At 42.1% G+C, this 144179-nt stretch overlaps 1 protein-coding gene across 4 annotated transcripts; it reads left to right on the forward strand.

The window, feature by feature from the left end:
• Positions 1-20824: 20824 nt before the first annotated feature.
• Positions 20825-120842, forward strand: pls3 (plastin 3 (T isoform)). 4 transcript variants are annotated; one of them, XM_060927500.1, is made up of 16 exons: positions 20825-20925; positions 93864-93976; positions 99761-99924; positions 101424-101553; positions 101827-101959; positions 103203-103284; positions 103475-103640; positions 104276-104418; positions 108317-108412; positions 111031-111226; positions 111900-111978; positions 112117-112234; positions 116158-116291; positions 116579-116702; positions 116807-116931; positions 119637-120842. In XM_060927500.1, exons 2-16 carry the CDS (start codon positions 93916-93918, stop codon positions 119767-119769), a joined length of 1884 nt encoding a protein of 627 aa, XP_060783483.1. In that variant the 5' UTR covers positions 20825-20925; positions 93864-93915; the 3' UTR covers positions 119770-120842. The 4 variants fall into 4 exon arrangements, with proteins under 4 accessions (XP_060783483.1, XP_060783481.1, XP_060783479.1 ...); XM_060927498.1 differs by lacking the exon at positions 20825-20925 and adding an exon at positions 40433-40529; XM_060927496.1 differs by lacking the exon at positions 20825-20925 and adding an exon at positions 90604-90761.
• Positions 120843-144179: the final 23337 nt, after the last annotated feature.

Below are 144179 nucleotides of genomic sequence, written 5' to 3' on the forward strand. Positions count from 1 at the left end.
GCATGAGAGGAAGTGACTTCACCAAAAGGTGGATTTTTTCTAACGCTTTTTACTAATCTTTACAAGGGGTGTCAATAATTGTGGAGGACATGTGTGTGTGTGTGTGTGTGTGTGTGTGTGTGTGTGTGTGTGTGTGTGGTGACTTTCTCTTTTAGTTGTGAGATAAAAACACAACTGCAAGTGCAACAGAAAGTATGTGTTGGTTAATTTATTGGCTTATTTATTTATTATTCTCTTGAGATCTCCACTTTCGATCATATAAAATATGTTCCAGAGTCTGGGATTATGCAAGCAGTGGTTCAGCTCTGCCTACATCCCGACTTCATTTACATGCCGTAACAGGTGAGGTTATTTGCCACTGCAAATCCGAATATCCCGTACTGGGACGTCAGTGAGCCAATCACACCAGAAGCTGCCTTTGCTACCATATAAGGCAACAGGCTGAGCGCTCACAGTAGCACGCTCTGTGTGTGTGTGTGTGTGTGTGTGTGTGTGTTTCCCTCCAGAAGGCCTGCATTGTTCCTCACTCAGCCAAAGGGGATACAGATGCCAACCACATGTCTAAATATAGAAGCCAATTCAATTTCACAATGAAATATGGTGGCCTCATCAAAAATGGAGCAACTCCATACTAATGTAAAATCATAGCATGGACCAGTGATGGCTATGGTTGCATTCTTTTTCTTTTTTCTTTTTAATTGTGAGCTAAAGTCAATATATTTTAATTTAGCAGAACCGTGATGGACAGGGAATGAAAAAAATATTTTCTCAGAATCAGTGTTGATGAAAAGGTATATTGTAAATCAGCCAAACCCTGGAACCATTTATCTGAGCTGATACCTGTGAAGATGTTTGGTTTTAAATACCTCTCCCAGGCTAGTAGGGGATTTTCAAACCCTTCTGTGGAGATTTATAGCTCTTTTTATGGTAGTGTTCTCAGCCAGCTAGTTTCCTGCATGACATAATTTCTCTCTCACTTTACTTTACTTTACTTTACTTTACTTTACTTTTGGTATCTGCTGATTAGAGCTTATTTTTATGCATGCTAGTCATTTGAACTGGAAACACAATAGAACACAAGGGGCCTTGCTGGTAAGGGGCAAACCTGTGGCTAGTGTGTGGAGCGCTCCTGAGAATTACCAATCGCTTAAACTTTTAGGTTTGGTCATGGTTCTTTCTGTTCTTCCAACAACTATTTCTCATTTGTTTTTGTCAATTACTATAAAACGTGTTTGCATTGTCTTCTACCTTATTCGGATGTTGCTTTAAATAAAAGTGACTGCAAAAGGAATAGATGGGTACGTAATTTCCTTACTATACTTAAGTGTTATTTTGGGCCATTTATACTTTACTTCAGTGTAATTTTAAAAATCTGATGACTTATATACTTACATAATTACATTTCAGAAAAACAACACACTTTATCCTTCTTACATTTTTATTTCGACTTTCAAAGTGCTCTTTAGGACTCTTGAAGATCTCTTCTTCTTCCATCCAGCCAATGAATATATGCTATCAAATGTCAATACATCAATCAAATGGGATCAGTTGAGCATCCAGACAAGTTCTATCAAGAATCACGATTCATCAGACCTGGCGACTGCCACATGATTGACTGATTATTTAATTGCATGAATGAGTCATCGTTTGTAGTAACCTTCTCATGCTACACAATACACTTACTGAGCACTTTATTCACCAAGCACTTTATCCACTGCACACCGGTGGCACAGTGGTGTAGTGGTTAGCACTGTCACCTCAGAGCAAAAAGGTTCTAGGTTCAAGCCCAGCAGCTGATGGGGCCTTTCTGTTTGGAGTTTGTTTGTAGTCCATGTGGGTTTTCTCCAGGTGCTCTGGTTTCCCCCACAGTCCAAAGACATGTGTTTAGGTTAGTGTGTGTATGACTGTATGAGGACCCCACTGAAAAGATGTTCATGGTGGCAATTTATGAGATTGTGATCTGCCCACATAATTGGGCTATCCTAAATAAATATACTCCATTGTTATTTATTATGAACACTGTACTAATACTGGGTAGGGCCTCACTCTGTTCTCAAAAACAACTTCAATTCTTTGTGGCATGGTATCCACAAGATGTTGGAAACATTCCTTTGAGATTCTGGTCCATGTTGATATGATTGCATCATCCAATTCCTGCAGATTTTTCAGATCCGATGACTAGAAAGACCACTGAAGAACACTGAACTCATTGTCACGTTCATAAAACCAGTCTCAAATCACTTTTCCTTTGTGATATGGTGTATTGTCATGCTGGAAGGAACCATTAGAAGATGTGTAAATTGTTGCCATGAAGGACTGCACATGGTCAGTAACATTACTCAAATAGTCTGTGCCATTTCTTGGCACAAAGTGTGCCAAGAAAACATTCCCCACACCATTACACTACCTCCACCAGACTGTACTGCTGACACAAGGCAGGTTGGATTCATGGCGCCAAATTTTGACCCTACCATCTGTTTGCCTCAGCAGAAATCAAGATTCATCAGACCAGGCTCCTGCCACATGATTGACTGATTATATAATTGCATGAATGAGTAGGTGTACAGGTTTTCATAATAAAGTGTTTTTTGAGTGTATACTGTATTTTGTTCCATATCCCTCCATGTGCATCATAATATGGATAAGCCATGGAACTTGAACTTGAGGATGAGCATTTCTGACCCTGCCTCAGTAAAGAATTTCAAAGACTGATAAACAAATATTGAAATAAAATGAGGTGTCTCATTTGCCTTCAGAGAAGTCATGAGCTCTATCGAATTTGAAAAAAGCATGTAAGTTTCATTCATGACCTAATGTTAACTGACTATATTTCATGACGCGAACAAAATTAAGTCAGATTCTAGCTAATGGTAAATCTCATCTCATCTCATTATCTCTAGCCACTTTATCCTGTTCTACAGGGTCGCAGGCAAGCTGGAGCCTATCCCAGCTGACTACGGGCGAAAGGCAGGGTACACCCTGGACAAGTTGCCAGGTCATCACAGGGCTGACACATAGACACAGACAACCATTCACACTCACATTCACACCTACGGTCAATTTAGAGTCACCAGTTAACCTAACCTGCATGTCTTTGGACTGTGGGGGAAACTGGAGCACCCAGAGGAAACCCACGCGGACACAGGGAGAACATGCAAACTCCGCACAGAAAGTCCCTCACTGGCCACGGGGCTCAAACCCGGACCTTCTTGCTGTGAGGCAACAGTGCTAACCACTACACCATCGTGCCGCCCCCTAATGGTAAATATTGTTGATTATTAGCATGAGTTTACTTCTGACAAATTCTAGCAAACTAATTATTCATTCATGTGAGCAGCAAACTAACTGAGATTGAATGATGTATTTTTTTAGGCAAAACACTGGAGTTGCATGTAATCGACTAGTATTTTTGCCTTAGTCGTAAAAGTAAGTTTGCATGTGAAAATGTGACATTTAATTTCATTAATTAAAGCATTTGCTTTTTACTTTTACATCAATCACTTCCACTTTTAACTGAAATAAGACTGATGAGTAACTTCTCAGTGCTTTTTCCACACCTTGAAATAGATGTAAAGATACACACCATGACTGAAGTACTGTACCTTAACATGGTTCTACATGGTAACTACTCTGTACATTTTGGAAATCTGTATTTAAATTTGTTCCTAAGATGTTTGACAATTAACAGCTATAGTAGAATGAGAATACCTCAATAACAAAATGAGTGAGAAGGGCACATGGTAGATCGCATACCTCCGCCACATATTAGAATATCCAGATGTTTACTATGTTTACATACACTCACTGGCCAATTTAATAGGAACTTGTTCTTGATTCTAAGATTCCTGTTCTTGGCTGGCAGGAGTGGAATCCAGTGTAGCCTTCTGCTGTTACATGCTGAGATGCTTTTCTGCTCACCACCATTATAAAATTGATTATATGAGTTACTATATCCTTCCTGGCAGCTCGAACCAGTCTGGCTGTTTTCCTCTGACTTCTCTTACTCTCTTATTAACAAGGCGTTTCCACCCACAGAACTTTTGCTCACTCAGTGTTTTTGTTTTTCACACCATTCTGTATAAACTCCAGAGACTGTTGTGTGTGAAAACCCCAGGAGATCAGCAGTTTCTGAAATACTCAAACCAGTCCATCTGGCACCAACACCCATGCCACAGTGAAAGTCACAGAGATCACAATTTTTCCCATTCTGATGTTTGAATTGAGCATTAACTGAAGCTCTTGATGTGTATCTGCATGATTTTATGCATTGTGCTGCTGTCAAGGGATTGGCTGATTAGATAACTGCATAAAAGAGCAGGTGTGTGGATGCTCCTAATAAAGTGGCTAGTGAGTGTACATACCTGGATTTGCATCAAAATCTAATCAATTGTTCCTTGGCCCATGGCCCACCTTTCTATAAAATCTCATCAAAATCACACACACACATCACATTATCTCTAGCCGCTTTATCCTTCTACAGGGTCGCAGGCAAGCTGGAGCCTATCCCAGCTGACTACAGGCGAAAGGCAGGGTACACCCTGGACAAGTCGCCAGGTCATCACAGGGCTTCATCAAAATCAGTTCACTGCTTTTTGAGTTACATTGGGAAAAGGCAAACAAATGGAGGTGAAAACATAACCTCATCAAACAAAGTTGGTGGAGGTAATAAACATCAGAAACGAGCCATCACTTGACTAAAAGCTCTGAAGCTTTATCATATTTAAATTGTAGTTCAGATATCGAGGTAGTTGGTGTGCTGCAACTTGAAGCAATTACGATATCGGAAGTTTTCACACTTTCAGCATTCCAAGTGCTCTCAGAAATGATGACTCAGCACTTTTATGCATATGTGAACACAATAAATGAACTTCTACCTTTGAAGCCTCTAAAATTAGAAACAGTTACAGTACAGTTCATTTATGGTCCATTTTGTTGTCCACTGGGCGGCATGGTGGTGTAGTGGTTAGCACTGTAGCCTCATAGCAAGAAAGTCCTGGGTTTGAGGCCAGTGGCCAATGAGGGCCTTTCTGTGTGGAGTTTGCATATTCTCCCTGTGTCTGCATGGGTTTCCTCCGGGTGCTCCGGTTTCCCCCACAGTCCAAAGACATGCAGGTTAGGCAAATTGGTGGCTCTAAATTGACCCTAGGTGTGAATGTGAGTGTGAATGGTTGTTTATCTCTATGTGTTAGCCCTGAGATGACCTGGTGACTTGTCCAGGGTGTACCCCACCTCTCGCCCATAGTCAGCTGGGATAGGCTCCAGCTTGCCTGCGACCCTGTACATAGGGTGACCACCGACATGAGTCTGTAACTTAGGACACTTGTGTCCAAAAGTGAGGACAAAGGCCCTAAAGTTAGGACACCATCGCATTCCGGGGGGGGGGGGGGGGGGGGGGGGTAAGAAAAACTTATAAAAAAATGTATGAAGTCAATATATATTTATTAACTTGGAACACCTATCAAAAAGAGAAATGTGGAAAATGATGGTCAAGACCATGTCAACAAGAAACAAAACATCAGTGTAAAGTCACTGTAAAGAGTTGCGTCCGTCTATAGACACTGAAAAAACAGTCTTTGCCATGCCATAGGCCAACATATTTATTCACTTGAAAATGACCATCAAAAAGAAAAAAAAAAAATCGAAAAATGAGTCAAGAAACATGTAGGCCTACTGTCATTTAGCCTACTATACTGACCTTGGCTTATCCACAGGAACTAAACTAAAAACAAAACATTGTTGTGTTCATTTATGCTCATCCAAAAAAATATCAAAAAGAAAAACATGAAAAATGACAGTCAACCATGTCATTTACATTTGGCCTATAACCTTATCCACAGGAATTTGGATAAAACATCATTAAACATTACTGAACAACAAAAACATTAGTCTAGAATGTTCATTTGCTCATCCAGGCATCATTTAGGCTCTTCCTCCATTCTGGTCTTTTTGCTCTGCTCTGCTCTGCTCTGCTCTGACTGCTCTGCCAATTCACCTAGGAGAAAGCCCACAGTATTAATTTATTTGAAATACTGAATCACATTTTAATTTAAATTAAATGATTTTGTTGTAATAAGCCTATAACTTTTTATATAAAGGCTAATGCCATGGGTAACCACTCACCAGAGATGTTTTAGGCTAGGCCTACTTCTTGTATTTCAGCCCTTTCCTGGCTGCCTCCAAAAGTGCCTTATTGGCCAGGAACTTCTTGTACATCTCTGTGCAATCCTCTGTAAGGTTGATGCAGACCTGGAGCTCTGCCTTCACTCAGTACGTTTACATGCACATCCAAATCGAGCTGCTGTCGGTAATCGAGCAAAGGGTCCCAGCAGAGGTGCCAGAGAAATCCAATCCTACATGCACACAAGGAAATCGAGCTATCGTGTGAGGTACATTGTGCACCCGAGCCACAGGTGGCGCTACACGCCCCATTGTGTTGGTACACTTCCGGTTGTTGTCATGAAGAAGAGCTATTCAAGAGTGTAAACAAAGTTATCAGTTCCGTGTTCTCCACTGCGCGTTTTTCTCCCGTCCATGAATTTTAATATATTCAACTCCTTAAGCTGAATGAGCATGAACTCTGTCTCCTCATTGCTCCAGAAGTGCACGTTTCTGCTCGCCATTTTCTTTTCTTCGTTTGTTCCTCCTGACCTCTTCTGCTGCTCGCTACTACTGTTGTCATGCCGACCGAGGCTGTCGTGTTTCCCGCTTGTGGTCTCGTCACTCGTCACTTCCGGAAGGGGCAATGCTGAAGTAAGTAGCTCGACTACGTAACTCGATAGGGTATACATGCACTAAGTAGCTCGGCAAAAATCGCATAATCTAGGTCGTGTAGCTCGATTACGAGAAATCAAGTTCGGTTCAATTTCAGCCTAGCTAAGGTGTATCCATGGCATTTAGAACTTCGATTTCAGTCGAGCAACAGCAGAAATTCGATTTTCTCTATGTGCATGTAAACGCACTCACTGAGTCTACCTCGAGACGATTCCTTTCATTACGCCATGCAGTGGTCATTATGGAAAACACTCTTTCAGTAGAGCTTGCAGAAGGCGAAGTTTTCTCCTTTTTGGCTTTTGCCGACAAAACGATGCTCTAAGCACCAAGCATTTTTAAAGGATGTCTTTCATTTCGGCATGAGTATTGTTCAACAGCATGCGTGCCAACATTCATAGGTTTTTCCGTACAAACATTTGCACTGCACGCGCAGCTCAGAGGAGCAAAAATCAGTCAATTGCGTGAGCGCAGCTTTTGAGTGACAGCAGCTTCAGAGGCTGCAGAGGCTCCATCAGCTGCGTGCGCAGCGCGAATGTTTGTATACGAGAAATCCCTGTAGGCTATCTTTGCCTGTATGTCATTGCAGAATAGCAAGTGTAAATAATGGGCGGGGATTTGTGACGATTGATGCAACGGTGGCGGCTGAGGGTCCGAAATGAGGACAAAATGTAAAAAGTGAGGACGCGTGACAGACGTCCGGACAGACGGCTCTAAAACCGGACTGTCCGGACGAAATCTGGACGAATGGTCACCCTACCTGTACAGGATAAGCAGCTACAGATAATGGATGGATTTGTTGTCCACTTGAATCATATCTTGTAAAAAGAAAATGTCCCCAGTTCACTTCAGGTTTGCTTTATGGTTCAGGTTGAGGCTTGCTGTCTGTACTTAGCTTAAGTTTTCTGTAACCTTGTAGGTAAAAGACAAGAGTACAATAGTCTAATGGCTTCCCGTGGAGTCATCTGGTTTGGTAGGACAGAATAATACAGGCTAATAGTGCAATTGTGGTATGAGCAACTAGTTAGGCAGCAGTACTACTACTACTACTACTACTACTACTAATAATAATAATAATAATAATAGCTCCTGTACATTAGCCTACTATTGCAATATACACTTGCTGACCTTAGGATGGGCCAGAACAACAGAAGACTACACTAACTTCCACTCCTATCAGCTAAGAACAGTAATGTGAAGCTGCAGTGTGCACAGGCTCACAGAAACTGGACAGTTGAAGATAGCACGAATGTTGCTTGGTCTTTTTCCAATCTTCAGCTGGCATCAGTAACCAAGCCAGAGTCAAATTCAATGAGATCACATTTCCTCCCGTTCTGACATTTAATGTGAACATTCACTAATGTTCTTGACCTGCATCTGCATGACTTCATGACTTGTGCTGCTGGTACATGACTGGCTGATTGGATAATTGTATGAATGCATGGGCGTACAGGTGTTTCTAATAAAGGACTGTATGTCGTTGCATGTATTTTGTCTTGCCAGCTATTTTGATCAGGGTCACAGGTTGGTCTATGGACATGCAGTCCAAAGACATACAGTTAGGTTAATATGGGGTGGCCTTGGGCTGAAGTGCCCTTGAGCAAGGTACCTAACCCCTAACTGCTCCCCGGGTGCTGTAGCATGACTGCCCACTGCTCTGGGTGTGTGTGCGCGTGTGTTCACTGCTTCAGATGGGTTAAATGCAGAGGATGAATTTCACTGTGTGCTTGAGTGTGCATGTGACAAATAAAGGCTTCTTCTTCTTCTAAAATGTAAATTGATTTGAATGATTCTGAAACAAAAGTCCCTTCTCATTCCTTTTTTCCAGATGCATCTGTTATTTCACTTCAGTTCTGCTTTTGCACTCTCCAGAGTATTTTTTCATCCACTGCCAGAAAGGAGCATCAAGTAAAATCAAACCATTTTGAATGATATTATCTGTACATGTATTATTGGCATGGTAGTATAATGGTTAGCACTGTCATCTCACAGCAAGAAGGTTCTGGGTTCAAGCCCAGCGGCCAATGGGGGCCTTTCTGTGTGGAATTTGCATGTTCTCCCCGTGTCTGTGTGGGTTTCCTCCGGTTTCCCCCATAGTTCAAAGATATGTGGTTAGGTTAACATGGGGCAGCCATGGCCTGATGTTGGGCTGAAGTGCCCTTGATCAAGGCATCTAACCCACAACTGCTCCCCGGGCACTGTAGCATAGCTGCCCACTGCTCTAGGTATGTGTGTGTGCTCATTGCTCACATGTGTGTTCACTGCTTCAGATGGGTTAAATGCAGAGGTTAAATTTCACTGTGTGCTTTAGTCTGTGCTTGAGTGTATGTGTGACAAATAAAGGCTTCTTGGGTTGGCTTCTTCTTCTTCTGTAATCTAATCGATGTATAAGTTTTAGAGAGATCATCAATTGTAAAATGTCAGAGAACCGAGTCCCTTTTTGAGTCCACTTCTGAACACCAAAAGCACGAAAAGAGGTTATTTGCATCAAGTTCCCTTTTCGTTCCACTCTAGCAGGACTCTGAGTATGGTTCATTTAAAAAGAATTGTCTCTGAAAACAGGAAGAACAGAATGTGGCAGCTGATATTGTCATATGGAAGAAAAAAGACATTGCTTACCAGCTCACTATGCTGCTCAAGCTGAATATTTTCACAATGTTGTAATTGTAAGTTCTGTATTTAACTTCTAAATGTTAACTTTCAGTTACAGATGACTGTAAGTTTGTTTTGGCTTTTTCAAATTTGTTAACCTGTGTGTATACTTTTTTCTTTTTCTCTTTTTTGTTGATACATGATTTCAGCTTTATTAAAGTAATTCTGTAATCATATTTCACAAATGATACAAGATTAATTTTTGAAACATCTGCTTATTTTCATTTGGGGCAGTATATTTTATGCTCGTGCTCTGCTAGTGCCTGGAAGGAATTCATATACAAAGATCCACTGCGGGCAGCACGGTGGTGTAGTGGGTAGCGCTGTCACCTCACAGCAAGAAGATCCTGGGTTCGAGCCCCGTGGCCGGCGAGGGCCTTTCTGTGCGGAGTTTGCATGTTCTCCCCGTGTCCGCGTGGGTTTCCTCCGGGTGCTCCGGTTTCCCCCACAGTCCAAAGACATGCAGGTTAGGTTAACTGGTGACTTCAAATTGACCGTAGGTGTGAATGTGAGTGTGAATGGTTGTCTGTGTCTATGTGTCAGCCCTGTGATGAGCTGGCGACTTGTCCAGGGTGTACCCTGCCTTTCGCCCGTAGTCAGCTGGGATAGGCTCCAGCTTAGTAGAACAGGATAAAGCTTAGTAGGTTTGTAGAACAGGATAAAGCAGCTAGAGATAATGAGATGAGATGAGATCCACTGCTGGACCCTTGGGCAAGACCCGTAATTGTGTTTATCCCCTTCGGACACAAGGGAAAATGCTATGGAACTTCATGTGTACACTTGTACACATTATGTCCGAAGGGGTTAAATACAATATGCCTGCTTGTATATAAAGCACATATACAATATGTTTGTATTGTATGGAATAGCTTATTTATGACCTGCCACCCTATCCACACCCTGCCCCTGCCAGCACCTTCATGGTCCAGTAGTGTGTGCTCTGACAATACACAACACAAGTGTCTAAATTATTATCAAGTTTCTCAAAAACACAACACTGGCTACCCCAATCATAGGGCACCCCATGTGTCTTTCCTGCCTTTTAACCTAATGGAAAGGTAGGCATGAATTAAATTAGAGCCATGGTCTGGAAATAACGTGTTGTCAATGTGTTATATTGAGAGTGTTCAGGATTGTCAAGGAATAATAATAATAAGCGAACTGTTACTGTTAGAGCGGGGACTTTAGCTCAGCCAAAACTTAGCCAGACACACCAAAAAAGTAACAGGGCAAAGGATTTTGCAAGGGATTAGCAGCAGGGTGCCAGGTCACTACGTTGTATGTAGTTGTCGATGTTGATTTTAAAAGTAACTAAGTAAATTACATCAGGAAATGAATATTTAAGTATGAGTGAAAAATACTGTGGCGAACGTGCATGGAAGAAGAGTCTGGAGACAGAAATCTTAGTTTCTTGGCTGTTAACCTGTACTTGTTCTCGATAGCACTTGCTTGACTGCTTTATATGCATTCGCTAACACTACTGATGAACGCTACACTGGCTGGAAGGTTACTTTACTGCTGCGCTGATGGCACTGACTTGCAATTAAGCTTGCGTTGGCTTTCGAGAAGGCCGAGGGTGATACATTTTTGGCCCCTCCCACTATAAATCAAAATTTGATTGGTTAATTCATTTGTCACTTCCTACATAAACATACACTGCCATGGCCTTCTGTCCCGGCAATGAAGTCCTAACCAATGAGTGAGCCAGCTCTAAACCCTTCTCAGCCTAGAGACAACAAGCAAAAAATCTCATTGGATACCTATTTTTTAATGTCTTCAGGACAGTAACCCTTTCATTTCTGAAGCAAATTTGATGGAAAATGGGGCCAAATTAGAAGAGAATAATTATAATGAAATTATGAAAGAATGAAAGCAATTAAAGAATGAAAGAAATTAAATATAACATTTGAAATGCTTATATGTTTGGGCCTTCTCTGAAGGCCTAGAAGGCCCTGATGGTTCTGATAATACTAAAGACAATTTGGTTTGGTATTGTAATATTGGTGGTGGTATTAGATCCTGAGGGGTTGGCCAAAAGGGTTGAGGTAATATTTGTTCTCAGAAAAAAAAAGGTTTTAAGGTTCTTACTGTGGATGTTCCATGAAGGATATGTCAGAGGAACATCATTAAGGTCAGAGTTGGAATTTATGGACCACTACTCTACCATTCATTTAAATTTACATTAGTTGTACCTGGATGGCACTGGGTAACTTTGCCACTTCACAGCTCCAGGGTCTCTGGTTTTAATCCTGTTTGACATGTTAATATTATAGTCAGGCTGTCTGTTGTTGCCCAAATGAGGATGGGTTCCCTTTTGAGTCTGGTTCCTCTCGAGGTTTCTTCGTCATGTCGTCTGAGGGAGTTTTTCCTTGCCACCGTTGCCACAGGCTTGCTCATTGGGGATAGATTAGGGATAAAATTAGCTCATGTTTTAAGTCGTTCAAATTCTGTAAAGCTGCTTTGTGACAATGTTTATTGTTAAAAGCGCTATACAAATAAACTTGACTTGACTTGACATGTTCTTCCTGTGTTCATGTGGGTTTCTTCCAAGTTCCTAAGTTTCCTCCCACCTCCCAAATACATGCAGGTAGACCAGTTGGCTACTCTAAATTGCTCTAGGTGTGAATGAGGGCATGAATGTGTTCATGTGTCACAGTAGATCCAGGGGAAATTTATCTGAGACAATTCACTGACTGGCTTGTCTTTGGGAGTTGGGACAACTCCAAAAACCAGACAGTAACTTCAGCTCAGGATTGAATCATGGACCCTGGAGCTGTGAGGCAGCAACTAGTTGTACCTTGAGAAACAAAAATATACATATGTCATACAATACTTGTTTGCAATCTTAAGGTGCAAATATGGATATCAATGCCCTTCATGCTCAACTACTCACCTATATGGCTGACCTGGATTGTACATGCTTGTCATTTTGAATAAAAGTGAATAAGTAATCCAATATTTCAGCAACATCCCTCTAGAATGTACACATTCAATTCAGACATGTGCTGTATTTTGCAAGCTCTATGACTGAGCTGTCTGTGACTTTTTTTTACAGTGAAAGCTTTGTGGATAGCACCTGTTATTGCAATTAGGAATGTGTGTGATGTGCGCATTTCAGGTCAGTGAGGTGAAGTCACTCCTTGAGGGTTGACACGCACCCAAATATGCCTCTTGAGCCTCCTCCCAAGCACACGCCTCATCTCAAGTCATCCATAATAAGAGGGTGGAGACAAGCGAGGCCCTGCATATAAGATTGGGAGGATAAAAATAAAACTAGGTCCACCTACTTTGGATTACACTCAGCCTCACACTCACTCTTCAACTTGATTTGATGTTTTTCAAACCTGATTCAAGATCATTCCCACTGTCAGGCAGAACAGAACGATACAAATGCATACACACCTCATGTGGCTTAACCCAAACTAAAAAAACAGACAGACTGCCTGATGACACAGAGATAATTATATTCTCAAATCTACATTTCTTTCCTCTCTAAATAGACTCAGAGTCTTTTGACAACTGGTTAAAAGAGCACCACCCCAACTAAAAATGTTAGTGCAGTTGTCCCTCAAGTTAGCTTTTTCTGTGTGGAAGGATAACATTTCACCCTTGCAAACCTATACAGAAAATCACTTGCTGAGAAAACCACTTTGTCATGTATGCCTGGGAGCTTTGACGAGACTATTTGAAAGACATTAAGAATACAAAGTGTTGTTTTATGCTGTATCTATACATTTGTTATTTTTAGTGCATAATGGGTGTCATATACAGCTGATATAGAATTAGGATTACCAAGAGTTGCATGCTGTTTCAGTGACACAATAGATCAATATTATTTTTTAAAATTCTTATGTAATAGACTTAAATGCTTAAATTGTTGTCTGTAGTACTACTTGAGTAATAGTTCTTCAAAGTATACATTGTGGAAAAAAACTTTGCATAGTTATTATTATTAGTAGTAGTAATAGGAGGAGGAGGAGGAGGAGGAGGAGGAGGAGAAGTCTTAGTTGTAGTAACAGTAGGAGAAATAATAGTAGTATGCACAAAAATAGCCATCAGAGGAGCAGCAGTAGGAATTGAGGTATTTCACCTGACGTCACAGGGTCACGTGACCCCCCGGTGTCCGCCATTTTGAACGTCAAGCTACGCTGCAGACAGAGAGGGAGAACCAGCTTGAAAAAAAACGTGTTACAGACACCTAGAATAGATTAATTTGTCAGTAAGCACTCTATAAATAACCATGGTGTTTGCTTGTTGTGCTGTGGGCTGCCACAACAGACAGGGACAGCGTGCAGGATACTCCTTTTACCGGTTTCTAGTGATGGGAATTTCGGCTCTTTTTCGGGAGCCGGCTCTTTTGGCTCTTCTTACTATAAGGAGCCGGCTCTTTCGACTCCCAAACGGCTCCTGAGATTTTATTTTTGATTTAATTGCTGCAATTAACTAGTTAATTAATTACATTATTATTTATATTTTATCAATAGGATGTTTTCCATTTTATTTTTTAGTTTTTGTAGCCATTGTAAAGCTTTGTAAAGTATAGCAGTGTAACAATGTTCTAGCTATAGAAATAAAACTTACTTACCAATTAATAAATTATTTTCTCACAAAGATAATGCAAAACTGTGTTATATTACCAATATAAAATACACAGCTGATTTTCCCCTCCTCAGGTGCCTCACAGACTCCTCTCCCCTGCGCTCCACAGCTTTAAGCATTACACCAATTTTCGTATTTTCGCAGCTGTGAATGACATCAACCCCCCCCCCAACCAAAAAAAGTAGGCGTACACCATGCTACTTTGTTCCTTTGAATGGTAATAGACAACACAAAGACGCAATCGGACAGCAACTTTTTTTGTGAAAGTCTCTCTCTCTGAGGCACCTAAGGACAAAAAACTAAGCCCATGTTTACATTAGACCGTATCAGCGGATCATCAGATTAACGTTTTTAAAATGATTAGTGTGCACACAGCAACACCAATACACGATTTGCGTGCACACAGCAACACCAATACACGGATACGCTCGGCTCCGCAGGCATCCTGCGCGCCAAATCACTCCGCCCTGAACAGCGAGTGCCCTCTGGAGGGTGCGCACTCCGGCCTTGCGCAGCTCACAGAGCATGCGAGTGAAGTGCACAAGCTGTGATTCGGGACTAAGCCGCTGTGTGTGTGATCCCAGCGCATATCACTTACCACTTGCAAGTGGAAGGATGGCAAGCCTAAAGACAATCATAACTACACAATGGGCAGTATTTGCATCAGTATTTGCAGTATTTTCATACTTTTATACTCTTTAATGAAAGGTGATACAAGGCGGAAGTCCACACCGTTTTTCAGCAGTCGCGTCACATGACCAACGCCAGCGAATCAGGAAGGTGGATGTCACAGTGATGTTGTCCAATGACGACGCCAGCTAGAGCTCAGCACAGCGTATCCGTGTATCCGCAATGTTTACACAGCACCGGAGCTGACACGATCTGGATTGAATACGTGGACCCTGGCGGATTCCCGTTTCCCGGCGTTTCCAGGCGGTTTAATGTAAACGGACAGTGCATCCCCGAAGAAAACGAGACAGATACGGTCTAATGTAAACTTGGCCTAATTCGGCTCCCACCGAAGAGCCGGCTCCCGTCGTTCACTTCAAAGAGCCGGCTCTTTGAACCGGATCGTTCGCGACCGACACATCACTACCGGTTTCCTACTGACCCAGACAAGAGGGCCAAATGGATTGCAGCTGTGAAAAGACAGGATTGGGAGCCAACAGAGTACTCCAGACTTTGCAGTGATCATTTCATTTCAGGTTATTTTATCAGTTAACGCAATTTTGATAAAATATATAGCAAAAAGTAAATGGGTCAGTGTTTGTTAACCCATCTGAGCAGTGAAACAAGGCAGTGTTAATTTGTCTAGGGTTGCACGTAGCAGACATCAGACATAAAATGCAATAACAGAGGCTAGAAAGAAATGGGACACAGAAATAAATAAACAGGGCTCCATACCAAGGCTGGGTACAGTGTTTGTGATAAAAGACAGATCCAATTTAACACGAATCACAGCTTACTTTATGTTAAAATGTGCAAAGGTCTCCACCATCTCATACCGCCTTGCACTGAAGGACTTAGGCGTGCAGTCCAAAATGGCTGCGTCACGTGACTTGGTCACGTGGGTGAAATACCTCAATAGTAGAAGTACAAATTTTAGTAGTAGTAGTAGTTGTTGTAGTAGAAGTTGGAGGAGGAGGAGGACTAGTAGGAGTTGTGAATGCAAGGCATGAAGGAATTCCCGTTCCGGATTCGGATTGGCGCTGGCGTGAGAGATTCGTAATCTCTGGAGTGGATGTCCGGAGTGGAGCATGACACTATTACTACTATCACTACTCCTACTAGTCCTCCTCCTAGTAGTAATAGTGTCATGCTCCGCTCCAGACACCCACTCCAGAGATTACGAATCTCTCACGCCAGCGCCAATCCGAATCCGGAACGGGAATTCCTTCATGCCTTGCATTCACTCCCTGGTTTTCTCTGCTGTTATCAAAACTCCATTCTCAGACAGGAACTTTACCAGAATGTCTTGCTTTGCTTCTAGCTGTTTCTGTGTCTCTGTTATGTTTCATGGTTGTTTGCTCACGCTCATTTTTCTATTTCATGGTTTTTGCACTAAGGGTTTATTTCTAGTTCATGGTTTTGCACTAAGGGTTTATTCTAGTTCATGGTTTTTTGCACGAGGTTTTTTTCTTGTTTTTGGTTTCTTGTCCAAGCATTTTTTGTCTTTGCCTGTTTCGTGTTTTTGTCTAGTTTTCTGTCTCTTGTTATCTGGATTATTTTTGCCATTTGTTTTTGTCCCATTTGTTTACCCTTGTGCCACGCCCTTTTCCCTGGATTAAAACTCTCTATTTATTTGATTACTGTCTGTGTTCTGCTCTTGGATCCTACTCACCACATCTCACCTCCCATAACAGTACGTTCTGGTCAACATGGATCCAGTGGAACTCACCCATCTGAGAACGGACATCCAGCAACAAGGGACTCTCCTCGGGACCCATCAGCAAGACCTCCAACAGATTACACAGAACCTTGCCACCCTGTCCAACTCACTCAACCTCCTCACCACACAAATGCAGCACTATCAAGCCATGCCTACCTCTGTCCAGCAGTCTCCAACTTCAGCTCCTGCCACTGCCTTTTCCCATGAGCCAAGACTCCCAGCGCCTCAGCCCTACGATGGAAAGCCAGGTACTTGTAGATCATTCTTGTGTCAATGCTCATTGATCATGGAGCTGCAACCTCTGACCTTCCCCACAGAACACTCCCGGGTGGCATATATCATCACTCACTGGCAAGGCCAGGGAGTGGGGAACAGTGGTCTGGGACACCGACACTCCCTTCTGCTCCTGTTTCAAAGATTTCTCTGAAGAGTGAAGAGATGAGGCAAACTTTTGATCGCTCTCTGTCTGGCCAGGAGGCCGCTAGGGAACTTATGGAGCTGCGGCAGGGGTCCCGGTCTGCCTTGGACTATGCCATCGAGTTCCGGACATTGGCAGCATCGTGCAGTTGGAACGAGAATGCCCAGGTCGACGCGTTCCTGCATGGCTTGTCTGACGTCATTAAGTATGAGCTGGTATCATAGGAACTGCCGTCGGACCTCTCCAGTCTCATGGACCTCACCAACCGCATCGATGCCCGGATCCAGCAATGGGGGAGAGAGAAGACCTGCCCCAGCTTCACCTCCTCTCCACCTCCCGCCTTGTCCGTCTAACCTATGCAGGCAGCCCGGGTACAGGTGTCAGTGGAGGAACGATAACGCCGGCGGAGCACAGGGTCCTGTTTCTACTGCGGTCAGTGAGGACACACCTGCCGAGCCTGCCCGCTAAAAGGACGAGCCCCACCAGTGAATCAAGGGGCCCTGGTGGGCAACACTTGGAACCAGCCCCCCGCTGACTGACTGTTACTCCCTGTCATCATTATCCATGACAACCAGCATCACCATCTCCAGGCCCTCGTCGACTCAGGGTCAGACAGGAACCTAATCCGCTCCACCACTGCCAAGCATCTGGGAATCCCGCTACTCACCCTCGACGTCCCTCTCACTGTCCTGACACTCAATGGCACTGGCTTGACCACCATCACCCACCTTACCACCCTGCTCACCCTGAGGATTTCTGGTAACCACTCAGAAACCATCCAGCTCCATGTCATGAATAACCCCCATGTACCCATCATCCTAGGATTACCCTGGTTAACGCTGCACAACCCTCACCTAAACTGGGCCAACAACACCATCCAAGGCTGGAGCCATTCCTGCCTAGCTTCCTGCCTGAACTCCGCTCTGCCTCCCACCAGACCACCGCAGCCTCCAGCCAGCGAGTTTCCCGACCTCTCTCATGTGCCTCCGGAATACCTGGACTTAAGACTTATTTTCAGCAAGACCCAAGCAGTGTCCCTCCCTCCTCACAGACCCTATGACTGTGGAATCGACCTCCTGCCTGGGACAGAGCCACCCAAAGGGCGACTCTACTCTCTGTCTCCCATCGAAAGGCAAGCTATGGAGAAGTACATCTCCGAGTCTCCAGCAGCTAGGATCATCCACCCTTCTTCCTCCCAAGCAGGGGCGGGATTCTTCTTTGTGGATAAGAAGGACAAGTCACTCCGCCCATGCATTGATTATCGAGGTCTCAACACCATCACAGTCAAAAACCGCTACCCACTACTGCTCATGACTACGGCCTTTGAACTACTCCAGGGAGCCAAGATATTCACCAAGTTGGACCTACGCAATGCCTACCATCTCATCAGGATCAGGGAGGGGGATGAGTGGAAGACGGCCTTCAACACCACCATTGGCCAGTACACTCGTGGTCCCTTTCGGCCTGACCAACGTGCCCGCAGTCTTCCAGGCACTCGTCAACGATGTCCTGAGGGACTTTCTCAACATCTTTGTTTTCGTGTACCTGGATGACATCCTGATCTTCTCTCGCTCCCTGGAGGAACATCAGGGCCACGTCTGGCAGGTCCTCCAGCGCCTGCTAGAAAATAAGCTATATGTCAAGAGAAAAGCGAATTTCACCAAAGCTTTGTCTTGTTTCTGGGGTTCATCATCTCCCAGGCTAGGATCCAGATGGACCCCCTCAAGCTTGAGGCAGTCACTGACTGGCCCACCCCATCCTCGCGACGAGAGCACCAGCGTTTCTTGGGATTCGCCAATTTCTACAGGCGCTTTATCCGCAACTTCAGCACAGTGGCCGGACCTCTCACAGCTTTAACCTCGATTAAGACCTCATTCAAGTGGGGGAGGAAGCGGAGAGAGCCTTCTCCATGCTCAAGCACAAGTTCACCACAGGACCCATTCTCACCATACCCGATCCCACAAAACAGTTTATCGTGGAGGTCGATGCCTCCGAGTCTGGGGTCGGAGCCATCCTATCCCAGAGGGCCAACGATAACAAGGTCCACCCCTGTTCCTTCTTTTCTCACTGGCTGTCCCCTGCTGAATGAAATTACGACATCGGTGACAGAGAGTTGTTAGCCTTCAAGCTAGCCTTAGAGGAGTGGAGGCACTGGCTCGAGGGGTTGGATCTCCTCTTCCTTGTCTGGACCAACCACAAGAATCTGGAATACCTCAAATCCGCCAAACATCTTAACTCACAGCAAGCCTCTCTCTTCTTCTCCCGTTTCCAATTCACGCTCTCCTACCACCCAGGATCCAAGAACGGCAAACCCAATGCCCTGTCCAGGATATTCTCTGCCTGCCAGGAGGAGTCTAATATGCCTGAAACAATCCTCCCTCCACACTGTCTGGTGGGGGCGTTCAGGTAGAGACGTTGGTGCAGAAGGCCCTGGAGCAGGACCCGGAGAAGGTAACTCAAGCAACATACCACCTAACCATCTTTCCCTGTTCTGTGTGAACCCAGGTGCTGCAGTGGGGTCATGGCTCCAAGTTGGCTTGTCATCCGGGAGCTGCTCGAACCCTGGCACTCATCCAACAACACTTCTGGTGGCCATCCATCAAGGAAGACGTCCAGGAGTTTGTGGCAGCCTGCGACACATGTGCCCAGAACAAGACAGCCAATTGACCCCCTGCCGGCCTGCTAAGACCCCTCCCGATTCCTCATTGACCCTGGTCTCACATCGCCCTAGACTTCATTACAGGACTCCCCAACTCAGGTGGCAACACATGCATCCTCACAGTTATTGACCGGTTCTCCAAGACAGTCCATTTCTTCCCTCTGCCCAAGCTTCCCACAGCTAAAGAAACTGCAGAATTACTCATCCTTCACGTTTTCCGCCTACACAGACTCCCCACTGACATCGTTTCCGACCAGGGTCCTCAGTTCACTGCGCAATTCTAGAGGGCCTTCTGCAAACTCATCGGGGCCTCCTGTAGCCTCTCCTCAGGGTTCCATCCTCAAACCAATGGCCAGGCAGAATGGGCGAATCAAGCTTTGGAGGTGGCACTCAAGTGCATGACGTCCAGGGATGCCGCTTCTTGGAGTAAGTACTTACCTTGGGTCGAGTATGCTCACAACACTCTCCCTTCATCTGCCACAGGCCTCTCGCCCTTCCAGTGCTCCCTAGATTACCAACCACCACTCTTCCCCAACCAAGAGGAGGAGGTCGCCATACCCTCAGCGCAGACCTTCATATGCCACTGCAGGAGGATGTGGGTATCGGCTCAGAGAAGACTCATTCGCTCCACCCTAGCATCCAAGAGGCAAGGCGACAAACACCGCTCTAAGGCACCCACTTACCGGATGGGGCAACGAGTCATGCTCTCCACGCGCCATCTGCCACTCAGAACTGTCTCCTGCAGGCTGGCGCCCAGATACCTAGGACCCTTCCTCATCAGCAAGGTAATCAATCCATGTTCCGTCAGACTGGCATTACCACTCACCATACGACGTATTCACCCCACTTTCCATGTGTCACAGCTTAAACCTCTGGTCTCTAGTTCCTACTCACCACATCTCACCTCCCAGAACAAATAGTAGTATGGACAACAGTAGTAGTCAGAGAAGCAGCAGTAAGAAGAGTAAGAGAAATATGAATAGTAGGAGGAGGAGGAGGAGAAATTCAAGTAATAATAGTAGTAGTAGTAGTAGTAGTAGTAGGAAGAGGAGGAGGAGGAGGAGGAGGAGGAGGTGTAACTGCTGTGGATATTATTTGCAATAATTAATAATAATTTGTTTACATATATTATTTATGTGGTTTATTTCTTGTGAAGATTTATTTTTATTGTGCAACTCAAGCCCAAGCCTTCTCAGTCCTTCTTTCTACATGTCTGAACATGTCAGAACATGTCTCAGGGTTTACGTGAATAATGTGAGACTATTTAAGACACTTCTGGCAGTGTAGTGAGTAACAGGTGCTGAGGGAGAACCATGTGAGGACAAACAGTGCTAATTTCTGCTGGAAAGCACCACATCTGGTGGGATCACAGGACGCAATTAATTGCGGGAATCCACCAAGAAAGTTTCAAGAAGAAGTTGTTTATCCTCTGTTTTCAAGGTGATCCTAGTATTTCCTATTTTGATTTTGAGTTTTTTTTTGTTCAAGACTCATTCCCCCTCTGTTGTATGCAGCCAGCGAGGTATGTTTATTTACGTTGCTTGTCGCGTTAATTAGTCTTTAGCATGTCAATTTTATGTTAAGTGAATGCATATTTTTTTTTATATTGTCTTATACTGTAACAGTTCGATTGTGATGAACGGTGGATTGTTGACGGTGAATTGGAATGAAGAGAAAAATAAATCCATCTGTATAAAGAACCAGCGTGGCTTATTTCATGGAGGGAGTGATAGGAGGAGAAATCTTAGTTGTAGTAATAGTAGGAGTAATAATAGTAGGAGTTGTGATAGAAGTAATAGTCATATGGACAAAAGTCATCAGAGGAGCAGCAGTAGGAATAGTAGGAGACATACGAATAGGAATAGTAGGAGAAGTAGTAGGAGGAGGAGGAAGAAGAAAATGATGTCTGAATATTACATTACATGGTATTTAGCAGATGCTTTTATCCATAGCAATGTACAACAATTGCAAAAGTCAGGTACATGAAGTGCTGAACTTCTAGACAAGAAATTTCTAGTGCCAAATGAACAAGTAACAGAATAACACTTAGTGTAATATTCTGTTGAAGTACCAATACTCAGCAAACAGCCAAGGAAACAAACCAACCATAGAAAGTACAACTAAATAGAGAAAAATAAAACTCCAATGGCTAACCCCAGGCTAGACAGTACACAGCCTGGGTTGGTCTTGACCGATACGCAGTTACACAGTGGGCAGGGAAACAGGGGAGAGATGCAGCCTGAAGAGGCGAGTCTTCAGTCTGCGTTTGAAGGTGGTCTTGGACTCGGTAATTCTGACCCCAATGGGAAGATCATTCCACCAATGGGGAACAAGGACAGACATCAGTCTTGAGCAGGCTGGGGAGGAGCGGAGAGGAGGAGGGGCCAGGCGACCAGTAGTAGCAGAATAGTAGTATTAGTAGTTGGAGGAAGAGGAGGACTAGTTGGAGTCGTAAAAGTAGGACTAATGATAGTAGTAATAGTCATATGGAAAATGGGAGTAATCAGAGAAGCAGTAGTCGGAATAGTAGGAAAAATACTAATAGGAGGAGGAGGAAAATTATAAGTTTGAGTAGTAGTAGTAGTAGTAGTAGTAGGACTAGGAGAAACATTAATGAGAGTTCAGTTAATGTTTTGTGAAAAAACAGTTCTGATGTCAAATCCCTATAATGATAAACCTACAGTTTTAACTATTCACTTTATGCTTAGGTTTTATTTCTGCCAACACACTGACAAGAATAAAGTCTTGCAGTCCTGAATAACATTTCCCAGTCTGAACACTGGGAAGACCCCCTCTTAGTGGCACATCTTGGAGATGTATTTTTTTTTTTAAGTTTGGGTGTGAATATTTGTGGGCATGCTGTCTTGCTATCAGCATCATCAGTGACCAGGAGCTTAATAGCACAGAAACCTACTTCAGGGGCAGATCCAGGAAAATGGGAAGGGGGGCATCAACCCAGTAAAGCCAGGGGTCCAGGGGCTGCTAGAGGCCCCCGGAAACTGCAGTTCTTAAATGCCCTGAGATGCATTTTGAGCTTTCAGAGATATGTTGGAAATGGAATCTCTGAAAGAAAATTACCATATCAAAACTATGTTTTAAAAGTAGGAACTTTCAAAACCTTTTTATTAGTTACTGAAAATTATATTGTCAGAGTTGCAGGTATATGTGGAGAACATAATTACAACTGATATATGGTAATATTTATAAAAATTGCATTGTTGTATAATGCATTACCACATGACACACTACAGTGTAGTACACTGACCACAAAACACCTTAAATCAATAAATTATTACTATTTTAGCAATTACAAACATAAACAGATGGTGCACACCCTTTACATGTAGTCTACAGTGCCGTCTGGGAATACAGTATGTTATTACAATGTGGGAAGTAAGGAATTTTAAGCATACTGTCACCACACAGACAAGTCTGAAATGTTGTCTGTCCATCCAAATTTCAGCCTGTCCGAATGATGGGTCAAAAGCCCGGCTGGGGGTCCAGAGTCCACCTTAGGGCCCCGGAAGCTGAAGGGCTTTAGATGCCTGGAGATGGCTTCTCAGCTATTTCCAGGCACATTTTTGTAATCTTCAAAAGCCAGATTACACTAGACATTAGTTGCTAATTACACTACAAATTGAATATAATTTACAAGAAAATGTCAGAAGAATCAAGAAAGACATACTTAAAGTTATACCAAAGAAAACAGTAACACACACAGGTCAGTTCCATGTCTAGAAAAAAGTACGAGGGGGCAAGGATGTTCCAGTTGGTTATAGTTTACTGGTACTCATTTATAGGTACTATAATTACACTCATGAAATATTATGTCAACATTGACTATTTTTATACTATGTTTATAATAAGTCTATGATAAATTTAGTAATTAACAACACAACTATTGTTACATAATAGAGTTAAAATTTTGAGTCCAAGATTCCAAGTAACTTTGTAACAAAATGCCTTTTAAAATTACTCAAAACTAGACATGGTAACATCATTTGGCATTGAGACTAAAATCTGCTGGACAGGAACTTAGAAAATAGAAGAAAACACAGCGAAAGAAAAACCAATCAAAACCGAAAGAGTGAAAATGATTATCATGTCGTTACCATGCGAATAGTCTTTTATGAATGTATAAGTGGGCGCTCAGCGCTCCAACTCAGGTGTGACTGAGTAAGGTGACAAGTTTTATGTTTCATCTAATTTAGGTCATTTAAAAACTATAATATTATTTTGTAGTGGGCACATAGAAAAGTGTAACGTATAAAGTATCTGTCAATATGTTTATTATGCTTGTATGATAAAAACTCAAAAAGATATTTATCTAAATACATGACTGACTCATTCTAAACATGCAGAGCTTCACTGGAGAAGCTCTCGACCCCAGAGGGTTAAAATACGATGTAAAAAACATGTTGTCAGGGTCCAAAACCTGTAGTAGTCTATTTTCTTTTAACATTAGTGGTTGGTGGATATACAAATGCGGGGTCAAGTGACATTCCATACAAAACATAGTAACGTGTGTGCAACTCTCTTTGTTTTTCCACTGCTTTAAGCGTTCTTTTAGCTATGCCATATCTTTGTGCTGTATATGGTTGAGGTCACAACAGTACTCGTGACCATGGCACGTTCTGATTTTTTAGATTTCCATCCATGATTCGGAAAGAAGTCAAAGAAACTCTAAGGTTTAGTCTGGAGAGGAGATGAGGGGATCAGGATACTTTGTCCAATGACCATTTCGTTCAATGCCATTTCATCCAAAGCCTTTTTCATACACATTATCAAGTCAAGTTTCAAGTTTGTTTGTATAGCGCTTTTAACAATAGACATTGTCCCAAAGCAGCTTTACAGAATCTGAATGACCCAAGACATGAGACAATTTTATCCCTAATCTATCCCCAGTGAGCAAGCCTGTGGCGACGGTGGCAAGGAAAAACTCCCCCAGACGACACGAGGAAGAAACCTCGAGAGGAACCAGACCCAAAAGGGAACCAATCCTCACCTAGACAACAACAGACAACATGACTATAACATTAACAGTTTTCACATGAAGTCAGTTTCGTTGATGTTATAACTCTTCATTAATGGAAACTTGAGTGCAAAACTGTTCATGACAACTGCAGTCCCAAAGTTAGCAAGCCAACTGTAGTCCTCAGCCACAAAAGCATTACTATAAGTGTCCAGAGCAGCTGAATGACAGCAAGACCGAGGTGGTCATCTTTGGCCCCTCCAATTCAGCCGCCAGTATCACCCCCACCCTTGGTCCCTTGTCTGCATATTTGCACAGTGAGGTTAAAACCTTGGTGTTTTTATGGACAATACTTTGAGTTTTAATAAGCAGGTGACAAGTGTGGTGAGAGGTAATTTTTATCATTTGAGAAATATTGGAAATATTATTATCAATATTATCTCCAAAAGACCTAGAAACAGTTATTCATGCTTTTATTACGTCTAGGTTAGACTACTGCAATGCACTTTATCTGGGCTTGCCTCATTCCACCCTCACATGCTTACAGATGGTCCAAAACGCTGCAGCTAGGCTTCTTACTGGTACAAAGAAAAGGCAACACATCACTCCCATCCTAGCACAGCTACACTGGTTACCTGTGAGGTACAGAATTGATTTTAAAGTATTGTTGTTTGTTTTTAAAGCCCGAAATGGTTTGGCCCCTCAGTACATTTCTGATTTCTTCACACCTTGTTCTGCTCCCATATCCCTCAGGTCTTCATCACAACTTCTTTTTTCAGTGCCCCACACACGCCTAAAAACCAAAGGTGACAGAGCCTTCTCTGTTGCTGCCCCTAAGCTCTGGAACAGTCTTCCTATATATGTCAGATCCTCTCCCACCATTGATTGTTTTAAATCCAATTTAAAGACGCATTTTTTTCTCTCTTGCTTTTGGCACAACCTAAGGTAGTAATTTCTATTTTCATTTTTTAATTTTGATTTTATTTTCAATTTTAATTAGTGATGTCAAGTCTACCCCTTTTAATTATTTTAATTATTTTTATAAATTGTTTTGTTTATTTATTCTTATATTTTACATATTTATACTATTTTTTACACTTTTTTTTTGCTAGCTTGGGTTTTAATCTAGTCCAATTTCTTTATTTATTCTGTTTCCTTGTAAATGTTGTTCCAAATCTTGTGTTATGTTGTGAAGCACTTTGGGGCCAACTTTGTTGTATTTAAATGTGCTATATAAATAAAATGACTTGACTTGACTTTCCAAGTGTGACTTTCAACTGTCCATATGGGGCCGTCCTCCACAGGAGCGATGTGATGAGACTCCAACCAGACATAGGGCATCAGGATGGATCAGGCAGCTCCGAGGAGCAGAAGAGGTCAGCACCTCAATCCCAGGATTGACATGTAACTCAGAGGGACAAATTGGGGGAGGGGGGGAAGAGAAGAGAGAGAAAACACAGGTTGTTAGGTATGCCCAATGTCACCTGAATAAGTAGGTACAGTATACATTTTGCGCTGAGTACAAGCAGGGACTCCGGCAAAACTAATGATGACAGCATAACTAAAAGGAGAGAGCCAGAAGATAACACAGGCATAAGGGAGCCCCAGGACATAAAGCAGCCAGCCACTACACTGTCAACAAACTTGAGTGAGCAAGCAAGTGGGGGACTAACAGCATCCATACATCCCAGTTTACCAAAACACTCAATGTCTGAGGACCCTCCAGATCTACACCTTTACCTTTATGAAAACACCATTAACAAAAGGCTTGACTAAACAGATATGTTTTCAGCCTAGACTTAAATGCTGATACAGTGTCTGATTCCCGAACACTACTTGGAAGGCTGTTCCATAACTGTGGGGCTTTGTAAGAAAAGGTTCTGCCCCCTGATGTAGCCTTCACTATACGAGGTACCAGCAGATAGCCTGCACCTTTTGATCTAAGTAGGCGTGGCGGGTCATAAAGGACCAAAAGTTCACTCAGGTACTGTGGCGCGAGACCATTCAGTGCTTTGAAGGTCAATAGTAGCATTTTATAATCAATATGAAATTTGATTGGGAGCCAATGCAATGTGGATAAGACAGGGGTGATGTGGTCATCTTTTCTAGTTCTAGTAAGGACTCTTGCTGCTGCATTTTGAACTAACTGGAGCTTGTTTATGCACTTATTGGAACATTCAGACAGTAAGGCATTACAATAATCCAACCTGGAGGTAACGAAAGCATGAACTAGTTTTTCTGCATCATGTAGTGACATTAAATTTATTATCTTAGCAATATTTCTGAGATGAAAGAAAGCTATCCAAGTAATGTTATTGTAGGACTTTGAGTGGGTGGGTGGAGCACAGAAGTACGGCAGGCCAGAACTGAGTTTCAAAAAGCTCTTTATTTTCAGCTTTTCAGCTTTTTCAATCTCCCAGACACACACACACACACACACACACATCACTCATCTGGTTGGGGAGAGAGCTCCCTTCCTCTGCTCTCTCTCTCGTTATATAGGGCGCGGTCACTGGGGAAGACACACAAACACAGGTTAACTGACATCAGGTGCAGTGATTCTGCCACTTACCTTCCCTGACTCCGCCCTCCAGTCACAGACCGACGCTTGACCATGCCCCTGCTGCCACATACCCCCACCGCCCAACTCAGGCTGGGCAGCCATCTGGCCTGCAGCTGACTCCCCCCCCCCCCCCCCCCCCCCCCGGATGGGAGAGGAAGTCCGCCACGACCGTCTGCACCCCCAGCCTGTGGATCACCTTGAAGTTAAAGGGCTGGAGTGCCATATACCAACGGGTGATCCATGCATTGGCATCCTTCATGCGGTGGAGCCACTGGAGGGGCACGTGGTCCGAACAGAGGGTGAAAGGGCGTCCCAGCAGGTAGTAGTGGAGGGCGAGGACCGCCCACTTGATGACTAGGCACTCTTTCTCTATCGTGCTGTAGTGCCCCTCACGCACCGACAGCTTTCTGCTGATGTACAGCATGGGGTGATCCTCCCCCTCCACCTCCTGGGACAGAACAGCCCCCAGCCCTCTGTCCAACGTGTCCATCTGGAACATGAAGGGGAGAAAAAAGTCAGGGGAGTGTAACAGTGGTCCCCCACACTGTGCAGCCTTCACCTCAGAGAAAGTCCACTGGCATTGCTCCGTCCACTGGACTGGATCTGGTGCCCCCTTTTTAGTCAGATCAGTCAGCGGGCTGGTGATGTCCGAATAATTAGGTATAAACCTACGATAGTAGCCAGCCAGCCCCAGGAACTGTCTCATCCCCTTTTTGGTCTTGGGCCTCAGGCAGGCTGCAATCGCTGCTGTCTTATTAATTTGGGGATGCACCTGCCCATTGCCCAAATGGAAGCCCAGATATCGTACTTCCACCCGCCCAATCGCACACTTCTTTGGATTGGCTGTGAGACCCGCTCGCCTCAGTGACCCAAGGACAGCTTTCAGGTGTTGCAGATGCCATGGCCAGTCATTACTATAGATTATAATGTCGTCTAAGTATGCTGCCGCATAGGTGGCGTGGGGGTGGAGGACCCTGTCCATAAGCTGCTGGAATGTAGCAGGCGCCCCAAACAGCCCAAAAGGAAGTGTGACAAATTGGTGTAAGTCAAACAGTGTGGAAAAGGCCATTTTTTCTCAGGATAGTGGAGTCAAGGGGATCTGCCAATAACCCTTTGTCAAATCCAGTGTCGAATAAAAGCGAGCTGTGCCTCATCGATCCAGCAACTCATCAATACGAGGCATTGGGTACGCATCGAATTTAGACACCGTGTTGACTTTTCTATAGTCCACACAGAACCGGACCGACCCATCGGCCTTGGGAACCAAGACCACCGGGCTGCTCCAGTCACTGTGGGACTCCTCAACAATACCCATGTCGAGCATGGGCTCGAGTTCTTCCCGAACCACCTTTTTCTTGTGTTCGGGTAGCCTGTAAGGGCGGCTGCGCACTACCACCCCCAGGGGCGTCTCAATGTGGTGTTCTATGAGGTGGGTGCGGCAGGGCAGGGGCGAGAACACGTCTGAAAATTTGGTCTGCAACTGGGCAACCTCTGTGAGTTGGGTTGGGGAGAGGAGGTCTCCACAGGGGACCGGAGAGGTAAGCAATGTCAATGTTCCCTTTTGAACCTCCAGCCCCAGCTCCGCCTTCTCCAGAACCAACGACACCAATGCCACGGGGACCTCCTCGTTCCAGAGTTTGAGCAGATTGAGGTGGTAAATCTGTAGCGCCCCACCCCTGTCTGTTCGCCTCACCTCATAGTCAACGTCCCCGACTCGCCATGTGACCTCAAAGGGTCCTTGCCACTTGGCGATCAATTTGGAGGTCGCCGTGGGCAACAGCATGAGTACTTTATCTCCTGGTGCGAACTCCCTAAGGCGCATACCCCTGTCGTACAGGCGGATTTGCCGTTCTTGGGCCTGCTGCAAATTCTCCTGGGTTAGGTGTGTGAGTGTGTGGAGTTTTGCGCGCAGGTCGATAAAGTATTGCATTTCATTTTTGCTCGGTGAAGGTCCCTCCTCCCAATTTTCCCGCAGTACATCTAGGATGCCGCGTGGCTTACGCCCATATAATAATTCGAATGGGGAGAACCCCGTGAAGGCTTGTGGGACCTCTCACACTGCGAATAACAGGGGTTCGAGCCATAGGTGAAGGACAGGGTGGCGTTTGGCTGGAGTGTTTGACCATCGATTACTCTCACTTGGTCAAACACATGCCGCAGAGTCTCGTCTCGTGACTGATCTAATGGGAAATCCATGAGGGATTCCCCAAGAGAGGGAGGAGGAGCCTGCTGCTCCTCACTCTGACGCAGAGATGACGTAGATGGCTCTGTGACAGCTGCTTCCGCCAATGCCACACCAGGACCTCCCCCTGCTGAACTACGGCAGGACCCACTCTTCACTAAATGAGTCATTAACTCCCGAAATCCCGGCCAATCAGTCCCCAAAATTATCGAGTGGGTAGCTGCGTTTAAACTAAATTTTTCCCCTCGAAATAGAATGTGGACCGACACTAAAGGGTAGTTGTGAACATCCCCATGCACACACAACACCTTCACCAATTGTACTCCCCCCAATGCCTTGCCTTGCACCAGGCTTTGGTGGATTGAGGTCTGATTCCAGCCAGAGTCCACCAAAGCCTGATACGTATCCCCTTGGACACTCACCGGTATGCGATATGCTCCGACCCGATCGAGGGCGGTTCCTGGCACGTCGGGGATCCGGACCACCGCGCCCACCTCCATTGCCAAGCAGTGATGCTGGAGGTGCCCCGGCTCCCCACAGCGCCAGCAAACCAGCCCGGGCTCTCTCTCTGCACCGGCGCTCTGGTGCTCACTCACCTGAGGGGGGGAGAGACAGACACGGAAGCGGGAAATGGGAGGGCACCACGGGTGCGGCGGGCCGGCTGGAGTGGAGCCGGCCCCCGCAGTGGGGGAACGGGGCGAGGATGAGACACAGAAGGAGAGAGAGAGAGGAGAAGAGGAGATCTGCGATCCTGCCGTTGGAACAGCTGCTAAATGATCCTCTGCCAACTGGATGGCCTGATCCAGCGACGCCGGGCAATGGCACTGGACCCACTCCACGGTCCCTTCGGGAAGTCGGGCGACGAACTGCTCCATTACCACCAGATTGACGATTCCCTCGGTGTCGCGGTTGTCAGTGCTCAGCCACCGCCGGCAGGCATCCCGGAGTTGCTGGCCAAACGCGAATGGCCGGCCGACCTCCTCTAGGCGTAGAGCTCAGAAGCGCTGGCATTGTTGTTCAGGGGTGCGCCCCACACGCTGGAGGACAGCCCGGCGCAGGTCTGCGTAGACCAGCCGGCTGTTGGCGGGGAGCTGTAGTGCGGCCAGCTGCGCCTCACCCGTTAGCAGGGGGAGGAGGCGCGCCGCACGCTGTTCCACCGGCCAGCCCCAGGCCTCTGCTGCTTGCTCGAAGAGCGCTAGGAAGGCCTCGGGGTCGTTGTGCAGGCCCATCTTCGTTAGGGTGAGGTGGGGAGGGCCCGCGGCGGTGGAGGTGGTGGACCCCACCAACACGAGGAGGTGCCGGAATGCCTGACGATTTTCCTGTTGCGCCAGCACCAGGGCCTCGAACCTTTGCGCTTGCTCCTTTCAGAGGGCGACCAGCACCTGGTGCTGGCTCTGTTGGGCCGTGGCGAGGGCGTGGATCAGGTCCCAGAAGGAGGAGGACTCCATGGAGCTGTTCTCCTCTGTGCTCCTTCCCGGGTTTCGGCACCACTGTAGGACTTTGAGCGGGTGGGTGGAGCACAGAAGTACGGCAGGCCAGAACTGAGTTTCAAAAAGCTCTTTATTTTCAGTCATCTGGTTGGGGAGAGAGCTCCCTTCCTCTGCTCTCTCTCTCTCTCTCTTGTTATATAGGGTGCGGTCACTGGGGAAGACACACAAACACAGGTTAACTGACATCAGGTGCAGTGATTCTGCCACTTACCTTCCCTGACTCCACCCTCCAGTCACAGACCGATGCTTGACCACACCCCCGCTGCCACAGTTATCAATGTGAGTTTCGAATGAAAGACTGGGGTCAATAATCACCCCAAGGTCTTTTACTGCTGCACGTGAAGAAGGCCATCCAGAGTTACTATATAATCAGAAAACTTACTTCTAGCTGCATGTGGTCCTAGTACAAGTACTTCAGTCTTGTCAGAGTTAAGCAGAAGGAAGTTAATAAGCATCCAGTGTCTAATGTCCTTTACACATTCCTCAATTCTATTAAGCTGGTGTCTCTCATCTGGTTTTGCAGAAGCATACAACTGTGTGTCATCAGCATAACAGTGGAAACTAATACAATGTCTACGAATAATATCACCCAGAGGTAACATATATAAAGAAAAAAGCAGTGGACCCAAGACAGAACCTTGTGGAACATCAAACTTTATCTCAGTCTGTCTAGAAAAATCACCATTTACATCAACATACTGATAGCGATCAGTTAAATAAGACCTGAGCCAGGAGAGGGCCGCTCCCTTAACTCCCACAACATTTTCTAGTCCTTGGGTGGCCAACCCGCGGCTCGCGAGCCGCATGCGGCTCTTTGCCCGGTGTCATGCGGCTCTTACGTTCATATCGAAGTTTGTGTTTGTGGGTTTTTTTTTATGTGCGTGTGCGCTTTGCTTGAGTTCAGTATGGTATTTTCGTCAAATACATCTTCTCTTTGCTTGGGTACATTACGGTATTTTCAGGTCATGTCAAATGCGCATGTGTGTGAGATAATCGCTAAGTTTTTGGGCAAGGTGTATCTTGTGTCAAGTAGCCTCTCAAAATGGCAATGAAAAAATGCACAGCAAAACGAAAATATGAAGACGAGCATAGGACATTTTTAACAGAGTGGGAGAGTTTATACTTTTTTGTTGAACGTAATGGCAAGCCATTCTGCCTTATATGTCAGTCGTTATTAGCTCATTTCAAAGCTTCCCGCCTCCTGAATAAGCAAGGAGCCAGATACTGTATGCAACACTAATTGAAAACCTGCACGAAAGCTTTGTAACCCGGTTCCGTGATATACAACTGAAAAGGCCACAGATTACGTTCCTTGTCGACCCATTCAATGCGGAGATGGACTGTTTGAAAGCCCCGCTTGTCACAGATGAGGCTGCGGCTGAGTTGGAGATGATCGATCTTCGTGAGGAAGACCAACTGAAACCTGTTTTGAGGGAAGGAACCATTGAGTTTTGGAAAAGTGTGCCATTGGAAAAATACCCGAATGTGAAACAGGCTGCGCTTAAGATACTGTCAATGTTTGGGTCAACATACGTCTGCGAGTCTGTGTTCTCTACCATGAAACACGTGAAGTCAAAGCATCGTTCTGTTCTGACTGACACCCATGTGAAAGAACTGCTTCGAGTGGCAACGACAGAATACAAGCCAGATTTGAAGAGGATTGTTCAAGGCAAGGAATGTCAGAAGTCCCACTAAGCAACATGCATAGTAAGTGCACACAATATTGATTGCTGTAAATGACTGGCCTGTGGTATTAGTACTGACTGAAGGAGTAAATTTCTCTCATGTTGGCATGTGACATTTACTATTAATCTGGCTGAGCAGAGGTGCGTGTTTGAGCGTGTGTGTCTGTGAGGGAGAGAGAGAGCGAGGGGGGGTCACATGTATGGTACACATGTGTGGTCATGTGTATGGTGTGGCTTTTTTTTGGTAATGCCATGAGTCCCACTAAGCAGCATGCATAGTAAGTGCACACAATGTTCATTGTTAAAAATGACTGGCCTCAGCCTGTGGTCTTAGTACTGTAGGAGTAAATATGTTGGTGTGTGACATTTACTATTAATCTGGCTGAGCAGAGGTGTGTGTGTGTGTGAGAGAGAGAGGAAGGGATGGGTGATGTTCGTGTGCCCATGTGTATGATGTGGCTCTTTGCGGTAATACAGTAAAAAATGTGGCTCTTGGTCTCCAACTGGTTGGCCACCCCTGTTCTAGTCTATCCAGAAGAATGGAATGATCAATGGTATCAAATGCTGCACTAAGGTCAAGCAACACAAGCAGAGTCTCATGAAAGACTCTTGGGTAAGTGTTGCTGAATAGTAGGGAGGAGATGGTCTCCAGTCACGACTGTACAAAAAGAAAGTTAACTAGGAAGAAGGTTGAGCTTCAGGCATGGTCTTTCTCCCAAATTGCAATTATATAATAACTTCATTTAAATCCACGAATAAATGTAAATGGCATCCTCACCAATCTTTATTTAATTAGCAACTAGCAGTTATAAAATTATACTGGGATGTTCTTTATAAATTTCATTATATGGCCAAATGTTTGTGGACCGGCACGGTGGTGTAGTGGTTAGCGCTGTCGCCTCACAGCAAGAAGGTCCGGGTTCGAGCCCCGTGGCCGGCGAGGGCCTTTCTGTGTGGAGTTTGCATGTTCTCCCCGTGTCCGCGTGGGTTTCCTCCGGGTGCTCCGGTTTCCCCCACAGTCCAAAGACATGCAGGTTAGGTTAACTGGTGACTCTAAATTGACCGTAGGTGTCTATGTGTCAGCCCTGCGATGACCTGGCGACTTGTCCAGGGTGTACCCCGCCTTTCGCCCGTAGTCAGCTGGGATAGGCTCCAGCTTGCCTGCGACCCTGTAGAAGGATAAAGCGGCTAGAGATAATGAGATGAGATGTTTGTGGACACCTAACCTTCACATCCATGTGTTTTTTTCCCCATGTCACAATCCAGATTTATAATCTTTACTGTTACAATAACCTCCACTCTTCTGGGAAGGCTTTCCATTAGATTCAGGAGCAAGGCTTTAGGGATTTATTCATTCATGTCCATTCATTCATGTTGGGTGAGGAGGCTTGGGGGGTTCCCATTCATCCCAAATGTGTTCAGTAGGGTTGAGGTCAGGGCTCTGTGCAGGCCACTCAAGTTTTTCCACTCCAACCTTGGCAAGCCATGTCTTCATGGACCTCGTAAAGTGCACAGGGACATTGTCATGCTGGAACTTGTCTGGGCTGGAACTTCCAGTGAAATAAATGTGGAACTAGGGCAACAGTTTTGGAAAGGACCACATACATACATACGTACGTACGTACGTACGTACATACATACATACATCCAGTACTGTGCAAAAGTCTTAAGCACATGTAGAGCAATGCTTTCAACTAAAAATGGCTTAAAAATAACGAAATGAAAAGTTTCACCACGAAAAAAACTATAAACAGCAGTAAGCCATAATGAAGGAAACAAAGTCAATATTTGCTGTGAGATGACCCTTTACTTTTAAAAAAAATAGTCGTCTCAGGTACAATTAGTGCAGTTTTATAAAGAAATGACCTGTAGGTTTCACTGAGCATCTTGCAGAACCAGCCACAATTCTTCTGGACACTTTGACTGTCACACTTGCTTCTTAATTTTGCAGCAAAACCCAGTAGCCTTCATTATGATTTCTTTTTTAATCTGAAAAGTGGTCTCTTATGTAATATGCTGCTCAGATACAACCTTTTTTCTGTAACATTTAATTTTCTGCTGGAAAACAAACATTTGAAACTCTAAAATATTTTTGTACTGACTTGATAATGTAGAAGTCAAAAAATACAAATCTATAACAAAGTTTGTATAAAAAAATAGGGTGTCTAAGATTTTTGTGCAGTACTGTACATACATACATTGTTCTATCCCAAAGCAATAATACTAGTAAAGCATTAACTGAATGTAATTAGTTATATGGTGTAATACCATAGCACTGTGAAATGCTTCATTCTGATTGGTCTTTTGTGAAGTGCTGCTGACAGTATTTCAGCGGCAAGGTCTAGTATCTAGTATATTGAATATGTTATCATTTCTATATGGCAAAGTTTTCTGTGATGAGACATTTATTGCAATTTGTGGAAGGTGACAGCACTTTGTAACAATTAGGGGGAAAGTCGTTCTTTTCCCTTTTCAGACATGGAAGGGAGACTTTGTGGTTACATGTTCAGGTACTATTTTTGTTATACTAACTTCAAAAGAGAGAGAGAAGAAAAAGATTCTGCTGATGACAAAGACTGTTTATTGCTGCTATAACCTAAATGATAACATGAACTAACTTGTTTTGCAGACGTTCCACAACATTAATCTACAAACTGATAAAAGTCTGACGTGTCTTTCTTTGATTAATAAAAATGATCATTGCTGGCAGGCTGCTGTGGTATAAGAGGAATAAACACTTTTGGATGTGCTGTCGCATGGCTGCCCACTGCTCTGAGTATGTGTGTGTGCTCATTGCTTGCTTGTGTGTGTGCATGCGTGTGTTCACTGCTTCAGATGGGTGAAATGCAGAGGATGAATTTCACTGTGCTTGAGTGAGCGTGTGACAAATAAAAGCTTCTTCTTCTTAACTTGTGTCATGCTGCAATCATTTTTTTCTTCATATAACAGCACACATTGTTGTTTTAGTTCTTACATATTAGACTTGTTACTCTACAGTACTACATTTATTGGCTTTCCAAATGTTAAGAGCGAAGTATTGCTCCACGTTCAGTGCGCATTACTGAGTCTTGTTTCCCGTGTTTGTGGGTTTCCTGGTTTCTCGATTCCTGGTTCTTGTTCTGCCTCCGACATCCTGTTTGCGCTTCGACCGACCCATTGCCTGTTTTCTTGTTTACGACCTTGCCTGCCGATTTGGACTGTTTACTTGTGTGTGTTTCATGCACTGTATATATAGATTGCACTGTATTATAATAACCATTTCTGCACATACAGTTAGGTCCATAAATATTTGGACAGAGGCAACATTTTTCTAATTTTGGTTCTGTACATTACCATAATGAATTGTGAACAAAACAATTCAGATGCAGTTGAAGTTCAGACTTTCAGCTTTAATTCAGTGGGTTGAACAAAATGATTGCATAAAAATGTGAGGAACTAAAGCATTTTTTTAAACACAATCCCTTCATTTCAGGGGCTCAAAAGTAATTGGACAAATTAAATAATTGTAAATAAAATGTTCATTTCTAATATTTGGTTGAACACCCTTTGTTGGCAATGACTGCCTGAAGTCTTGAACTCATGGACATCACCAGATGCTGTGTTTCCTCCTTTTTAATGCTATGCCAGGCCTTTACTGCAGCGGTTTTCAGTTGCTGTTTGTTTGTGGGCCTTTCTGTCTGAAGTTTAGTCTTTAACAAGTGAAATGCATGCTCAATTGGGTTGAGATCAGGTGACTGACTTGGCCATTCAAGAATATTCCACTTCTTTGCTTTAATAAACTCCTGGGTTGCTTTGGCTTTATGTTTTGGGTCACTGTCCAAATGAAACGCCGACCAATCAGTTTGGCTGGATTTGAGCACACAGTATGTCTCTGAATACCTCAGAATTCATCTGGCTGCTTCTGTCCTGTGTCACATCACCAATAAACACCAGTGACCCAGTGCCACTGGCAGCCATGCATGCCCAAGCCATCACACTGCCTCCACTGTGTTTTACAGATGATGTGGTATGCTTTGGATCATGAGCTGTTCCACGCCTTCGCCATACTTTTTTCTTTCCATCATTCTGGTAGAGGTTGATCTTGGTTTCATCTGTCCAAAGAATGTTCTTCCAGAACTGTGCTGGCTTTTTTAGATGTTTTTTAGCAAAGTCCAATCTAGCCTTTTTATTCTTGAGGCTTATGAGTGGCTTGCACCGTGCAGTGAACCCTCTGTATTTACTTTCATGCAGTCTTCTCTTTATGGTAGATTTAGATATTGATACGCCTACCTCCTGGAGAGTGTTGTTCACTTGGTTGGATGTTGTGAAGGGGTTTCTCTTCACCATGGAAATTATTCTGCGATCATCCACCACTGTTGTCTTCTGTGAGTGTCCAGGTCTTTTTGCATTGATGAGTTCACCAGTGCTTTCTTTCTTTCTCAGGATGTACCAAACTGTAGATTTTGCCACTCCTAATATTGTAGCAATTTCTCGGATGGGTTTTTTCTGTTTTCGCAGCTTAAGGATGGCTTGTTTCACCTGCATGGAGAGCTCCTTTGACCGCATGTTTTCTTCACAGCAAAATCTTCCAAATGCAAGCACCACACCTCAAATCAACTCCAGGCCTTTTATCTGCTTAACTGAGAATGACATAATGAAGGAATTTCCCACACCTGCCCATGAAATAGCCTTTGAGTCAATTGTCCAATTACTTTTGGTCCCTTTAAAAACAGGGTGGCACATGTTAAGGAGCTGAAACTCCTAAACCCTTCATCCAATTTTAATGTGGATACCCTCAAATGAAAGCTGAAAGTCTGGACTTTATGTCCATGTCCATTATATAACTATAACTTGAATATGTTTCAGTAAACAGGTAAAAAAACAAAATTTGTCAGTGTCCAAATATATATGGACCTAACTGTACATCTGCCTCCCTCGTGCATCTTGACAGTATACATATCTGGGTTTGCATCAAAATCTACTCAATTAGCCCATGGCCCACCTTTCCTCCAAATTTCATCAAAATCCATTGACTACTTTTTGAGTTACATAGGAACAGGCACACAAACAGAGGCAAAAACAATAAAGTTGGCAGAGGTAATAATTGGAATGCTAGAGCCAGTCAAACTGGACCATGAAGTGTGATATGTTTATTGTAAAAGCTTTCAAAATCTGAGAGTTGCCATTTTATTGATTCATTGACATATAATGATGGCTACAATACATCTGAACACTCTCATGCATGTCATAACTTTTACAGCACCATTTTAAAATCATCTATGTGTGTTTTAAGTGTTTGGAATCAGCTAGAAATTGTGGTCTATAGAAATCAAGAATCCTGCACGTGATAAGCAAAATGGTATTCCAGGGCAAGGAGCAAAGTGATTAGTGAATGATTAGCTGCAGTAAAATCTTCTGTGTGCAGTGTGGAAAATGATGTAGGATTCATGGAATTTTCTTATTTCTAACCAAACCAAGCAGGTGTAATATTAAACAAAGGTTTGAAAGTAGTGTCATTGGTACACATATTTAAAAAAAATTCCATGACTATTCTAAATAAACCCACTGAACTCGACAAATTATACAAGATTTGAAACAATAACAACTGCTAGGTCAGTATTAGGCAACTAACTGTATAAAACAGCTCAAATCCCACATGATACTGACAGATATAATTACAGTCGATCTGATCTCGAACTTGTATCTCCCCATACAAAACTAACACACCTAACAGATTCAACAGGTGTCTTAGGGGAGAGAGGTCCTTTGGTTGTCTCGCTTAGCGTCTGTCGCTTTTCATCACCCATCCAGTAGGAAGTGCCTGCAGCTGAGAAAACACAATTCCAGGAAGCACAAATAGGGAGGAACCAAATACACTGAACAATATGAGCACTACAGTGCGCTCCTGTTAATGCAACCATTCAAATATTACTGATCAATATACTGTCGAAGGAAGTGCTGGAGAGATTGAACACCATTCTTCCTTGATCTACATTTTGGTGATGGAGAGCACTGTCTAAGATATCAGTCTCAAATCTCCCATAAGTGTTTGACTGGGTTGAGATCTGTGAAGGCCACAGCTTACAATTTACATCATTTTCATCCTGATCAAACCTTTCAGTGAAGCCTTGTGGATGGAGGCATGGTCATCCGAGGAAAGACAATTCTCATTCGGAGATGAGATGCCATCCCATACATTCATTAAACATTTTACATTTCAAATGTTTGGTTTATAAGATAGTGGATGTTGGAAGAGTAGGAAGAGTGCTTGATGATGTCTCATTTAGTTTGAGACAAAATACTATTTTTAGTATAGAGTTACTTTTATATGAGTGATTTTACGATAAGCACCAGATTTAGCACTAAGGTCAATTGTAAGAATAATAGTGTGGCAGATTGAGGTTTAAGGTTCTCACAGCTCCGAGGTCCCGAGTTCAAGCCTGAGTTCAAGTTACTGTCTATGTCTACTTTTGCAGCCTTTCCCTGTGTCTGCATGGGTTTTCACTGGGTTCTCCGGTTACCTCCCATTGGCGACATTGCTGCTTGTGAATTTGTGCTCTGCCTAGTGTTCCTCAGATATGCCCTAGATCCACTGCTACCCTGACCAGTACAATGATGAACAAATAATAAATTAATGTTATAATGCTTATTTTCATATAATCAACTTTACTCAAGGGGCAGCACAGTGGTGCAGCAGGTCGCGTTGATGTCTCACTGCTCCAGGAATCAATCTAGTGCTCAGGTTACTGTCTGTGTGGAGTTTTGCATGTTCTTCCCATATCCATATGAGTTTCTTGCAGATTCTCTGGTTTCTGCCCACCTCCCAAAACAGTAATAGTTGGATTAAAAACTATTAAGTCCCTGCCACGCCAGGATCTGGTCTTCCCAGGCAGTCTCCTGTCCCAGAGCTCTTTGAGGTGCATTGGTGTGGCAGCGATGTCCATTTCCATAGCCCTCGGCCTCTCACCTATACAGCTAGGATTAGGGTGGGGGGGCTAGTCTTCTGGTAACCGAGAGAGTTTGACTTCCCTACTCACATCTGTATTACAGTGTGCCTTGCCAGATGGCAATAGGCAACATTTTTATGATGGTCTTTGGTATGACCCGACCGCGAGTAGAACTTACGATCTCCCGGTCAAGACCCGGACACGCTAACCACTAGGCCAGCTCATGGTAATAGTTGGATTAGTGTCTCTGAATTGCTCCTAGGTGTGCATGAGTGAGAGAATGTATATACCCCATGTCCTGCTATGGACTGCCATCCCATCCAGGATGTATTCTTCACACCCTCATGCTGTCTTCCCAGGATAGGCTCTGGATACACAGCAACCCTGATTAGGAAGAATTTGGTTTTATGAAAGCTGCCAATCCTTCAAAGCTGATGTCTTGTCTTCTATGTTTTCTTGAAGGAAAGATATTCAGTTCCCACTGTCTGGACCAGACCTGGTTTTGCATATAAATGATGCATGTGCCATTCAGAAGGAACATCTATGAAAAGACTGTTGTACTGATCAGGCTGCTATTATGTAATTTAATAATTTTTTTTGTCTTTTTTTTTTGATAGTGCAGTCACTATGAGGGTTTTAGACAACAGTTCAAGCAAGACTATAACTGCTGAAACAGTCTGAGACAGTGCAGGGGAGGATATGTTTTGACAAACCCTGATTAGAGCTTTAAGAACAGCCTTCATCCTACACCTTGATGGATATTTCTTGAAGAAAGAACCCTCTATTACAATCTAGCAGAGCATTATATAGTCAGAAAAGGGCGTTTGGTGCATATTAGTGGAACGACTAGGAATAGTCAGGAACCTATATTTAGATAAACACTATGTTTCAAGTAGCTTCAAATCAGCCACTAGGAGAAGGGCAGTGAATTGCTCAAAACAAAGTTTCAATTGTACACTACAATCAACAGGTAACTTTTAAACTTTTCTAATTCGAGAGTGAGCTGTGAGGTTACATAAAAAGGGCGTGGTTGTAGAGGCGGATTATCTGGCACGTTTCCAGGAATCTGTCCGATCATGTTAAAGACACCTTTTGAGTGTTGTGACGGTTTGGACCAATGAGAGTAGAGTGGGTGGGACTTTGGCTGTCCAGTGTAGAGGAGAGATTTGAGGAGCTGAGGTCGGGAGTCAGACACCAGCTGGAGAGTCAGCAGTGTGGGAGCAGCGGTAAGTTGGTAGTCTGCTTTTATGATTGTAGATACGTTTGTTTTGCTAATTTTCGCCTCCCCCCGTGGATATGTTGAAATGTGTGTGCTGAGCCGTAGTTTCTCACTCGCGTCTCTTTATTTAGCCGGCTTGCTAACGACCATTAACTTTTTCTCACATACTCAGAACTTAAGTTTTTTTTTGTTTCAGATAAAACTCGACGCTTAATTAATATTTCGGGTTTTTTTGTCGACTTCTTCACGCTGTTATGATCCTGTCAGACCTGTGGCAACAGTAAACCTTTGTTTAAAGAAAAGGGCAAAAACCCCTCAAATTTGTGTAAGGGGGTAAAAGTGTTGTAGTAGTTCGCGCGCAGTAAATAACTGAGCTCGAGCTAGCTCCGTTTATTATACAGCGCGAGACGCAAACGTTTAATAGAATTCTTTATTTATTCATTAATTCTTACTGTTTATCACCTAAAACCGAAATCTTTCACTCCTCAACGTGTCCGATGTGGTAACGGTGACGTTGTGTGATCGGCACGTGCGCTTCTGAGCTTGATTATGACCGTCGCCGGGACTGAGGTCCGCAGTTCCGCCTGTGCGCGTCCACCAGTTTCATCCCACCGCCCAAGTCAACAGAACGCAGCAGTCTACTGACCTGACAAATGGTCGTAGGGTACTTGCACATGCGCACGTCTGTTTCGCGCACCCAGAAGTTCATATATTTTAATACTGGAAGCATTTTTCTGATGTGCTTTATAACGGTAAAATAACACGAAATACTTTCATTATTGTTGTACAAAGACGTCACAAATGCGCTCAAGATGGTAGGGCAAATTGCTGACTTGCATGTTTTTGTACAGGAACTCTGCATTTTAACTTTACAGTCGGCATACTCACAAAGAATGTAAATCTTTCTTCATTTTTCTGCGTGAAACTTTTTAAGTGTCTACAGCTTGACTAAAACAGATGAGCTTGTATTTATTGTATAAACAAATACAAACCTGTTTCTTGTTTCTAGATAACCGATTTGTGAAAGGACTATATTGCATATCAAAAATGTTCTGCATCCCTAGGACTAGGCATTTTTCCTGATTTGGACTGGCAGGTCTAATCTTGGTCAGTAGGTGTGTGTGTGAGAATGCACATGGTGCGCATTGGATTTGTGCTGCCTTTTCCATACAGGGTGTGGTTTTTGTGATTCCAGGACAGGTTAACATAGACAGTATGGAAAGTGATCAGAGAAAAAATATACCCACACTTTTGGTTGTGCCAGAATTAAGCAAATGGTTAGCCTAAGCTCTGTCTGTTAACATTTACCAGTTATGTAAATGTTGTTTGCAACGTTATTTCTTCCACTTTCCTTTTTTGCGTCTGGTTTGGGATGCAAAGTGTCTAGCTTTTCTTCTGCTTGGAGGTGCACATTGCTGAGATGTCTTGGTGTGTCTCTTTATGATTAGTGGTATGTGGATTGCTCAGATAAGAAAGCACTGGAGTGAAATTTTCATCATTTTACATACCCATGCATCTGATGGTGCATTCAGACCAAAAGTGGCAAGAGCTTCAAAGCAACCGGAAATCTTTCATTTTCTGTGAGCCAGTGACGTGACTGTTAGGGACATCCCAGCTACACAATAATGTGATGTGGCAACAAACAATCTGAATCTAGAAGTGCTCCGCTCAAGAGAATATTATCGAGCACTACTGTGGACATTTTGATTCTATTCTGTTCCCAAGTGCAACGGAGGACAAATTAATAATTGCAGTGGCAGATTTCAAACCACACGCATGGATTTTAATTAGGTTGCCATTAGTTTTTCTTACCAAATATGTCCTTGTAATTGTTAATTATTTTCCTTCATCGATTGATTTCTTACCTTTACATTAAAAGGCTATCATGGGATTAACTTGTACCAACCATATTTGGGGGTTAGTCAGCACAATATAACGGTTGAGATGCCTGTTTGCTTTAAGGCCCCTTTAAATAAAGTTTGCAGGACCGGGCAATATGAAAAAGAACATCCATGAACTTTGAAAGCGGCATTGGCAGAGCAGCCAGGGTGAGTTTTGATGCATCAAGCTTTAGTTAACATCTTGACAGAACATGTGCATTGTCTGTGTTGCATTATGTTGTATGTTATATTACTTACGTGTGGGATAAGATTTATCTGATTTTGCTTCTAAAATCCTTTGCGTTCAATCATTTCCTTCATGGATGTGGTGGAATTGGGTGATGCAATGCAATCTCATCTCATCATCTCTAGCCACTCTATCCTTCTACAGGGTCGCAGGCAAGCTGGAGCCTATCCCAGCTGACTACGGGCGAAAGGCGGGGTACACCCTGGACAAGTCGCCAGGTCATCACAGGGCTGACACAGACACAGACAACCATTCACACTCACATTCACACCTACGGTCAATTTAGAGTCACCAGTTAACCTAACCTGCATGTCTTTGGACTGTGGGGGAAACCGGAGCACCCGGAGGAAACCCACGCGGACACGGGGAGAACATGCAAACTCCACACAGAAAGGCCCTTGCCGGCCCCGGGGCTCGAACCCAGGACCTTCTTGCTGTGAGGCGACAGCGCTAACCACTACACCACCGTGCCGCCCTGCAATGCAATGTCTAATTGAATTTGTGAAAGGGGGTTACATGCATGTTTCTATCAGTCAGACTGCTCGGCAATAAGAGGAATAAAATGTTTCATTAATGAGGCTGTACCAAACTGGCTATCAGGGATGAGAATTTTCCGCGGATCTGCGGAATTCCGAGTTTTTCCCTCTGAAAATGTCATTTTTGTGAAACGTGTAAATCCATTGAGAATTTCAGGGGGGGTAGGGGTCGAGGCGAGGCTTGTGGTGGCACAAGCAGGCAGGACCGACCGCCCGCCCGCAGCATCTTTCAGCAATGCTCATCGCAAAATTAGTTGCAGCTGTGATAACAGAAATCGTCATTGCTTTCTTCTATGTTTATGCTAACGACAACTCGCGATGATTTCCAGCAACGTTTTGGCGCTAGTTTCATCTCCAGGATTTTTCTAGAAAAATTTAGTATGAGGGCGCTCACCATGGCAAGGGAGCGAAGTGGGGGGGGATGGTGCCGGTTGTTTGCCCCCCCCCCCCCCTTTCCGCCGTGCGAAGCCTTTGAAAAATTGAGGCTACAATGGGACATTCTGAGGCTATCTGAGAGGGAAATTGTAACTAATTTTGTCAACATTGAAAAAGAAAGAAGTAATCTTCTTCTGCCCCGATCAGTCTTTGGCTTTCTTCCGTTTCGTGCCGCGGGATGACATCATTAAATGCCCAAGTGTCAACAAAAACAACTCACGAACTACTTCGGTCAAACTCCCGCGCTGGTGGGTGAAAGGTCATTCAGTCTCGAGAAATCTCGCTCTACAAGTCAGCTGACCTTGTATGTAACCCATGTCAAATCTCGCGAGAGCAGCCGCGACAACTAAACAGCATGGCGCCTCAGTCTGGAAAACGCCAGTTCGGATTGTTTTTGCACCGTCTGGCGGTGTATTTACTATGATTGGAATATTTTTGGAGTAATTATAATGTATTTGATGATCAGACACATTGTAACGTGGTGTTGCTGGGATGTTTTTATGGAGAAAAGATCATTTTGAGAAAGATTGCATGTTGTGCAGTAGCATATAAGTGCATGGCCTAAGTGTGACTTGGGGTTCAATCGGCATTTCGGTAAGAGGGCGCATGCCGAGAGTAAGAGGGCACAGTGCCCCTGTTCCCCGGTTTAGACGAAAGCCTGATCTACAATTCACAGAGAAACAAGCTATACGTACACGGTTTTGATCACTTCTTAAGTTCTAGTTATTTTGGTTAGTTTTCAAAGTTACTTCGCCAATATGGCAAAAGTTTTGGACCGCAAAAATGAGGATCGTGCCAGGGAAATCGATAAATCGAATGGGATAAAGAACTGTTTCCGATGGGCATGGCTCGATGATAGTGTTACCGTGCAGATAGGGACACAAACTGTGACGACGTGCCTGACGGAACATATCCGAAAAGTGGACGTGTCAGGAAAGGTTCTGTGTATTCTGTGCTCAGATATGATCAATTATGGAAACAGAGGAGCTAGAAACATCCAGGAGCACATCAAAACAAAAAAGCACAAAGGTACGTTTTACTTAAATTGTCAAAGATAGTCAGGAGTAGGGCTGTGCGATATATCGAATATACTCGATATATCTCCGAAAATTCTGTGTGTGATACATAAAATTATTATATCGTAACTATCGAGTATTTTATGGTCATCTTCCGACTTGCGTTTGTTTCGTGTTTGTTGTGTTTGTTTAAAACATTTTCCTGTGGCTTTCTCCCTGTCCCTCAGGCAGTAACGTGAGAGGCTGCCTAAGGGTAAAAAAAAAACCAATAACGTCACACACTCGCCAACCAATCTCGGTGCTGAAAGGAACTTCCGGGAAGATTTTCTAGTTTCGGTTGTGTTGCCAGATTGGGCGGTTTTAAGTGCATTTTGGCGGGTTTTGAACATATTTTGGGCTGGAAAACGTAAGCAGTATCTGGCAACACTGCTTGCGGGAAGATTTCCTAGTTTCGGTTTACAGTGCTGACTCAGTTCGTTCAATCGCTGGTGTTGCATAGGCTACCATTGCCGCTTTTCCACTACCAACGCGGCTGAGCCGTGCTGTGCTGAGTTGGGCTGAGTCGAGCTGAGCGGGGCTGTTGGAGTTGCATTTCGACTACAACCGCGCTGAACCGTGCTGGCTGGAAGTGGGTGGACACATTGGGTGGAGTTAGCGAAAGTGGGTGAACGTCACGTGATGTCGTTAGGCGGCGCAAACAGTGACATCAGTGATCTTTTAAGCGGTAGTCTCACGACCCGGATAGTAAACAATAAACATGGAGTCGTTAGTGTTGCTGGTCTTGGTGCTGTGGCTTGTCACCGACAATGCCAACAGATACTGGCAAGAGCGTATAGATGAGGCGAGGTGCATAAGGCTTCAGAAATTCTCGTAATTCTTCTTCCGGGTTTACGGTGTTTACAGATCCCAGCGTGCTCGCGGGGCGTGTGTGGACATGTGAGGACACTCCTCCTCACCAATCAGTGCACAGGGGAGTGTCTGCTCACGCCCCTAGCCCCACTCGGCTCGGTTTGGCTCGCTTCAGCCCCACTCCAAAACCGTGTGAGTTTTGGGTGCTAAGCAGGACTGAAGCGAGCTGAGTCGTGCTGCTCTAAGGTAATTGAAACGCGAGCCGTGTCGGGCTGAAGTGAGCTGAAAAGGGTAGTGGAAAAGGGCCATAAGTAAGCTCTGTCAATTTCAGTGACAAATTAAAAATGGAAGCGGACGAATTGGTTCCTAAATGAACTAGTAAGGGGTCAGTCATCTGGCAGTTTTTTGGATATCGCGAGGAGGATGTGGAACAGCAAATGCCAGTTTGTAAAGTGTGCAAAAAAAAAACTGTCATCACGAAAGGCAGCAGCACTACAAATGTGTTCCATCACCTGAAAACTCACCCAGTACAGTATGAAGAGTCTCTTAAACTCCGAACTACTTGCCCACGAGCTAAACCCCCCCCCCCCCCCCCACACACACACACACACAAGCTAAACAAATGACCATAGCGGCCTCGTTCTCCAAAGCCACCCCATATGAGAAAACGAGTCAGAGATGGAGAGCTATAACGGATGCAATCACTAACATCATTGCCGAAGACATGATCCCAATTAGTATAGTGGAAAAACCAGGCTTCCAAAAATTACTAAACACACTTGATCCCAAATATGAGTTGCCTGGTCGCAGACATTTTACAGAGAAGGCAATACCGGAATTATACACATGAGAGGCAGAGCCAGAAAACATTCAGTTCAAAAGTGTGTAAAGAGAAATTATGTTTTGCAGATCTCTCTCTTCTCTCCCTCAATCTCTCTCTCTATTGTGAATGTTCCAGTGGTTCTCAGTAGTCAGGTTAATAGCTTGGAGATCTTTTTTTTTTTTTTTTTTAAATTTAATGAATGAGCACTTTTCTTATTTAGGCTAAATGCCTTTCTCAGTGTTGAGCTTGCACTAATTTGATTTGATATTGATTTGAGCTCTGAGCAGCTCTGTATTGTATTGCCCCTTTGTTGCAATTTTCAAGATTGTTTTTGCAGTTTGTGCCACATCTTTGTTGAATAAAAATAGTCTTATTTCAGTTCAATTGTGATTAATCACTAACATGAAAATTTAAAATGTGTTGTTGAAAACCACCTGTAAAGTTAACCAAGAATGTTATTTAATCTGCAGGGATTGTAGTGAAAACAGGAAAGAGTAAAAGTTAGATTTCATGGGGTCCTTTAGAGGAGATTTAAATATATCGAGATGTATATCGTGAAATGGAGAAAATGTATCGGGATATTCATTTTTTCCCATATCGCACAGCCCTAGTCAGGAGGAATGTAATATATTGTTACGGTTACTTCATATATAATTATATCTGTAGGGATTTGTTATCTTAAAGTTTATAAACATTTTAAAGCATCATTGAATTTGAACATTTATTCATATATATGAATAAATGTGTACGTACGTACGTACGTACGTACGTACGTACGTGTGTACGTATGTATGTATGTGTGGGAAAGGGGGATTGTGAATTGGGCAAATGCCCCCTAGGCCGGCGTAAGGGGACATTATGCTCAATTTTTTGCCCTTGGCAGACATTTCAGAGGGTTTTTTTTTTTTTTTTAAATGTCCCATTCTCATCCCTGTGGCTATGCTTCTCAGATTAGAGGATGGGGAAAAAAATAAATACCAGTTTTGTGCCTAGCCTCGCATCTTCCTGAATGGTTAGAATGCTGTTAAATAAAATATGTAACAGTTTTAAGTGGAAAAGGCACTGTATGAATTCCTGTATGCTAGAAGAAAAATGATTCAGTCTGATTTGCATAAAGGGTGCTTTTGACATGTTAATCACCCCCACCCCTCCAGTATTGAGGTATTTCACCTGACGTCACAGGGTCACGTGACGCCCCGGTGTCCGCCATTTTGAACGTCAAGCTACATACTAACGCTGCAGACAGAGGGAGAACCGGCTTGAAAAATTGTTACAGACACCTAGGATAGATTAATTTGTCAGAAAGCACTCTATATAAATAACCATGGTGTTTGCTTGTTGTACTGTGGGCTGCCACAACAGACAGGGACAGTGTGCAGGACGCTCCTTTTACCGGTTTCTAGTGATGGGAATTTCGGCTCTTTTTCGGGAGCCAGGTCTTTTGGCTCTTCTTACTATAAGGAGCCGGCTCTTTCGGCTCCCAAACGGCTCCTGAGATTTTATTTTTGATTTAATTGCTGCAATTAACTAGTTAATTAATTACATTATTATTTATATTTTATCAATAGGATGTTTTCCATTTTATTTTTTAGTTTTTGTAGCCATTGTAAAGCTTTGTAAAGTATAGCAGTGTAACTGTGTTATATTACCAATATAAAATACACAGCTGATTTTCCCCTCCTCAGGTGCCTCACGGACTCCTCTCCCCTGCGCTCCACAGCTTTAAGCATTACACCAATTTTCGTATTTTCGCAGCTGTGAATGACATCAACCAAAAAAAGTAGGCGTACACCATGCTACTTTTTTTCCTTTGAATGGTAATAGACAACACCGACACAATCAGACAGCAACTTTTTTTGTGAAAGTCTCTCTGAGGCACCTAAGGACAAAAAAATAATTCGGCTCCCACCGAAGAGCCGGCTCCCGTCGTTCACTTCAAAGAGCCGGCTCTTTGAACCGGATCGTTCGCGACCGACACATCACTACCGGTTTACTATTGACCCAGACAAGAGGGATTACAGCTGTGAAAAGACAGGATTGGGAGCCAACAGAGTACTCCAGACTTTGCAGTGATCATTTCCTTTCAGGTTAGTTTATCAGTTAACGCAATTTTGATAAAATATATAGCAAAAAGTAAATGGGTCAGTGTTTGTTAACCCATCTGAGCAGTGAAACAAGGCAGTGTTAATTTGTCTAGGGTTGCATGTAGCAGACATCAGACATAAAACGCAATAACAGAGGCGAGAAAGAAACGGGACACAGAAATAAACAGGGAAATTAAGTAAAAAGAGAGAGAGGAAAAAAAAGAAAAAAGAGCGCGGGTCTCCAAACACATGAGAAGCCTATCTTACGCACATATCATGCGGACTCCACACACGCATCGCGTCTGAAGTCGTAACTCATCAGGGGAAATCGTGTCCGCATTGGCATGTTCAAAAAACAACCTCGCGTCAACAATGATACCACACGCAAGGAAAAAAAAAGTCAGGCTACTCAACAACCAACCTGGCAGCAGCAGTCGTTGTCGTGTAAACACAACACTTCGGATATGCAAATGTTTCCCGTTTACACACGGTTGCTATGTCAATAAACATCATTTTGCCAATATTTTAGAGACACCCCCCCCCCCCCCCCCCCAACATTTCCCAAATCATGTTTTCAAAGGATCTCATGTCTGTTTCAGGGGATCTCGGATCCCCTGAGTAACAAGACAGTGTTGTGAACATAGCCGACCTTGTACCGTTTTAAACTGCTGGGGTCATTCTTCATCAAACTGTTGACTTCTGTCGACAACCTTGGCTCCATACCAAGGCTGGGTACAGTGTTTTGTGATAAAAGACAGATCCAATTTAACACGAATCACCGCTTACTTTCTTGTTAAAATGTGCAAAGGTCTCCACCGTCTCATACTGCCTTGCACTGAAGGACTTAGGCTACGTTTACATTACGTCGAATCAGCGGATCATCAGATTAATGTTCTTAAAACGATTCGTGTTTACACTAAAACCGTTAGCCGTGCACACAGCAACACCAATACGCGGATACGCTCGGCTCCGCAGGCATCCTGCGCTCCAAATCACTCCGCCCTGAACAGTGAGTGCCCTCTGGAGGGTGCGCACTCCGGCCCTGCGCAGCTCACACAGCGCGCGAGTGAAGTGCACAAGCCACGATTCGGGACTGAGCCGCTGTGTGTGTGATCCCAGCGCACATCACTTACCACTTGCAAGTGGAAGGATGGCAAGCCTAAAGACAATCATAACTACACAATGGGCAGTATTTGCATCAGTATTTGCAGTATTTTCATACTTTTATACTCTTTAATGAAAGGTGATACAAGGCGGAAGTCCGCGCCGTTTTTCAGCAGTCGCGTCACATGACCAACGCCAGCGAATCAGGAAGGTGGATGTCACAGTGACGTTGTCCAATGAGATGCCAGCTAGAGCTCAGCACAGCGTATTCGCGTATTCTGAATGTTTACACAGCACCGGAGCTGACACGATCTGGATTGAATACGTGGACGCTGGCGGATTCCCGTTTCCTGGCTTTTCCAGGGGGTTTAATGTAAACGGACAGTGCGTCCGCGAAGAAAACGAGACAGATACGGTCTAATGTAAACGTAGCCTTAAGCGTGCTGTCCAAAATGGCTGCATCATGTGACTTGGTCACGTGGGTGAAATACCTCAATATTGTTGGACAAACACACCAGAATGAGAATGTTTAGTGGCATGCAAAAGTTTGGGCACCCTGACTGAAAATGTGTTACTGTGAATAGTTAAGTGAGAAGATGAACTGATCACCAAAAGGCATAAAGACACTTGTTTTTTTTTTTCCCCTCAGCGTTTTCTGCAAGATTTGTGTATTTTTCTTTTGTACAATTGGAGAGTGAAAAAAGAAAAGGAACACCATGTGAAAGTTTGGGCACCCCAATACATTTGAGTTCTCAGGTAACTTTTTTACCAAGGTTCCAGACCTTAATTAGCTTATTGAGCTGTGGCTTGTTCAAATTCTTCATTAGGAAAGGTCAGATGATGCAGATTTGAAAGCTGTATAAATTCTCTGACTCCTCAAACTTGTCCCTAAAATCAACAGCCATGGGCTCCTCTAAGCAACTCCCTCGCGTTCTGAACAATAAAATAATTGATGCTCACAGAGCAGGAGAAGGCTACAAGAACGTAGCCAAGTGTTTTCAGGTAGCTGTTTCCTCAGATTGTAATGTTATAGAAATGGCAGTTAACAGAAACAGTGATCAAGGTGAGGTCTGGAAGGCGAAAACTTTCTGAAAGAACTGCTCATTGGATTGCTAGAAAGGCAAATAAAAAAAAAAACCTGTTTGACTGCAAAAGACCTTCAGAAAGCTTTAGCAGACCCTGGAGTGGTGGTGCACTGTTCTACTGTGCAGCGACACCTGAACAAATATGGCCTTCATGGAAGAGTCCTCAGAAGAAAACCATTCCTGCGTCCTAGCCACAAAATTCATCGTCTGAAATTTGCAAATGAACATCTAAATAAGCCTGATGCATTTTGGAAACAAGTCCTGTGGACTGATGAAATCAAAATAGAACTTTTTGGCCACAATGTGCAAAGGTATGTTTGGAGAAAAAAAGGGTGCCAAATTCCGGGAAAAGAACACCTCTCCAACTCTGAAGCATGGGTGTGGATCGATCCTGCTTTGGGGTTGTGTTGCAGCCAGTGGCACAGGGCATGTTTCATTGGTCGAGGGAAGCATGGATTCGAATAAATACCAGCAAATTCTGGAAGCAAACATCACACCATTTGTAAAAAAGTTGAAGTTAAAAAGAGGATGGGTCCTACAATAAGATGATGATCCAAAACACACCTCAAAATCTACAATGGAATACCTCAAGAGGCACTAGCTGAAGGTTTTGCCCTGGCCCTCACAGTCCCCTGACCTAAACATCATGGAAAATCTGTGGATAGATCTCAAAAGAGCTGTGCATGCTAGACAGCCCAAGAAACTTGTAGAACTGGAAGCCTTTTGCAAGGACGAATGTGTGAAAATCCCCCAGGTAAGAACTGAAAGATTATTAGCTGGCTACACAGTATTGACAAGCTGTGATACTTGTCAAAGGGGTTGTTACTAGGTACTAACCATGCAGGGTGCCCAAACTTTTGCTTTGGACCCTTTTCCTTTTGTCATTTTGAAAATGTAAAAGATAAATTGTTTTTGCTTAAAATATAAAGGGAATGAGTCATCTTTAACTTTATGCCTTTTGGAGATCATTTCATCTTCAACTTGCTTAACTGTTCACAGTAACAGCAATTTTGACTAGGTGTGCCCAAACTTCTGCATACCACTGTACATTAATAGATAAAAATGTAGGTATAAGATACCATGTGTATGGAGTGGAAGATAGTGTGTGTTCCATGCTCAGTAACTTACTGATAATTTGTCACACAATGAAAATGAACTTTCATTCCTCCCGAACAGAACGTCAAACTCATTTTCCAGCCCTATCATTTCCATTGCTGATTGGTAAGTCCAGTATTATGGTCAGTAGGTGTTCAAAAACACGATATTAGGAAGAGTTCAGATAAAAAGGAGTGTGCTGATCTGCCTTGGCTTGTGTTGCTGACTGAGAAATTAAGTTTTTGAAATATGCCTGGACCTGAGTTTTCCTATTGGCTAGTGGATGAAGCCAAGGCCTAAACAGGGCTCTACATTAACTTTTGAAACCACTTGTCCTGTCGGGCAAGTTGAAAGGAAATTTACTTGTCCGAATATGAAGTTGACTTGTCCGAAAAATATTTGAGAAAAAAAAAACTATTTGTAACCCAACAATCTTTATGGCATTTGTTTCCGAATTCACAACATATGCATAATATCTATGAATCAAAAGTAATCAATACTTGATATACTGAGGCAAAAGTTGAAAAATATAGTAAAACAGACTGATACCATCTCATTATCTCTAGCCGCTTTATCCTTCTACAGGGTCGCAGGCAAGCTGGAGCCTATCCCAGCTGACTACGGGCGAAAGGCGGGGTACACCCTGGACAAGTCGCCAGGTCATCACAGGGCTGACACATCAGTGGTTGCGTTAGACTTTTTCATTGTCCGTCATTTTGACAGACAGGGTCGTAAAAATTCCGTCATTGTCCATTATTATCTGTCATTTTATTTTAACTTTTAAATGACAATGTATATAGGCTATAAATGCTATATATTTAATAACTTGTGTTTTCATGGACTCATTTTCATTTAAAAATTAATTCACAGAACAAGCTTGTATTATTTAATCATTTATTTATGATGCAAAAAGATGAACAGAGATTCTGATGTTCGGTCACTTGTGAACCCACTTTCCCTCCGCTAAAAACATTGCGGCTGTTGTGCCTTAACGGGCATATGAACAATGTTATTTTACAACGTAGCAAGACAATTGCAGTTAAAATATGAACAGTCCACTACAACGATTTAAGTGACAATTTGACCTGTTTGCGTGAGCTCAAACCTTCCTTCTGGCCCGCATGGATTTAAATTGGGAGCTCGCTTGTGCATAATCAAAGTCGTCAATGGAGACTGCTGCCGAGGCATTTGTCATTAAATTTTGTGTCTTTGCCTCGGACAGACGACTTCTCATTGACGGTTTAATTTTATTCTGAAGGCTGAACCCGCGCTCTGCTGCGACACTGGAGACTGGAATAACCAGCACCACTTCAGCCAAAGTTCTGAAGTCGGGAAACCTTTTTCCCAGGGAAGTGATCAGAAGCCGGCAAGAGCCTCTGAAAGTTGGATTTCCCGACCCTGCTAGTACTCTCCATAGGGAGGAAATCCTGCAGCATGCGGTCTTTCTGCACCAGTGGTGCAGCTGCACCCCGCAGTGACCCGTAGTGGGCTGACACGGAAGGTCTTAAATAAAACGAAGTTATGTTTAAATGTTAGTTTGTCTACCCGTGCTCTCATTAAAATGATAGTTTAGCAGATATTCGAGCAGTGATGTTCCTAAGCTTGCTGGGGAAGAATACAATAAATCGGCATTTTTCATTTTAAAAACAAGAAAACAACTAGCCTAAATGAGCGCTATTGCATTAAGACGTACAGGCAGGGAAACGATACAAACAACCCAATGCATCTCTTTTTTTTTTTAAATAGCAAAAATGACGTCTTCTGCAGAGAAGGGAAACATTAATACATCTCACTGTGCTAGTGGTTAGAAAAGTCAGAGCGCGGTCAGGAGCGCGATGGGGGGGAACAGCCTTGCGCAGTGGCTACAAAGTATACATGAGTAGCCTATGCACTGAACATCAAGACTGCTGCAACGTCGGCTCAGATTGAAAGTGACGGCAGTGAAGACTATGTATACTGTATGTAAGAAAACTCTGCCACAACTTGCCAATCATTTCAATTGTGTGTTTCATTGTTTTGTTATTGTTATTAGGCTATTATTGGTAATGGTAACGGTAAACATCCGTCAAAATGACCGACGGCCTTCAGATTTTTCCGTCATAGCTAAAAAAATCCGTCAATGACTGACAATTGTCGGTTAACGCGACCTACGTGACAGACACAGACAACCATTCACATTCACACCTACGGTCAATTTAGTCACCAGTTAACCTAACCTGCATGTCTTTGGACTGTGGGGGAAACCGGAGCACTCGGAGGAAACCCACAAGGACACGGGGAGAACATGCAAACTCCGCACAGAAAGGCCCTCGCCGGCCATGGGGCTCGAACCCGGACCTTCTTGCTGTGAGGCGACAGCGCTAACCACTACACCACCGTGCCGCCCCGACTGATACCATAATTCACCAATTATTATGCTGAAGTTCAGAAGCAATATATTCCAATAGAGTAGAAATTAGGAACATAAAGTTTTAAGAACAAAATAACTATACTATGAGATCCAGAAACTCTAACCATTATGTATACACAGATCAGTACTCTGCAGTTCAGTAACAATATCACAAAAAGTAACATTATCATAAAATTTATGACTTGAGATCACAAATAACAATGCTACAAATAAAAACTGATAACAAAATTGACTTAATACTGTAAATCACTTATTATACACTGAAATCTAGTTATCAAATGACGAGAATATATCTTATGAAAACCTCCACACCTCTACTGACTCACAGATGAATGGATACAAATAGTTTCTATTCATCTTCATCCATCAACCCTTGAGTTCTGCTCCATCAATTGGACTCCATCAATTGTTAATTTATTTATGAGAAATTGAAAACCAGAAAATTAAAATTATATATATTTTCACTTTTAAATTATTAATTTTGAATATATATCCTCCGCTGATTAATTGTTGTCTAATTATTCAGTGTGGCTCCTGTATGGTATTTAATGGTCAAAAAAAGATAATTTCAAATAATCCATAATTATATCTAAATTATAGAGTCCTATGTTTCAAATCCCTAAACTCCCATTACTAATTAGTTAATACAGCCGGTAACCTAATTAGCAGCTATTTGACAGCTTGGTATTTCATAGATAACTTTCCCCACTTCTACCTCACTCCCTGTCAATCCACACGCATGCAGGCGCACGTTCCCTGCCAGCACATGCTCGGCTATATAATGAACACCATCAACAATTATTCAAAGATTTGGAAATTACCACATACTCAACGTAAATATACAGTTGAATAATGATCCCGCCAACAGAAATGTCAACAAATCCATGTGTATGACACGATTAAAACAAATTATAAACGACCGTTTACACAAAGCGGTATTGGCCGGTTTCGCAAGTGGAATATTACACATGCGCACATCGCTCTTTCCGAATAGAAACATCCGGCGATTCATCAAAACAATATGGCGAGTGAGATGCTTCGGAAATCATGTGAATAAACTGATAAATTTGATATGTAACCCAAATATCGGCGTATTTTTGGCACTTGTCCGATCGGACAAGTAACTGAGACGATGAGCTTGTCCGACATTAAGTATCACTTGTCCCGGACAAGCGGACAACCGTTAATGTCGAGCCCTGCTAAAATGTTTCAGAATAAAATTCTAAATAATAGGGTGGGAATAGCTTTTGTAGTTTGAACTGTAGTGTTTTTTCCTTTTCACACCACACTTAAAATGTAATTTGAGTCTGGTTAATGTCTTTTCCTCCTGTCAACTGTTTATGTTGTGGTGATTGTGCAGTAAGTGGGAGATTTTTATTATAGATTTCATGAGTATTTTCATACTAGTGTGAGCCCGATTTTCAGAAAAGATCGTGTATTGTTGACATCTGTACATAATGCTGTTTTACTGACAGCAGCGTTGCTCCTCAGCTGATGTGCGTAGTGCAGCTGGTGGTGGGTTTTGAGAGCATGCATTATAGTTACAACATGAAAGTCAAAAAGGAGGAGGAGGTTTTATTTCTCTCTCCTGAAAATCTGTAGCGTGATGAAAACAAGCCTAGAGCCTGGCTAACAGGAATCTCCTGAACCCAGGTTACTGATCTGCTGCACCCTGTGCTCTGTGTTCAGCTTTGTGGGTTTTTTCAAATGGTAGAACATATTAGTAGTGTTTCCAGTTTTCATTGTCGGCAAACAGCAAAATACTTCACACTTGGTCCGAAGATCCGAAGCACCTTTATGGAATATGGTAGACTTGCTTTTAGAACAGTCAGTGCGTTTACATGCACATAGAGAAAATCGAATTTCTGCCGTTGCTCGACTGAAATCGAAGTTCTAAATGGTATGGAAACACCTTACTGAAATTGAACTGAACTTGATTTCTTGTAATCGAGCTACACGACCTAGATTATGCGATTTTTGCCGAGCTACTTAGTGCATGTATACCCTATCGAGCTACGTAGTCGAGCTACTTACTTCAGTACTGCCCCTTCCGGGAGTGACGAGACCACAAGCGGGAAACACAACAGCCTCGGTCGAAACAAAAAAAAAAAACAGCCTCAGTCGGCATGACACTTCACCTTAGCTGCCACTTTATTAGGAACACTTGTGTCTGGGCATGTACGCACCCATTTCCAATTAGTTGGTAAGTTATTAGCATGTTAGCAGGCTAACAGTTGATATGTTCACCATTACAGATCAACGTCAACTTAGTGGCCATTTTATTAGGAACACTTCTGTTCGTACAAACACACTTCTTGTGAACACGGAACTGATAACTTTGTTTATACTCTTGAATAGCTCTTCATGACGACAACCAGAAGTGTACCAACACGATGGGGCGTGTAGCGCCACCTGTGGCTCGGGTGCACAATGTACCTCACACAATAGCTCGATTTCCTTGTGTGCATGTAGGATTGGATTTCTCTGGCACCCCTGCTGGGACCCTTTGCTCGATTATCGACAGCAGCTTGATTTGGATGTGCATGTAAACGTACTGAGTGTTGTCATGAATAGATGGTCACTCACTCTCAGGCCTGTGTTCACTTGCCATCATGTATCCTACCACTGTATTTGTTTAAACTTGATTCGTGCATGTGGGCGTGAGGTTCAGCAGCATGCAGTCTGAGTGGCTGCAAGTCACTGTAAGAGCTACAGTCCAATTCTTCTTCGCATAAAGACAGAATATAAATGCCACTCAGACTGAGGTTTTTTTTTTTTTTTTTTAAACTGGTATGCCCACTGTCTGAAGTGGAGACCTCAGAGGCAGAGCATGTGCAGTGTCCACCTCTCACCCGCCCATGTTAGTATACGTTCACGTCCATAGAGACATAATCCGTCATCTTAATCAAAGTAATTTAAGTTTTAGTAGCTAATTTAAGGTAGCAACTGAAAATATAATGGTAAACAGCAGACATTTATTCAACACCACCTATGTTTTCAGGAAAAAATCACCGCTCTCCATGATGTTCATCTACCTCTGATCAATGCCCTCACCATGTTATCCGTCTGAAAAATGTAAACTGCTCATATCCTCCGCTTGTTTAGTTGGTTAGTTCATTTAAAAAGGAGTAACTGGTTATGAAATTTGGCTCGTGTTAGCTGCTTTGGTTTATGCAATCACTTTCACTCCTGGTGGCTTGCTAGTTATAATATCACCTAAAAGAGCTAGCTCTGAGAGTCTGTTGGAGCACTTTACTGCACAAGCAGACATTGTTCTGCATCTTTGCTACAGAGTTGCCCAGAGTTCCAGGTCTGTCTTGGAGTGTGTGCGTTCATGAGGCATGGTAAGGCTATCAGTCACTTCATCGATCACGCCCTTTTTATTTATCACTAAATATCCCCTATAAATGCGTAAAATGCAAAAGGAAAATACTGGTGGTGATCTAAAGGTCCTCTGAACTTGTGCAAGTGGCAAAACACTAATGCTGGAATAAGTTGTGATATCACTTGGAATAAAAATCCCGAACATGGGAATGGGCGGGGTTAAAAATTGTACTGCAGCCAACCACTAGAGAGCATTGGAGATATTTTCGCTTCACTTTTGAGTCTGTGTTAGGACATCCACCCTTATACAGAGTTGCTGAGAAACCTTTATTGTTGCCCCTTTTCCACCAAAGCAGTTACAGGGCTGGTTCGGGGCCAGTGCTTAGTTTGGAACCGGGTTTTCTGTTTCCACTGACAAAGAACTGGCTCTAGAGCCAGAAAAAAACGCTTCCAGGCTAGCACCAATTCTTTGCTGGGCCAGAGGAAAGAACCGCTTACGTCAGCGGGGACGGAGTTGTTAAAGGAATACGCCACCCCCAAGTGAAATTGAGTCAGTCCCTGCAGTCCCTAGAGTTGATGAGTGAGCCAAAGCGTTTTGTAGCCGACCCAGCCATTGTCCTGATCTGGAAACGTCCCGGTTAGCTTAGCTTAGCGTAGTCACTGTAATCCGGCGTGTCCAGATAGCATTGTCGTGCAAAAGTGAATCAAATAACTCAATATTTTTTTATAATTACTTCTCATGACCTGTACATTCACATCGAGTACACATATCAATGCAAATTAACACGAAGGGATTTACTAGACCAATTTATATCTGGAATTATTTTCGGCCACAGCACAGGCAAAGCACCGCTGCAGGCGCAAAGACACCACGCAGCACCACAACTTCCGTCAATACACCAGGGAAACCAGGGTTTTCAGGTGCTGCGTGGTGTCTTTGCGCCTGCAGCGGTGCTTTGCCTGTGCTGTGGCCGAAAATAGTTCCAGATATAAATTGGTCTAGTAAATCCCTTCGTGTTAATTTGCATTGATGTGTACTCGATGTGAATGTACAGGTCATGAGAAATAATTAAAAAAAAATAGAGTTATTTGATTCACTTTTGCACGACAATGCTATCTGGACACGCCGGATTACAGCGACTACGCTAAGCTAAGCTAACCGGGACGTTTCCAGATCAGGACAATGGCTGGGTCGGCTACAAAACGCTTTGGCTCACTCATCCAACTCTAGGGACTGACTCAATTTCACTTGGGGGTGGCGTATTCCTTTAAGATCGACAACGATAGCAAGACTGCGAAAGGTCGCCATTTTTAAGTGACGAGAAGCAGCAGCTGTACAAATGTGAAGTCATTTATTCTTGTTGCTGCTGCTTCTCTTCTCCGTGTTGTTGCTTCGATGTTCGCGCCAAGGTTTATGCAAACGCAGCGACGTAACTGACGTATACAGCGATGTAATGACATGGCTCCCCTTAGCACCCCGAGCTGTGGAAAAGCAAACTGGTTCTCAGCTGGCTTGCAAGTTGAACGAGTTGTGAACCAGCACTGGCCCCGAACCAGCCCTGGAACTGATTTGGTGGAAAAGGGGTATGTGACAGTTTATTGCTCAGCACTGCGCTACTAATTTTTATTGCATTACTATCAACAAATGTTACGTGTTGTCCAAATGTCAATGCTTTCTGCCATGTTGAGCTGCACCATGGCATTCTGTCTTTGCAGGTGATGTCAGAGGGAAATAACATTAGCGTCAGTTTTGTGTGAAATGACATGGAGCTAAAAGTGGTTGCAGACATCTGAAATAATGTGATTGCCAGATGTTTGGCTGAAGTAAAGCAATGATTTATTACAAAGCAGATGAGTTACGTTACTGCAGATTTACTAGTCTTAGTTTAATTTACGGCATCAAATGTGTTGGACTGTTTGTGTTTATTGTAGATATAAGCAGTAAGCCTTGTTTTGCAGTGTTATTTCACAGGGAGTTGTAGAAGAACTTGTGGAATTCTTTGCCTGCCCTTTTTAAAGACCTTCCCTTCTGCTGAATTATGAATGTACTCCCACTGGGGGAAACCGGCCCTGTGCAGAAACAGAAACAGGCCTGTGTCCTACCTCGTGGTTGCTCAACGTTTTAGACACTGTCCTGGAAATTCAGATTCTTTGGCTTGTTAGGAATGTCTGGTTCTGCTTTTTTGGAAACCAGTGCAGGGTGATGAAAAGCCTTTTTTATAGGTGAATGAGACAAAAAAATGTATGTGCAAGGAGCATGGCTTGAGTAACTGTTCAGTTAAATTGTAGTTACAGGAAAAACAGGATAACAGCTTTCCATCTAAAGGAGTTCAACAGCTGACTCAAAACCACCATGTTGGTTCAGCAGTTATTTTTGCACATTTGTCAGTGCAGAGGTTTTGTAGCTGTATTTTCACTCTCTGATGGCCCATTTTGGAGAATGTCCTTGAAAGGTAGCTGAACTGTGACGGTACTCCTTGATAAAATGGTTCTTAAGCAAAAGCATTGGAGCCATTACTCTTGTCCCAGGCGGTCAGGATGCTGTTTGACCAAACTTGCTTTGCAAATAGCATCAGAAGCAAAATAAAAGTTAGTGGTTCTGCTTATGTATTAACATGTGCTGTACAGTGATGAATTTTATGCTAAATTTAGCTTGAGGGAGTTTGCTGCTTGGATGAATGCAGTAATGCCGATGTAGAATTGTGGTAACAAAATTGACCCAAAATGCAGACGCAATGCAGGGCTCGCAATTCATAATATTTTTATATAAAAATATTTTTATATAAAAATATTTTTACCACCAGCCAGCCGGACTAGTTACCTTCCAAAGTAACTAGCCAAACAGAAAATCAACTAGCCAAAATTTGTTCATGTATGAATTTTACTTCTGTCAAAAATAACACGAGAGTTACCATTGTTCATGACTAATGTGCATTTATTTCAAGACCTGAGTATTTTGATACTGTTGTTAAATACATAAATGAGAACAACACAGAGCACCATAATATAATATCAACAAATAATATATTGGACTTTTTTCCCCATCAGCGGGGGGGGATGCAGGTTGGGATGTCTGTAAAACAATCAGGATGCTCTTTAGCATTTCTCTCGCGCTCCCTTGTGCACTCCGTCATATGTGCAATGCAGACATTAATGTTGCGCGTGCACGCTCTTGCTCGCTTGCTGTAGATTCCGGGAGATATTATCCAATTTGCAGGCATCAGGGAGCCACTATCAATATGCGGGAGACTCCTGGAACTTGCGGGAGACTCCCGGAACTTGCATGGATTAAAGTTTTCCATCGCTACGACGGATTTCCGTCAACTGGGAGCACTAAAGGTCAATGAGAGTGATGCAGATCCGAGGAAAAAAAAAGGGGGGGGTAGGCCCATAGGTCTGACACCGATGTGATTTAGAACTTCACCAAGCTGCTGTGATTGCTTGTTGTTGAACCCTTTCTTGTGCTATGTTTGAGTATATGTAAAGGAATAAGTTGTTGCGCTAGATAGGCCTAAGTAAATAAATACAGCCTACGCTACTGTCTAGTCCTGAGGAGGCTGGGCGTAGGCAGCGAGCCGCGGTGCTCTGCTTGAGTTACGTTTCTATCGGCGGCTCCAGCCCGACTTTGCACGCTCGTAACTCGGCCAGGGGAGGTCCCAGCCTCTCCAAACTTGGCAGCCAGCGACCTCTGCCCTCTCCCCAACGAACCAAAGCTGATGAAACGATCTGGCTGTTCTACTACTAGGCAACTACTTGCCTCCTACTAATACTAGGCCTATTGTAGTAGTAGTAATAATATTTGCCTATTGAAAGGCGATCAGGTGAAAAATCTAAACAGCCCTGTTGAAGCCGCAGCAAGATCTATGCTATTAAGCCTTTTGTAGGTTAAACAGGCTTCGGCAGACAATGTTCTGGAAAGGCTGTGTTTTTCTTTGGTTTGATTAGCCTACGATTTAATCTTTAAACATTATGGTTTCAGCAGTTCGCTTAAACATTGGAGGCTGCAGAGTCGGGCTGCAAGATTTCCCGACACTTGTTTAAGATGCCAAACTTCATAGTAAGGAGAAAATAATTCCACAGTATTTCGTGCCTCGTCAGTCTCAAAAATTAATAGTGAAGGACCAACGCAAATTAAGTGCCAAAAAAACATCTCGTAGGCCTATATTTTACATTTTCAAAAAAGTCCGGAATTGGAAGTCGGTCAGTGGAGTGTAATGAAGTGTCTCATTCACTAAGCACAAAAGGTCGGAAAACAGTGGAGAAAACAGCGATTGCTTAAATAGGCTACTAATGCTTTACATTAGTAATTTAATGTATGTGACAAATTCATTGATTAAATAGATGAAGAAGCGAATAGTCCAAAGCTCAAAATTCAGGAAAGTGGCTCCGGTGTCGCAAGTGCACGAACAGTTATTTGAAAGTTAACCTAATGAATTTGCGCGTACGATTTCATGAAGAACCGGGACAATTGGCATTCGGTGAAAGATTCACACCTCTGACTCATTATATTCACGCGCGCCCCCTCGCCCACTGTTGCTTCGTTTTCCCGATTTACATGAGTGTCTGAAGATGGAGTTTTCAGAAATCTCCACTCTGCCCAGAGTTTGCAAAAGTAGCTGTTTTCAGTGACTGAAACCTCCGTATAGGTGTCAGGGTTCTCGCCAGCGCTTTATATGGTTGCGGCCCGCTACGCTAAAATTTCAGACCGCAACGGTAATTTCCCCCCGCTACGCTAAATTTTTAATATAGCGTAACGGTTGTTTTCAGTTGTTCATCACCATCGCCAAAAGTTTTTTTTTTTCCTGCGCACTTGAGCAGTTTTCAAGGTGTCAAAATCAGCCTACGTTTGTTAGGAAACCCATGCCTGGAAATCAGTTCCGAGAGAGAGAGAGAGAGAGAGAGAGATCCTGGCGATAACTTTCTCTTGAGCTGGACTTCGGTGAATGACAATGGATGACGGACCCCCTCGCAAAAAAAGAGACATTCGCTCTTTCTTCACAGTTAGAAATGTAAGTGCACCACTTCTACAGGTTTTCCATCACGCTTGAAAACTTAACCCAAAGCCCTTTGATGAATGAAAACGTCTACTTTGTAAGCAGGTTTAGCAATATGACAGGGCGCACGTATCGGATGATTAGCGCTAATTTACTGGATCCCACTGTGGCTAACATTAACACACTGGTAATCTGCCTGCATGCCATCCATCGTTATATTTCTATAAGGAGACAGGCACAAGAGAGGTTGGAGGAGATGAAGGAAAGGACATAGGAGGCAGAGGAAAGGAGGTAGCAGATAAATGTCATTTAATAGTTTTAGATTATATATTAATTATTTATTAAGGGGGCTGGGTGTATGTTATGCCTGAATGAAAATGCAATTTGTTTTTTTTTTATTTTTATGTGCTCAGGCATTTCTTAATTTCTTAATACAATAAAACATTCATTATCTCTTTGGTTGTGTCTGAGTTTACATATCTTTTGACAACACCCTTTGTAGTTCAGTGAAATACAACAGTAGGTAACACATTGCCAAGATCCAAAGATGTAACAATTTTCCATCAAGGATATACAACATAAAAAATGCAATTTATCCCCTCCAGGAACGTCAAATATGGCCAATTTTGGGCATGATTTTTCAAAATCTCCGCACCATCCCCCCGCTCGGTCGCTACGCTCCCTCGCCATAACCCATTACGCTAAAAAAAAATCCTGGTGAGAACCCTGGGTGTGAATGAGAGGTGCAACCGAATAAATAAATATGCTTCTTTTTTATCTGGCTACATGTAGGCTATCACTGCGCAAAGCCTCTAATGTTGAAATGGTAGTAATATTTGTTAAAATAATAGTAGGCTAATTTCCACATTAATTGGTAAAATGGCCCAAGGGATGTGATTGGGGGGGGGGATTTGAGATTTTTATTTCAGAAGGGGGATGCCTCCCCCCACATCCCCCCTCAACTAGAGTACTGCGTATAAGGCCATATTTCACTGGACATAGGCCCTTCGATTTCCATCACTAGAGCGCGTCAAATTACTTTCGGTTTTGCCAGCATGGACACACTACTTTTAAATGAAGGCACAGATGTGTCAGACATCGACAAAACGGTAAAGAATAAGTGGAGATGGGCTTGGCTAAATGAAATGGGCAATAATGGCAAGCTCCTGATGCTGTGCCAAGGAAAAAGAAACAAAAACAGGCATCAGGTGTTGCCAAACTAGATGCCTTTGGCTTCACTGCGAAGAAGCAGAAAAAGTGAACTTTCACTTTTCTTGTTTCCTGGCTTTATTTCAACAGATTTTCTTATTTTTCTTTCTGTTCCACCCTTTTGAAAGCATGGTTCAAGTTCAACTGCACTTGCACTTTTCTCTTAACCACTGCTGTGCATTACTAAAGTATTGTTGAAATGAATTTGCACTTTGTGCTGAAAACTTAACGTTTCATCATGAATGGCCAGTAATGACAATGGTAAAGTCTTGCCTTAGTTTTAGTCATTATTAAAATTATGTAAATGTACTATAAGTAGGGGCCTAGGGGATAATGGACAACACGGCGTTTAAAATTTGATGCATCGCTGACATGGTAGGGGCCAACGACATGGAGCTTTTTTTTTTCAGTCAGATGATTTTTTTTTTTTTTTTTTTTGCTTGCTTTAATCCATGAACTTGCGGGAGACTCCCGGGACTTGCGGGAGACTCCCGGGACTTGCGGGAGACTCCCGGGACTTGCGGGAGACTCCCGGGACTTGCGGGAGACTCCCGGGACTTGCGGGAGACTCCCGGGACTTGCGGGAGACTCCCGGGACTTGCGGGAGACTCCCGGGATGTCTGTTATATGCATGCGCAGTAGTGAAAAAACTGGCAGCCTGACCGCCCTGCCGATGAACACACAGATCAACACAGACACTGCACACGCTTAATATGTGGCCATGTCTTAATATGTAGCGTGTTAGTTGACGGTGTGTCTGAATCTTCGCTTCATATATTTTATTTATTTTTTTTTTTTATACCAACTAGCCAGCTGAGCTGGCTAGTGACAGGAATTACTCACCAAATGACAAATTAAGTCGCCTCGGGCGACCGGACCACCACAAATTTCGAGCCCTGCAATGTGATGAGTAGGATGACTTTTTTTTTTTTTTTTTTCAGATTTAAAGGGAAGGTCCCACCCTTAAACACGTCTTCAAACATGTTTCTATTGAAATATTTATGATTTGATTAGCAGTTATGGTGCTGTTTTGTTAGTTGTGGCTGTATCTCTGTGAGAAGATAGCAGTTGTGTGCCACGCTGAGATCAAAGGACAATGTTACCACAGTTCCAGTGTTTTAAGAGGAGAAAACACTGGAACTGATGCATAAGGGATGATAAGCAGCAAACGCTTGACTCTGATGGTCCAGCAGCTACAGGACACAGTTGTGCTGAGGTACATCAGAAGCTTAGGCTACATCCACACAGCAATGAGATTTTTTTTTTTTTTTTTATTTATAAATATCGCGTCCACATGGGCAACGGATCAGTAAAATATCAGGTTCATATGGCAACGCAACGCTTGCTGAAAATGATGCAATACACATGCCACACCACTACGTGCGCTGTAAGACGGTCCCATCGGAGATACCACAACAATAGAAGTAGACACATGCGCATAACTGCGCATGTGCACAGTGACTGTCACTGTCACACGCACACACTTTCTCACTCGCTATCCTATGGATATTGTCCCTTTAAATCACGTGCTCGTTTTTTGAATGGAGACGCGGAAAGAGGAATGAACGGGGGTAGATGGAAGCCGGTACGCCAACATTCTGATATCCTTCAGAATTCTTTAATGGTCCGGAATAAACATCTGAAGAGGTGAGATCGCTCTCCTCCCCCCCCATTTTTGCTGGCGGTATTGACTCTGCCCTAAGGGCTATTTTCCTTCTCTCTCTCTCTCTCTCACTTTGCACCATTACACAATATATATTCACAGTGAAAATATTTTGTTAGCGTGTTTCATGAACCAAGTTATAGGATTTGTTGACCACTCGCATCGAGTTCGTTCCACTTCTACCCGGCGTGAAGCACATGTGGTTGTGACGTCATTGTAAACAAATCCGTTCTACTCATCCAGACGACTTCGCAACGGCTCCGTTGCCAAATTTTTTCCACTCTGGAACCCGTTCTCAAAAGATTTCGTTTTGGGGCACCCAAAACGCCGGTGCCGTGTGGACGCCAGGCCGAAACGATAAACAATTTTATCAGATTCACCTGAATCCGTTGCCGTGTGGACAGGGCCTTAGTCCGGCTGGTTAACGACCCACAGGATAACTGTCGAGATGGTGGTATTAGCATGAAAGTTGAAGCTGATTTATTCGAATGTATAAATGAGAAGGCAAGAAAGCTGGAAGGCTAAAGTGCTGCCATAGGACTGTCTTTAGGTAGAGATGACGTGAGGGCGATTCCATGACAAAAGCTCACACCCTTATTGAAAGATAAAAGCTCGCAACTAAGTCATTTTTATTTATTGGAAAAGGAGACATTTATTGTATAAATACTAAGGAGAACAAACATTACTGACAATTTCAAAGCTTTTATGTCCAAGTCAAGTTTTCACACATCGCATCTTTAGAATCAGACTTAAAGCAGATACGCAGAGCCATGGCCTCACTTTTTTGTTTATAAATGTCTTGAGACCTCAAGAATGGCACAGGAATAGTTTTAAGCATTAACAATAAATCTAATAGTAATTTTTACAATTAAAGTGATTCATATAGGTAGCGGTCTAAGTGAATGACCTTGACGTCTGCAACGTCACAGCAGGAAGTCTATCGGTCTCATCGTTAATTCCGCTATACTAAAACACCGAGCTAACTGCAAGTCCGATCCTCCATTTTGAGCTAATATATCGCCATGCCATGTAGATGTCAGCCAGCAACACGACAGAAGGTGGATTTATGTTGCATTCGTGGCCCAAGAATGTTCAAACTGCAAAGATTTGGATACATTTTGTGAGAAGTTCATGGACGCATTGGATGCCTACGAAGTGGTCTCTCCTCTGCACATTTTACTGAGGACTCGTATGAGACCTCTGATCTGTTGAGGAGCGTTGGCTATAAGCTATAACCTCCCTGCGGTTGTTGCTAAAACCGGTGACGCTCCGTCCTGGATTTTAGTAATTGCCTAAGCCGAGCAGTAATGACTGAGCACTCCGTATGGAGAAACGGAGTGGAGCAGCCGTCTGATTTCTCCACTGGATATGCTTGCCTCAGCAGCAATATCTCGCCCTTGCGTGGAAGAAGCGAATGAACGGAGAATTGAATGACCTGAAAGATTGTTTCAAAAGAATCGACCACAAGATCGGCCTTCAAGAAGCGAGAACACAGACGGGCAAGCTCCGACACACTCATTTGGCTATAAAACAACAAAAATAAAATGTTTACTTGCATTTAGATTAATACATGTAACTTTGTATTATGTGCGTTTAAGTTAGGGGTCATCCATAATTTATCATTATCACGAGCGTGCAAACCGTACGTGGGGGGGAGGGGGTTAATGACCAGGCGTACACTTTTTAAAAATGAAAAAATGATCCGTCAATGTGCGAATCGGCGGCCGCCATGTTAAAAATTTCGCGCAACATCGGTGTTGCCAGCTAGCTCTACACGCTTTCTTTCTTCAATACAACAGCAATGGCTGACCCAGATTTTCACCGCGTTTATAAATTTGTGAAGAGCAGAAATGCCGCTATTCACAAGACTCCTTCAAGCGAGTACGAGCAGTTTTTAAACATTTATTGTTTCCTGCATACATCTGAGAAGCGGCAGGAGGCAGTTAGGGCAGGACAGGCTGCTTGGAAAGAATAAAAAAACGAACGTTTCAAAGCCAAAAGGCAACAGCTCCCCTTAAAAAGACAGTTCCTAATTTTCATAAACAGACCCTCCAGGATGTTGTGATTTGCAAATTCAACCAATCCCCACGAACTCAGGGCGGTGTTGCAATTGTATCCAATCACCGCAACTTTCCCGCAAATTTGACCAATCATTGGCGTCGTCTTGAGGTAACGTTGATAAACTACCTTCCGAGCAATTCCAGCGTTATGGACGTGACACTTGAACTCAAAATGACAACAAATGACCCAGTGCATGTTTTATTGTCTCCCAGTATTTAAATAGGTGTTGCATATTTTAAAGCTGTACCATACTGGAGAAGTGATAGAACAAGAACAATTCCCATAGTACATCTAGGGCATGCCAGAAAATGCCAATAAAAGATGCGTTATGGATGTGACCAGAAAAAGTATCACTTTTCTTGGGTGACTGTACATTTTTATCAAACTCTATGAAATTGTAAACCTAATGTCGAAATGGAGATATCCATTTGATAGAGGGGTCCAAGGTGAATATTAAAAAATCTTTGTTTAAAATATTTTGTATTTCATGCAGAGTTTCGGAAGGAAAAGTCAGCGTTATGGATGTGACAATTCCGTTATGGATGTGACGCGTCTGAAATAGACATGGCACATGTTTAGAAAATCAGCAATTTAACCACCATAACCCTTTGAAAAACTCTCTAAATATCAGCTAAAACTATCAAAGTTCTTAAATAATATTTAGGATGGCTATTTTGCTGTTTTGTGGATTTTAGCGTACATTTCTGTGGCTTGTGGCAATAATATAGAATTGTACATGATCAAAGCTGATTTTAGCTTGGGTTTTACATTATAAGAAAGAAAGACTGAAATATTAAGGCGAAGGGAACAAATTGGTTCTTGTGACAAATTGGTTCAACTTATTCACATCTGTAAAATACAGGCCTAGGTGATATCTCCCGGAGTGGTTTTGATGTATTACATGTTGCTTTATTTTTGCATGGTGAAGTTGACATTTACATGGAATTGCCCTTCCGCCTTACTTCCAGTGTTGCCAGATTGGGCGGTTTCAAGTGCATTTTGGCGGGTTTTGAACATATTTTGGGCTGGAAAACGTCAGCAGTATCTGGCAACGCTGCTTACTTGTGTATACGTTCAAGAGAAGCAGCATGTGCAAGTCAGTGTTTATGTAGGCTTAAATTCTGTTACTGGAAGTGTTATGTTTACAGTGAAGGACTGTGTGCACTTTATTTTTTTTACTTAATACAAGAAATTAATGGATGCCAACATTTATACCAAAATGGTATTTTATTTTCCATTGTTTAGGTGGCTTCAGCATCATACTGTGAGATTCTGTTCAAATTTTTTTTTTTCTTCTATGAAACCTGAGCCATTTATTTTATTAGTTTATAATTACTGTTTAATTTAGTCTTCAGGAGAGACTGCCTGCACACAGTACTAGTACTAATAGTTTTTTTTTTCTTACATGAAAGCTGAGGCATTTATATTATATTTTAAGGTAACTTCATGTTGTGTTGTGAGGTTCTATGCACTTTAACTTTTGAACCAACAGGTGCATTTGGATAAGTAAAGCCTATTTTTCTGCATGCTTGTAGTCCTGGTAATCTTTTATATTGGTAAAGTTGTTTATAGGACCATTTCTCAGTGTCTCTTTTTTGTTTTTTTTAATCAATAGTTTTTCAGTAACTTAATATTTAACATATCACTCAATTTTAATCACAAAAAGAGAAAATCGTAACAATTCCTCGCACCTTTCACTTCCTCCCGCAATGTAATTGCAACAGAAACCTAAATACCGCAACTTTCATTGCAATTTTTTGGAAAACCCCCTGCAACATCAGACATTGTAGCCCGCAACAATCACAAAAAAGGCCCGCGGAATCCTGGGGGGGACTGTAAAATGAATCGCCTGCTTTCTATGAAAACTTCTGGACCCATCTTGTCTTTTTTTTTTTTTTTTTTTTTTTTTTTTTTTCTTCTCTTGTGAATCTTTGTATTATCCTGTCATCCAATTTTAATAAAACGTAATACAAGACATGGTTTTATTTTGAATTCCTATTCCACGTAGATCCTTTTTTTTTTTTTTTTTTGGTCTGCTAATGTACACTTTTGGGGGGAGGGAGGGGGGTTGCTCAAAAGTTTACTCTTTGTAGACTCATGATAATGATAAATTATGGATGACCCCTTACCAGTATAATATTTAATTTGCTTCAGAATGTGATTGTCTCAGTTCATCTGATTATTTAATTAGCCTTTTACGTTTTATCAGTAAAAATGCATGCATGTACATGTATGCTGCATAAGTTAACACCTATCCTGTTTTAATGAGAGTCAACCCACAATCAATGAAGTCAAATCAGTCTTAGTTGAGCAAGTCGGTAACGGTATTTCTTACCTTCATCATAAATTTTTATTTATGACTTTGGTCTATAGCTGTCAATGGCTTCAGCCTTAAAACTGGTTACCGCTGTGACGTCACACTCGGGGCTGGCTGGGGCAGCTCGAATTCCAACTTTGCGGTCAATTTTAACACACACATATAAAATCACTTTTTTTTTTATTTTTTTTTTATTCCCATTTATGCAGCATACAAGAGTCAAGGATGGAGATGCTATCCACTCAGAAATGTATTTAAAAAAATAAAGGTTCTGCGTATCTGCTTTAAGTACAAAGCTTTAGTCAGGTAATCTAGGTGTTACTGGTGTTCATTTGTCCTCACCAATCACACCTTATTTCACACTTCTTGAATCACACACGTACAGGAGGCTGCTAAAGTAGGTATACAGTAATGAAGAAAAAATGTTCGCAGAAAATGAAATTTGATGGTGAAAAATGAAACCTTGCACCACTATTATACTGGAATAATCCTTACTGTATACCTACTTTTGCAGCCCCTGTATGCAAAGCTTTGGTATCACATGTGTTCTCAGTCATTTGAACAGTTCCTAATTTACTAGGTGAAGAGTACTTTGAGCAGCTCTTGCAAGTGATGAGCTACAATTCTGTCAGTATATAAGGATGTCAAGCTGAGAATCACTCAAACTCAATCAGCATGGAGATCATCAAAACCAACAAGGGATGGCGACATGTACCTGAAGAAGAGGAGCTACAAGAACTGGATCCGGTGGCAGTGTAATCAGCAGAGAACAACTGGATGCAAGGGAGCATTTGCAACCAGTGACCCATATGAGAACCTTCTGTCATGTGAACCACAACTATCCAGCAGAAAGAACAGTAGTTGAGGTCACAAAGTTGTGCACAACCATGAAAGCAGTGGCCAAGAAGTCGGCCTAACCAGATCCCCACACAGGCTCTCCTTGAAGTGAGTGATGAAGTCTGTGCCAACACTGGGAAGATCCAGACATGTAAGCGGGATCTTCAGCATCAGCGCTGTGGATGTCTACCCAAGGACCCAGCAACTCTTCAAGAGCTGGTCATCACTGGTGAATGGACTGCCACTGGTGGAGCAGACTCATAACCATTCCTTATCTACAACTCTGGCCCTGGGCAGCATCAACGTGTTGTGGTTTATGCTGCAGAGGAGCAACTGTCACTTAGGCCAGGCTGACACTTGGTTCATGAACAGGAACTATGCTATGTGTCTTTGAACAACTCTCCAGTGGTGCTTGAAAGTTTGTGAACCCTTTAGAATTTTCTATATTTCTGCATAAATATGACCTAAAACATCAGATTTTCACACAAGTCCTAAAAGTAGATAGAGAACCCAGTTAAACAAATGAGACAAAAAAATTATACTTGGTCATTTATGTATTGAGGAAAATGATCCAATATTACATATCTGTGAGTGGCAAAAGTATGTGAACCTCTAGGATTAGCAGTTAATTTGAAGGTGAAATTAGAGTCAGGTGTTTGTCATCCCACTGATTGAAATCAGGTGTGAGTGGGCATCCTATTTATTTAAAGAACAGGGGTCTATCAAAGTCTGATCTTCACAACACATGTTTGTTGAAGTGTATCATGGCATGAACAAAGGAGATTTCTGAGGACCTCAGAAAAAGCGTTGTTGATGCTCATTAGGCTGGAAAAGGTTACAAAACCATCTCCAAAGAGTTTGGACTCCACCAATCCACAGTCAGACAGATTGTGTATAAATGGAGGAAATTCAAGACCATTGTTACCCTCCCTAGGAGTGGTTGACCGACAAAGATCACTCCAAGAGCAAGGCGTGTAATAGTCGGCGAGGTCACAAAGGACCCCAGGGTAACTTCTAAGCAACTGAAGGCCTCTCTCACATTGGCTAATGTTCATGAGTCCACCATCAAGAGAACACTAAACAACAATGGTGTGCATGGCAAGGTTGCAAGGAGAAAGACACTGCTCTCCAAAAAGAACATTGTGGCTCATCTGCAGTTTGTTAAAGATCACATGGACAAGCCAGAAGGCTACTGGAAAAATGTTTTGTGGACGGATGAGACAAAAATAGAATTTTTTGGGTTTAAATGAGAAGCGTTATGTTTGGAGAAAGGAAAACACTGCATTCCAGCTTAAGAACCGTATCCCATCTGTGAAACATGGTGGTGGTAGTATCATGGTTTGGGCCTGTTTTGCTGCATCTGGGCCAGAAGGGCTTGCCATCATTGATAGAACAATGAATTCTGAGTTATGCCAGCGAATTCTACAGGAAAATGTTAGGACCTCTCTTGAGGTTCAGCTCATGGGCAGAAGGTGGGTCATGCAGCAAGACAATGATCCTAAACACACAAGTCATTCTACCAAAGAATGGTTAAAGAAGAATAAAGTTAATGTTTTGGAATGGCCAAGTCAAAGTCTTGACCTTCATCCAATTGAAATGTTGTGGAAGGACCTGAAGCGAGCAGTTCATGTGAGGAAGCCCACCAACAGCCCAAAGTTGAAGCTGTTCTGTATGGAGGAATGGGCTAAAATTGCTCCAAGCCAGTGTGCAGGACCAATCAACAGTTACTGGAAACTTTTAATTGCAGTTATTGCTGCACAAGGGGGTCACACCAGATACTGAAAGCAAAGGTTCACATACTTTTGCCACCCATGGATAAGTAATATTGGATGATTTTCCTCAATAAATAAATGACCAAGTGTTATTTTGTTTCATTTGTTGAACTAGGTTCTCTTTATCTACTTTTAGGACTTGTGTGAAAATCTGTTGTTTTAGGTCATATTTATGCAGAAATATAGAAGATTCTGAAGTGTTCACAAACTTTCAAGCACCACTGTATGTGATCCGTGCCCACCTTGGAGAGTCTGCAATGTCCTGTGTATATGCATACAGAAGCGCCTTCAGATCCTCTGCCAGGACTTTGTAGCTGAATGAAGATCACTGGCAGACTTCCGTAGTGCAGTTGGACACTGCATCCACCTAGAGCCAATTTGTATACAATGTGACATGTAATATATTTCTATTGTGATACATATGCGATATGGAATACCTGTGATATGTAGGTTTGTATATTATAAAAAAAAGTGAATGAGGGTTTTTTTTTTTCTCTCCTTCCCCATTGTGAGAGCTTTTGTCTGTGCACCAGTGAGGGCAAAACCCCCTATAGTCTTCTGTTTTGTGTTGTGTTTTTAGGATATAGGTTGTAGTTATTGTATTAGTAACAATTCTTGGAGCATTTATGGGGTTATGTACAGTAAGTGGTATCCTCTTACTGTATGCATTTTTGTCCCATCTTTTTGCCTTTTGTATTCCTCCTGGTTAGAGATCTAAATCTTATTTCCCACTCCTGGTGTTCAAATAAGAACGGAGAAGTTGCTAAGTGTGTCGGGCCAAACAGTGCCACATTCCCCCCCCCCCCCCCCCCTTCCTCCCCCTCTCAGAAAAGCTACCGATTTGAAGAGCTATTAGTCACGGAGACAGCCTTGAATCACTGTCAGCAACAGTGAGTCACTGTTTGAAGAGGAAATGATGAGCTCCTCTGATATTTGGCAGGAAAAGTGGCGATCTTGAGCTACTGGGAGTTAACATTCACTACGTTTACATGCACATAGAGAGAATCGAATTTCTGCCGTTGCTCGACTGAAATCGAAGTTCAAAATGCCATGTATACGCCTTAATTCGGCTGAAATTGAACCGAACTTGATTTCTCGGAATTGAGCTACACGACCTAGTTTATGCGATTTCTGCCGAGCTACTTTGTGCATGTATACCCTGTCGAGCTACTTCCGGGAGTGACGAGACCACAAGCGGGAAACACAACAGCCTCGGTCGGCATGACAACAGTAGTAGCGAGCAGCAGAAGAGGTCAGGAGGAACAAACGAAAAAGAGAAAATGGCGATGTAGAGCTCTCTGAAGTGTGGGTGGAGCACAGAGGACGGCAGGACAAAGCTTCTGGTACTAATAGGCTTTTTATTGTCAGACTTTTCAGTTTAACAGCCTACTTTTATTCTTGAGAGAGAAACACACACGCGCGCGCTGTGTTCTAGTCCTGGGATGAGCTCTCCCCTCTGCTCTCCCTCTGCCTCCTTAAATAGGGCGTGGTTACTGGGAAGTAGGGTTGGGCGGTATCCAAATTTTGATACCTTTAAACCGTCTCTGTGTTTTCCCGGGGTATACGGTATTACCGAGAAAAAAAATATTTTGTTTCGGCCTACTGTGTAACATGCGCCTATGCCTCAAATGTACTATTTAAAAGCAGCATAGCGAATTGTGTGCATTGTGGTATGGATTAAGCAGCAAAGCGAATTTTGTGCATTGATGAATGGATTAAGAGATATTTCAAAGCATCACGCAACTCTTCCTTCATCTTGAAAATAGCATTAAACTGTCGTTTACACACGTCTGCGTTGAAACGCCATTTGCAGCACTATTTCACCTACTCCATCAAAAAAAAGTACACGATGAGCAGGATCATACCCTTTCAAGCATGGGAAATAAAAAAAAGAAAAAGAATCAACCAACACCCAAGTCCGTTTAGACTGCGCGATAAACCATATTCTTCAGCGCAAATGAGGCGAACCTAATTCAAATGCGTGATAGCTGCACAAGGCAAAATCATATGGGCCCACGTCATGCCATGGCGGGGAAATTAATAATCAAATGGCCTTACCTTGCTTAAAACGTTGTCTTGATCACATAACTCCTTACAATTATTCCACTTAAATCCATACGGTTTAACACACCCAACAAAGATAGCAAGCGCATTGCTAATTCCCACCAGAAACCTAACAGTTTACGCTACGATGTTTTCTTCCGTTTCAAACGTTTATTACCCACATCCCAAATGTCATACGTTATATTATTTTACCTTGTTGTTACTCATGTAACCTACTCAAAACACAACTCATTGGAGAGATCTCATGGAAGTGGAGTACCCCAGGCTATGGTGTGCCTTAGGGGACATATTAGATTTTTTTCGATTTTGCGCGGTCATTTACATTATTGCTGGCTCTTCCTTTTCGTTTGGTTTGAAACCAAAATGCTGCCACACTGCCGATGTTGTATTTTTTTTGCCACTAACTCGTTATCTTGACTTGCCATCTTTCAACCGCGGTCTCAGTCTCTTTTTTTTTTTTTTTTTTTTTTTTTTTTTTTTTAAGATAGGACAGTATAGAGAGACAGGAAATGAGCGGGGGAGAGAGAGACGGGAAATAACCTCGGGTCGGAATCGAACCCGGGTCCCCGGATTTATGGTATGGTGCCTTAGCCATCTGAGCCATGACACCCCCGGTCTCAGTCTCTTGCGAAGCTTTCTGTCAGACTCCAAAATGTCACGCAGGGTTGCCATGGTAACGACAAACAACCCTGCACGCGATGAAAACTTCTTTAGGAAATTGATAGAATTAGTGAAAATACGATCACACAGTTATTCGGGATGATCTTCAATTTATTATTTTATATTATGACCTCATGTACTCCATATTTATTTAGATATTATATATTTTTTTTAAAATGACGGTAATGAGACCGATACCGTCGGTACTTTTGGATACCTCGGGATACCTTCTTACCGTAATACCGCCCAACCCTACTGGGAAGACACACAAACACAGGTTAATTACCGTCAGGTGAAGTGATTCTGCCACTCACCTTCCCTGGCTCCGCCCTCCTGTCACAGACCGGCGCTTGACCACGCCCCCACTGCCACAGGCAAGCAGAAACGTGCACTTCTGGAGCAATGAGGAGACAGACTTCATGCTCATTCAGCTTAAGGAGTTGAATATATTAAAATTCATGGACGGGAGAAAAACGCGCAGTGGAGAACACGGAACTGATAACTTTGTTTACACTCTTGAATAGCTCTTCTTCATGATGACAACCGGAAGTGTACCAACACGATGGGGCGTGTTGCGCCACCTGTGGCTCGGGTGCACAATGCACCTCACACAATAGCCCGATTTCCTTGTGTGCATGTAGGATTGGATTTCTCTGGCACCCCTGCTGGGACCTTCAGCTCGATTACCGACAGCAGCTCGATTTGAATGTGCATGTAAACGTAGTCAGTGTTTACTGGTACAGACATGAATTCTGGGCTTAATGTGTCCTTCTAAATGGACAAACTCTGCTCCATCACTGCAAATCAGTACAAAGTTCTTTTGCATGATCACTGATGGGGGTGGTCTCTTTGGTGATGGCTCCTCCCCCATCCATAGAGTAATGAAGGGTTTCGTAGTCATAACACTAGTCATATGCTATTGTCTTTGGTCTCCAGATCTTACTCCAGCTGTACACCTGCTCTCCACCACCATCATTAAAAATCTCATCTCATCTCTAGCCACTTTATCCTGTTCTACAGGGTCGCAGGCAAGCTGGAGCCTATCCCAGCTGACTACAGGTGAAAGGCAGGGTACACCCTGGACAAGTCGCCAGGTCATCACAGGGCTGACATATAGGTCCAATCCCAATTCTAATTTCTACCCCTCCCCCTTCCCCTTGGCCCTTCCCCTTGAAACTGAGCTACAAGGGATAGGGCTTGAAATTCAACCCCTACGTATTGGGATAGCCCTTCAACGATCGCATACGTCATCGCGTACCTCCGTCAGCGTTTACGTTAGCAAAACGCGACCAAATGCGTCACTGGCTGCGACCAGCCGCTACAGTCAGAGCCAGAGGCAGAACCAGAAATCTCTGCTGGCAGGGTGTGATTTGTTAACTAACACCACTGAATGGGATATCTTTGGCGCTTCGTGCACCACATCCGACAGAATGAGGTGTCAGAACACTCATGTAAACAATAAAAGCGAGAATAACAGAACAAAACGTACGCAGTCAAGCAACCGAAAACAATACTCCCTCCCAAAGCTTTTTAGCAGCAGCTTGGATTTCAGAAATCGCTGCTCATTCTCAGCTCGAAAGCGAATCAAGCGGCGTGTTTCCTCTGGATAACAACTTAAAACACGTAAATAATGGAGAAAATACATTTATGACAATCTTTCGCCGCGGGAACCGCCATCTTTCTGAAATCCGCATGAAATCTCGCTGAAATCCGCATGGCATTGTGGGAAATCACTCAAACCCCTTCGTTCGGAGTCAGCTCCAGGAAAATCTCCGTTTGGAGGGGTACAGAAGCCCTACCCCTTCCCCTACCCCTCCGCGTTAACTGGGATTGGGATACCCCTACCCCTTCACGTGAACGCACAAAATGGAGGGGAAGGGCCAAGGGGTATGTCCAAGGGGTGAAATGGGATTCGGCCATAGACACAGACAACCATTCACACCTACGGTCAATTTAGAGTCATCAGTTAACCTAACCTGCATGTCTTTTGGACTGTGGGGGAAACCGGAGCACCCGGAGGAAACCCACGCGGACACGGGAAGAACATGCAAACTCCACACAGAAAGGCCCTCGCCGGCCACGGGGCTCGAACCCAGACCTTCTTGCTGTGAGGCGACAGCGCTAACCACTACACCACCATGCTGCCCCTTGCACCAGATATATGATAATTTATTGTAACCTACTGGAGAATTAAGACTGCGCACATGATTGTTCTGGCCCTGCACCTAAAACATTTGATTAGCAGTTAAACCTTTTTCAGTTGTTTTTGCTTGAGGCAGTGTGTTCCTGTGTGTTGTGAAAGTTGTGTGATCACATGGAACACCTCTCTTCCTGCGCTAATATTTATATTCTTGAGAATTTCACTTTGATTTTGACTCTATTTCTTACCTTTTTCTTAAGCTGCATAGGTGTATTTGCATTTTAATCAGCTTTAGAACATTTTATTTTGTTGATTTAGACTTTTGTGCGCTTTTATACAGCATATGGACACCTGACTTTTCCAAAACCATTGGCATTTGTACAGAGATGGTCTCCCCTTTGCTATTATAACAGCCTCTGTGCTTCTGGGAAGGCTTTCGATTAGATTTTGAAGCATGGCTGTGGGGATTTGTACACATTCAGCCACAAGAGTATTAGTGAGGTTGGGTGAAAAAGCCTGGGGTGCTGGAGTTGAGGCCAGGTTTCTGTGCAGGCCACTTGATCCCCCCCCGCCAAGTAAAATGTGTCATCATGGACCTAATTTTGTGCAACAGGTTTGGACCAATGAGTTCCAGTGAAGGGAAATCTTAATGCTACAGCATACAAAGACGTTCTATACAATTGTTTGCTTCAGACTTTGTGGCAATAGTTTGAAGACGACTCACATATAGCTGTGATGGGCAGGAGTCCACTTTTTGCTGTGTCATATAGAGGGATCCCGCATGACGTCACCGCGCCGCGAGATTTCGGTAGTCGCCATATTGGAAGACCAAGTACACATCTATGCAAGTACATACATAAAACAAACTACACCTGAAATGTAGCCAGGGCCGGTTCTGCCCTAATCTGGACCCGGGTGCAACATCGCGCAACACCCCCCCCACCCCCAAAAAAAACACCCCAGTCTAAATCAGGACAACCAGTGTTCGAACTACGGGGATACTCGGGGGATCCGAGATCCCCTGAAACAGACATGAGATCCCTTGAAAACATGATTTGGGAAATGTTGGGGGGGGTCTCTAAAAATATTGGCAAAATTATGTTTATTGACCTAGCAATCGTGTGTAACGGGAAGCATTTGCATATCCGAAGTGTTGTGTTTACATCAAAGATAAAATAAACTGATATGACGACTGCTGCTGCCAGGTTGGTTGTTGAGTAGCCTGACTTGTTTGTTTGTTTGTTTTTGTTTGTTTGTTTTTCTTGCATGTGGTATCATTGACGCGAGGTTGTTTTTTGAACATGCCAATGCGGACACGATTTCACCTGATGAGTTATGACTTCAGATGCGATGCGCGTGTGGAGTCCGCGTGATGTGCGTAAGATAGGCTTCTCGTGTTTGGAGATCCGCGCTCCGAGACAAGCGCAAGCACCCCCCCAGGGAAAAAAAAGGGACCCCCCGAAAATATCGGCATAGTTCGAACACTGAGGACAACCATCACATAACTATAACTATAAACATTTTAGATCAATTATTTTAACTAAATGGGCTATAATAAATAAGCCTGCAGGCAGCCACGGCGGGCTGCCTCAGGAAAGTAACCATTCAATGACACAACTGAAAGCCTGCAGCCACGGCGGGCTGCCTCAGAAAAGTAACCATTTGTCCTACCTTAAAACTCGTTTTGCATTTTCTGCCTCCTTTTTTGTATTTTCGACCCTGCGTTTATTTTCTTTCCTTTTCTGAAAACCCGATTTGTGTCCAGACATTTTGTTCTGCTACCAACGAACTAACTCGTCAGGTCTCGAGTCTGCGATGAAGGGCAACAATTGATACATTTTTACAAACAGCCAATAGGGAGGTTGGAACGTTCAGGCTCTCCTTTGCTCACAGACACTCAGTAATGCACTTATTCTCTGTCTCCTGGCAGAAAGCTCCTTAGTTTGCTCCCCTTGTGTCTCAATCACAGCTGGTATTCTGAAGAACGACGACTTTTCACCTTTCCCATCAGCTTTGTTGGAACACCCTAACACAGCACAAAAGTTTACCATTGTAGGTTTATGATGAATCAAGTGCCTCGTGGGTTTAAATTCCGCGTGCTGCCGTTTATTTCCCCCGATCACGAGTTTGTTGGTCTTCCAATATGGCGCAGGGTCTGTTTACTTCCGGTTTCCGGTGACGTCAGTGGGAAGGGTCTATAGCTTTACCTACACACAAGGATTTTCTTCACATTATTGGATGAGGCTTTTACATGAACTAACCTTATCTCTGGTGCTGAAATGTTCAGGCATCAAACGCTACGTTCACACTGCAAGGCTTAATGCTCAATTCCGATTTTTTGTGAGGTCGTTCACATTAACAAATATATGCGACTTGTATGTGATCCTCAGTATGAACGAAAAGCGACCTAAAAGTGTTCCGCATGCGCACTGCAGGATACGACGACGTCACACGCAGTGAGCATGGCCAGTGTTTACGGAAGTAAAACCGCCCGGTTGCGGTATGACTCATCCAATCTAGCTTGAATAGCTGCATCCCCCCAAATGGAAATCAGCTCCCTAACCTCTGCGTCCTTCCACTGAGAAGATTCAGAACCTTCACAGCCCGAAGCGTCCCTTGCATTGATGTCATGCGCAGGGGCGCAGATACGTTTTTTGAACTGGGGGGGACAAAAAACTGGGGGGGGGGACAAAGCTGCCAGCAAACCAACCCCGATATGCCTGTCAAACTTGTTGTTAGTAACCATAGCAACCAAGCTCGAGCTCGCAACCTGTGCAGTCTGCGCAGCTCAACCAACCGAATATCAGTCTTTGTTTTGTTTTATGTGAGTTGTTGCAACTATATGTATACACTGCTGTGCACCTCAATAAACCGAATGGTAATTAGTCTTTTGATTTTTCCGTGAGGTTTGCCTTATGCAAAGAAAGACAGCATAGACGTTTTTTCCTCCCTATAAGTAGGGGGGACCGAACGAGGTGAATTTAAATATGACTCGTCCCACCCTCTATCTGCGCCCGTGATTATGCGCCATGTTGTTGTAACTTTTTTGAGAGACCCGCTGCCTACTTCAGCGCAGAATAGTGACGTTTGTGGCTTGTTGATGACGTGTAAGTCGGATGAATGCGACCTGGCGGTTCAGACTGAAGTCGCATATGAAAAGAGCGGATAGGAATCGGAATTAGCACCACATATCCAAACGGCCTGGGTCGGATTTGAAAAAATCGGATCCGTGTCGTTCATATTGTCAATAAAAGATCGGATACAGGTCACATATGGGCGAAAAGATCGGATTTGAGTCACTTCAGCCTGCAGTGTGAATGTAGCCAAAGTCTCCCTGGACTTATGTGCGCTTGTAGTGGGAAGTGGTGGACACCTGAAACATGGATAATTTATTGGACAATTGAGAAGGATGGTTGTTTGGAGACAACAATAAGCAACCTCGGATGTTTTATGCCTGTTCAATATTGTGCATGAAATATTCACTGTATGAAACTTGGGCTGTCATTGTGTGTATGAGGGAGGGGGCCTCACCCCCCCCCCCCCCCCCCCCCCCCCCAATTTCCCAAGTTGTTTTGACCACCAGAGTTCAGTACAGGTGGTGAAATGTAAAGGCTGTTCTGGTCTCATCTCTTAAAAACAGTGATCTGGGCTTTTCTTCCACTGGTATCAGATCTTAAAGCTATCCTATTTCCATGCTAAATGCCAAGTAATGTAGTTCAACTTGTCACATTGCTTTACTTTTTTTTTACTTTGGTGATTGACAGTTTTCACCTGTCATGGTTTAAGCATATGGTGCTATTGCCAATTTCCACACTGCGTTTGGCAGTATAAAATTGTTATAGGTTTGTTAATTAAAAATGACAAATCTTTTCAGCAATTAGTTTGACAGCCACGCGCTCTACGGAATGCAGTTAACATTACATATGGCCCTTTTCCACTACCCTTTTTCAGCTCGCTTCAGCTCACTTCAGCCCGACACGGCTCGCGTTTCGACTACCAAAAACCAGCACGACTCAGCTCGTTTCAGCCCTGCTTAGCCCCTAAAACTCGCACCGTTTTGGAGTGGGGCTGAAGTGAGCCAAGCCGTGCCGAGTGAGGTTGGGGGCGTGAGGAGACACTCCCCTGTGCACTGATTGGTGAGGAGGCGTGTCCTCACATGCCCACACACGCCCCGCGAGCACGCTGGGATCTGTAAACACCGCAAACCCGGAAGAATAATAATTACGACTTACGAGAATTTCTGAAGCCTTATGCGCCTCGCCTCATCTATACGCTCTTGCCAGTATCTGTTGGCGTTGTCGGTGACAACAAGCCACAGCACCAAGACCAGCAACACTAACGACTCCATGTCCTCCATGTTTATTGTTTACTATTCGGGTCGTGAGACTACCGCTTAAAAGATCACTGAATCAGTGACATACAGAGCATCGTGGACGAGTTCGCGGAGCGCAAGGCTCGTCGTATGCCCTTCAAATAATGCGCGCAGTAGGCTATTGATGTTTTATTATGAGCCATGTACAGTATGTCGCCTAATGTTTTTTTTTTTTTTTGTTTGAGTTACATGTTCGTTTGAAGGACTTAATGTACAAAATAACATAGTTGCACCCCGTAGTGCTGAAATTGGTAAACATAGTGCATTCAGTGAGGTTTGCACTGCCCTCCTTTTATTTCTGACTCTTCCTGTCACTGTTGCAACCTCTGAGCGCTCATTCGTATGCCCTTCAAATAATGTGCGCAGTATAGGCTATTGATGTTTTATTATGAGCCATGTACAGTATCCTAATGTTTTTTGTTTCTGAGTTACATGTTCGTTTGAAGGACTTGATGTACTAACATAGTTGCACCCGGTAGTGTTGAAATTGGTAAACACCACAGTTGCGGACATTTTGTAGCCTAAAATGATGTTATGATAAGCTTTAATAAAGGGCCCGGTCATTTGCCCCGCCCCCGGCCCGGCTCTGACTTGTTCCGCCACTGTCACTGATGTCACTGTTTGCGCTGCTTAACGACATCACGTGACGTCCACCCACTTTCGCTAACTCCACCCAATGTGTCCACCCACTTCCAGCCAGCACGGTTCAGCGCGGTTGTAGTCGAAATGCAACTCCAACAGCCCCGTTCAGCTCGACTCAGCACGGCACGGCTCAGCCGCGTTTGTAGTGGAAAAGCGGCATTAGTTTGTGTGGCACAGTGGATTGAGTTGCTTCCTCACAGCGCTAGGATCCCTGATTTGATCGCGTGTGTGTGTGTGTGGTTTTGCATCCTGTCCATGATAAATTGGGAATATCTCAACCAGGGTGTAGCTATTCCCACCTCAAGCCCAGTGGTCCACTATTACCCTGAGTCAATCCCAGGGACGCTGGGCTTAAAGGTCATAGGCCAGGGCTGGAGGTGGAACGTAGAATATCAACTTTTTCTAGAAGAACGACCCAAAAAGCGAATTCGATCTTTCTAGTGTCTAATTTGCACCCTAAAATTGAAAAAAACAGTTCAAATATACTGTGTTGCCCAATTTCTGAAGGTTTGTTTACATCTCACTTATGCGCACTTTCACTGCCAGGGGACCGTCATGACGTCATTTAAGCCGAACAGACTGGGAGCAGCTCTGTTTACTTACGAACCGAGCACACGTGTACGGACTTTGGTCGTGAGAGGTTGTGTAAAATGTCTGATAGCGATTTTGAAGTATGAACTCTCCAAATTGAATATCGAGAGGTGAAACCATATACAGCATGTATGAACCTATTCACTGATTGCTTCACAACGGCCATGTGGCTCACTGGTTTGACTGCATGGCCTCGGAATTGGACAGCAACTCGGCCGACTCTGATTGCGGTGACCCCGGACCTCAACAAGACTCGCGCCCAAACGATTTATCCTGGTAGTTATGATAAATTCTTGCTTTCGTCGTAATACTAAATAAGAGCCCTTCTGAAGAATAATTAAACCACCCTCCCTAGTGGATATAGGTAACGATTACTTGACAGTGCGCTGGTAGGCCACATTAGCCTGCCATCTGCGGCATTATGCTATTTATAGCTTACTCTAAGCGAGGAAATATCCCTTTTGTCTCATTTCCACAATGATATACAGGATCCCTCAGGATTCTTGACTTGTCAATTGCAAGCAAAGGTAAAAATGTTTACCTCCAATCTTCTCCTTTTTGCTTAGCGTTGCTGGTCCGTTTCTTCTTTGACTGCTTGATTTTGTGTTCGAATTTTGTCGGAACAGCGTCAGGTTTGAGCCTTCTCTGTCTGACACCGACACCTAAACTCTCCAAGGGATGGGGATTCTTCAAAAAATGATCAGAGCACAGAGTGGCGTATTTACCCGGCTGCCAACCCTCTCGCTTCATGTGCACAATCCACTCTCTCCACCTCTTCTCCTCTCTTGGAAAAAGGTAAAAACTTCTTCCTGAACCGGTCCTGTTACAGTTCACTGCACAATAAGGCATGTGGTTGTGTTTTTTTTTGTTTTTCCTCTTTCCCTTTGGAAATTCCCGAACTCATGTCTGCACTCAAGCCGAACGGCAATGCAAATAAACGGAAGTGGACTCAACTCAAGCGATTTGTTTGTCTTGAATGATGTCACACGCCGAGTGGTCACGAAAATCACAGAGCAGAAATTCGCCGCAATCCACACTAACTTATTCTAACTTTATTTAAATTACTTATTAACAATACTACTTGCGACCAGAAGAAAATTACAGATGGCTTTTTAACATATATAAATTGTCAAATGTGCATAAATTTTTAAAACCTTTGCCTATGACCTTTTTAAAGCAAGCTTTTGGGAGGTGGGATGAAGCCTGCATGAACATAAGGAGACCATGTTAAACTCCACACAGACTAAAACTCGAGCCCAGGATCAAACTGGGGAGCCATTGATGTCCAGTTTGTGCACTGCAGTCATGCAGAAAATGAGTCTTGCATAATCTTGTTTCTCTTAGGAGAAATCAGAGTTTTCATGTGAATAACATCAGGCAGCTAATACTTTGTAGCTTCACAGGAATCACCTTGTTTGGGCAGGGTGATGTCTCAGAAACTTGAACAGTTGCCCGTCTCTGTTTGCCTGCTAAGTTTGCCCACACCTGTCATGTTTTGCTCTCCATTTGGGTCCCTCATGTTCATCGCAACTGTTTCTTCAGCACCAATTGTAAGCGAAGCTGTGGGTCACAGTGGTTCTGCCTGTTGAGTCAGACTTGTGTCCTTGCCCTGCTGGAATTTCAATTATCCTGGTGCTCCCATTTGTTTCGCAATGAATGTCTCCACTCATGCAAGATCTCTTTAAACTTTTTTTTTTTTTTGTTGACACACAAGCTGAGACTTGTTGAACAGGTGATCTGCCTCATGTTTGAGCTTGTGGTATGTCATGCCTTCCTCGTGTTTTTCTCACAGCCATATGTTATAAAAATGAATTGACTTCTCTCTCAGTAGCAGGCCCTTCTTTTTCAGCAGCTTGGCGTGTGTGTCTGTCACTGGCCACTCATGGATGGACTTTCCACACCTCTGTTTCTGAAATTCATTTTCCTTTTATGGAATCGAGATGTTTGTGGTATTGAATGAGCTAGTCTAGCATTGTTGTTTTCAAGTAAGTTTGGCAGAGCTGCTATCAGAGCCAAATGGATTTACCTTGGAATTTTACGATACAACAGAATTTAAGTTATTGGATCGCCAGTAAATAAAGATCTCTTCCAAAAGAGAGAAATCTGCCCACTGTGGTTGTAAAGAGTAAGTTATAGGTGGTGGCTTCTCTTTGTACTGGGAAGTTGGTTTTCAGAGTCCTCAATCCGAAATATAAATCAGAATGCCTGCTGATGTCAGATTCATGACTTGGAAAGTTGGGAGTGTCACCAATTCCACCAATCCAAGATGGCTGCACATGTCTGAGTGAAAGTTGTAGTAATATACTGTTTATTTGGACGACTTTGTCTCATTTTAAATCAGAGTTGCATACAGTACTATCCAACTTCTGTCTGTGGACAGGATGCTATACAGTTTGTGAGCACAAAATATTGCGTACTGCCTTCTCAAATGGTAATGCAAAGGATGATTAACCTGGCTACAAATGGCTGGTATTGGTTTTCTGACTTCTATACTTGACATCAGTCACACCCAGGTTGCCAGTGTTCCTTTCCACCTCCAGTGTCCAAGGTAAATGGAATGCAGTATGCATCCTTCCTGTCAGTTCAAATGAATGGTCCATTCTCCTCTGATCCATCAACAAGGTGTTTCTGCATGTACAACTGCCACTCACTGGATGGTTTTTGTACTTCACACCATTTCTGTGTAAACTCCCAAGACCTGCTGCTTGTGAAATAATCGAACCAACCAGCAACAACCGAGTCCCTGTGAAATATTTAATGTTGGTTATAGTTACATGTCCTAAACCCAGTTTATGCCAGAGTTTGACCCTTGCTTCAGTAAATCCTTTCACTTAGATACAGTAGACTTGCACCAAAGAACTATTGCTGTACTCAGACAGTCATGTTCTCATCCCAGGCAGGGGCTTAAGGCCAATTTATGCTGACAACCCAGTCCTCGCAGACGGTGTCGCAGAGAGCGTCTGCGTAGCCCCCCCACCTTCGCAGACGCTCTGCGCGCACCTCCCAAAAATTGTGACCACCGCAGAAGCCTCGCAGACAGCGTCGCAGACAAGAGGGCTCTGATTGGTCCACTCTACATCCGCTGTACACGCACTTCCGCTTCCCTACTTTCCCGGTTTTTGTTTTCACGACCGGCATTTTTAAAAACACGAGCGAAGATGGAGCAGCATGAAGAGGGGTTGATTGAGGAAGTACGTACATCTATACGACTCCAGTTCTAGTCATTATTTAAAAAAAAAAGTTCTAGTCATTATAAGTAACCGGAGGATAAACACTCCACTAACCACACCCACCAACTACTCCTAGCGATTTCGCGCCCCCTTGCGTTGTGCCGGTGAATAACATCGCGCACGCCTATACTCCCCGCTAGGGGTGGGCGATATGGGCAAAAAATATCTCTATTTTTTAGGATTTTAACGATAACGATATTTTGACGATATTTTTAAAAAAAAAAAACCACTTGCTTAAAGATCACAATAATTACAATGACTAAAAGAATCATTGCAGTGACAAGTATTTAAGGAAAAGCCATATTTATTTTCTTAAACAACTTTAAATTAATAAAAATGAATAATTCAATTGACAGTTCGTAACGGCAGCAAACATTCTAATCAACCGTCTCTGACGGCAGTACGGGTCTGCAAATATCCCGCCTGTTCCGCTGCCAACAACCAATCATGTGTCGATCTGAACCAACAGCTTTCCAATCATCTTGCAGCTTCGTGCTCCGCTGTCCCTCTCCTGCCGTTATAGAAGTACTGCGCCTGCGCAGTGTCAAAATAATCCACAAGAAAAGTGGATTTTAAAGCTTTTTCTGAGTCATGAGAACCAACCTAACACTCAAGTATAATCAAATTTTCATGGCGATTTCAATCATATGCTCTTCGCGTCCATTAGTTTTCAGAGTCCAGTATTGATATCTCCCCATTCATGTTCAGAGGGTCTGGTCTCACTAATCCGAAAAAGATGCCTGAAAGTGGCCGGTGAGTGACAGCACTTGGCCTGATAGGAGCCCGTCACAGCTGCTTCTTCTTTGTGTTTTTTTGTTTTTTTTCCCCTCAAAAAAAAAAACGTAAACTGCAAGTCAAAGTTTTTCAGTATAACAATAATAAAGAAAAATGTGCTCAATTTAAAATGTATTGAAACTATTCGAAATCGGCTGATCGGTTCATTCATTATTATCCGTGAGTACAGAAACACTAGTAATAATTTCTGGATCATTGCTATAAACGTGGACTAATATTTCTTGTGAACCAATGGGTTAATGACATGGAATGAACCAACCGACCAATCGCATTTTTTCTTCAGATGGTATCTGGGTAAATGAGCAGCTGTCTCAGCCAATCACATTTTATTGCTGGACGGGATCATATTATGACATCTTCCGGTAGATACCCGAAATCAGCTTTGTGCGTTGTGAGGCCAGCGGAGCAAAAAAAAAAAAAAAAACTTTTAATATGCTGAGCAATGTTTTGATACATTTTGGAAAGTTGTTTTGGTTGCTTTATAGGTTTCTTAGAATATTTAACTCGTCACGTCTGTGCTGCTCTCCTGGGTTGCTAGAAACAGTTGTGTTGCCCTGGCTTGGCGTATAAAATGTGTGCCGCGCCCCCCCCCCCCCCCCCCCCCCCCCCCAAAGCAATTCAAGGCCCGTCTGGCGCCGGGTCTGCTCCGCTCTGTATTGATTTTTGGCGGCTTAATTAAAAAAACTCGATAATGCAAAATTACACATCATCAAAACAACATTCACGATGACATCGCAGACGATACATATCGCCCACCCCTACTCCCCGCTCAACAATAAATTACAACTGTCTGCGAAAAGCTATCTGCGAAAGCCTTGTCGCAAGAGCATGCAGAGGCCTTTGGCCAGGATTGGGAAGGTTGGGAGTGTTTTTCTGAAAGTAGGGAGTGTAACTTAGTTGTGACTGGGAGGGCAATTTTGAAAATTTCATCTTTTGGTGCAATCTGGTGACTTCTGGAGCTGCAACTGAGCCTTAAAAGAAATTTAAGAAAGCATTAATTATAAGTGTAAATTATATTTTATTCGGCATTTAATGTTATTTACTAACTTAAGCGTTAAAGTTTAAATTTAGTTTATTCATTAACCAGTACTTCATAAATCACTGTAATTATCAATAAGATCTTCTACAAATTCCTGCAATAAAAGTAGAAACCTTAAATTACAATTTCTAGTGCACTTAAGACAAACAAAATACAAATTGCTGCAATCAAGTCCTATTACGCAGAATACATCTTTATATATACAACGAAGATGACAAATGAGATTCAACCAACTCTGAATATTATGAAATGTATGCAACTGAAAATAGATACCTTTTAACAAGTTTTGATTTTTTGAAATATACATAATGCAAATGCTTAATCACAATGTAATCATTTTGATTCTGTTAAGTGCAATAAACGGGCATTAAAAATAAGTGAAATTAAGTTACAAATGAAAGGGAATTTTCCTGTCATTACTTGAAATGTAAATACTGTAAACAATACAAATTCAGTAATCATGGTACTTTATGAAAGTACTATTTTATTTAAGATGACGTAAATCTTGGTGAAGGAGAAACCGAAAGAATGAAAGTGATTATCATGCCGTTACCATGTGAACAGTCTTTATTGATGTGAAAGTGGACTCTCAGCATGCTGAGTCCGGTGTGACTGAGGCCTTGTCCACACGGCAACGGATTCAGGTGACTCCGATACAATTGCTTATCGTTTAGGCCTGGCGTCCACACGGCACCGGCGTTTTGGGTGCCCAAAACGCAATCTTTTTGAGAACGGGTTCCAGAGTGGAAAGATCTGGCAACGTTGCCATTGTGAAGTCGTCTGGATGAGTAAAACGGATTTGTTTACGATGACGTCACAACCACATGACTGTGAGTGCTTCACGCCGGGTAGAAGTGTAACGAATATCACCAGGAAAAAGCCTTACAGAGCACTAGTGAGAGTGAAACACGAGCTTGGATATTATTATTATTATGTTCAGTGTTAGTTCACAGTAGTAATGCAAGAAGCAGAATAGTGACAGTAATAGTGAAGCAAAAACATGCAATTGTACAAACACTGCAGCTCTACAGCAAAATATTCATTTATGAAATGGTCTGATTCTTAACACCAGTAGTGCCAATGAGCTTCTCATTGTGATGCGAGTTGTCAACAAATCCTATAACTTGGTTCATGAAACGCGCTTACAAAATATTTTCAGTGTGAATATTTATTGTGTAATGGTGCAAAGTGAGAGAGAGAGAGTCAATCCCGCCAGCAAAAATAGAGAAAAAAAGAGCAATCTCACCTCTTCAGATGTGGGTTTAAGTCCTACAATACATTCCTCAAAAAGGGCGTAGAGGAGCAAATTAATCATTATTTAATTAGCATTCAATTTATTCCGGACCATTAAAGACACCGCCTTCCGCGTAGAATCATACGTCATCCTCGCCGCCATTTTGGAGAGGTCAAAGCGGAGAATAAAGATTATCTGCGTTTAACTGTACCAACAGGTTTGCCATCCAAACGAGATCACATGGGATTACCTTTCACAGGTGAGACTGGAAAAATACTTTTCATTGTATTTGGTCATTATAATGTAATTTTACAAACAGATTTTCCTGACTTTGTGGCTAATATGCATCCTTACTACTTCTATTGTTCTGGTGTCTCCGAAGGGACCGTCTTACAGCGCCCCTAGAGGTGTGGCATGTGTATTGCATCGTTTTCAGCAAGCGTTGCGTTGCCATATGGACCTGATATTTTACTGATTGTTGCCCATTTGGACGCGATATATTTTTGAATAACATCTCGTTGCCGTTGTCGTGTGGATGTAGCCTGAGGTAAGGGGACAAGTTTTATGTTTCATCTAATTTAGATAATTTTAAAAACTAACGTTATTATTTGGCAGTGGGCACATAGGAAAGTATAAAGTTTGTGAATGTTTATCATGCTTGTATGATAAACTCGCGAAGATATTTTATCTAAATACACGACCTACTCATTCTAAACCTGCTGAGCTTTGCCGGCAGAGCTCTCAAAACTCGTAGTATTTTACTTCCATTCAAGCCTCGTTTCGAAGTCTGACCAATAAGAGTGCTACATTTTTGGTGGTAAATTGATTTTCTCAATTTAAATTCTGTATATGGAAAGTGTGCGCTGGGCACGCCCTGGGAAATCGCTGATGTCAAAAATGTCCACAGAAATGCACAAAATGTCTTCACAAAACAATTTTGGTGAGCACGGGTTAGTATAAAATTTATAGGCCTTGTTTGGGGGCTTCTGGCCGTATTTTTTGAGAATTGGCCATGTAAAAAGATGGCTGCACGGCTCGCTAGTTAAGCCTATGATCCCAGGGCTCTTGTTCACAATATACTCATCCTGAACATCCTTTCTACAATACTGCTAACTGTTATAGGATGCAGTTGTAGAAGAGTAATTATTTGTAATCCTGTTATTTGTATCTGGTCTCGCCCAAATGAGGATGGGCTTTGAGTCTGGGTTGTCGAAAGGGAAAAACTTACTGAGACAACATGAGGAAGGATCCTTATGACAGTCACCTCTGGCTTCCTCCTCAGGAACCTAAATATAAATCTACATCTGGATTTGTGCAAAGCTGATTTGTGGCCACGTCTATTGTTAAGTCCTGTGCAGTCTGAGTGTGGGGTGGTGGTGTCTTGAAGTTCAAGATTGCGGTTCTTTTAGTTTTGTTATTGGAATTGATGGTTTGAGAGAGCAGCAAGAATTGTAGTTTAGGACAGCAGTTAGTCTGTGGTGGTCCCTTGTGTACACTTGGAAGCAAGAGGGTGGTAAACGCATGCTTTTCTCTCACACACACTAACGCAAATTTCCCCATCCTCCTCCTTCAGTGGCAGGGAGGCAGTTCCCATTGCTGGGCAGGAAGTGTTCTGACTTGCTGCTTGAGGTCTTTGTGAGGCAGACAGGAATGCTGGCGCTCCACATTCGCCTCGGAGGGTGTGGAGGGAGCACTGCCTCAGTCTCTACGACCATTTGCACCACAGGTTTGGTGTGTCTCTCTCTCCTCTTTTTACACTTTTTTTCTTCTTTCTTCTGCTCACCTTTTTTAAACTTGCTGTCTTTTCTCTCATGTTTCGACTTAAGGGGGAAATGTGCTCATGGGTGGGGTTTATTTTTTTCCCTTTTTTCTTGCTTTACTGGCAGCTAGTCTGCTCACCACAACTGGAACATTGAGCTGTTTTCTTTCTGAACTCGTTTGCTGTCAGCAGCTCTAAAAGAACAAAGAGCAAAAGGCTGTGTTGTGCTGTGCCGTTCATTGTTTTCATTGTTCTTTCCTTGGCTTACGGCTGTTGGGACACTGTGGAGAGCGCACACAGATATCCCGCTTCGTCTGTCAGCTTTAGTCCTGTGTGTGCGCGCTTGTCTGCCTCAAGTGTTTTAATTAATAATGTATAATGTTTTAATGACTCCAGGCCCTCATGCTGTTTCATGTATGAAAGCAGCAAATCTATAGGATCTAAATTTGTTTTTTTGTGTGTTTTTTTTAAACTTCTCTCTCACATTCATGTGAAATGAGCCATGTTTTTTTTTTTTTTTTTTTAAATAACTCATTTGAGGGGGAAAAAACAAACAAACTTCATTCAAATCAGAGCACCACGGCTCAATTACGTATTCTCTCTCGCAGATTGCTGTTTTGAAACGAATTCACTGCAGTAGGAGGAAGGGATCTGGAGCAGCTGTTTGTTGCAGGACAGCAGCGCTGCTTTAGGTGGAGTGTCTGAGATGTTGCTCTGTTGTGGGATCAGACAGACCTTGTAACATCTTGTGGTGAATATAAGATGAAGGCTCCCTTATATTCTGTCAAAGCTGATCTATAGTCCGATTTAACCCAGAAAGATTAAGCTCAATGTGAACAAGGCTGGACCAGCACATATTGTAAACACAACTTTTGTCCTATTATTTTTGTTTGATACTGTGTGTAGGATGGAGCCAATTAAGGATGGCTTGTTTTTGTTCTCATAGAAGAGCGAGGAGTGACAGCCATTGTGATGGGTGTGTGCAAGTCCACCTCTGTTACTCCGCCCGCTGTGGTGTTGAGTCATTGCTGACAAACTGGGTAGTTTAATGTGTCCTGTGGCTCAGCTTGGTTTCTTCAGATCTGTAACCACAAATGCAGGATTAGTTTTCTAGTTTTGTTTGAAAAACCTTGTTTTTAAGAGTGAATCTGACCTGAATAAAACAAATCCTGTGAATGCATTTCTGAAGCTTCTGTAATTGGAGTGGTGTCCGTCCGTCCCCCCCCCCCCCCCCACACACACACACAGTGCAGTCAGAAGTGTAATGAAGCGTTATAAATAAGATTAAGGACAAAACTGACTGCATTTAAGGACAGGCTCCCAACTGACCTGTTGTCATAGAGCAGGACTCAAGGGTCAATTACATCACAAATACACTTTTCTGACTTGTCATAGATGTTATGTCCCTTTTTTTTATTTTCCTCCAAATTAATTTTTTTAAACGTTTCTCCACTTTAAACAATTACAGTTTGACTTCAAGTGGTTGTGAATAAATTTTTGTACTTAATTGGGAAATTCAGTTTTTTTTTGTTTTATTAGTTATTTTTAGCTATAGCAAAAATATTTATCACTGATCTGTTTTTAACAATACAACACTTGTTTGCAAATTTAAATATCATGCGTCAAAGAAATGCCTTTGAGAATTATGGTTTTATATCATGGAAGATGCAGGCTTATTTTTGATTGGAAGATTTTTTTTTACATTGAAGAAATATAGACTTGGAATGTAAAGTCTTTAGTAAATTTTTATTTATTTTTTTTTTTTTAAGAAAAGTATGTTCCATAACTAGGTAAATGATTTTCAATAATAAATAATTAGGGATTTAGTGAAATGTATTGTGTGGCGATACAAATTTGACCATTTGAATTGATGAAATAAATGACTTGTGATTTGTGACTTCAGAGGCTGCGTAATTTTAGTTTTTCTAGCTGAAATTGTGTTTAGACAGCAGAGAATGCAATAACGTAATGGTGGGAATACACATGGTTTCACACAATCCCGAAGTAACGCAGCTCTAATGCCACAAAATGGCTCGAAAATGGGGAAGGGTTGTGTGATTGACTGTACAAATAGTTAACAAGACGACAATTTTTTTTTCTCCTAAACAGACTGCTGAAATCTAAAGTAAAGAGAAGAAAATGAAGGCAGTAGAAATGTTCATAAGTTTAAGGAAAGGCCTGTTGTTTAACTTTTTTTAATAAAAGGAATGTTTTAGTTAAGCTTATATTTTACCCATATTTGCAAAGGCTGGAGTAAATGACTGTTGGTTCAGAAAATGGTGTGTGGGTTTTTATTTTTATTTAATTTTAATTTTATTTTATTTTTCAATTTAACAAAAGGCTTATGTTTTTAACGAATAGGATTTTTTTTTGGGGGGGGGGGGGGAGGAACTAACACACACCAAAAAAAAAAAATCCACTTGTGAATTAAGAACCTTGAATTGAAATGAGAGTTGAGTGAATCATTGCTATGATGATAAATTATAATAATTCTACTACAGTAGAATAATCATCTGGCAACCTTGATCATGTTTGTCTATTCTGTTCTTAGGAAATGTACATAACTTTTTTTTTTTTGAGCTTCTTAAAAGTTGTTTGAGCCAGTTGTCTTGCTGCAAAGAAAAAAAAATGAAGCTGCAGGTCTCCTCTGATTGTTGGATCTGCAGTGGTGACGTAACCAAACTGCAGCCTGTATCCCTGAATAGGTTGCAGTTTTGGTATTTCATGGTCTCATCAGATAGCCATTGATACATTTGTTAGCTCCGATAACATCAGAATGAAAGGTTTTGCATGCAATGGTATGATCTTGCTCTTTTCTCCAAATGAAGACACATGCTGTGATCTTTATTTGCATGCTCAACAATTCTTTGCATTTCATGCAAAGTAAGTGGTACCGTATTCTGCACGTGATGGTGTGTTAAGGAATCAATTGGTCTTGGAAGTGAATAGTGTCTCTGTTCTGCATCTATTCTGTTCTATCTATTGTGTCTATTTTCTGAATAGTGTCTTATTCTGCATATCTCTGTGTGTGTGTGTGTGTGTGTGTGTGTGTGTGTGTGTGTGTGTCCCAACAGAAAAAAAGGCACATTGTTGGAGTGAGGAAGGTACAGGCTGTTCTCCAGGGAGATGGCAGCGAAGATATCCAAAGAAGAGCTGGAGGAGCTGCGTGAAGCCTTCGGGAAAGTCGGTGAGTGGTCTTCCTGTTGTTCTGCTGGTTCAGCCAGAAATCTGCATGCTAATCAGAAACTGTAAATCTCCTGGAGTGAAAAGCTCTCAGCTTCCCTTTTCATTCAACCTGAAAGTCAATCGTGAATGTTTTGCAATTGAAACTTTTTCACAGAAGAAGGTCTGCGGATTTTATTATTTTGGAATTTCTACGATGTTTTGTCTTGTTTCAAGGCTGGAGCCAGCGAGGTTTCACTTCAAGGCTCATCTTGCGAGTTAGACACTTCATAATAGAATTTGGTGTGTCTCCAATGACATCTGTCAACAGTGCATTATGCTTACCCAGAGTAATGAAATACTTTGTCACGTGTAGGAATAATTTGTTTTACAATGAACGTTTTTTTGACTTTTTTTAAACAAGTATTTAGAGATCGCCATGTGAGAACATGCCATGTGTGTATTTAGAGAACATGCCATGTGAACCATGTATAGTTCTAATTGACTATAATTTTAATTAGAAAGTAGGATAGCTTATTTCTTTTTGCTGTAATTTTTCACTCACCTCTCCACTGCCTATCACTACTTTTTGATTTATGTGTTGAGTATAGTAGTAGGTAGACTGTGTGCTCATTTGAAATAACCTGTGTGGGGAAGAAAAAATTCTATGGCTAGCTTTTCCCAACAGATAAGCTAGCCATAGAAAATTACGTCTAATGTTTACAGAGTGAGATCATATTCCAACACGATCTCACTATGAATATTTGTAACGTTAGCTAACTTAAGTGTGTGTCTGAAGACATCACTCCCCCCCCCCCCCCAAAAAATAAATAAATAAATAAATAAATAAATAAATAATGGTAGGGGAAACGCTGCATAAGGGTTTTGTATGAAGACAGGTATGTTTGTTTATAACATGCAGCTTTCCTGGAATTACGACTGGACAGACATAAACTAAAACCTTAGAATCAGTTGAGGACAGTTGGTTAGAAACATCAACATGGATGAAAAGTTAACCCTCCATAAATTTAGTGGCAGCAGGTTAGAGTCAGGCTATAAAAAGTTAATGTTTCATCATGTCCTTGACTATGCACATCGTGATATCACATGAAATATGAATATGCATATTATGCTGCTGGTTATAATGTCAGGCATTTGGCTTGTGTGAAATGAAGCTCTGTCCATGTCTTAATGTACATCATAGGGTGCGCTGGATTCGTCAAGGGCCAAGGATTCCAGGGATACCAAGTTTTTGAAAATCGGACCAACGGTTCAAAAGTTACAAACAGAAATGAACCAGCGACTTAGAGCTGCGGACGCAATTCTGATTGGCCGCCATGGCCCCACGCTTACAAAATTCTGAACACCGGGTAATTGCCTTGTGCAGCTGAGTCCAAAGGTGCCATCTACCAAGTTTGGGAGAAATGGGTCAAAAATAGAGGGAGGAGAAGCATTTTAAGTGATTTTCACAAAATATTTTCACATAATTTGATGTCAAGAAGAAATGAAACAGCATTTTGCTTTGTTAGAGCTGTAAAAAAGGAAATGGGTGGTGTGAATATAGCGGAGAGGATGCATGGCTTGTAATTTGGTCATTGAAAAACTGTGTTTACTGTCTTAAAATGAACTAACACAAATTCAGATCTGAAACCAATAGTTATTGTACCCCTTGTTACTTTGAGCCATTCAAAACAATTTATGAATTCTTTGTGTTTTTAATGACAAAATGCATAGTGACATCTCCTAAATCTATTACACATGCCAGGATCTATGAATATATCTGAACATGCAATTTGGAAATGCTCCCATGACCCCTGCCGTCTTGAATGTCTTCAAACTCTCTAATTTAGCAGGTTGGCTTTGCCAGTCAAATTAAGGGGGGGGGGATTAAATTATGATTTCAGTGCGATGTTGCATCATTTGAAACAACTATGAAACTGTGATCATAATCAGCAATCCAAGAGGAGATAACCATTTAAAATTCAGATTAACAGTGACTTTTGTCACTGTTAACAGTGACAGTTGGCTAAAATTGAGTGTCTTATCCAGGGAACAGAGATCGTCACAGGTATGAGTTTGGTTGGCTTGAGAAATACCTGCATCATTCTGATGGTTTTCAAATGGCATAATGCTCTCGGGCAATACACAGCCTACAGGTCTCTTTCTACTTGTCCTAGAATATACTCCCTTCACTTTTACTGGATGAGAGGGCAGAGCTGCTCCAGTCATTGACCAAAAACGGTGGGGAAATAGCCGAATAACATTAGTCCCTTTCCAAAAAAAAAAAAAGCCCCCACACTTCCAAAAAACACTGTCAGGGGCTGTGAGCAGAAGTTAGCACTGTAATGTGAAAGGAATTTAGTTAGCGTTAACTATGTTGAGTAGTGTGTTATTCCCTCTGTAAATAAAGAATTAACTATGCACTCTGACCATAAATACTTCCATGTGTTTCTGTGTCTGGGATTTTGATTACATCAATCGAGACATGGATGAGCCGCAGCAGTCGCAATAAACTTTGATGCCAGTATTTGCATTTATTTCTTTAAAGTCAGTCTGTTTCATAATTTACAAAATACAGAAAAGTGTTTTTCGAGGCATTTTAATTGCCTTGTGGTGAAAAATAAAAACTAAACATTGCATTGGTTTCTAGTGCTGACCATGAGTTTCCAATCCAGTATTGCAGCATTTCTCCTCAGCAAACATAAGAGCCTTATTCCAAGCCCCTGTTAAGTAAAGACGGAACTGTGCTTTTTAAATGTTTATGCATTGTGAGCAAAAACATAACATTCTGTTTATTTTCCTTCACTGAGGCTTTAAAAAAAATTTCACCTGAACTAATTAAGGTATAGCTTTTTTTTTTTTTTTTTTTTTTTTTTTTTTGGTTCTTGCCAAATATGTTCTCACCAAATATGGTCTCCTCCTGTATTGGTCACTAAGTAATATTAGCAGTGATGAAATTAGCAAGACCAGCTTTCAGTTTAACCTCTACCGATTAGAATTGTAGATTTAGCTAGGTGTCCAACTGCATCCACATTGATTTTGTAATTTCTGCTTTTAGAGCGTGCTGGAATTTGCTACAGTGGACTTAAGCCAATATAAGTCTAATTCTAATGGTGTGTGGGTGTTTTTATTTTTCTTTTTGTGCCTAGACACATGATTTTAAAGCTCATAGGCAATGGATTTAATTTTATGCACATTTGAAACTTTATATGTTAAAAAACCCTCTGTAATTTTCTTCTGGTCCCAAGAAGTATTGTTAATAAGTAATTAAAATAAGTTGGCGCGAATCGTGGTGAATTTCGGTTCGGCTGTTTTCGTGACCGCTCGGCGCGTGACGTCATTTAAGACAAACAAACCGCTCAAGTTGAGTCCACTTCCGTTTACTTACATTGCCGTTCGGCTTGAGTGCAGACGTGCGTTCAGGAATTTCCAAAGAAAAACCATGCCTTGTTGTGCAGTGAACTGGAACAACGGGACCAATTCAGGAAGAAGTTTTTACCTTTTTCCGAGAGAGGAGAAGAGGAAAATGACCTTTAATCTTTCAATAGGAAGGCTCCTAGCAGAGAAGTCTGCTGAGTAAAGATGGAAGCTAACCCTAGATGTTTTAATCTATACTTTACAGTGTAGCATTTTACTTGGGTTTAAAGGTCATAGGCAATGGTCGGAGGTGAAACATGGAATATCAGCTTTATTGTCGAAGAACGACCCAAAAAGCGAACTCAATCTTCCTGGTGTCTAATTTGCACCCTAAAATTGAATAAAACGGTTAAAATATACTGTGTTGTCCGATTTCCGAAGGTTTGTTTACATCTCACTTGTGCACACGTTCACCGCCAGGGGACCGTCATCATGACGTCATTTAAGCCGAACAGACTGGGAGCAGGTCTATGTTTACTTGCGAATCAAGCACATGTCTACGGACTTTGGTCGTGAAAGGTTGTGTAAAATGTCTGAAAGCGATAGCAATTTTGAAGTAGGAACTCTTCAAATTAAGTATCGAGAGGTGAAAGCATGTGTGTGAACCTATGGCCGTTGCGAAGCAATCAGTTAATGTGACTCACTGGTTTGACCGCGCGGCCTCGGAATCGGACAGCAACTCGGCCGACTCCAATCGCGGTGACCCCGGACCACAACAAGACTCGCGCCCAAACAATTTATCCTGGTAGTTATGATAAATTCTTGCTTTCGCTGTAATACTAAATAAGAGCCCTTCTGAAGAATAATTAAACTGCCCTCCCTAGTGGATATAGGTAACGATTACTTGACAGTGCGCTGGTAGGCCACATTAGCCTGCCATCTGCGGCATTATACCATTTTATAGCCTACTCCTAAGCGAGGAAATATCCCTTTGTCTCATTTCCACAATGATTGTACAGGATCCGTCAGGATTCTTGACTTGTCAATTGCAAGTAAAGGTAAAAATGTTTACCTCCAATCTTCTCCTTTTTGCTTGAGCGTTGCTGGTCCGTTTCTTCTTTGACTGTTTGCTTTTTTTTTTTTTTTCCTCCATGCGCACAATCTACTCTGTCCACCTTGTTTCTTTTGGAAAAAGCCAACCCTCTCGCTCTGCCTCTTCTCCTCTTTCGAAAAAAGCCAACCTACTTGCTCTGCCTCTTCTCCTTTTTCGGAAAAAGCCAGTCCTCTCGCTCCGCCTCTTCTCCTCTTCCAGAAAAAGCCAATGCACTCTCTCTGCCTCTTCTCCTCTCGGGAAAGGGTAAAAACTTCTTCCTGAACCGGTCCTGTTGTTACAGTTCACTGCACAACAGGATCCCTCAGGATTCTTGTCTTGTCAATTGCAAGCAAAAGTAAAAATGTTTATCTCCAATCTTCTCCTTTTTGCTTGAGCGTTGCTGGTCCATTTCTTCTTTGACTGCTTGATTTTGTTTCACACGCACAATCCCCTCTTTCCGCCTCTTCTCCTCTTTCGGGAAAAAAACAACCCTCTGGATTCACGCACACAATCCACTCTCTCTGCCTCGTCTCCTCTTTCGGAAAAAGCCAATCCACTTGCTCCACCTTCTCCTTTTTCAGAAAAAGCCAACCTTCTCGCTCTGCCTCTTCTCCTTTTTTGGAAAAAGCCAATCCTCTCGCTCCGCCTCTTCCGGAAAAAGCCAATCCATTCTGTCTGCCTCTTTTCCTCTCTCGGAAAAAGGTAAAAACTTCTTCCTGAATTGGTCCTGTTACAGTTCACTGCACAACAAAAAGGCATGTTTTTTCTTTGGAAATTCCTGAACGCACGTCTGCACTCAATCCGAATGGCAATGTAAGTAAACGGAAGTGGACTCAACTCAAACGGTTTGTTTGTCTTAAATGATGTCACGCGCCGAGTGGTCACGAAAATAGCCGAACAGAAATTCACTGTGAGCCACGCCAACTTATTTTAATTACTTATTAACAATACTACTTGGGACCAGAAGAAAATTACTGAGGGTTTTTTAACATATAAAGTTTCAAATATGCATAAAACTTAAAACCGTTGCCTATGAACTTTTAAGGCTATAGATGGTCCTGTGTTGACCTTATTCTGGTGTGAGTGGACACATGATCACTTGAAATCATCCCAGGAGACGTGGCTTCATTAAAGTTGCTTCACTTCCTCCTCTGCTGCATTGGGAGTTGGAACAGCTTGTTAACTGAAGAGCAAAATCAAGGGTTTTGTAATTGCATTTGGTTAGATCCTACTAATGAACTGACTCTCAAACCCTGTCATAAATACAAATTAATTCCACATGATACTATCTGTAGTGCCTTTTTTTTTTTTTTTTTAGCTTAACATGATAAATTGTGCCTGAATGATCCTGTCCTACAGATCTGGACAGTAATGGCTACATCAATGACTACGAGCTCCACGACCTGTTCAAAGAGGCCAACCTGCCACTTCCTGGGTACAAAGTCCGTGAGATCATCCAGAAGCTGATGACTGAGGGGGATAAAGACAAGGACAACAAGATCAGCTTTGATGAATTCGTTTCGGTGAGTAACTTGAACATATTTTTATTTATTTATTTAAATAAATAAACTATGCTTAAGGTGAAATTTAGTCATATGTAATAATAATTATCTTCAAGCAGTTGATATTATCTGAAGTCTCTGGCAGATTCGTTTATGCGCAGAGGGATGACTGTTAAGTCCTTGATCAGCAGAGTCAGCAGATGCTTTAAACTAATCCCACTGAAACCCAAAATGGCTTTTGGATTTGACTGTATTTTGAACTCGAGGAAATATGGCAGAAAATATTTGCCATGGTCCTCATTTTCTATGTTTGTATCAGATAAAATCCTAAACTTCATGGACTTTAATCTTGCATTATATTGTATGTAGTAACTCTTGGCAATCAAGGACCATTTTAACTGAAAATTTGCCAGTTCAGACCTCAGTGTTTTTCACCATGCAGAGATTTGTCTCGCTGTTGTCTGAATAGATTCAATACACTTGTTTATATTCAGACATTTTATAGTTTGTAGTCCACATTCATGCATATTTGACATTCTTGGGCCTCGTTTATCAATCTTAAAGTTGTTTTGAGTGATTTGATGAACCAAACCGAGCAAAACATTTTTGCCAGATTTATAAAAGCTTTGGTAACACTTTTTTTTTTTTTTTTACATGCACGCATACACACACTTCCTCACCTCTAGTCACCCATGAAATACCAAGCATGTTCATGGCACATCTGATGTTTAGTGACCTGCAGAAAACCCAAACCACAAAAACAGACCTGAAAACAACACACCGATTTACTAATTGTTGAACACAGCGTCCTTTAAATCTTCCAATAATGCAACGCAGCCTTGCTAGCACTTTGGCTGCCATAGACACACACCAGCTCTACCTTGTGTTATAGGGCTTTGTGGGGGTGGGTTATTTATTTATTGGTCTGTGTGTGGGGGGGGGCTGTCAAACAGCTCATCTTGTAGTTAATCTTAATTTATGAATTTTTTATTTTCTTTCAAGTAATGTGAATAATGTGAATGTGCCATCTAAATAGGATTCTGAGTTTTATAAGAAACTCTGGTACTGGTTAGAGGAAATGTGCAGTCACTCACTTTTGAGTCATCACCATTATTTTAGTGCAGAATTTCTAAGCAGAGATGACTGCATATCAGTGTGACCCTCCATCTTGTGAAATGGGCAATTTGCTTCCTCTAGGCTTCTTGACCTGTGAAGCTGAATGGAGATTTTACTTGTCAATGTCCCAGTGTTTGTTTACTCTGCTGGGACAGTCAGTAGGGTGGGGAGGGAAGATTATATTGCAGTTGCTGTCAGCACAGTTTAACGGTTTCCATTTGGAACTGAGAGGGTCCATGCTGATTGCTCTGGCATGGCAAAACAAAGTGTATCTGTACTTTTGGCTGTGTAATTTTGAAAGGGTCACACAGAGGCTATGGAATGTCAGTAATTTTGGAGTACAAACGAAGCACACACTTGCATCGCTTTTTAATTATAAACTTTTTTTTTTTCTTTTCCTGCAGGTCTTCCAGGAGCTTAAAAGTAGTGATATTGCAAAGACCTTCCGCAATGCTATCAACAAGAAAGAAGGCATCCTGGCCATTGGGGGCACGTCAGAACTGTCCAGTGCAGGCACACAACACTCGTACTCGGGTGGGTTTAAAAAAAAAAAGGCTTATTTATTTTTTAAATCAATAAAACTAAGCAGACTTGTTTATACCGAATACTACACTTATGCTGCAATATTGCATAACTAACTTGGATCTATAACTTCATGTGACGTTTCGATTTGAGTTAACAGCTGAGCACTAAAGTTAAACTGTGTCTCTTGGAACATAATGTTTCTTTGGCAGAGCTGAAAAGGAGTGCCTTCTTGTGTGTCCTCTTGTCTTAATTTTTTTTCTTCCTTGTCTTGTGTGATTTCAGAGGAGGAAAGGTTTGCATTTGTGAACTGGATCAATTCTGCACTGGAAAAAGACCCGGACTGCAAGCACGTGCTGCCCATGAACCCCAACACAAACGACCTCTTCAAGGCTGTAGGTGATGGCGTCGTGTTGTGGTGAGTCCGGATAGACAATTTTAATTGCTGGGTTTCAGTCACGTGACTTTTCTTAGTGATTTTTACCAGAAGTGAAATAGCTGATGGTCTAAACGGCTGCCGTAGTACAAACAATTAGTGATAACTTATCAGAGTATGCTCGTAATCTAGAAGCCACTGCTTGCTTTAGATATATTTAGAAGATTGCTATGTGCAATGGAATCGACCCCTACAGTCTGGGAATGAAGGATTTGTCATACGATCTTGAAAACTACCCTTCAGTCGAGTTCCCCAACATCTCGAACTTTCTGGTGTTGCAGACATCCTTCACTGCAAAACAAATGAAAGTGTGGAAGAGTATGGAGGTTTACAACTTTTTTTTTTTTGTATGTGGCTGGGTAAAGGACCTCGGTATCAAGTCGGTGCCAAATGAATCCTGTCTTGTTTTTGCCCATGTATGTAGTGTATGTATTTTTAACCTTTTCATTTGCGTCTTTACAACAAAGCGCTGCAAGTCGAAGTGTAGACAAACCGTTTGCTTGATTCTCACTTGTGTTCACTCTTATCTCTCAGCTAAAGATATTCACAAAGATCATCAGAAACCCCTTTAAAGACCTGGATCTTAGTTAAACAAGATGAAGAAGTGATCATGGTGCATTGTAACTGTATGGCTGGGTAAAAATTTTGTCGTGACCTTCATGCATATGGATTTTGTGAGGAGTAAATAAACAGCTGGGGATTTGAGCACTCTGACCTTTTAAAAAAAAAAAAAAAGTACCATAAAATAACAGCAAGAAAAGTACTTAAACACTGACATAGCTGAGAGGAATATGCAAACTCGAGCATGCTTCAACTCTACTCCCTTTGATTTCAGTGAGAGGTTCAAAAGCCACCTTTCTCGATGTCTTTTTGTGAAGTCCTGTGTTCGTTCACCCATTTTTATTCGTTCACGGGGAACCCTGAAGAAACTCAGTTTCACGGTTTGATCGATTCAGACAACCTAAAACGATGCAAGCGCAAGGCATTTTTCATGCAAGCAATGCACCTTCTCCGTACAAACGTTTTGTCAACTGAGCTTTGGTAGACCACCAGGCAGTTTTGAATACCTTATGTGGCAGATGTGACGTCACATGAAACCCAGCAATACACTGAAAAGAAATTCTCAAGTGGAGTCTAGCTAGATGTTAGAGATTCTAGTTCTCATATAGGCTGATTGCCTTTTTATGGAAGAAAGCTCCTGAAATTGTGTCTGTTCTACTACCAGTAAAATGATCAACCTGTCTGTCCCTGATACAATTGATGAGAGGACAATAAACAAGAAGAAACTGACGCCATTCACGACGCAGGTTTGTTGCTGTGCTGTTTCTATGACTGCTCTCTTTGTTTAAGGGGTATATTTTTCAAAAAAAGTGCCCTTCTTAGCAAAACTGGCAAATAATGTTTACTTTCTAATGCATAGTTGTATAATAGTTTTCTAGTTACAAATGAAGCTAACATCAAAGTATTCTTAACCCAACCCTTTCCTCCTCCATGCAGGAGAACCTCAACCTGGCACTGAACTCTGCTTCAGCCATTGGCTGCCACGTGGTGAACATTGGCGCTCTGGATCTGCGCGAAGGAAAGCCGCATCTGGTGCTGGGCCTGTTGTGGCAGATCATCAAGATCGGCCTGTTTGCAGACATCGAGCTCAGCAGAAATGAAGGTGAGCTCTGTTTCCCCTGGTGACCAGAAACCGACACCGTTTAGAAGCAAAGCAGGCTGATGCCATTGGCCAGGAATGCAGACAAACATTGTCTCTATGTAGGACTCGGTGATTAAGTACAGGAAGGAATTTTACCAATGCTACAGGACAAGTAACTTGATTTCAGGCAAATAAGCTTGCTTTATTTGATTTGCTGTTACGGAAACTGAAGTTTTTAGCTTTGCAGTGAAACCTGCACCCTTCTCAGTGTGGGGCTAGGTACTTGGTGGAGAAGTACTCTGTTGTTGCAGGGCATCCAAGGATGTGCTCATATAATTCTGTACAAACGGTGTAAATTTGATCACACTGACAGTATTATGTAAGAGTATCCCAGTTCATATGTCTGCTTGCATGTATTCACATGAAGATAAGGCATGCAAATAAACCAAGAACAATGCATGTGTGCAATAAGATTAGAATAAGTAAATAAAGTGGTGTGTATTAAAATAGCAGATAAACTGTAATATTGTCAGGTGCTGTAGAAAACTCATGTTTGTTTTACCCTTTCTATGTTTATACATGGACATCCCTTTCGGTCTGCTCTTTTTTTTTTTAAACATAATTGTGCTGACTCATGTGCGTGTGCACTTTCTCAGCACTGGCAGCATTGCTCCGGGAAGGTGAGACTCTGGAGGATCTGATGAAACTTTCCCCAGAGGAGTTACTCCTGCGATGGGCAAACTACCATCTGGATAATGCTGGCTGGCAGAAAATCAACAACTTCAGCTCTGATATTAAGGTAAACCAGGACAGTCATTTTACCCTGGAAACAAAATTTGTCCACAACTACACCACAATAGTAATTTATTAAAATCATAATTCAGTGAATTATTCAGCCAATTCCCGCACACTAGGTCATTATGTAATGCTGTATCATGATGGTAATAAACTCCTCTTATTCTTATCAGTCAAGAAACCTTTATTTAGTTGGTCATGGGTAACTTGAGCAAATAGCAAGGAGGTGAGTAAAATGCTGTGTAGCTGACTGCCCATACACACACTGCATCCAATAAAAATTTAGGTTTAAAATATGGGATGCATCCCATTAACATGGACTTGATGACATTTTACAAAGGCAGGAAAACCCATTTAGGCTATACAGTTGTACAATAGAGGCAGGCACCTGGATCAGTACAGTTCTGATTCATATCGCTCTCACTTTGCCTTTCTATTAAAGGTGACCTCTTGTACCCATTTTCCACACCTTGATGGAGTTCCCTGAGGCCTTAATGAAATGTATATGGCATGCTTTGGTCAAAATACTGCAAAGATAAAGTAGCACAGCACCCTGTCTAAACAACCCTTTTCAATGGCCTGTGTGCCTGTTCCTTTAAATAACAGGGAGCCAGTGTTCACCACTTACCTCTTGAATATTCATTCATAAAGGCCATTCTCAAGCTGGAAGTGGAGATGCTTGGATGATGAGGGGGTGGTATAATGTGCACCCCTCGCAGCAGGCATGTGCTGGGTTTGAACTGCTCAGCTGACCGGGGTCTTTCTGTGTCGTTTGCATGTTCTCATGCCTGTGTGGGTTTCATGCAGGGGCTCTGGTTTCCTACTACAGTCCAAAGACGTGTGGATTAGGTCAACTGGCTACATCAAGTTGTCTATAGGTGTGAATGGTTGGTTGTCTGTTAGCCCTGTGTTGCCAGTCTATCGCAGGGTGTGACTGACACTTGCTCAGTCAGATGTGGTGTGTGTGAATAAAAATACACGTTTATAAAATAGGGTGGCACAGTGGTGGAGTGGTTAGCACGGGCTCCTCACAGCAAGAAGGTTCTGGGTTCGATCCCAGCAGCTGACGGGGGCCTTTGTGTCGAGTTTGCATGTTCTCCCCGTGTCTGCGTGGGTTTCCTCTGGGTGTTCTGGTTTCCCCCGCAGTTCAAAGCCGTGCAGTTAGGTTAACATGGGGCAGCCATGGCCTGAGGTTGGGCTGAAGTGCCCTTGAGCAAGGCACCTAACCCCCAACTGTTCCCTGGGTGCTGAAGCGTAGCTGCCCACTGCTCTAGGTATGTGTGCGCGCACTGCTTCAGATGGTTTAAATGCAGAGGAGGAATTTCACTGTGTGCTTAAGCCTATGCTTGAGTGTACATGTGACAAAGGCTTCTTGGCTTCTTTTCCTTCTAAATTTGCACATTATATGATGGCTACAGGGTGGCACGGTGGTGTAGTGGTTTGCACTGTTTCCTCACAAGAAGGTTCTGGGTTCAAGCCCAGTGGCTGACGGGGACCTTTCTGTGTGGAGTTTGCGTGTTCTCCCCGTGTCTGCGTGGGTTTTCTCTGGGTGCTCTGGTGTCCCCCATAGTCCAAAGACATGCAGATTAGGTTAATTGGTGGCTCCGAATTGACCGTAGGTGTGAATGGTTGGTTGTCTGTCAGCCCTGCGATGATGTGGCAACTCAGGGTGTACTCTGCCTCTCGCCCATAGTCAGCTGGGATAGGCTCCAGCTTGCCTGCAACCCTGCACAGGATAAGCGGTAATGGATGGATGATGGCTACATTTTCCTAGCAGACATTTGTGAATGACTGATCATCTGCATTTTGACAACTGAGTTACTGAAAATCTGTTCTGGGAATGTCCAAATCCTAAGCAAAATTTTCTTTTGTTTTTATACTAAATAAATCAATTTAGGGGGCCAGTACAGCACTGTTCTCCCACAGTAAAAAAGGAAGCCAGTAATGTCTGGTTAAACCCTTAGCTTCTGCTGTTCTGCCCATCACAATTCTCAGTAAAAATGTGAATGATCTCTGAAAAGTGTGAAATGACTGCAAAATACTGCATAAATACTGCAAAATTTAACACTTAACGTGTACCAGTGGCATTTTTATTCCCCTACCCAGCCAGGCATATTATGAGGTCATAAATGATCTCATCAATGATTTTGCAACAAAGGAAGGAACTGAATGGTGAACATTTGGAAGACCTCTGGTCAGTGGATGGACATGGACGGCAATACACTGGTAACCTCTGTCGCTTCCATAACAGACGAAGAAATCATTGCCTTCATTTGTGATTCTTTAACTCGGTCAGTGAACTGCAATAGTGACTTGGAAAGGGAAATTCGTGATGAGGAGAACGTGCCTAAAATTTCACATATGTGAGTGTCTGGTGTGACAGGTGGGTCCATTTCACTTGGACATCCCCCAAGGAGTTTGTTATGGCAGGGTTGCAGTAATGTTACAATTAATGTGGTGATTATATTTGTGGAGATCCCAGCAGAGATGTAGCTCTGAACACAGCACAATTTGCTCTTTTAAGGTTTTATGAGCAGGGCTGATGAGTTCCATAAAATGTTGATGTGTTGCAGATAGAGCCTGCAACTCAGAAATGCACACCACTGGGGGAAAAAAATGAAGAATTATCCCTAGCCCAAAATGTTCAGGCATAGGAAAGGTTAATCCAGTGTTTTTTATTGATGAGTTGGTGGTGGTGTCCACAAGCTTCCACTGCTGATCTTTTAAAGAACAGCATGACCGTTGTCCAGGGTGGTGTTGGTGGGTTTTTAAATATTTATTTTAGTGGGATCATAGACCCTAAAGCTGGCAAGTTTTCTTTATAAAGAATACTCGACCTATTTTCTGTATTTGTATTCATATTCGATTATGATGCATTATCCTGTTCATTCCAAATAATGTATACCTATTCAGTTACGCCCGTAATCTGTATCTAATTTTCCTATGGGGAAAGATAGGGTGCAATCTCATTTTAATGCTTGATGAAAAGAATCTTTGCTCACCCTCATGTGTTGGAATAGCAGTGTGAATTATAGACCAATCTCAGGATTAGCTTTTATGGGGGGGGTCAGTAAGGTATGATGTCTAGCAGCCAGTAATGCTTCCAGCACATTCACACTCCACCTCTTTATCCTTTTCTATATGCCTCTACTCCTCCTTTTTCTCTTTTCTTCCTCTGACTCCTTTCTCAATACATCTGCCAGTTGCTCTTAAATGTGTATCACTCCCTCCTGTGTTTGCTTCAGGTATGACATAAATGGCGAATGTGGAAGGGTTGATTTTAGAAGCAGTTTTCCAGTTAGAAAATGCAATGTCATGTTAAAGAAATTACCAACCCTAGTGATTAGTTTGTGTTATGATGATATGCTTCCCATTTTTGTATTCTTCCTGGTTGTATATGCAAATGTATTAAGATAATGCTAGGTTGTATCCCAGCATACCCTGCAGTAGATCCTATTTCTTATCTTGACAACTGAATAAAGGCCTTGTGGTGTTGTCTGAAACTCTCTCTATCCTTTATCTGTCTTTCCCTATGCTTCAGCTGTCAGACTTCTCAAACTCTGTGAAGGTACTCCCCCCCCCCCCCCCCCCCCCCCCCCAAAAAAAAAAAAAAAAAATTGCACAGCCAACTGTTTCAGTTTTGGCATGACTTTTTTTTTTTTTTTTCCTTTTTCTTCTTCTCATATTAGGTTCAGTGATCTTTGATTTCTGTATTTGAACTTTCTCAAAACACCCCAGCATGCTCATAAGTTACTCATGCTTTTCTGTTTTTTTTTCCACAGTGGATATCTGTATATCTTATTAAAATTGTTTGTGTGAAAAGTTGATTAACTCCTTTTATAAATATTAAAGTTGTCTGTGTGAAAAGTCGATTAACTCCCTCCCCCTTGTGAACCTTGTAGGACTCCAGGGCTTATTTCCATCTCCTGAACCAAATTGCACCTAAAGGCAATAAAGAGGGGGAAGAACAGATTGACATCAGCATGGCAGGGTTCAATGTAAGTCATGCTTTACAATATGAATTTGAACATGCATCGGTCATCTACTTGCAGAAGGAATTTGGGACAGAAGCAGATGTAAGCTGTTTGAATTCTTTTTATTCATGTAGGGGTTGTAATGGATTTTACACAGGTACTTTGGCTTATCTTTTTTGGTTTTGCCTGATGTCCCAGATGTGAATCTGTATACCTTAGGGCATGAACGAAGGCTTTAAATAAAGTCGTTCAGGGCAAGAACCTGTACCATATCCTTAATTGTGTGTGTGTGGGGGGGGGGGGGGGTGTTATTATTTTTATTATTGTTATTTTTAAAATAACTATTTTTTGGGAGCACTGATGTGGATCAGAAGGGATCCTGTAAGGGTCTGGCAGACACTCAGACCATTTGAGAGGAGCACAAGTGTTAAGCCTTAGCTCAGCAGTAAGTTGAGTGTGGCTGTGTAGTGTAGGTCTGGATAGATTTAATGATTTAATGGATGCATAAGTCTGTGCTGTGACTGGAAATGCATGCTCTCAGCACAGATGCTAATCATAGGAGTGTGCACTGACGAAATGACATTGCTCAGTGAGCTTCCTTATTGTCCTCTACATGGTGCCCCACCCCATAAAAGAATTCACCATTTCTGATGTCTGGAAAATACTTTTTGAACCAAAGTTAATGCTCCTAATGGGGGGGGGTTAAAGATGCTGTTTGAATAACTGTGGTTTTCATGCTCTGTGAAATAGTGGGTGAAACACTGAATTAAAAACATGAGCATAGCTCTGTGCAGGCAAGTTTTGCTCATGTCCTGGACTCCTCCACATTTTCATGAAAATATTTTCCATCTCTGAGATTGCATGTTTCAGGGAAACTGACTCAGTGCCAGATTTTATAAGATGACTGTCTGCAGCAAAAGGCTGATGCAGTCAGCACATCTGTTAATGCTGCTGTTGCCAAACTTGCCATATGACAAGCTCTTTTTGTGCAGTTTTGTCCTTGTGGTCTCAAACCTGCATTGTTGCGTAGCTGGCTTCACAGCATTCTTGAAGACGTTTCACCATTCGCCCTTTATCAGTTTTACTGAAATTGCTGGAAATTCCATAATACTTTCACATGATGTCAAAATACACAAGTTTGTGTTCACCTTGTTTCTGGGTCGGTTGCTCCATCTTTACATGCTTTAACCCTTTGGTGACTGACCCCTTGAAAATGGTTCCTCCAGGAACTATGACTTTTCAGTTGTCAAGACAACAGAAGAACTAAAATACAAAAACAGAAAGATACGTCACAATGCTCTTGTGCACAAAACAAAATGCTCTTGTATTTTAGTTTTTCCGTTGTCTTGACGACTGAAACGTCATCGTTCCTGGAGGAACCATGTTCAAGGGGTCAGTCACCAAAGGGTTAAACCTCTTTCAAGCTGATTGTCATTTTGGTCCACTGTTTCATGTGTTATACTCCTGGAACTTGGAAAAGTATGATCATTCAGAAATGTTTTCTCTTGCACTAAGACTCGGAACATAGTGATTCTAAATCTGCTGTCTTGAAACGGTCTTTCGTGTTTTGGCACTAAATCACCATTTTACCTTTCCTCTTTTCAGGGTGCAGTTTATCAGCTTTCTGTTCCTCCAACACTATGGTGCAACTTTTGTACATACTGTTAGATAAAACAAATAGTGCAGGAAATAAGACTAACAAATGCAGTGTATCATCAAGCTCTACAGAACAGTAGGAGCTCGGGAGAATCAGAATAAACTAGACTAGAAAATTTTGTAAGGAAGCAGAATGATTGGGCAAATTGCATGCGTTATAAATCATAACCAGCGTAATAAATGTTCTCAGAAAGCTGGGTATAAGCGAGATGCATATATTTCCCACTCTGAACAATTTTTTACAAATTGTATGTCTCCAGTACTTTGTAGCGCATACCCTGGATTCATATTCGATGGTTCATGATGCCATGTGAATGTGCTTAACATGGTGCCAATCGGGAAACGGCAGCAGCTTGACAACAGTTGGGAGTAAAATAGGCCTTTTCACACCAAATTTAAGGCGCCGTTGTTCTGAGGTCTTTTTTCAGGGTCAAAACTGTGATCAACATGACCCAGAGACAAGGGTATTTCCTCACACCAGCTTTGTGTTTGTGTATGTCTGCTATGAATACTCCCTTTTCAATGTCTGTAGTTCCCCATTTCACTCGTGCACACTGTTATCTAAAGCTGATTACATCATGCTTGGTTGATTTTCCCTTGACACAAAGACCGGATTTGGTCTGATTTTTTTTTTTTTTTTTTATCTGCTTCTTAGACGCCAATTGTTCTAGTGAGTAGAATTCTTTCACGCCAAGAGACACGTTATCGACAGTACTGTCGTAAAAAGAATAGCATTTACGATTTATTTCTTTGGTCTTATGCACTGTTTAAAGCCTTTTTGCTCTCTCGATTTGGCTTTACCTCGAAGTGACGACAGAGTTGGATCAGTAGTTTATGCAAATTATTTGTAGCCTTTATAAAGCCTTGAAAAGAAGTGTGATTCAAGGCTTTGGCAATTGTACATAATTGACTAGAGGAGGAAGGTTTAGTAATTAATTAAAAGATTACTTAACTAAATATTTTCTCATTGTGTTTTGCTGTTTCAGGAGAAGGACGACTTGAAAAGAGCAGAGGCTATGCTGCAGCAGGCTGATAGACTGGGCTGTAGACAGTTTGTCACACCCGCCGACGTGGTGTCTGGAAACCCCAAACTTAACCTGGCATTTGTGGCCAACCTCTTTAACAAGTATCCAGCACTGACCAAACCTGAGAATCAGGACATCGACTGGGGCCTGCTGGAGGGTGAGGAAAAAAGGCGAATAGAGACCACTCCCTTAACACCCCCATCCCCTGTTGCCAGATCCATGGAAATATCATGCTACAGCAGTTACATGGTTATTTTCCAAACCAAGCACCGTCTAGCACTTTTATTTGGCACTTTGCATCCATCCATTATGGAATAGAGTTCTAAAAATAGACATTTCTTCATCCTCTTGAAATGTAAAGTGTGCTTGTTAAGTGGCATTATGGAGGGTGTGTTAGACAGCAGAGAATGTGACTTTTACTTTGGATGGGAACATGGCCAAATACCATGATCATTTCCTGAAGTGTGCCATCATGCTCAAGAGGGTGTTGGGACCATCTAGTGGTTAAATAGCCAATCCTCTTCTGTTTTTCTGTTCAGTACTTGTTGGAACTGGTCTGAGATTAGGAAATTAAGCAAGGCCAAGCATAGTCCACCATCATAATTATTTATTTATTTATTTATTTTTTTGTGGAGTTGAATTGAGTGTCTTTACGCACACAGATCACCAAACTCTGCTCGACAGTTTTGGAAATGTGTAACTCTGCTCTAAAAACTTTTTTTTAAAATTTTATTTCTTAGAATCATAGCTTATAAGAGGGAGCTAAAACTATACAGAAAGTAGTAACCAAGTTGTGTGTGGGGGTTGGGTGTCTTTTCCTGTCTCTGCAGGTGAAACCAGAGAGGAGAGAACTTTTCGTAACTGGATGAACTCGCTGGGTGTGAACCCTCATGTCAACCACCTATACGGGTAAAACATTGTTCTGTGTTCATTTATCATGATCACACCTTTTTATTAATAATTTAATTGTGCTGATTCATTTTATGTATTTTGAAACAAGCTTCAGTGTTGCTTTCTGAATAATATCGTCTTCCCTTCCCGCCACAGTGATCTCCAAGATGCCCTGGTTATCCTGCAGCTCTATGAGAGGATCAAGGTTCCTGTCGACTGGAGCAATAAAGTCAATAAGCCCCCTTATCCAAAGATCGGGTCCAACATGAAGAAGGTACCTGTTCCTTTTCCCTGATGTTGCACACTAGGCTTGTTACAGTGGCATGGTTTTATGGTTGGTTCAAATAGTTTGTGTTCATAAAATCCTCCCTCCCACACAAGGAAAATTAACAATGTGTTCAGAATTTAAGATTAAAAATAAAATGCAACTTGTCATATTGATGACAAATCAGAAAGTCCTCTATATTACAGACTTTCCCATGGAGGAAAACCTACTGATGTTACAAAGCACTGACGCTGGAGAGACTTTCCATAAATGTTAAATAAGCGTCTCCAGACAGAAAATTTCACCATAACTATTATTAAGCATGTAACGATATGTGATAAGTGTTGTGTTCTACGAACACAACATTCCTGTACATTTCAGACCCAGTAACACACTGAGGCAGAAATTGGTCCACCCTAAGGAGAGAATACCCAGACACAAACAGGACAACGTAGTGTATGCAATTCAATGCAGTGAGGAATGCACAGAACTGTATGCTGGGGAAACGAAACAACCGCTTCAGACGCATGGCTCAACACAGGAGAGCCAGTTCCTCAGGCCAGAACTCTGCAGTCTATCTTCAGCTCAATAACAAAGTAGACTCGTTTCAGGACTGTAATGTACGCATTTTAGCCAGAGGAGGCCGCTGGTTTGAAAGAGGAGTAAAAGAAGCCGCCATCGTCAGCCTGGAACGACCATCCCTGAACAGAGGAGGTAGTCTGAGGCCCTGTCCACACGGCAACGGATTCAGGTGAATCTGATAAAATTGTTTATCATTTCGGCCTGGCGTCCACACGGCACCGGCGTTTTGGGTGCCCCAAAACGAAATCTTTTGAGAACGGGTTCCAGAGTGGAAAAATCTGGCAACGGCGCCGTTGCGAAGTCGTCTGGATGAGTAGAACGGATTTGTTTACGATGACGTCACAACCACATGACTAGAACAAGCAGCACTCTCGCTGTTTTGTATGAACCACTGCATTGCATTCACTTTTGTATACAGCTTTTCTTTTAAATAAACAAGTAACTGAACCATTTCTTGAATTTCTTTTTTTTATTCGATAAGACTGCTTTTCAAAATGTTCACACAATAAGAAAATTAAGTTATATAAAACTATGCACACTAATAAAACTAATTTGTACACACGGAAGGCATGATTTCCTCGCGTAGTCGCAGCCGCCATCTTGTTGTGTGTTTGTTCCTGACAGTGCTTCACACTGGGTAGAAGAAGGGGTTTATGCGCATGTGTTTACTTCTTCTATTGTTGTGGTGTCTCCGATGGGACCGTCTTATAGCGCCCCTAGAGTTGTGGCATGTGTATTGCATCGTTTTCAGCAAGCATTGCGTTGCCATATGTACCTGATATTTTACTGATCCGTTGCCCATGTGGACGCGATATATATTTTTTTTTAATAACATCTCGTTGCCGTTGTTGTGTGGATGTAGCCTGAGATCAGCCACTTATCAGCCACATACAATGCAGTCCTTGGCACACTTCCAGAAAACTGAGTACACATCCACACCAAGACTCAGGCTACATCCACACGACAACGGCAACGAGATTTTAAAAAAAATATCGCGTCCACATGGGCAACGGATCAGTAAAATATCAGGTACATATGGCAACGCAACGCTTGCTGAAAACGATGCAATACACATGCCACACCTCTAGGTGCGCTGTAAGACGGTCCCATCGGAGACACCAGAACAATAGAAGTAAGGACGCATGCGCATAAACTATTATGCGTGAGACTTCATATTAGCCACAAAGTCAGAAAAATCTGTTCGTAAAATTACATTATAATGACCAAATACAATGAAAAGTATTTTTCCAGTCTCACCTGTGAAAGGTAATCCCATGTGATCTCGTTTGGACGGCAAACCTGTTGGTACAGTTAAACGCAGCACATGAATGAGGCATCTTTATTCTCCGCTTTGACCCATCCAATATGGCGGCGAGGATGACGTATGATTCTACGCGGAAGGCGGCGTCTTTAATGGTCCGGAATAAATTGAATGCTACACGTTGATGGATTAATTTGTTCTTCTACGCTCTTTGAGGAATGTATTGTAGGACTTAAACCAAAATCTGAAGAGGTGAGATCGCTCCTTTTTTTTTCCCTATTTTTGCTGGCGGGATTGACACACACACACACACACACACACACACACACACACACACACACACCTCTCTCTCTCTCTCTCTCTCTCTCTCTCTCTCTCTCTCTCACTTTGCACCATTACACAAATATTCACAGTGAAAATATTTTTGTAAGTGCGTTTCATGAACCAAGTTATAGGATTTGTTGACAACTCGCATCGAGTTTGTTACACTTCTACCCGGCGTGAAGCACATGTGGTTGTGACGTCATCGTAAACAAATCCGTTCTACTCATCCAGACGACTTCGCAACGGCGCCGTTGCCAGATCTTTCCACTCTGGAACCCGTTCTCAAAAGATTTCGTTTTGGGGCACCCAAAACGCCGGTGCCGTGTGGACGCCAGGCCGAAACGATAAACAATTTTATCAGATTCACCTGAATCCGTTGCCGTGTGGACAGGGCCTCAGTTGACTTCAATGACCCACATGATGGCAGAGAGCCAACGACCCACAGATCACCCAAACGACCCTCTAGGCTGTGAACACTGGCCTCCAATTACCCTAACACCTACAGGATGACCGAGGGTCAATGACCCATGGTCAATGACCCATGTGACCTCAACGACTCTCCTTAAGGTTGCTTTTGGTCCACTAGAGGATAAATACCTGAAACTCCCCATTAGACAGGACTGAAGAAGCCTTTTGGATGAGTGGTGAAACGTCTTCAAGAATTTCAAGCAAGTCCAGTTGCCTTCTTTAGCAACTTTGGTTTACTATGATCTGGACAACCGAGAACCTTCACAAAACGTGATAAATCATGAGACAAATTTTATAATGATTTGAATTGATGAAATAAAATGACTCAAGATTCTCATCAGGCTGCGTAATCTCTCAGGTTTTTCCTAGCTGCAGTTGCATTGTGTACACAGCAGTGTGCGCAATAATGCGCAGTAGTGAGGATGCATGTGACTTCACCCAGGTTGGAAGTAACACTGCTCAAATATCATGAAAACGTAAAAGTCTAAAATGGGAGAGAGCTGTTGTGTGATTGACTGTACAAATAGATTTGACAAGAAATCTGAGCTCTATCTTTAGACTGTTGAAGGCTAAAGAAAAAAAGCAAAAAGAGGTAATTTTATGTTCAAGCTTATGACGGCCTTTACAAGTCTCATCTCATTATCTCTAGCCGCTTTATCCTGTTCTACAGGGTCGCAGGCAAGCTGGAGCCTATCCCAGCTGACTATGGGCGAAAGGTGGGGTACACAGTGTTCATGTTTATTAAGAAATGGTCTAACTTTTTTTTTTTTAAATTTACAATAAAGGGGATAGTTCGGTGAATGGGCTATTATACTTTACTCCAACCTTTACAAATGTGGATAAATAATTGTTGGTTGTTAAGAGCAAACAGGTATTTTTATTTATTCATTCGTTCATTTAAAAAAAAATTTTAAATAACTTGGGGTTTTTTGGAGGGAGGGGGTTAATTTTCTCCATTTTCATTTTTTTTTTCTTCAAAAAATCAGGGGGAAAATTGAATCAACCCAATATTGTGAATCAAATTGTGACGTTATACATATTTACCAAAGGAAAAAGACACCTTTTTTTCAATCCATTTATTATTAGTCTTGGTTTATTTGGTGTGCTTACTAAAGTTGTTACCATAGAAACAATAAGGTATTATAATAAGCACATTAATATTCAGTAAACCTGTGATTTGAATTATTGCCAGCACAACAGTTAACATCATCTGGCCAAAATTAATGCTGATCAAGAATTCAGTGCTGTAGTGAAAGCCAAAATGTGTGTGTGTGTGTGTGTGTGTGTCTGTGTACAGCTGGAGAACTGTAACTATGCTGTGGAGCTGGGGAAAACCACAGCAAAATTTTCACTGGTGGGAATTGGAGGCCAAGATCTAAATGATGGGAACCCCACTCTGACCCTGGCTCTGGTCTGGCAGTTAATGAGGAGGTAGAGTTTTCTTTAGGGTACTTGGGTATCTAGCACAGGATTCAGTTGCAAAAAAGGAGCTTCCTTTATTTTGGAATAAATAACATGAATCGTACTACAAGAAGGTGTTTTATATATTGTCATGCATTTAAAGGATCCTTTGAAACCTGTTCAAAATGGAGGCAATATAGGAGTCGCTTTAACAAGCAACGCCCCCCCCCCCCAATAAATAAATAAATACACTGCTTCGAGTAGTTTTGAATGCTGCCTTTCTTGTACTCATTTTGTGGTGTCCATCTTGGTTTCAGATATACTCTGAATGTCCTTGAGGATCTGGGAGACGGAGAGAAGGTGAACGATGACATCATTGTCAACTGGGTTAATGAAACTTTGGCCGGGGCAGGAAAGAAGACAAAAATTTCAAGCTTTAAGGTATGTGTTGAACCAGCACTAGTTTCTTCTCTCAGATCATATTTCAGATTGTACCTATTCTAGTCTTGTTGTGCACTCTAAGCAACTCCGTAATTGGTTTACAGGACAAAGAGATCAGCTCCAGCTTGCCAGTGTTGGACCTTATAGATGCCATCCAGCCAGGCTGCATCAACTATGAGCTCGTAAAAACTGGTAGCCTGACAGAGAGTGACAAGCTGGACAATGCTAAGTAAGCCATAACAGATAACAGTAGCAGAGTCCTTATCTTACTGTTAAAATCTATTTCAATGAATAGATGTGTGCACAGGTGTAAAAGACTTGTTGCTGTGAGGACTTCTGGGAAGATGGCGGACGGGTTAGTAGCATAGCTTTCAGCTCGCCCAAGTCGGTAGAAATAAATCCACTCAATTTGAGTAACTCGACATACAATCGTTATAAACTTTGAGATGAGTGGTCGCTGAAGCCGGAGAAACACTAAAATCTCAAAGAAAACTCGAGAACAGTTTACAAAAGAAGAGGTCTCCGACAAAAGTGAACCTGAAAGTGAAGCGTCAGAGAACATGGATCATGCCGAAACACTGAAAGCTGGGCTCGCTAGCATCAGCAGTGATATACGGAACCTCAAGCAAGACTTCTGTAATGAGCTAACAACATTCAAAGACGAACTCAAAGGTGAAATGAAACTAGAAATCGCTACCTTAAGACAAGACATAGAGCGAAAGCTTACAGAAAATCTCAAAGAACTTAGGGAGCAGAAGATGAGCATAACCGAGGCACAGGCTCGCGTAGCGGAGTTGGAGGAGTACAACATGGAGACAAGCAGCCTCCTAACAAAACTAACCAAACAGACACGCCAGATGCAGGACAAACTAACGGACCTTGAAGCGAGGTCTCGGCGAAATAACGTCAGGATTTTCGGATTGCCTGAGGACACAGAAGGAAGTTCCATTTCAGGCTATCTAGACCAACTTCTTATAAAAGAGCTAGAACTACCCGAAGGAACCAGTCTACAAATCCAACATGCCTGCAGAGCCCTCACACTAAAACCAGGTCCGGGCAGTGCTCCGAGAGCAGTATTGGTCAACTTTCTCAAGTTTGAAACTAAGGAGATGGTCCTACAGAAGGTCTGGCAGAAGAAGGGGATATAGGTGGGCAACAAGAAAATCCAATTTGACCACGATTACCCCGTTGAAATCGTTCAAAAGCGCAAAACATATCTGGGTGTCAAGAGAGCACTGAAAGAAAAAGGGATCCATTTTCAGACCCCATTCACGAAAATAAGATGGATATTGGAACAACAGTGTTAAGAGCTATGACAACGCAAGGGATGCAGCGCAGGACATGAGAGCAAGGGGATTAACTGGATGTGGGGCGAGCGGAGGAGATGACTCGAGGTGCTCTGGGATGGCAGCGAGTGTGAGACGGCAAATGAAAGCAGAATACGCTGGCACATCGAGCGAAGGAGAAGTTGCAAGAATACCAGAGGAGACCTGATATTTAACATCTTGTCTATGTAAAAAGGTAGCAGGGCTTCAAATAATACTGAGCTGGCTCAATTCATGTTGAACTAACGAGGCAGTAAAAATGAGGTTGGTTGAGTTAATACAAAAGGGCTTCAGATACTACAGTACTACAGCTGATACTGGACTGCAATAATAATTGAAAGATATACCATTCGGCGGCACGGTGGTGTAATGGTTAGCGCTGTCGCCTCACAGCAAGAAGGTCCGGGTTTGAGCCCCGTGGCCGGCGAGGGCCTTTCTGTGTGGAGTTTGCATGTTCTCCCCGTGTCCGCATGGGTTTCCTCCGGGTGCTCCGGTTTCCCCCACAGTCCAAAGACATGCAGGTTAGGTTAACTGGTGACTCTAAATTGACCGTAGGTGTGAGTGTGAATGGTTGTCTGTGTCTGTGTCAGCCCTGTGATGACCTGGCGACTTGTCCAGGGTGTACCCCGCCTTTCGCCCATAGTCAGCTGGGATAGGCTCCAGCTTGCCTGCGACCCTGTAGAAGGATAAAGCGGCTAGAGATAATGAGATGAGATATACCATTCTACAAGATTGTAAGAATAGTGTGCTCTCCCTAGGCAGCTTTCTGTTTAGTTTACCTTGGTTTTAATTGTTGCAAAAATGTCAATTTAAGTGACACACACACACAAAAATTTGTTGCTGTAAAACTGTGCGGATGGCAAACAATTGTAGAACGACAAGAAATTATTAGATGCACATTTCATTGTATTATAAATCGTGATTTTATTCATTTTTAATAGCTTAAAGTAAGTTTAAAGGAACAGTCCACTGTACTTCCATAATGAAATATGTTCTTTTCTGAATTGAGACGAGCTGCTCCGTACCTCTCTGAGCTTTGCGCGACCTCCCAGTCAGTCAGACGCGCTGTTACTCCTGTTAGCAATGTAGCTAGGCTCAGTATGGCCAACGGTATTTTTTGGGGGCTGTAGTTAGATGCGACCAAACTCTTCCACGTTTTTCCTGTTTACATAGGTTTATATGACCAGTGACATGAAACAAAGTTCAGTTACACAAATTGAAACGTGGCGATTTTCTATGCTATGGAAAGTCCGCACTATAATGACAGGCGTACTAACACCTTCTGCGCGCTTCGACAGCGCATTGATTCACTTCACTCATGAGTGACGGTAACTTGGTGTCTGTTGCCTTTGAATTTGATAAAATGTGTCTGCCAGATGGATAAATGGAAAGATGATGTCCAACACAGCCTCGTATGTCTGTAAAATGTGTATAATGCTGCGGCCAATCAAGAGCTGACAGTGGGACAGTCAAAACGGACCACTGTACCGGCTGAATTGATATGAAAAGGGAGACTTGAATATTGAATTCTTAGAAAGAAAAATATATTTTTTGATGTTTATAGACATCATTAGCTGATATCTAACCCAATATTTTTCCCCTTTTGCAGATATGCTGTATCCATGGCCAGGAAGATTGGTGCGCGTGTGTATGCTCTGCCTGACGACCTGGTGGAGGTTAAACCCAAAATGGTCATGACCGTGTTTGCTTGCCTGATGGGTCGAGGAATGAAGAGGGCATAAAAAAAAAAAAGCAAGGACGCTGCGGCCAATCAAGAGCCGACGTCTGATCCACAAGCCATTTGCTGGATGAAAGGCTTCAGGTTGAATAATTTAGCCATAACAATTACAAAAAGGAAACCCAATTAGCAACAGATGTTAAAGAATCATGTTTAAGTTTGGTAGGACTAGGATTATATTTGTAAATGGGAATGTGGGATTTAGCGAAGGGAGGGGGCGATGGGTGGGGTGGGCTTTTTTTTTTTTTCTTTTCTTTTTTGGACACCAGATTAAAGGTTCCAGCAGATCTGTGACTGGTACACGCTTTTCTACCTGAACGAAGCAAGATGACCAAAACACATCCGTAATGGAACCTAAGCCCTGTTGGACTGTGCCATGTGTATTTTATTTGCATATTTGATAATGGAGGAACATACTCGAGTGACTGGTGTCATTTTTAAAATGTACATCTTGAATCTGACTGCTCGAAAGTGTTGTGTGTGAATATGGAGACAAGGCCTTACTCACGTGCAGTATTGCCAATATGCAGTACATAATCCTGTGGCCTCTTTATAAGACATCAGATGAGATGCTTATTTTCCTAGTGTTTTATACATAAGTAGAGTTTATGGTAAAGCAATTAGAACTACATAAACATCCTTTGCAGGCAGAAGCTTTAACACATTCCATAGTTATCTGATTTTACTGTGTCTTATGTACATGTATTCATAAGTGTGCTTTTTACATAGAGAAAAGGACAATCCAAACAAAGAGAACTATGCATGAACAATCTTTCACAATCTTAAATTTATTTAAAGCAATACACTCCTGGGAATTTGACAAAAGCTTTAAAAATTAGCAAATGGTATGTAGGCAGTAAAAAGGAAAAAAAACAAAGATAAAATGGTAAATGAGGTTCAGGATGGAATCTGTCTTTGTGGGTTGACTAATGTTGGAGATTTAAAAAAAAAAAAAAACTGGAACTGCCTGGATTTATTGGAGCATGTTGACTGGACATATGATTAAGACCAAAACATTGTAAACGTTTCTTGTGACTTGACCATCTGCATACTGAAAATAAACCAGTTCATAATGTCTTTTTCATCATCTGTTTATTTAAATGTTGCATCTCAAGATTTTGTTGTGCAGCACATGGCTAGGAACATGAGTTGGAGTTCACTGAATAATTTAAGGGATCAGAATTTGATCATTAACAAGGGAAGAACCTTGCTAGCCTTGTGATGGTGAGGAGATTTGAGACCATTTGCTCTTGCCTCCTGTTGTGATACAACTAGTGTGTTAAAACTCTGTGCAATTATTCGTGGATTGTGGAACTGTTGACAGCATGGCTGTCTTTCTTTTTGTGTCGCTGTTATTCTGATCCTGAAAGAAGCCATACCAGTCCTGTATGATTTGCTGTCTCTATTTCCCCTTTCTCCAAGAAATTAATGGTAGAAAATTCTTCAAAATCTTCAATCCTTTAGCACTTGTTGTTAACATGTACCTGTAATCTGTCATTTAGAAATGTGCCACAGTAATTTGCCTTCAGTTACAATTTCAAATGTACTGCTGAATTGCATTTCATATTTTTCAGTTTACAATTGGTCATATGAAAAATTGAGTACATCCCATGGAAATTGTAGACTTTTCTCAACATGGTTAAACATTTCATTATCTCTAATACAATGCCTACAGATAAAGGTAACATACTCCCAACAAACAACTCATAAAATGGACATTTTTCTAGTCCTTTTCATAATTTAATTTTAAAAAATTGGTCAGGACACCTTGGGGAAAAGCAAGTACACCCTTGCATGTATCTCACTTTTCAAGTCCATAAAATTTAGAATGGGGTATTCCAGATTGGTGCCATTTTATTAGAACCTCCTGCAGGTGGAACCTTTTTTTTTTTTTTTTAAACCGACAGCTCAGGTCTGGTGTTTTTCTTTGCTATTGAAGTATCATTATTCCAAGATCTGAATAACTCTTGAAGGAGTTTGGGGGGGAGTTGTGGATACCAATGAATCTGGGAAGGGATTTTAAACATTTTCTAAATTACAGTGGTGCTTGAAAGTTTGTGAACCCTTTAGAATTTTCTATATTTCTGCATAAATATGGCCTAAAAGAACATCAGACTTTCACACAAGTCCTAAAAGTGGATAGAGAACCCAGTTAAACAAATGAGACGAAAATTTTCTTGGTCATTAATTTATTGAGGAAAATGGTCCAATATTACATATCTGTGAGTGGCAAAAGTATGTGAACCTTTGCTTTCAGTATCTAGTGTGACACCCTTGTGCAGCAATAACTGCAACTAAACGTTTACGGTAACTGTTGATCAGTCCTGCACACTGGCTTGGAGGAATTTTAGCCCATTCCTCCGTACAGAACAGCTTCAACTCTGGGATGTTGGTGGGTTTCCTCACATGAACTGCTCGGTTCAGGTCCTTCCAACATTTCGATTGGATTAAGCTCAGGACTTTGACTTGGCCATTCCAAAACATTTAACTTTTATTCTTCTTTAACCATTCTTTGGTAGAACGACTTGTGTGTTAAAGGTTGTTGCATGACCCACCTTCTCTTGAGATTCAGTTCATGGACAGATGTCCTGACATTTTCCTTTAGAATTCGCTGGTATAATTCAGAATTCATTGTTCCATCAATGATGGCAAGCCGTCCTGGCCCAGATGCAGCAAAACAGGCCCAAACCATGATACTACCACCATCATGTTTCACAGATGGGATAAGGTTCTTATGCTGGAATGCAGTGTTTTTCCTTTCTCCAAACAATGCTTCTCATTTAAACCAAAAAGTTCTATTTTGGTCTTGTTCGTCCTCAAAACATTTTTCCAATCGCCTTCTGGCTTGTCCATGTGATCTTTAGTAAACTGCAGATGAGCAGCAATGTTCTTTTTGGAGAGCAGTGGCTTTTTCCTTGCAACCCTGCCATACACACCATTGTTGTTCAGTGTTCTCGTGATGGTGGACTCATGAACATTAGCCAATGTGAGAGAGGCCTTCAGTTGCTTAGAAGTTACCCTGGGGTCCTTTGTGACCTCACCGACTATTACACGCCTTGCTCTTGGAGTGATCTTTGGTTGACCACTCCTGGGGAGGATAACAATGGTCTTGAATTTCCTCCATTTGTACACAATCTGTCTGGATTGGTGGAGTCCAAACTCTTTAGAGATGGTTTTGTAACCTTTTCCAGCCTGATGAGCATCAACTATGCTTTTCGAGGTCCTCAGAAATCTCCTTTGTTCGTGCCGTGATACACTTCTACAAACGTGTTGTGAAGATCAGACTTTGATAGATCCCTGTTATTTAAATAAAACAGGGTGCCCACTCACCTGGTTGTCATCCTATTGATTGAAAACTCCTGACTCTAATTTCACCTTCAAATGAACTGCTAATCCTAGAGGTTCACATACTTTTGCCACTCACAGATATGTAATATTGGATCATTTTCCCCAAAAAATAAATGACCAAGTATAGTATTTTTTGTTTTATAAGTGGTTTCTCTTTATCGACTTTTGGGACTTTGTGTGAAAATCTGATGCTGTTTTGGGTCATGTTTATGCAGAAATACAGAATTCTAAAGGGTTCACAAACTTTCAGCCACCACTGTATTAGAAATAAATCATTTCAATGGAAGGAAAATCATGTACAAATGGCAAAGATTTCAAACAACTGCCAATTTGTCCATGACTGGCCACCCCAGCAAATTCAGCCCAAGAGCAGACTGTTTGATGTGAAAAGAAGTCTCCAAAACCCCCAAAATTTCAATGGATCTGCAGTTACCTGCAGATCCAGTATGCTGGTGTGAAAGTGCATACATTTACATTCAGAAAAAGATTGGATAAATTTGACCTGCATGTGAGGTGTGCCAGGAAAAAGCCTTTGCTGTCCAAAAGGAACATTAAAGAAGATGACAGTTTGCCAATGAACCTATTGGCAAGGACCAGACGTTTTGGACTAACGTGCTGTGGGCAGACAAATCAAATGTATGTTGCAGACCAAAGACTGTGTTTCAGGGTAAGAACCTCATCGCAACTGTGAAGCATAGTGGTTTAACTGTTATGGTTTGAGATTGCTTTGCTGTCTCAGGGACTGGGAAGATTGCATTTGTTGATTCAACTCTGAATTCTGAATCATATAAAAGGGTGCTGAAAGATAATGTGAGTCCATCTGTTCAAAAGTTAAAGTTGAACTGGAGGTGGACCTTTCAATAAGATAATGATCCAAAGCACATTCACAAATCCATGAGGGAATAGCTCAAAAAGAAGAAATGGAAGGTTATGGAATAGCCTGATCAAAGCCCAGATTTGAGCTCCATTGAAATGTTGTGGGGAGATCTGAAGAGGGCAGTACATGCCAGAAAACCTTGTCATCTTACAAATAAAGGAATTTTGCATGGAAGAGTGGTCAAAAAATTTCAGCAAGCTGACGTTGGACACTGGTGGACAAGAATACAAAATGCCGACGAGAGGTTATTTCTGTTAAAGGGGGCAATACTAGCTTCTGAAGCCAAAAGTGTACGGACTTTCTCCACAGAAGAAGAATACAGCTATTGATATTTTTGTTGAATAAATAATTTAAAAGAGCTAATTTTCCTTGTTTTGTTCATTAACTTTATTTGTTGGCACTGTATCTCAAGGATGAAATGCTTTGTTGAAATATGTTGAGAAATGTGAATGGGATAGACTTATTTTTTCACGATTGTTTAATGCTGTGGAGTATACTTGAAACATGTTTTCACATATTTATTGCAGTGAAAACAGTCTTTCCTTTACATCCCTTTTCTCTCTCCAATGTCTTGATGACTCTCCTGTGGTGGAAAAAATTACTCATTGTGACCGCACTAATAGTGGAGCCTCTTTCCATAAATGTTAAATAAACCTCTCCCTACCAAAACCTTCACAATATATCCAATTATAACTTTTTCTTTCTTCAGTAACACATTTATTTTTGTCTCTCTCATATGTAATATATAATTTTTTAAAATTAGTGTTAGATGATATGGAGCATCTATCATGAGAATTGCCTGTGAATTAGTTGTTCCTATGGAAACAGTTTTCTTATTACTCCTCTCCTCATGCAACTTATTCCAGGATTGATTTTTTTTTTTTGCATTTTTAATAGAGGCTTTCATAAAATTAAACAATGTGAGATTGGTACGGTCACTCTTTAAACCATATATTTTTTAAAAAGTGTGTGCATGTACGTATATATATATATATATATATATATATATATACACACAACCCCGATTCCAAAAAAGTTGGGACAAAAGTACAAATTGTAAATAAAAATGGAATGCAATGATGTGGAAGTTTCAAAATTCCATATTTTATTCAGAACAGAACATAGAGGACATATCAAATGTTTAAACTGAGAAAATGTATCATTTAAAGAGAGAAATCAGGTGAGTTTTAAATTTCATGACAACACATCTCAAAAAAGTTGGTACAAGGCCATGTTTACCACTGTGAGACATCCCCTTTTCTCTTTACAACAGTCTGTAAATGTCTGGGGACTGAGGAGACAAGTTGCTCAAGTTTAAGGATAGGAATCTTAACCCATTCTTGTCTAATGTAGGATTCTAGTTGCTCAACTGTCTTAGGTCTTTTTTGTTGTATCTTCCGTTTTATGATGCGCCAAATGTTTTCTATGGGTGAAAGATCTGGACTGCAGGCTGGCCAGTTCAGTACCCAGAACCTTCTTCTACGCAGCCATGATGCTGTAATTGATGCAGTATGTGGTTTGGCATTGTCATGTTGGAAAATGCAAGGTCTTCCCTGAAAGGGACGTCGTCTGGATGGGAACATATGTTGCTCTAGAACCTGGGTACACCTTCCAGCATTGATGGTGTCTTTCCAGATGTGTAAGCTGTCCATGCCACACACACTAACGCAACCCTATACCATCAGAGATGCAGGCTTCTGAACTGAGCGCTGATGATAACTCGGGTCATCCTTCTCCTCTTTAGTCCGAATGACACGGCGTCCCTAATTTCCATAAAGAACTTCAAATTTTGATTCGTCTGACCACAGAACAGTTTTCCACTTTGCCACAGTCCATTTTAAATGAGCCTTGGCCCAGAGAAGACGTCTGCGCTTCTGGATCATGTTTAAATACGGCTTCTTCTTTGAACTATAGAGTTTTAGCTGGCAACGGCGGATGGCACGGTGAATTGTGTTCACAGATAATGTTCTCTGGAAATATTCCTTAGCCCATTTTGTGATTTCCAAGACAGAAGCATGCCTGTATGTGATGCAGTGCCATCTAAGGGCCCAAAGATCACAGGCACCCAGTATGGTTTTCCAGCCGTGACCCTTACGCACAGAGATTCTTCCAGATTCTCTGAATCTTTTGATGATATTATGCACTGTAGATGATGATATGTTCAAACTCTTTGCAATTTTACACTGTCGAACTCCTTTCTGATATTGCTCCACTATTTGTCAGCGCAGAATTAGGGGGATTGGTGATCCTCTTCCCATCTTTACTTCTGAGAGCCGCTGCCACTCCAAGATGCTCTTTTTATACCCAGTCATGTTAATGACCTATTGCCAGTTGACCTAATGAGTTGCAATTTGGTCCTCCAGCTGTTCCTTTTTTGTACCTTTAACTTTTCCAGCCTCTTATTGCCCGTCCCAACTTTGAGATGTGTTGCTGTCATAAAATTTCCAATGAGCCAATATTTGGCATGAAAATTTCAAAATGTCTCACTTTCGACATTTGATATGTTGTCTATGTTCTATTATGAATACAATATCAGTTTTTGAGATTTGTAAATTATTGCATTCTGTTTTTATTTACAATTTGTACTTTGCCCCAACTTTTTCGGAATCAGGGTTGTGTGTGTATATATATATATATATATATATATATATATATACACACACACACACACACACACACACACTAGTGCATCTCAAAAAATTAGAATATTGTGAAAAAGTTCAATATTTTCCATCAGTTATTTAAGAAAGTGAAAATGTTATATATTATAGACTCATTACACAAACTAAAATGTTTCAAGCATTTTTCTATTTTAATTTTAATCAGTATGGCATACAGTACAAAAACATAAAAAAACCCATCTCAAAATATTAGAATATTTCATTTCGAGTTTGAGTAAGACACAGTGTATCTCTCGGTCTAGTTCAGTACACACAACCACAATCATGGGGAAGACTGCTGACTTGACTGTTGTCCAGAAGATGATCACTGATGCCCTCCACAAGGAGGGTAAGCCACAAAAGGTCATTGCTGAAAAGGGTGGCTGGAAAAGGTGCACAAGCAACAGGGATGGCTGCAGTCTTGAGAGGATTGTCAAGAAAAGTTGATTCAAGAACTTGGGAGAGCTTCCCAAGGAGCGGACTGAGGCTGGTGTCAGTGTATCAAGATCCATCACGAACAGACATCTTCAAGAAAGGGGATACAACTTTGCATTCCTAATATCAAGCTACTCCTGAGCCAGAGACAATGTCAGAAGTGTCTTATCTGGGCTAAGGAGAGAAAGAAATGGACTGTTGCTCAGTGGTCCAAAGTCCTCTTTTCAGATGAAAGTACATTTTGCATTTAATTTGGAAATCACGGTTCTAGAGTCTGGAGGAAGAGTGGAGAGGCACAGAATCCAAGGTGTTTGAAGCCCAGTGTGAAGTTTCCACAGTCTGTGATGATTTGGGGTGCCATGTCATCTGCTGGTGTTGGTCCACTGTATTTTATCAAGTCCAAAGTCAACACAGCCATCTACCAGGAGATTTTAGAGCACTTCCTGCTTCCATCTGCTGACGAGCTTTTTGGAGATGCTGATTTCCTTTTGCAGCAGGACTTAGCACCTACCAACAGTGCCAAAACTACTACCAAACGGTTTGCTGACCATGATATTACTGTGTTTGATTGGCCAGCCAACTTGCCTGACCTGAACCCCATAGAGAATCTATTGGGTATTGTCAAGAGGAAGATGAGAAACACCCGACCCAAAAATACAGATACGCTGAAGGCCACTATCAAAGCAACCTGGGCTTCAATAACACCTCAGCAGTGCCACAGACTGATCACCTCCATGCCACACTGCACTGATACAGTAATTCATGGTAAAGGAGTCCCAACCAAGTATTGAGTGTATAAATGAATATACTTTTCAGAAGTTGGACATTTCTGTATTGTAAATCCTTTTGATTGATCTTAGGGAATATTCTAATAATTTGAGATACTGGATTTCTGATTTTCATGAGCTATAAGCCATAATCATCAAAATTAAAACAAAAAAGGCTTTAAATATTTCACTTTACATGTAATGAATACAGAATATATGAAAGTTTACCTTTTTGAATTAAATTATGAAAAAAAGGAACTTTTTCATGGTATTCTAATTTTTTGAGATGCACTAGTGTGTATACATATATATATATATATATATAAAATACACACACACACACACACACACACTATAGTGTGTTACTGTGTGTGTGTGTATATATATATATATATATATATATATATATATATATATATATAAAATCACAGTGGTATGCAAAAGTTTGGGCACCCCTGGTCAAAATGGCTATTACTGTGAACAGTTAAGCAAGTTGAAGATTAAATGATCTCCAAAAGGCATAAAGTTAAAGATGACTCATTCCCTTTATATTTTAAGCAAAAACAATTTATTTTCATCTTTTACATTTTCAAAATGACAAAGGAAAAGGGTCCAAAGCAAAAGTTTGGGCACCCTGCATGGTTAGTACCTAGTAGCACTCCCTTTGACAAGTATCACAGCTTGTAAACAATTTCTGTAGCCAGCTAATAATCTTTCAGTTCTTACCTGGGGGATTTTCACACATTCGTCCTTGCAAAAGGCTTCCAGTTCTTCAAGTTTCTTGGGCTGTCTTGCATGCACTGCTCTTTTGAGATCTATCCACAGATTTTCAATGATGTTTAGGTCAGGGGACTGTGAGGGGCATGGCAAAACTTTCAGCTTGTGCCTCTTGAGGTATTCCATTGTAGATTTTGAGGCGTGTTTTGGATCATCGTCTTATTGTAGGACCCATCCTCTTTTTAACTTCAACTTTTTTACAGATGGTGTGATGTTTGCTTCCAGAATTTGCTGGTATTTATTCGAATCCATGCTTCCCTCGACCAATGAAACATGCCCTGTGCCACTGGCTGCAACACAACCCCAAAGCAGGATCGATCCACACCCATGCTTCAGAGTTGGAGAGGTGTTCTTTTCCTGGAATTTGGCACCCTTTTTTCTCCAAACATACCTTTGCACATTGTGGCCAAAAAGCTTTATTTTGATTTCATCAGTCCACAGGACTTGTTTCCAAAATGCATCAGGCTTATTTACATGTTCATTTGCAAACTTCAGACGCTGAATTTTGTGGCTAGGATGCAAGAACGGGTTTCTTCTGATGACTCTTCCATGAAGGCCATATTTGTTCAGGTGTCACTGCATAGTAGAACAGTGCACCACCACTCCAGGGTCTGCTAAATCTTTCTGAAGGTCTTCTGCAGTCAAACATTTTTTATTTGCCTTTCTAGCAGTCCAACGAGCAGTTCTTTCAGAAAGTTTTCTTCATCTTCCAAACCTCACCTTGATCTCCACTGTTTCTGTAAACTGCCATTTCTTAACAACATTACAATCTGAGGAAACAGCTACCTGAAAACACTTTGCTACGTTCTTGTAGCCTTCTCCTGCTTTGTGAGCATCAATTATTTTATTGTTCAGAAGGCGAGAGGGAGTTGCTTAGAGGAGCCCATGGCTGTTGATTTTAGGGACAAGTTTGAGGAGTCAGAGAATTTATACAGCTTTGAAATCTGCATCATCTGACCTTTCCTAACAAAGAATTTGAACAAGCCACAGCTCAATGAGCTAATTCAGGTCTGGAACCTTGGTAAAAGTGAACTGAGAACTCAAATGTATTGGGGTGCCCAAACTTTCACATGGTGTTCCTTTTCTTTTTTCACTCTCCAATTGTACAAAACAAAAATAATACACAAATCTTGCAGAAAACACTGAAAAAAATATCATCTTTACCTTTATGCCTTTTGGTGATCAGTTCATCTTCTGCTCACTTAACTATTCACAGTAACAGACATTTTCAGTAAGGCTGCCCAAACTTTTGCATGCCACTGTATATATATATATATATATATATATATATATATATATATATATATATATATACACACACACACACACACACAGTGTGTGTGTGTGTGTATATATATATATATATACACACACACACACACACACACATATATACACACACTGTGTGTGTGTGTGTGTATATATATATATATATATATATATATATATATATATATATACACACACACAGTGTGTGTGTGTATATATATATAATATATATATATATACAGTGTGTGTGTGTATATATATATAATATATATATATATATACACACACACATACACACACACTGTGTGTGTGTGTATATATATATATATACACATACACACACACACACACACATATATATATACATATATATATATATACACACATACACACACACTGTGTGTGTATATATATATATATATATATATATATATATATATATATATATATACACACACACACACACATTATATATATATATATACACCGTATTATACGTCGCTCTGGAGTTTAAGTCGCATCAGCCAAAAAATGCATTATGAAGACGAAAAAAACATATATACGTCGCACCGGACTATAAGTCGCACTTTTTTGAAGGGTTATTCTATCCATAGACTCTGTGATTGTATCTGATAAGCGGCGCGTGGTTACTGCGCGACTGCATTGTTTATTTAATAAACGAACAGCTGAGCAGTGATAACGCGCCCTTTGCCCTGTAAGTAGCCTAGTCTGATTATTTTAAATATCTACTACTATCTTTAATACTATCACTATCGTTATTACTAATAGCCTATATTATTATTATAACTAATATTAGTAGCCTATTACTGATGCATTAATCAGTTTGCTTTTAGATTATTTTTACCGGTAGGGCTTATTATTGCCCCATGGCTCTTTCATCTTTGTTATTAAAGCTGTAGTCATCATCGAGGAGTGTCATTCTTCATTTTTGTCGAATTTTATTTCATTAAATCAGAGGTCAAGTAGGCTATAGGTATATCATCTCCAAAGACAACCGTCTAGTGAAAAAAAAACAACAACCGCTTTTAAATACCCTACTTAAATCCTTAAAATGAGTCATTTAACTCATGTCTTGTGTGATCTGATCTCCAATGGTGAAATAAACCGGTTGTGATATGAGTAGTCTGTTATTTTAGAAGATAAATTTAATATATAATTTAATATATAGCCTAATAAAAATAATATTTTATAACATATCACGACATATTACTGTCTGTAACTGTTCGTCACTAAAGCGTTTTCTAAGATCATAATGTCTGATATTATTATTTTTTTTTACACACACAATAAGCGCGTGTGCGTAAAGTTATAGTAAACCACCCCCCACCTTTTTTTTTTTTTTGAGTCGCCGGACCCACCCACCTCCTGCGTTCCGGGACCTCCCACTTCACAAATTAAGCACTGCCTAAAATCATTACATAACTTATTTAAATAACTATAGCCCTATCATTAATAATAAAACACAGGTCAATCAAGTTTATCAAGCTGGCGATTTCACTCCAAATCAGCAAATCCATTAAATTCCTCATCCTCGGTGTCGCTTCTGAACAACTCTGCCAACTCCAGCGGCAGACGAAGCGCCGTTTCCTCTTCTTCTGCGTGGCTGTCGTCAGACTCAGCATCAGCTCCAGTTATTCCGCGGTGAAAAAAACAAAACAAAACATATATACGTCGCACCGGAGTACAAGTCGCATGGCTAGCCGAACCATGAAAAAAAGTGCGACTTATAGTCCGAAAAATACGGTGTGTGTGTATATATATATATATATATATATATATATATATACACACACACACACACACACATTATCCATTAGCATGCTGGCTGTTAGCATGCTTGCAGTTAACATACCGTATAAGCCTGAGCATGTGAACATGTTAGCTTTTAGCATGTTACCCTTAGCACATTAGCTGTTAGCATGTTAGCTGTTAGCATATTAGCTTTAGAGTATTAATGTGTTAACAATTAACATGTTAGCCATTAGCATGTTAGTATGCTCGTGATTCACATGTTAGCATGCTAGCAATTTGCATATTAGCCTTAGAATGTTCGTATGTTAACGTTATCAGTTAGTATGCTGTTAACATGTTAGCATGCCAGCTTTTAGCATGTTAGCATGCTAGATGTTAACATGCTATCTGTTGTGTTAACATGTTAGCTGTTACCATGTTATCCATTAGCATATACGCATGCTAGCTGTTGGAATATTAGCCTTTGCATGTTAGCATGCTAACAGCTAAGATGTTAATCATTAGCATGTTAACCTTAGCCAGTTAGCATGATAGTCAAGTCAAGTTTATTTGTATTGCGCTTTTAACAGTAGACATTGTCCCAAAGCAGCTTTACAGAATTTGAATGACTTAAAACACGAGCTAATTTTATCCATAATCTATCCCCAATGAGCGAGCCTGTGGCAATGGTGGCAAGGAAAAACTCCCTCAGACGACATGAGGAAGAAACCTCGAGAGGAACCAGACTCAAAAAGGAACCCATCCTCATTTGGATGATAACAGATAGCGTGATAAAATTTTTAAGTTTTAACATGAAGTCAGTTTCAATGATGTTATAATTGTTCATTAATATAAACTTGAGTACAAAACTGTTCATGACAACTGCAGTCCTAAAGTTAGCAAGTCAACTGTAGTCCTCAGCCATAAAAGCATTACTGTAAGTGTCCAGAGCGTCTTCCAAGTGTGATTTTCAAATGTCCATATGGGGCCGTCCTCCACAGGAGCGATGCGATGAGAATCCAACCAGACATAGGGCATCAGGATGGATCAGGCATGTCCGAGGAGCAGAAGAGGTCAGCATCTCGATCCCAGGACCGACATGTTACTCAGAGGGACAGATTGGGGGAAGGGGGGAAGAGAGAGAAAAAACAGGTTGTTAGGTATGCCCAATGTCACCTGAATAAGTAGGAACAGTATACATTTTGCACCGAGTACAAGCAGAGATTCCGGCAAAACTAACTATGACAGCATAACTAAAAGGGGAGAGCCAGAAGGTAACACAGGCATGAGGGAGCCCCAGGACATTAAGCAGCCAGCCACTACACCATCAACAAACTCGAGTGAGCAAGCGAGTGGGGACTGACAGCATCCATACATCCCAGTTTACCAAAACACTGTCTGAGAACCCTCCAGATCTACACCTTTACCTCATAAACACCATTAACAAAAGGCTTGACTAAACAGATATGTTTTCAGCCTGGACTTAAATGCTGAGACTGTGTCCGATTTCCAAACACTACTTGGAAGGCTGTTCCATAACTGTGGGGCTTTATAAGAAAAGGCTCTGCCCCTGATGTTGCCTTCACTATACGAGGTACCAGCAGATAGCCTGCACCTTTTGATCCAAGTAGGCGTGGCGGGTCATAAAGGACCAGAAGTTCACTCAGGTACTGTGGTGCGAGACCATTCAGTGCTTTAAAGGTCAATAGTAGTATTTTATAAACAATAGGAAATTTGATTGGGAGCCAATGCAGTGTGGATAAGACAGGGGTGATGTGATCTATTTTCTAGTTCTAGTCAGGACTCTTGCTGCTGCATTTTGAACTAACTGGAGCTTGTTTATGCACTTATTGGAACATCCAGACAGTAAGGCATTACAATAATCCAACCTGGAGGTAACAAAAGCATGAACTACTTTTTCTGCATCATGTAGTGACATTACATTTCTTATCTTACCAGTATTTCTGAGACGAAAGAAAGCTATCTGGGTAATGTTATCAATGTGAGTCTTGAATGAAAGACTGGGGTCAATAATCACCCTGAGGTCTTTTATGGTGCACGTGAAGAAACAGAAAGGCCATCCAGAGTTACTGTGTAAACAGAAAACTTACTTCTAGCTGCATGTGGTACGAGTACAAGTACTTCAGTCTTGTCAGAGTTAAGCAGAAGGAAGTTTATAAGCATCAGTGTCTAATGTCCTTTACACATTCCTCAATTCTATTAAGCTGGTGTCTCTCATCTGGTTTTGCAGAAGCATACAACTGTGTGTCATCAGCATCACAGTGGAAACTAATACAGTGTTTATGAATAATATCACCCAGAGGTAACATATATAAAGAAAAAGCAGTGGACCCAAGACAGAACCTTCTGGAACACCAAACTTTACCTCAGTATGTCTAGAAAAATTACCATTTACATCAACATACTGATAGCGATCAGTTAAATAAGAGCTAAGCCAGGAGAGGGCCGTTCCCTTAACTCCCACAACATTTTCTAGTTTATCCAGAAGAATGTAATGATCAATGGTATCAAATCCTGCACTAAGATCAAGCAACACAAGCAGCGAGACACAGCCCTGATCAGACGCCAACAGTAGGTCATTTACTACTTTTACCAAAGCTGTCTCTGTGCTATGATGAGGTCTAAATCCTGACTAATACATTTCATGGATGTTATTCCTATGCAAATATGAGCATAACTGCTGTGCCACAGCTTTTTCAAGGATCTTGGAGAAAAAGGGGAGGTTTGATATTGGCTGATAATTGGACAGCTGACAGGGATCAAGGTCAGGTTTTTTAATCAGGGGTTTGATAACTGCTACTTTAAAGGATTCGGGTACATAGCCAATCATAAAAGAAGAATTTATTATTTTTAGAAGCGATTCAATTACTTCAGGTATTATCTGTTTGAATAGACATGTGTAGGTAAGGGATCTAGTACGCAAGTTGAGGCTTTTGATGCGGAGATTCATGAAAGTAATTCAGTTTCTCTAAGGGGAGTAAAACATTCTAATTGCTGATTTGATACAGTTATATTGTTAACTACAGGGTGACTTACATTGTCTGACCTTAAATTAGTAGTTTGAATTTTTTGTCGGATATTTTAAATTTTTTCATTAAAAAAATTCATGAAGTCGTTGCTACTACATACTGCAGGTGTGCATGTGTCTATAGTGGACTTACTCCTGGTTAATTTTGACTTATTCCTGGTTAATTTTGTATTAAATAGGAATCTAGGATTATTTTTGTTATCTTCTATTAGGGAAGAGAGATATGTTGATCTAGCAGCACTAAGAGCTTTTCTATACTTCGGGAAGCTCTCCTTCCAAGCTAATTTGAATGCTACCAATTTTGTTTGATCCCATTTACGTTCCAATTTTCGAGTGGTCTGTTTTAAAGTGCGAGTGTCATCATTATACCAGGGTGCTAATTTTTTCTCTCTGATCATTTTCCTTTTAAGAGGAACTACAGTACATTATCTAGAGTATAGTGGAATGTTGACTCTAAGCATTCAGTTGCCTGATCAAGTTCTGCAGGGGCCGACAGTGACCCAATCAAAGTTGATAACTCTGGGAGATCATTTATAAAGCTCTGTGCAGTCGTTGACGTGAATGTATGTTTAACAGTAGTGTGGTGAGGAGCATATACTCAGACATATTTTGAATGAGATGAGATAATGATCCGAGATAACTTCAGACTGTGGAAGTGTGACTATATTTTCTATGTTTAACCTGAATGTTAGTATTAAATCGAGGGTGTGACCACCGTTATGGGTCAGTCCTATGACATTCTGATTAACCCCTACTGAATCTAAAATGGACACAAATGCTGTTTTCAAAGGGTCTTCTGGGTTATCGAAGTGAACATTAAAATCTCCGACAAATAAAGCTTTGTCTAAGGAAATAACCAGGTCTGAGATAAAATCTGCAAATTCAGAAAGAAACAGAATATGGCCCTGGGGGCCTGTAAATAATAAGTATCGGAATTAACTGGGTAGACTTATTTTTCGAGGCTACATACATTATATTAGTATGAAGAACTTAAAATGGATTAAATTTATAACCAGGTGTGTGTGAGACACCTAGATAATCATTATAAATAACTGCGACGCCTCCTCCTCTGCCAGTTAGACGAGGCTGGTGTATGTAACTGTATCCAGGAGGACTAGCTTCATTTAATGCTATATATTCATTTGGCTTAATCCATGTTTCCGTTAAACAAAGTACATTAAACTTCTGATCAGTAATAAGTTTATTAACCATTAGCGCTTTAGATGTAAGAGATCTAATATTTATGTAGCTGTTCTGCTACAGCTGAGCAAGCACACTTTGCATTTCCGCAGAGAAAATGCAGTCTAGTTTGCATTACAGCCAGCTGTAGTCTGAGCTGCTACTGTAGAAAATGAATTGACACCTTGTGATGAATCAGATGCAAAAATTCAGTTGCATTCTGTCACATAATTTCTTGTAATCTTGACATTTGCTGTTCGAGCTTATGTTTGCATTTCATCCTTTTTCTCTGTAATAAGCAGGATTTAGAAAGATTCACCATGGAGAAAATCTTTGTTGATATTATCTCTTTGTCCTGCTGCTTGAGAAAGCTCTGATCAGCTCTCATCTAGCTGAGGATAAGAGTATGTGTTGCATCAATCATGAGAGAGGAAGGTTTATAATCCTTTGCAAATGCAAAAGGATTTGAAAGTGTCCAGTCCAATCACAACCCGTGTCTGAAAGGAAAAGATAGTTTATAGATCCTGCAGAGAGCATACATACTGGTCACACAAATAATCAAGTGTCAAACAGGCGTCCTTTTGGCAAAGCATCACTCCTGTGCAATCAGCACACTTCAAAGAGATGAGGGCCTGGCTGAATTACAATGAGCTCCCTCGTACAAAAGGACTGTCATCCCTTTGGCATGGCACACTTCGAAAACCTTTTGCTTGCTTACTGATGTCCTGATCAGTCTTCATGAGGACAGTCATTTTCATGAGTAAAATGGACCAAAACTGGATTTTGCCTCATGCTGATCTTCTGCAGTTTTATACAAGATGGATTGAGATGTGACTGGGGTATGGAGAGAGGTGCGTGATATCTGAAGTGCAGTATGGTAATACCTCTCTTCTCGTCCCTCTATTCTCTGAGTCCTCTACCCACTTTAGTCTCCATCTCCTTCCATCCAGATTATTCTGGCTGTTACTGAAAGATCTCAACAAGAAAAGCAAAATGCTCGACATCACACAGACAAAGAAAACTCGTTCAGCAAGATCAATTCTGTGATGTCCAAATTGCTTTAAGAATATTTCTGGGACAGATGAAGATTTCATGTAACTGTTTCACATCTGATCAGCAAGCCTTTGACAAATCACAAAGACAGGTGAGTAACTGAAACGGTCACCAAGTCTGTGCTTGGGTTTAGTGTCAATCCATTTATTACACAGTAGCTTAATATAGACCAGAGGTTCTTAAATGGGGGTTAAGAATAATTTTTTATTGTTATAGTGGTGAAAATCACAACCCAGCATTATTAAATATCATATTATTGAGTTATAGACAATAATGCTTTCGTTTGTTAATTGATGACTAGGGAACCCAAAGGTCTAAAGGCCGTATTTACTCCAAAATGAGTCACTAATCATTGTTACAATGCATATTGTTGCTCGACATTTCAAGCATATCTTTACAGTAATAATGACTTCTCCAAAGGGTTTGAGCACAATCGTATACAGTGGTGCTTGAAAGTTTGTGAACCCTTTAGAATTTTCTATATTTCTGCATAAATATGACCTAAAACATCATCAGATTTTCACACAAGTCCTAAAAGTAGATAAAGAGAGCCCAGTTAAACAAATGAGACAAAAATATTATACTTGGTCATTTATTTATTGAGGAAAATGATCCAATATTACATATCTGTGAGTGGCAAAAATATGTGAACCTCTAGGATTAGCTGTTAATTTGAAGGTGAAATTAGAGTCAGGTGTTTGTCATCCCATTGACTGAAATCAGGTGTGAGTGGGCACTCCGTTTTATTTAAAGAACAGGGATCTATCAAAGTCTGAAACTTCACAACACGTTTGTGGAAGTGTATCATGGCACGAACAAAGGAGATTTCTGAGGACCTCAAAAAAAGCATTGTTGATGCTCATCAGGCTGGAAAAGGTTACAAAACCATCTCTAAAGAGCTTGGACTCCACCAATCCACAGTCAGACAGATTGTTTACAAATGGAGGAAATTCAAGATCAGTGTTACCCTCCCCAAGAGTGGTCGACCAACAAAGATCACTCCAAGAGCAAGGCGCGTAATAGTCGGCTAGGTCACAAACGACCCCAGGGTAACTTCTAAGCAACTGAAGGCCTCTCTCACATTGGCTAATGTTAATGTTCATGAGTCCACCATCAGAAGAACACTGAACAATAATGGCCTGCATGGCAGGGTTGCAAGGAGAAAGCCACTGCTCCCCAAAAAGAACGTTACTGCTCATCTGCAGTTTGCTAAAGATCATGTGGACAAGCCAGAAGGCTATTGGAAAAATATTTTGTGGACGGATGAGACTAAAATAGGACTTTTTGGTTTAAATGTGAAGCGTTATGTTTGGAGAAAGGAAAACACTGCATTCCAGCATAAGAACCTTATCCCATCTGTGAAACATGGTGGTGGTAGTATCATGGTTTGGGCCTGTTTTGCTGCATCTGGGCCAGGACGGCTTGCCATCATTGATGGAACAATGAATTCTGAATTATACCAGCGAATCCTAAAGGAAAATGTCAGGACATCTGTCCATGAACTGAATCTCAAGAGAAGGTGGGTCATGCAGCAAGACAACGACCCTAAGCACACAAGTCGTTCTACCAAAGAATGGTTAAAGAAGAATAAAGTGAATGTTTTGGAATGGCCAAGTCAAAGTCCTGACCTTAATCCGATCGAAATGTTGTGGAAGGACCTGAAGCGAGCAGTTCATGTGAGGAAACCCACCAACATCCCAGAGTTGAAGCTGTTCTGTACAGAGGAATGGGCTAAAATTCCAAGCTGGTGTGCAGGATTGATCAACAGTTACTGGAAACGTTTAGTTGCAGTTATTGCTGCACAAGGGGGTCACACCAGATATTGAAAGCAAAGGTTCACATACTTTTGCCACTCACAGATATGCAATATTGGATCATTTTCATTCAATAAATAAATGACCAAGTATAATATTTTTGTCTCATTTGTTTAACTGGGTTCTCTTTATCTACTTTTAGGACTTGTGTGAAAATCTGATGGTGTTTTAGGACATATTTATGCAGAAGTATAGAAAATTCTCAAGGGTTCACAAACTTTCAAGCACCACTGTACATCAGAATCAGAAAGGCTTTACTGAACAGCAACACTTACACCAATATGTGCCATAGAACTGGATAACCCCTACTGAATCTCCACTTTGGAAATTATTTTAATACACAACCCCAATTCCAAAAAAGTTGGGACAGTGTGAAAAATATAAATAAAACAATGTGATGATTTGCAAATCACGGAAACTATATTTAATTGAAAATAATACAAAGACAATGTATCAAGTGTTGAAACTGAGAAATTTTATTGTTTTTCAAAAAATATATGGGGCGGCACGGTGGTGTAGTGGTTGGCGCTGTCGCCTCACAACAAGAAGGTCCTGGGTTCGAGCCCCGGGGCCGGCAAGGGCCTTTCTGTGCGGAGTTTGCATGTTCTCCCCGTGTCCGTGTGGGTTTCCTCCGGGTGCTCCGGTTTCCCCCACAGTCCAAAGACATGCAGGTTAAGTTAACTGGTGACTCTAAATTGACCGTAGGTGTGAATGTGAGTGTGAATGGTTGTCTATGTGTCAGCCCTGTGATGACCTGGCGACTTGTCCAGGGTGTACCCCGCCTTTCGCCCGTAGTCAGCTGGGATAGGCTCCAGCTTGCCTGCGACCCTGTAGAAGGATAAAGCGGCTAGAGATAATGAGATGAGATGAATGAAAAAATATATGCTCATTTTGAATTTGATGTCAGCAACACATTTCAAAAAAGTTGTATAATGCTAAAAAATTAAAATAATAATTTGGTTAATTGGTAACAGGTCAGTAACATGATTGGGTATAAAAAGAGCATCCCAGAGAGGCGGAGTTTCTCAGAAGTAAAGATGGTGAGGGGTTCACCACTCTGTGAAAGACTGCATGGGCAAACATCCATCCATTATCTGTAACCACTTATCCTGTGCAGGGTTGCAGGCAAGCTGGAGCCTAGCCCAGCTGACTATGGGCGAGAGGCGGGGTACACCCTGGACAAGTCGCCAGATCATCACAGGGTTGACACATTGAGACAAATAACCATTCACACTCAGATTCACACCTACGGTCTATTTAGAGCCACCAATTAGCCTCACCTGCATGTCTTTGGACCGTGGGGGAAACCAGAGCACCCAGAGGAAACCCACGCAGACACGAGGAGAACATACAAACTCCACACAAAGGCCCCTGTTGGCCACTAGGCTCAAACCCAGAGCCTTCTTGCTGTGAGGGGACAGTGCTAACTGTAAAGTTAGTTCTGTGAGGGGGGGCATCTAGAAATCACACGGGGGTTAGTTGTATGTAGAACTCCAGAAGGTTTATTCAACAACTTCTCCAGCATACAACATAAGGAGGCTGCTCACGCTCTAGGCTACTGAACAAAAACTCCAACGCGCTCCGAGCTCACGCTCCCATCTTTTTCTCCTACCTCGCTTCCTCTTCTAGCTGACCCTCCTCCAAGATAAATGTCCTTGCACATTCACTGCTGTAGTGCATTCAAAATAAGAGTTGACATTTCCAGTGTTACATAATACTCCCCTACCCCCAAAGAAATGTCCTCATTTCCTTTAAAATCAACACAAAAGCACAGCACCGTTAAGGTAAGGAACAACAAAAACATAACACAAAGGTAAGCCTCAGACTAATTCCTACTCTAACATTGGAGTAGGTGAGCAGCCAAAGGTAAGATAGAGAGCGAGCTGTGGTTGGTAGAAGAGAGCAACTGGACTTGCTTGAAAAGTCTTGAAGACGTTTCGCCTCTCATCCGAAAGGCATCCTCAGTTCTGTCTGTCTAATAGGGAGTATCAAGTATTTATCCTCTCATGGATCATCAGAGAATCCGAATCAGAATGCTGATGGCTGCATTGTAGGTGGCTGATAGATGTCATAGACACCCACCTCTGTTCAGTGATGGTCGTTCCAGGTTGACAAAAATGAACGATCCTCTCTGGCTAAGATGTCTGCCAGTTTTCTGGAAGTCCTCTCATACTCCCACACCAGTCGAAGGGAACTCATCCCAAAGTGCGTAGAAGCAAGTCCAGTTGCTCTCTTCTACCAACCACAGATTACTATGTACCTGGATGACTGAGTATCTTCACAGATATAATAGTAAGGAAAAAAAAATTCCCAATAATGCTTGAAGAATACAATAAGCATGAAACAAGTGTCCATTAGAGTTTAAACAAGTGTCCATTATGATAACTGAAACTCCCGAAGGTGAGAGGGCACCCGGCGTGCCCGACTGGGGAGTGAACGAGTGGCCACTCATGTGCTCAATTGTGAGGGGGGATCTGGAGATGGCATAGGACTGGGCATTGATGAAGGTCCAGCGACAGAGGCCATGTCATCAGTGGGTGCATGTTGAGGGTGTTGTGGTGTAGGTGGATGTATATGGGGATGTTGGGGAAATGTTGGTGTGGCTGGCAAACTAGGACATGGCAGAAACCCAGAGAGGGTGTTCAGAGGTGCCTGGTGTTTGTTGGATGGTGTGATGTGCTGTAGGGGCTGTGAGGGATCACTAATGAGTGGTTTGGTGCAGTTGTAATGGATAACTTTGGGTTTTGCACTAGGGTAGGAAAGATCACACACTAAAAAGGTGACAGGTGGAGAGCTATCAGAAGGGGCCAGAGGCTGTATGACTTGGTATGGGCCAATCCAGCATGGGGCCATTTTGTTGTGCTGGTGGGCTGGATCATCCACTAAAATCAGATCCCCTGCCTGATATGGGGTGTATTTCAGGTGGCGGTTATAGTAACGACGTTGTCGCTCCTGAGCTTTACCTCTAAAAGCCGTGGCTGACTTGTAAGCACTAGAAAGGCGCTGGTGTAGATGGTGAGCATATGCAGCAGGGGTTCCTCCTGTGGCTAGTGTGTGGTGGGTTTCAGGTGTGAGTAAATTATCCAATGGAATTCGAGCTTCACGGCCATGGGCTAAAAAGAAAGGTGTGAACCCTGTACTTGTGTGTGTAGTTGTATTATAAGCCAGTGCAATCTGGGGTAAATGGTCATCCCATTCTTGTCCAACCTCCAGAAGGTATTTGGCGAGTTCTTCTTTTAGCGTGCGATTATAACGCTCCACTGCTCCATCACACTGTGCATGGTAAGGTGAAGTGCGAAGCTTATGGATGGACAAGAGAGTGCAAAGCTGCTTCACAAGATCTGATTCAAACTGTCTGCCTTGATCCGAATGTAGTGATTCAGGAACCCCATGCTGTGGTACATACTGCTCAAAAATGCAGTGTGCCACAAAGACAGCTGTTTGGTCTCTTAAAGGGTAGAGATTGACAAACTTTGTGTACAAGTCCATCATGACCAAAACATAATGGTAACCTTTGGTTGACATGGGCAATTCTGTTATGTCCGCAGCGACAATTTGAAATGGGTGGTCCGGAGCGATAGACACTAGTGGTGCCTGAGGGCGAGGCACAGGGGAATGCCGTGACTGACATGGTAGACATTGAGCACAGTGTTTGGAGATGTCAGCAGACATATAATAGAATTTACGTTGTGCCTTGTTTAATGACTTGGCAAAGCCATAGTGACCAGCACCTGGATGGCCATGGATGTGATGCAGTATTTCAGGAATGAGAGATGTAGGAATCACTACTTGCTCTATTCCAGGAGGGGAGAGTGAACTTTTGACCAACAGTCCATCGGCCACGGCAAGACGACTGAACTGGGGCCACATTTTCCTAAGGTAGGGAGAGGCCCCGCGTAACCTCCACAATGGTGGTCGTCTGCCTGTTGTAACCCAAGAAGAGACCATGGCAAGGGCTGGGTCTGCCTGTTGTTGTTCTGCAATGTTCCACTCAGTTTGTATTTGCACCTGATTAATGGGCATGCAGCTCCAGGCAGTGCCTGATGGTACAGAGTCAACTGTCTGTGTAGCCTTATCTGAAGGCAGTGTATCAGTGAGCTGAGTAGAACTATGACTCTCAGTGAGCTCAAAAGGTGGGCAGTGAGACATAGCGTCAGCATTGAGATGTTTGGCACCATCACAGTGGACTATGCACCAGTCATAGAGGTCTAGCTCCACTGACCAGCGAGCTCTCTGTCCAGTGGGATCCTGGTCTAATGGCAACTTCTTGAGGCCTACCAAGGGTTTGTGGTCAGTAATACTGGTGAAAGGGTGAGCTGCGAGATAATGGCGAAAATGACGCACAGCCCAAATAATGGCCCACAGCTCACAGTCAAACGTAGACCATTTTCTCTCTGATGCTGACAGCAGATGGCTGGCATATGCAATTACATGTTCTTTACCATTAAGCCGCTGTGACAAGACAGAGCCAATGGCATGGAGTGACGCATCTGTGTAGAGAAGAAAAGGTGCCAAAAGATTTGGAAAAGCCATGATTGGTGGTGATGTTAAGGCCTGCTTCAGTATTGAAAACGCCTCCTCAGCTTCAGCCGACCAAATGAATGGCACTCCTTTGTGTGTAAGACGGTGTAAGGGATCAGCGACATGTGCAAAATCTTGAATGAAGCGCCTATAATAGGAACACAAGCCCAGGAATGCTCTGACTTGAGTGGCTGACTGTGGAACTGGCCAATTAGAAACCTTCTCTGTGTTAGTAGGGTCAGGCTCAACTCCATTGCTGGAGACCCGATGACCAAGGAATGTGACTGAAGCATGGGCAAGGTGACATTTAGAAGGCTTTAGTTTCAGGCCTGCAGAACGAAAACGTTGGAAAACCTTTTTTAGGTGCTGAAGATGTTGTGTGAAGTTCTTGCTATAGACTATGATGTCATCGAAATAAATTAAGCAAATACTCCAATGTAAGCCACGAAGGACAAGCTCCATCAAGCGTTGAAAACGAGGAGGGGCATTGGAAAGGCCCATTGACATCATACGGAACTGGTATAAGCCAGCACCCATAGAGAAGGCTGTTTTCTCTTTGTCTGCAGGATTAAGAGGGATTTGCCAATACCCAGCTGTCAAGTCAATTGTGCTAAAAATGTTAGCTCCAGCCAGTCTATCCAATGTGTCGTCAACCCGAGGAAGAGGATGTGAATCCTTAATTGTAACTGCATTTAGGCGGTGGAAGTCCACACAAAACTGGTGGGTTCTGTCTTTTTTCCTGACTAGTACTACGGGCACTGACCATGGGCTACAGGATTCTTCAATCACCCCGTGCTCCAAAAGCTTTGACACTTCCTGTTGCAAGATAGCCTGGGTTGCTGGGGATGCTCTATATGGGCGTAATTTAATCGGTGCAGCATCGCCAGTATTGATGTCATGTGTGACTAGAGTA

The sequence above is a fragment of the Neoarius graeffei genome, chromosome 8 (genome assembly GCF_027579695.1).
Source record: "Neoarius graeffei isolate fNeoGra1 chromosome 8, fNeoGra1.pri, whole genome shotgun sequence".
NCBI lineage: Eukaryota > Metazoa > Chordata > Actinopteri > Siluriformes > Ariidae > Neoarius > Neoarius graeffei.

Coding starts and splice junctions, on each gene's coding strand:
- pls3 (XM_060927500.1), top strand. CDS start 93,916: ATGGCAGCGAAGATATCCAAAGAAGAGCTGGAGGAGCTGCGTGAAGCC. Junction 93,977..99,760: donor TGAAGCCTTCGGGAAAGTCG/GTGAGTGGTCTT, acceptor CCTGTCCTACAG/ATCTGGACAGTAATGGCTAC. Junction 116,932..119,636: donor GACAAGCTGGACAATGCTAA/GTAAGCCATAAC, acceptor CCCCTTTTGCAG/ATATGCTGTATCCATGGCCA.